The following is a 144179-nucleotide window of genomic DNA, read 5'->3' on the forward strand; positions in this document are numbered from 1 at the left end:
CTATTCTAATTTAGATGCCACGACTTCCGATTTAGTTTTCAACTGTCGCTTATCATTAAGACGAAAGTATCTACTGTTCTATCTTGTGTCGGAAAAAAATTGCTTTAGAGTCATTAAAAGCTATGACTTTATTTTTATTTCATAAAAGTTTTGAATTTCTCATTAAAAAAAAGGCCTTTTTAACTTGATAGAATAACTTAAGATTAAAATTCATATGCTCTTCCCAAGATAAAAATGAACAAGCAGATTTATTTTCTGCATTATATCAATAATTACTGTTATGTTTCATAAATTTCTATCTAATGCTTTTCCTAGAATATATTTATAAAAAAATATATAAATTAACGGATTATCTGTCTCTATTAATGGTTATGTGTGTAATTCACTGAAGAGTTTAAGTTACATATCACTGAGAAATTGGATTTAGTGATAGCATTCCTAAATTAACTTCTGCATTTCAATCAGAGAGTGAAATCCCACTGAAACATAACGCAAAATACATTTTATTGCATACACTTTCTAAGAATTATATTTATTACAACATCAAGTTTACAGATGATAAAATCTATGAATAATGAACTCAATACAGGCATAAAGTTACAGTATATTTTATTTCAACTTCAGTATTAGTTGAATATTTAGTGAAACACATTGCTAAAAATAAAAGTAAATTTAAAAAAATGTAATAATATTACAACCATTTATTTATGAATTTCATTCTTAGAATAAAGCTGAAAAATATAACAAAATATCACATCACCAAATTATAGCCATCAAATATGCAGAGAAAATTTGTACAGATATATGGTGCTATTTAAGTACAATTAGAAAATATGCTTAAATATAACCATGGATAGCTTAAATATTATTTGAAAATAATTTCGAAAAATTAATTTCAATAAGTTAAGAAAGAAAGGTTTTGAACCTACAGTCCACATTCTTTAGAGAGAACAAAAATGCTATAAATAATTAATTATTAATGAATTATAGAGAATTGAAAAGGAACATAAGTACTTTACAGATTATTGACATGAATGGCACGACAATAATTAAACAAAGAATAATTCTAGATTAAGACTTCACAATCTTACTGTAATGCATTTTCAAAAAATATGAAGACATGGAACTTTTATATTGCTACTCATGATTAAGCGAAATGGATATTTATTCAACAATTATTATGCGTTGAACACATCGAGTAATATTTGGCACAACTTAAGCAGATAAAGAAGAGAATCGAAACATTTCAAATTTGAGATGAGCCACAGAACATCATCGGCTATTTGGTCCGCTTAAAGTAGATTCCGAAGACCACGACGATATCTGGAAGAAGAACAGGAAAAAAAAATTGAAATCTGCTTTTGCAAATTTCAAGCTATTATGTGAGACATTTTTTAAAAAAATCATGGTACCAATCCGACAGAAAACCATATTCTTGCATGAATCATATTTCGCAATCACAAATCTTTCGAAAACGATTGTTCTTTTTCACCTCAATATCGTTCTAGCTCCAAACTTTTTGTTCTGAAGCCAGATTTTTTTTTCAAAAATCCTGTTTAAACTGCTTTGGAATGATTAGATGACTATTGTATTGCACAATCATCGACTTAAAAACAAAAACTATCTTTTTTTCCCCCTCATCTCATCCCCTCTGCTTCATGTTCATTCCCATTTTATTCTCTGTCCTTTTTCGGGCGATAACTTCTTACGACACTACATTTTATTAGCCAGACAGGAGAATCGCGTGCACGGTGAATATTCGTGCCAAGTTGTAAGTTTTCCTTGGTGATAATTCGCTAAATGTGACAATCTCCTTTATAATCTTCTAATAATCCTAAAAGCGAAAAATTGAAGCCTCAAAGGCAATAAATCGACAATTTTCAACCGAAGCAGTTTTGATCTTTTTTTTTTTTTTTTTTTTTTTGCTATTTTCTTAAATTATTTAGAAATTATTGAATATGCGATATCATTGTCAAGCCACTATCCTATTAATTTTTATGCCCGGAATTTTAAGAATTTCGAGTTCAAAAATTCAGCTAATCCTTTCGCAAATCAGTGTTCTTACTTTGAACAAAATCCTTCACAAATATATTGTTCTAGAAACTACAGCAATGAAGATACAGATTAAAAAAAAAGCATATTTCCATTTATTTTATATTAATTGTGAATTTAACTGAAAAATAGTTGATTTGATTATTATTACATGATTAGATTTATGGTGAATCATTTTGTTATATAACAACGGCAGTAATAGAAATATCAGAGGACAAAGTATAATATTTTATACTAATTTTATTGAATTCGAAATAAAATTAATTCAACTGACTTTTATTTTCAAACGAAAAATAATTAAAACAAATTACTCATTTTGCTAAACCGTTCTTTATATTACTATACTTAGCGAAAAATTTTCTACATTTATCTTATTTCTTCATTTGCTAAAGGTTGCCTTTAGAAAATTTTGAAACAATCATTTCTATCCTCCAATAGAAGGACGTATAAGAGCTCTATCACCTTTTAAACCTCCCAATTCACGTTCACAAAATCCATAGAAACTTCTGCATTAATATATATGGATAATTAAATTTACATCTACAGTTCAGATTTTTAGAAGAGATTTCCAATGTGATCCAACGGTTAAATCGTCGAAGTTCTATAACATAAAATGAAGCTTAGATTTAGTGAATTTAAGAGCATTTCCTTGTTTAAAGACTCAGCTCAATAATCCGCATGGAAAATGCGAAATTTCGATAACAAAGATTTGGTAATAGATATGTTAGAATTTTAAATATATTAGATGCAACTGCAAGAATAAAGGAGGATTATTGCAGATAAAACGAGAGAAAATGCTTCTACAGTATTACAAGTAATATGTGTATTTTGTTTTTTTCTGAATGCTCGTTTACTCTACAAAAGTTTACGATGTTGTAACATAAATATCTGATGTGAATTACAATCGAGTTTTAAAGTTAATTGACCCAAAGCGCAAATTTATGGTAAAATACAATGCTGCGAAGAATAACAAAATCAATGATTTTGTGTGGATAAATCTCAAAAACAGAATATTTCTAATGTAATTAAGCACATTCATATCGATAAATTAAAGATGTCGGCAGCTCTGTGCGAATTTAGTCGAAAAAGCTGAAATAAATAATTAGTAACATGAATTTGTTTAAGTCAAAGAAAATACAGGATAAAAAAAACTATGATTCAAATCGATACAGAAATCGTTCGATAAATGTATGATGCAAGAGTTCCAGATAGTTCGATAACAGATTATGGCGTTTTATTATTCCACAAGAAAACACTAAGCATAGAGAAGTTTACACAAGGAGCAATACTTACAGAAATCAGCAACACACAAGAAGATAGCAAGTTGTTTATAAAATAACACCTCAGCACAACAGTGCTCAGAAAAAAACTAGAGAGCTCACTCTGCGGAAAACATTATAAAAAAGGGAATACATTCTGGCACACCTCTACTTATATAGCCTTAGTGATAAACTATAGAATTTTCTAAAAGTTCAGTGAATCTCGGCCGCTTATAGAAATATTGCCTTAATTCATATATTTTCATAAACCTAAATTTTTGTCGCCAAAGTCGGAAAAATTCATTATCACGACGCCAAGATCTTGAGACATTAATCTAACATCCATTCAACATCTTTTAAAATACCGTTAAATCTTTCTTCCTTACTACTAGAATATATTAAAAATTATACCATAATAGAATTATTTTACAGAATTACTTTTGTAATCTAACTTCTGCATCGTATGATTTCCGCACAAGTTGGCTTGTACGTGACTCCAGTTTGGCTCACTTCGAACGCATTTGAAAAACGTACTTGCAATGACTAACTAGTACAAGTACAACATAAATCATACAGTAAAATTCAGTTCAACTTTTACTTATATTAGTAAAGCAATGAATGGTGATCAGTTTTATATAAGTATATTACTTTATGAATGGCTTTCATCAACAATCAAACGCTGTTAAAGAGAAAAAAAATTATAAAATAATAAAAGATCGGAAAATATTTCTATAATCCTGACGTCTAAATTGCTGCTTTAGAGATTTTCGAACACAAAAATCAATTATGTAGCAAAAATAATACTGTTGGACTAAGCGAACTGGCATAAGATTCGCTGCTTCGATACCTGTTAAAATCTGGAGGATTCATGTGTTTTGTTCCGTCGGCAGAATTAATTTTGTGACCTAACTTCTTAATTAACACAATTAATTCTGTATCAAAGGTAATACTTCTTGTGTTACAGCCGACGACCCCATCCCCATTGAACAAAGCAGCAGCGACAAGATTTACTATAGGATTAAGTGAATCTGCACATTTTACAAACAAGAATACCGAGGAGAATATGATTCAAGCAGTTTAATCAGATATTCATTTTATAATGAAATTTGTAATATCCTGCTTTGTAATGAATGCGTTCAAAAAGATAATTACTATAATAATTCACAGAAACATAGCGAATTATACGTTTTAGTACTACTTTGGGTTAATTAGTACTTCGACTATCAAAATTTCATGAAACGTTACCTGCGTTTTCTGCCAGGGGCGGCTAAACTGCTCCAGACTCCAAGATCTTTTCCAGTTCCAACCATCTGATTGAAGTCACAGTTCAATCCAGGCATGTTGATCAAACAAGATCTTTTTCTGTTGATAAGAACGTATTTATATTGCATACGTTGTTATATATATCTTATAATTTTTGCCCTTGCCTTTTGTTGTCTTAATCAAAATAAATTTAAAGTGATTAAAAAAATTCACTGGATATTTAAATTAAAATTATTTATTCATGCAGACATGTATACTGTATATTTATACAGGATACTGTTTTGTGACATTTCCGAAACGGATGATAGATGATTATTTTGCTAGATGTCAAACATCTACAATATCCTATATTATTTATAGTATTTATTTATTTATAATGAAAACTCTATTAATATTATTATGTTTTATTAGTATTACAAACTGATTGCCTTAAATAACAATATAACTCTTTACACATGATAATTAAATATGAGAAAATAAATTTTTATATTTGGAAAATCATTTGAATGCATATAAAAACTGTATAACTATTTTCAGATATATTTCTTATAATATTTGCAACTAGCTCAGAACAACTAGATTTAATCATAATTACGATTAGTCTCAAATTATTAATTAAACTTGCAATTACTTTTAATATTATTAGTTTTATAATCATCATGAACTAATTGAATCAAGTAACAATACAATTTCCTTACTTTCGACACCTTTAAACGTGGAAATATATTTTGTCATAGTCGAAAAATTATTTGAATGCCTATAAAATCAGTATCTTTTAAGTTTTACTTCTTATAGTATTGGCATCTGCTTATAACCATATCATACGTGAAAGAGAAATTTTATTTTCTACTTTTCAACACGAAAATAAATTTGAAACATTTATGATTATTCCACACATGATTTTCGTGTGATGTATTTTGATACCAACTAAACTTATTTGGAATTTCCTTTTCTTTCGTTTAGAAATTGATGGTAGAATTCCCACAAGTTCATCACTCAACAGAATGTGAAAGACATCAGCTTTTGTAAATTTAATAAACTCAAAATTTTACATGAGATCCCAGAAGAAATTTAAAATTTTGTTTCACCTTAAAGTAGCAAACATTTTTGAATCGAAAATATTCTTGGCATTTGACTTTTAACATGTTCATTTGACAGCTTGTTTTTGTAACAGCTCATACATAAAATTTTATCAGAAGACTGTTGCATTTGAAGATTGAAAGATTAAAAAAAATCTACCCACTCGGCCAAAAAGTTATTGAATGTTATAAAAAGAAGGTCAGTAAAGAACAGTAAATTTATTTTAATCATCATGCTTCAGAAACTTTATTTTCTGTAAACTTTTTTAAACCTCTCTCAATGGACTGCTATCAAGCAGTATATTAAAGAGGATGACATAATTTTGAATTAAAATATGACTTTGTTGAAAATGTACAATTCTGTAGCCACACATTATATGTCTAATTTTAATCAGAATTAATCAGAATTTGCATCAGAATTTATTTTAATGACATTTGCATTTACAAAGCATTTTAATATAATCTTGTGGCTATAATCTTAGATGATAGTAAAAATATTTAAAATATTATAATTTAAAAAAAATTGAAATTTTTTTAAGTAAATGAACATATTAATAATAACTAAAGAATTTTATTGTAATAAACTTTTTTTGTACTTACTTATTATTATAAATATGTTACTTATTTCTTGTAGATATGTATTAAAAAATATAAATCGGTTACATGGCAGTATTTTACATTGTTTTCATATCTTGAACATTAACTAAAACAATTATTTTCATTAACATAAACTGTAGTTTTCTTTTTGAAAAACCAAACAATTTTGTTAGAATATGTTTGAATTTTATTTTGAAAATTTGTTAGTTTCCATTATTGAGATACTTGAATTTAAACTAAAATTAAAACATAATCACTAGAAAATATCCCAAAAATTTACGTCCGACATTTTTCGGCAATGCACTTAATTTTCATTAGCATTTTTAATATTTTTTTAAACAACGAATTGAATAGGAATGAATTTAATTTAATATAAAATGGCTACTAACGATAATTGACTAACGAGGTCCATGCCATAGAGTTCCCATAGTATAAGATTATGTCTTCATGTTACTAGCAATTATAGCACAAAATATAGATTTAACTCAAGCAACAAACGTGTGAACGCAATTCTAAATCTAAATCCCCTCTTCCCCCTCAAAACAACGGAAAATCAAACTCAGAAATATTCGATTTTAAAGATATTTAATAGTGATAATAATTATAATTCCTTACTTAACATTATTAAGTAAATTTTTACAAAAATGTTTCATCAGACCCATGTTAAATTGAGTTCTAAAAACATTTCAACACTATAAATTTAAACTTCCAGAAACGAACCCTCTATATATTGCAGCGCTCTTGTATAATTCACTTAACTTGTATGCAGTAACGTTACTCTACAACAGGAAACTATTAAGTGCCATTTGAAGCCTACAGGTGGGATCACTTACCATCCTGTTAATTTAAACAGTTTTGCATAGATATTAGGTACTTAACAAAGTTACGGATGAGCAGTTAATTTCTCATTATTGGCCTCTGTGAGGGTTCTTTAATGAGACAGTGGAATAAAATCACATGACTTAAAGGGCATTCAATGACGGAATCGAAACTAATCAAGGCGTCCCTCATTGTAATAATTAATTTCGCAACCTTTATTCGAATTCATGGGTGTAAAATTTTCAACAGTGATCCTTTTAATATAGAAACATCAGAAGTTCAAATAACTGTTATATTCACAGATGATTTTTTAATTTTTTAAAATTTATTAATAATATTATTAAAATATAATTTCATTAATATTATGGAATAAATAGTGTTCTCTTTTTTTCTTCTTATTTTTAAGCAAGTTTCTTACAAAAGATCAGGAACTAAATTGAAGCACCTGAAATATATATAATTTGTAAAAATGGAAGCATAAAGGTACGATCTTTTTTTTAAACAAATATTCATCAATAGTCTATTATAAAATAAAAGATTATTACTTAAATTTTCTTACTTTCTTCTTGAGGACATAATTTCCCTCAAACAAGAATTCCAACCTACAAACGAGACAGATATTTTTACAGATGGGTCCAAAATCGAGGGGAAAACCGGCTTTGCCTACTGCGTATTCCAAAACGAACAAATTACTCATCAGTGGCTCGGCAAACTGAACGAAAATAATTCTGTCTTTCAGGCAGAGCTGCTGGCCATTAAGGAAGCATGTAAATGGGCTAGCAAATACGATAATAACGCTAAAATATGGAGTGATAGCGAGTCCAGCTTAAAAGCGATCAGTTCATTCTCCACCTCAAGCCCAATTGTTCAGGAAATTCAAGCCATTCTGCTCCCCCAACCTTCTATTAAGTTAGGATGGGTTAAAGCACATGTAGGCCACAACGGAAACGAGGTTGCAGATTCCCTAGCCAAACAGGCCATTTCTGCAGGTACGCCCGTTCAATAACCCAGCTCCTAGAAGCCATCTGAAAAGTATTATAAATGAATTGAGCCTACAGCGACGGCAAGAAGAATGGGATAATGGCTCAACTGGCAGAAACATCCATCAAATCATCTCGAAAGTGTCCTTTAACCCATCATCTTGGAATAGGCTTGACATTATCTTTGCAACTGGCCATGGCCCTTTCCCTTCATATTTCAAGAGATTCTATATTAAAGGATCTGATCAATGTGGCTGCGGCGAAGTAGGTGATCCCCTTCATTATGCCACTAGCTGCCCTCTCACCACATCTTTTCATCTCAAAAAACCCATCCACGACCTAGAAAATATCTGGTGGACCAACGTTATGAGAAACAAGATGTCCAAGGTTAAAATTAGAAATCTTGTGCTGTTCCTACAAGAGAACGAGGAATTGATTTCTCCAGACCCAAGCCCAGTATAAATTTTCGTTTCATTTCTCAACCAAGCTCTTCTCCAGAATATATTACCTTCAATAGATTTCATCTACTCATACTCCCCACCGAACACCTCCCTCATCATTATAATATTGTATATAGTTACTTTTTATGTGTATTGATGATATTTTATGTCTTTTTATGTGTATATTGATATTTTATGTCTTTTTTTTGTGTATATTGATTTTTTTTCTTTTTATGTGTATTTCTTTTATCTTAATAAATACTCCCACGTATATCCTTTCAACCGACAGGGAATCCTAGAGATTCCAAGTTCGGGGATATTCTGTGGCGAAAGAAAGTAGAATGAAACTTCTACGAAAAACGATCATCTGATAATCAAAACACAGAAAACTAATTACATTGCGTTTTTGTTATATTAAATTTGGAATAGTTTATACTTAAAAATAATTCTTCTAAGCAAATCAAGAAAGTGAGAAAAATGTAATGGCTTTTTGAAATTAAAATCAAAGGCTTAATTTACTGAAATGTTTCTGAAGAATTTTTAAAAGAAAGTCTAATTGGAACGGCCATATAATCTAGAGGAAGCAATACATATTTGTACATTTATCTTTTAGTAGCAAGAAAATGTTTTGCATTTAAATAAAGCTTATATAAAAGCTTATAAACTACAAAATCTAAAACACATCTACAAATAAATAAAAACAATACGTACTCTAGCTTTTCTAATTTGTCATCTAGATCTTGAAGCAAACTTTTTATGTAGCTTAACTGCCTTCTTTTGTTAACAATTTCCCTTAAAGATCTTTGAGGGATGGTTGAACTGAAATAAATCAAAAAACACATTTCGCACAACCAGAATTAACCAATAATAGTGGACAAGAAATTTTAAAAGGCAAATAATGTTAAACTATTTGTAAAATGAGCATTAGAAGTTCTTATTTTTTTGTGGCACCATAAACGCTACATTGCCATATTATTACCTTTTTAGATCAATGACGCAATTTTCCAAATAAGTGCTTAAATTATTTTGACAAAAAAAAAATTAAATTATTAAATAGAATGCATATAACAAGAACGTTTAAGTTTCGAAAATAGGAAAAAAAAATTTCTAAACATTTTTTTTAAAGAAAAATTATTTGGTGTACCTACAAAAATAAATATGAAATAATTATTAGGGGAAAAAATCTTGTTAAGTAATATTCATAAAATATATTTTATACAACTTAACTGGTTTCCATTCATACATTGTTTAGCAAAGGATAATTTTGTAAGTATAAAAGTAATTATTAAAAATCACTAAACCACTTTATAAATTAAAAAAAATAGTGCCAAAATATTATTATGTTATTTTTTAAGGATAACGACTCCATCAAGGATTAACAGGACTTTTTTTTATAAAAATTAAAACAATTATATTAATTGAAATTTTTTAATGAGAATGCTGTTTTATTTAGCCTTAATGTGAAATGTATTTCTTTTTAACAAATATAATTTTATATGAATTAAATTTAAAAATGTACAAACCTTGTTTTGAATTTTTTCTAATGAAATTGTACTTTTTGTATCTTTGACAAATAATCATTACTAAAATATTGGCTATGTCATTGTTTTAATTTCAAATTAAGATAGTAAATGAAATTAAAATGTGTTTATTTCCTTCGAAAATCACTGAAGAAAAAAAAACAATATTAGTAAATTAATAAACTTTCCGAATAAACGTAACGCATCGGGATGTGTACATGTAAATGGGCACAGCATTTTAAATATTTAAATACCAAACAAATCATTAACTGGTTAATGAAGCATTTAAGGACATTAATAATCTGGTTACTCCATGTTTTAAAAATCAATATATGAAAATATATTACATTTTCAAAGTATCGCAGAAAACTCGCGAACTTTATTAATAAATTATGGTAATGGCCTGCGAAGGTATACTGAAGATAAGCTCAAATCTTTTGCTTCATGAGCTTGATTGACATTATATCTCGTTATGTATTCCTTACATTTGAATTTTAAAAAATTAAAAAGACATCAATAAAGGATGTTTGTGCAAAAAGAAATTTATAGTATTAGATTTCTAAATTATTTTAAAGAAATTTGTTAAAACTGATTTGCATGTTATGAAGAATTTTAAATTAAAATAGTTAGTGCACTTAAAAGAAAATAATCATATTACATCAAACACATTATACTTCCTTTAATTTTTTTTTCAGTAGTGCTTTTGAAACCTACTTATTCAATGAAATTTTGACAGATTTCATTTTTTTTAGCAATATTAAATGACAAAAGAGTTATATTCTGATATAATATTTTTTTCTCATAAAACTATTAATTAACTTTAAATTTGATGTAAAATTCTTAATTAAATAATTAAATTTCCATATTTCTCAGACAATTGAGTCGTCGCCATTATAACTGACTTCTGTAAATCCTGATTAAAAGATCTTCAATTTCTTTATATAAGATTTATCTAAAAATGATAGGATCCCTCTTTTTGCGTTTAGCCAATCACTGATTTTTTATGTGAATAATGAATACTTGCAAACCCCTAAGTGTTCATGAAAATGCATATGGTTCTGTTATTTTTTCTAATTTCTCTTGAATTTTGATTATACATTATTTTCCTGTTCGTAGATCCCTCTTTGCTTCAATTTAATTTTAATGATTTGTTTTAATTTGTGTGTTTTTGTGCCTTATGTAGATATGAGATTACCAACTTTATTTTTTATTTACATTTTTTATGATTAATTGTAACAATTATTAAGATACTGAGATCTACTAATATTTTCTTTCATCATTACATTTATTTTGTACTTGACATTCAATTTCAACGGAACGCGGATTTTCGCGTTTTGACAATCGAATTTTATCGTTCATGAGATCTATTAATTTTCTGTTGTATAAATGTATTCAGTTTATTATTAATTTATTTATACTTATGTTAATTCTGATTATTAATGTTTGACAGAATTCATCATTTTATGAATTCAACTTTTCTTTTCCTCCAAACTTATGTCATGTTTGATTTAATTTTTATTAATGGATCATTATTTATTTAAAATCGATTTTAGTAATTAAAATTATTTTGATTATTTGTGGATATGGATCCAGAAAATATCACTGCAAAGGTCGAATACATTTAATTTTACTAAATATTTACATATAAATTTTTCTACAAATAATATATATTTTTTTTATTTTTCATTACTGTGGCAATGTACATGAGTTTTTTTTATTTTACTACTGTTACAAGCCAATGAGAGTTTCTACTATAACTTTTGTAAGTTTATCTGAGACAATCATCTCTGAATCATGGATAACAAAATAACAGCATATAGAAAGACACATTTTCTAGTTATAGAATATCTTATAGCTTTAAACGAGCAGTTCTTGTATATATATAAATTTATTTTCTGGATCGGGAAACGTTCGTTATGTACCTCGTATATCTCTAAACGTTTGGATTAAATTTTATATTCCAATAAGGTTATATATATATATATATATATATATATATATATATATATATATATATATATATATATATATATATATATATATATATATATATATATATATAAATTTATCAATATAGGTGCATTTCCTGGAAGAAACGCGAGTTTACTCAGAAAAAGTATTTTTTATATCTAACTATTAGAATAAGTCTGTTCAGTTTCCTCTTCGAAGGCTGGGTTGTGCAGTATAGTAGTCAGAGCAACATATTGAGGGGTTCTCAATTCGAATTGTGCTTTTTGCTTTTTTTTTGTACCTATGTGTTTACGTTTAATATTTTTGCTTTTTAATTTTATCGACCTAGATGTGTTTCTTGAAAAAAAAAAAAAAAACCGTGACTTTACACACAAAAAGCATTTATTTTTTATTAGAGCCTTTTTCTATCTGCTTTCATACTGACAATGTCATACAGTGCACACTCGGATCCGATTTCACCATGGTAAAATAATGATGGTAATGGTAATATAAATAATGATGAATAACTTGTAAAATGAATACTGCAATATAGCAGATTTTTACGTATAACATGTTAAACTACTTGCATTCATTATTTTTTTTTATTTAAATGACCAGTTCATATGTAGGGAAATTGAAAAATGTTCATATGCAATCAGTATGGGATTCGTTTTTAAATATCTTCGGAAAAAAACACAATTTTAAAAAAAACTGCCGAGCGAAGCTGGTCTTCCAGATATTTTGTTTCACAATATAATCATCAAGAAACAAATGCGTCCCAATTTCACAATAATATGCTGTTATATACATCGCCTTTACATTTAACTTTTTTTTTCTCATTTCATCTATGTGTAATAATTTTTCTGCTGGCAACCGGACCTAGGGGTAGCGCGTCCGGGTTCGAGTCCTGGTTCGTGCATGGTTATTCTCTATCCTGTGTTCTCTCTGTGAGGTGTGTGAAAGAGCCCGCACATCTTGTAAAAATCGGTTGTGCAAGCGATTGTGTGTGTGTCATCTTCATTTGAGGTAAAAGTCAGACTTCTGCCCTCGGGTGCTCAGGGCTTTGCAGAAGCAATTGCACCCTAGGCTTAAATCACTGACAGTTCGTCGGCAGGCTTGTAACGTGCCATAAGAAATAACAATAATATAACTTTTCTTGAATTTCCTTGATAATACAAAACATTTCTGTTCTCATTTTTTATGTCAATTGAATAAGGATCCCTTTATCTGTTTTATTAATGCGAAATAATAAAATCATAAATGTGCTTGGCGAAGATATTATTATAATGTAATTTCTATTGTATCTTTTTTACTTGACTAGCCAATACTTATTGGTTAGCCATAATTACTATTAATAATATAATAATAATTATTATAGTCATATGAATAACTAATAACCTGCGTTTCCTTCCGGGTCCATCCAAACTCATTCGAAAGCTGTGATCTTTACTCATTCCAGCCATAGGTGTGTAGTCACAATCAGATCCAAGCAAGTTAAAGGCGCATGATCTTTTTCTGAAATGAAATGTAATTTTCAGTTTTATCAATCTGAAAAGTTATTCATTTCAGCAATTAATATGCTTCTAGCTTAAAATTAGTATGAAAAAACTGCATAAATATAAATGTGTTTTCTATTATAAACTTTACAGATTCGATTTTAGAAGATAAATTCCTCTGAGTATTGACTGATACAATTGACATGCCACTGAAACCTTAGGGTCTAAATTCTTTCATAGAAATAATCTTTAGAGTCTCAAGTAATTTAAAGATAATTTTACTTTTATAACCTATGACATTTAGTAATAATAAAAAGAGATACACATTTAAATTTGTCTCTTTTTTAAATTAAATATTTATTACTAAATAATAAAGTGATTTATTGGAAGGAAGAATAATAATATTATTGTCAGCACTAGGAAATTAAAGAAAGAAATTAAAATCGAAAGATTTGAAAGAAAATGGCTCAAATTTTTTTTTAGATATAAAGACTCATCTAACATATCTGATACCTCGTTTAGCTACAGTTTTGAATGATATCTTCAGACGGGTAATATACAGAGGATGATAACTCATGTTTTAAAACTCATTTGATATCAATGTTTTTTAAAATTATGCAACACAAAAATAACAAGTAATCACACGATGATAAATATCTAATTGAAATACTTTATTACGATTGAAAGTACTTTACTATTGAAACTTACTTTGAATTATTAAATATTTTATTATTGAATACTTACTATTGAAAATACTTTATTCCGATTTGTTGAATTGGCAAATTGAAAAAATAATAGGAGGCCGAAAATGAAGAAATTTGAAGGAAAAATTCAATTTTAGCATTATTATTTTTAGTTCATTAGTCTGTTTTTATAAGTTTTAAGAGCTAAAAAAAATGTAACTCATTGTCCATAACCAATTCATACTATTTGAAAGTCAAAACTTTGACAATCACATTTTACATAACAATTTGGAAAATTTGATCTATTTATTGAGAAAAGATGATCTTAATTTTATATTTAATTGTCAAAAATAACGTTTCGAAATATTATAGATAATAACAGAAACCCGGTTCTGGGTGAACAACCTGGCCATCGCTAATAATGAATTCGGGCTCTATCAGGCACATATACTCGCTATCGCAAGAACCACTCAATGCAATTAGTACATGTCATTTTTATGTCTTTTAATGAATCGCAAAAGGAAGAGAAATGTTAAGGAAATTCTTTTCAAAATGAAACTAAAAAATTAACATAAAGTTTGAAAAATATTTGATAGTACAAAATGGCAGATTTAGGCATTTTATAACTCGAGGTAAATATATTACAAGACATCCTTTTCAATAATTGTTCAATTTACTTCCCTATTTCGATGAACTTTTAATAATTAACATATTAATAATTTAACTTTGACCATTTTTTTATTTTAAAAATTTTATGAAAAGAGACATATTTGTATTTATTTATTAATGTGTGTGTTGCATCCACATTTGTATATAATTGTATTTAAATAGAATTTTAGTGTTTATGTCTACTGTTCTGACAAAATGAAAATAATAAAATAGAAAAGGAATTTTACCAATTACGATAATGTTAAATATTATATAATTATTATATAATATCTAATGTTTTATAATTAATATGATTTGCAATTATTACTTTTTTTTTATTGATTTGACAACTAGGGAAATAATTATTTTGAATCGATATACTGCCTTCCTCTTCAGCCTAGTGATCCTAGATGGTAAATTTTCCAATGATTAGCGATGGTGCGATAAATATGCAATGTTATTAAAATAAATTTACAAGTATTTAATAAATACAAAAATATAGTGTTTAAGTGAAAGGAAACTAACTGAACAATATCAACTAAAAATCAATCTTGTTACATATTTTAAAGTCTGAGGAAAGAAATTTGACTAACTTTAGATAAATTTAAAAAAACCCGAAAGTAAAATCTTAGTAACGGTAATGATTTTACATAAGCATCTCATAGACAAATTGAGATATTTCAAAAGCTTTTGATTAAAGAGAAAAATGAAAAAACGTGAAATTTTTATTTAATGGAAATTTCAGTAATGTGTCTTCCACGACAATTCTCTCTGTTGTGACAGCCACCCTTTCACTCTGACATGTGATAGATACACGTATTTAAATGGAAAATAATCGATATAACATTTTAACATTAAAAAAAATATTCAAAATACCACTCAGCTATGTATTCATTTTGACATCCAATCAATTTCTTTTTTTAAAAGTAAGATATGCAGTAATTTCTTCGAAAACCCCACTCAAGGTAACAGATACAGCGTTGAAAAATAATCAATATCACTTGAACTTTTCTGTTTTAAATGCATTTAAAAGAAGTCATTCTATTTCTCTCAACTAGAATTTCATTGAAACATTAAATTTTTAAAAATGCTTTTAAGTTATGCTTTCTGAAATCTGCAGATGTTAAACTGGTCGGTGTATTGAATGCTGTTTTTTTCGCAGTTTTAAATGTTCTAAAATATTTCTGTTAAAAAAATTTTTAAAAATTGCGAATACCCAAAGTTATAATGTACTTTCTTTTTTTAAAAAATATAATTACTAAGCTGATTAAAATTATCAACCAGAAATAATATTGAAAAATATCTTTGATATTCTTAAAATTGCACTGACTTTTTATCAAAAATAAATAATATATAATAACAATTTGAAAAAAATTTTATATCTAATAACTTTGTTTAATAAGAGAATTCCTTAAGAGAATTTTTTTTAATACTAATAACAAATTTAGAATGTATTTTATGTAATGACATATTGATGAAGTATTAGTAATAATATTATATACATAATATACTATAAATCTTTGAAAAAATTATTTTAAGATGTATTCGTAAGTAAATTTAATTTTGTTTTATCTTATTTTGATTCAGTGAACTTCGACAAACTTTTGTAACAGACTTTGTAATTTCGAATGGTGATCAAAATTCGAGGCAAATTCCCCACCAAACTTCAGAATCTCACCAAGAAGACGTAAAACATCGACGAATTTAGGGTGCTCCAGATTAGTTTGCTGAGAGCTTTTTCGATAACAACAGATTTCGAATTTGATTCCACCATCTTCGAAACCAACATCTTATTACTAGACTATAGTTGCTAATCATGATGGCTGAATCAATATAATATTATTTTGAGATATATCAATATGCGATTTTCCATATAACGCTTTACTTTGCATTTTCTTTTCATTAATATTAAATATTAATTTAAAGAAGTATCAATGCATATTATTAAAATTAAAAGAAGTAGAAATATTTTATTTACTTATTTTCTTTTTGACATCCTGTTGATAGCAAACCATATGCTAGGTTTCCTTTTGATGTTGAGAATGAATAACATTTCGTTTCCCAAAACTGCATTTTTACATTTCCCATTTTAAATGTTATACATTTAGAATATGACTTTTTAAGGGTTTTTTTTCTTTCACATTTACAATTAATTTTAAGTGGTAATATTAATTCAATTTTCCTTTTTAAGCCATTTTTCTTAATTCAATTTACGAAAACACGAAAATGAGAAAAGTGCTTATTTATTTCATTTCTGCTTTAGAGCTGTATTATTAATAAAAACTTTAAAGTGATAAGATATCCGATTTCTTGAAAGAGTATAAAAAAATTGTTGCTCATTGCATTAATGGTAAAATAACCACAAACGTTCAAAGAAAAGTAATCATACTTTTAGAGAAATTAAGAAAGAATGAGATAAATGTATTTCTTTATTCAGAAAAAAAAAGTTTTTAATTTGAATTAGGATTTGTTATCTATTAAGAAAATAATAATTCTTGGAAATGCATGTAGTAATTAAGAAAAAAGAATTTTCCCATTTCAAGTTTTATTTTATTACTTATTTAGGAAATGAAAGCATTTCACTTAGATCCATTTCTGTTAATCGAATTCCATGCTGTTTACTACATTTTACTGCATACATATATTCATTTAAAATAAGAACACAAAATCTGTCTTATATCAAATTTAATTTTCGGGATAAATTCAACAAAATTGCAATCAATGTGACAGGTTTAAAAAAATTGAAGAAATAATTACGTTAAAGTGATGCATTTATGTCTTTAGCAAATGTTGATTATTAGTTAAAAAGAATATAGCTTTTTGGACTGTTTTTCCAATTTTATATTTTGAACATTTTATATTAATAATTACATTTCACACGCTAATTTTTTAATCTTTAAATCAAATTTTAAAGCATATTCTATCTACATATGATAATGTAACTACTTTTTTCATTTTGAACCTTTTTCTTCAAGTATCAGTATTTAAAATTTGGAAAATGGCATAGAGCCTCTGAGGAGCTCTGGCAGTAAAAATTACTTTGCAGACTTGAATTCTTTTTAGTCAAGAGTTCGAAAACAAGATAATTATTATGAGAAACATAGAATAGTTAACTTATGAGAGATTAAAAAAAATGATAAATCTTATCTTTCAATAACTTGAAAAAAGAATTAGAGAGCTTTTCTTTAAGTCTCTAAAATTTTTCCATTTTAAGAGAATATCTTAGGATTTCATTTAACCGTAATCTTCATGGTTATTAAACAATTAAAATCAAATATTCATTTACACGGTTTATCATGTTTGGAAATATAATAATTGAACAAACAGAAATGAGATTTAAAATTCAGAAATTAAATGATTTTTCCATATCTGTTTTGGTAAAAATTGACTGAGCATCTTCTTGTCTAATAATGATGGCATATATATATATATATAATACATGCAATAAGTAGTAATTAAAAACAGAGATAAATATTATATTTGAAACAGAAAATAAAAAAAGAATTACAGTTTTCATTCTGCTAATAGAGATAAACTGGAAATAATAACTGCAATTTATATTTAAACATTTAAAATGCACAAAAATAGAAAATAATGATTAATTAATCACTATATTTAATAACAAAAATGTAGTAAAAACAAGCCTCCAAAAACTTCATCCTGCTTTTATCACTATTCTTTTATATTTGGACTTTTTGGCTATTTGACCGTTATGTTTCTGTAAACGTATATATAGAGCAACCTATAATAAGTAAATAAACTTGTTTTACTTTCACTGAAAGTTTTCAAAAAAAGTTTGTCAAAGGATGTATGCTGTTTTGCGACGAAATATTTCGATTTCCTTGAATCATTAAAAATTGCTTTAAGCAAAGAAAGAAAATACTTAATTTTGCATAATTTATTTAAATTTCATATTTAATAACAAAAATGTAGTAAAAACAAGCCTCCAAAAACTTCATCCTGCTTTTATCACTATTCTTTTATATTTGGACTTTTTGGCTATTTGACCGTTATGTTTCTGTAAACGTATATATAGAGCAACCTATAATAAGTAAATAAACTTGTTTTACTTTCACTGAAAGTTTTCAAAAAAGTTTGTCAAAGGATATCTGCTGTTTTACGACGAAAAATTTCGATTTCCTTGAATCATTCAAAATTGCTTTAAGCAAAGAAAGAAAATACTTAATTTTGCATAATTTATTTAAATTTCATATTTAATAACAAAAATGTAGTAAAAACAAGCCTCCAAAAACTTCATCCTGCTTTTATCACTATTCTTTTATATTTGGACTTTTTGGCTATTTGACCGTTATGTTTCTGTAAACGTATATATAGAGCAACCTATAATAAGTAAATAAACTTGTTTTACTTTCACTGAAAGTTTTCAAAAAAGTTTGTCAAAGGATATCTGCTGTTTTACGACGAAAAATTTCGATTTCCTTGAATCATTCAAAATTGCTTTAAGCAAAGAAAGAAAATACTTAATTTTGCATAATTTATTTAAATTTCATATTTAATAACAAAAATGTAGTAAAAACAAGCCTCCAAAAACTTCATCCTGCTTTTATCACTATTCTTTTATATTTGGACTTTTTGGCTATTTGACCGTTATGTTTCTGTAAACGTATATATAGAGCAACCTATAATAAGTAAATAAACTTGTTTTACTTTCACTGAAAGTTTTCAAAAAAGTTTGTCAAAGGATATCTGCTGTTTTACGACGAAAAATTTCGATTTCCTTGAATCATTCAAAATTGCTTTAAGCAAAGAAAGAAAATACTTAATTTTGCATAATTTATTTAAATTTCATATTTAATAACAAAAATGTAGTAAAAACAAGCCTCCAAAAACTTCATCCTGCTTTTATCACTATTCTTTTATATTTGGACTTTTTGGCTATTTGACCGTTATGTTTCTGTAAACGTATATATAGAGCAACCTATAATAAGTAAATAAACTTGTTTTACTTTCACTGAAAGTTTTCAAAAAAGTTTGTCAAAGGATATCTGCTGTTTTACGACGAAAAATTTCGATTTCCTTGAATCATTCAAAATTGCTTTAAGCAAAGAAAGAAAATACTTAATTTTGCATAATTTATTTAAATTTCATATTTAATAACAAAAATGTAGTAAAAACAAGCCTCCAAAAACTTCATCCTGCTTTTATCACTATTCTTTTATATTTGGACTTTTTGGCTATTTGACCGTTATGTTTCTGTAAACGTATATATAGAGCAACCTATAATAAGTAAATAAACTTGTTTTACTTTCACTGAAAGTTTTCAAAAAAGTTTGTCAAAGGATATCTGCTGTTTTACGACGAAAAATTTCGATTTCCTTGAATCATTAAAAATTGCTTTAAGCAAAGAAAGAAAATACTTAATTTTGCATAATTTATTTAAATTTCATATTTAATAACAAAAATGTAGTAAAAACAAGCCTCCAAAAACTTCATCCTGCTTTTATCACTATTCTTTTATATTTGGACTTTTTGGCTATTTGACCGTTATGTTTCTGTAAACGTATATATAGAGCAACCTATAATAAGTAAATAAACTTGTTTTACTTTCACTGAAAGTTTTCAAAAAAGTTTGTCAAAGGATATCTGCTGTTTTACGACGAAAAATTTCGATTTCCTTGAATCATTCAAAATTGCTTTAAGCAAAGAAAGAAAATACTTAATTTTGCATAATTTATTTAAATTTCATATTTAATAACAAAAATGTAGTAAAAACAAGCCTCCAAAAACTTCATCCTGCTTTTATCACTATTCTTTTATATTTGGACTTTTTGGCTATTTGACCGTTATGTTTCTGTAAACGTATATATAGAGCAACCTATAATAAGTAAATAAACTTGTTTTACTTTCACTGAAAGTTTTCAAAAAAGTTTGTCAAAGGATATCTGCTGTTTTACGACGAAAAATTTCGATTTCCTTGAATCATTCAAAATTGCTTTAAGCAAAGAAAGAAAATACTTAATTTTGCATAATTTATTTAAATTTCATATTTAATAACAAAAATGTAGTAAAAACAAGCCTCCAAAAACTTCATCCTGCTTTTATCACTATTCTTTTATATTTGGACTTTTTGGCTATTTGACCGTTATGTTTCTGTAAACGTATATATAGAGCAACCTATAATAAGTAAATAAACTTGTTTTACTTTCACTGAAAGTTTTCAAAAAAGTTTGTCAAAGGATATCTGCTGTTTTACGACGAAAAATTTCGATTTCCTTGAATCATTCAAAATTGCTTTAAGCAAAGAAAGAAAATACTTAATTTTGCATAATTTATTTAAATTTCATATTTAATAACAAAAATGTAGTAAAAACAGGTCTCCAAAAACTTCATCCTGCTTTTATCACTATTCTTTTATATTTGGACTTTTTGGCTATTTGACCGTTATGTTTCTGTAAACGTATATATAGAGCAACCTATAATAAGTAAATAAACTTGTTTTACTTTCACTGAAAGTTTTCAAAAAAAGTTTGTCAAAGGATATATGCTGTTTTGCGACGAAAAATTTCGATTTCCTTGAATCATTCAAAATTGCTTTAAGCAAAGAAAGAAAATACTTAATTTTGCATAATTTATTTAAATTTCATATTTAATAACAAAAATGTAGTAAAAACAAGCCTCCAAAAACTTCATCCTGCTTTTATCACTATTCTTTTATATTTGGACTTTTTGGCTATTTGACCGTTATGTTTCTGTAAACGTATATATAGAGCAACCTATAATAAGTAAATAAACTTGTTTTACTTTCACTGAAAGTTTTCAAAAAAAGTTTGTCAAAGGATATATGCTGTTTTGCGACGAAAAATTTCGATTTCCCTTGAATCATTCAAAATTGCTTTAAGCAAAGAAAGAAAATACTTAATTTTGCATAATTTATTTAAATTTCATATTTAATAACAAAAATGTAGTAAAAACAAGCCTCCAAAAACTTCATCCTGCTTTTATCACTATTCTTTTATATTTGGACTTTTTGGCTATTTGACCGTTATGTTTCTGTAAACGTATATATAGAGCAACCTATAATAAGTAAATAAACTTGTTTTACTTTCACTGAAAGTTTTCAAAAAAAGTTTGTCAAAGGATATATGCTGTTTTGCGACGAAAAATTTCGATTTCCCTTGAATCATTCAAAATTGCTTTAAGCAAAGAAAGAAAATACTTAATTTTGCATAATTTATTTAAATTTCATATTTAATAACAAAAATGTAGTAAAAACAAGCCTCCAAAAACTTCATCCTGCTTTTATCACTATTCTTTTATATTTGGACTTTTTGGCTATTTGACCGTTATGTTTCTGTAAACGTATATATAGAGCAACCTATAATAAGTAAATAAACTTGTTTTACTTTCACTGAAAGTTTTCAAAAAAGTTTGTCAAAGGATATCTGCTGTTTTACGACGAAAAATTTCGATTTCCTTGAATCATTCAAAATTGCTTTAAGCAAAGAAAGAAAATACTTAATTTTGCATAATTTATTTAAATTTCATAAAACTCAATTACAACATCAAAGAGTTACGGCAAAGCAGCAGGAATAGCTCTCAAAATAGAAAAAAAAAACATTATCCTATTAACAAATTTCAAACCAATCAGTCGTTGAACCTCGTTTAACATGCTGTTCCATTAAAAGTTTTGCTTATTCCTGCGTTAGATTTCTGTTAATTTCTCCTCGCCCTGTTTACAATTAAAGGTTTATTATGATCAGAGAGAGATAAAATCCCAACAAAGTGTAACAAACTAGGTTCATTCAAAGTGTAATAAATGAGATTGAAATTCAATTCTTTCAGAAGACGAGTTCAATGTTTACAAACAGAGTCTTCCCAAATGAAGGTAAATAATTCCAGCAACCAAAATTTTGAAAAATCATTTTTTTAAAAGTCGACAGAAGGTAACATTTAATGATTTTCTCTGCAGTTAACAAAGATTAAAAATACAAATTATAAATTTGGCTAATTACATTGCGAACTGGAGTTACCTTTTGATATCTTTGGAGTTATTTTAATAAAGTTTGAAAAATCTGAGTTATAACAACAGAATATAATTCTAAACAAAGCTGGTTTCAAACTATTAGCCAAAAATTAAAATATTATAATATAATAAATAATATAATTTAAAAAAATCATTTTTTAAAAAGTTGACAGAAGGTAACACTGAATGATTTTTTCTGCAGTTAACAGATTAACTGCAGAGATTAACAGATTAACTGCTATATTAATATAATTGATAATAATTATTCTCATTAATGGCTCATTTTATAAAATAAGTCGATATGATTTGCATCTCAAATCTTTATATTTCATAGTTGACAGAATTTTTTTTAATAAAAGATATAATGAATTATATTTCTTTTTTGAAAAAGGAGACTTTTTCCAATCAAACTATTTTAGAATTCTTTTTAGATTTGTTCTTAATTTTTAAATCACAATAAGTATGGATATCAATGCATTCCAGCTAAATTATTTCAATATTATTATGCTAAGCACACGAAAAATTAAGCTGCAAATACGAACCCTAAGGTTAATAAAGTAAATTGAATTCAAACCGTATTACCCAACAAAAACCAGAGCTTAAATTAGAGATATTCTGATAATATATTTTAAATCCAACACATCAGGTTGTTAAATAACGAATCTTCGACATTTGGTTATGGAAGGAAAAAATCATTTGTTTTCTGCATAGTTTCAAGTATTTGTATTTATATCAGCAGAAATAATTTGCAGCAAAAACTGGAATTAAGAAAATAAGTTAAAGATCTTCTAAATAAAAAATCAATTAACTTTCTTTGTTACACATTGCATTATTTTTTATCTTTTCCTGAAAAGCAGAAAATATTTTTTAAATTCTGATTCAAATTACATGACAGCTCTATTATCTATATAATTATATAAAAGGAACATTATTTTCAGAAATCTTAAAAATCTACAGAATCATTTAAAAATGATCTAATCTAAGGGTTTACAATATTTTTTTCATTATAACATCTTGGTTACTTATGTAAAATACCACATGCAGTTAAAATCTTATAAAATTTAGTTTAATATCTTCGAGAATTCAATTAAAGCAGTAAGTAATTTCAAATATTGCATTAGCAGCTTTAATGGTTTTATCGAACGATATTTCAATATATGTTTTTGATTTCTGTGTTAAGCATCTTATATTATCACATTTTTCCTTTATGAAGCGAAATGGCCTACTCGTTGTATTTAAATTTGACTTCTACATTATTACATTTTAACTGCTTTAAAATTCTTAGGGGCAAAATAGGGTACTTATTTAATATTAGATATATGTATAAGTGAAATGAATTCGTTTAAGTAATGTTATATTTAACGCAAACTCCAGAAAGTAATTAAAATCATAAATCTGATGCGCATTTACTAAACTGAAAATCTAATTTTGCACATTTTGTGGACTCAAATGCATGAGTTTTAATAAGGAATATTTGGACTTTGAACATCTCTCAAACTGCATGCTAGGTTCTCACAAATAATAAGACTATAAATTTACCCTTGCATCAATCTGAAATGATATTTGTACATTAAAAACTTTAGAATTTTATATTATTATTTTTTTTATATTTATGCTGTATGAACGATTTATGTTAGAAAATCTTTTACATTTGTTCCACAAAATTTATTTAATCAAAACTTTGAATTTTTCCTTTTCGGGACACTTATCAAACATATTTAAAAAAAACAAGCAATTTAGCATTTGAAAAGTACACTTAACTCAGAAAAAAATCAGTATTTTACATTACGGAATTGTGTTATGGATTTAATTACTATTTCAGAGAAAAAAAAAATGCGAAATAATAATTTTTCTTTTAGTGCTCAGCTTTTTGATAATGCATTGTGTAGTTCTTCACTTAATTATTCTTAAAAAAACTGGATAATGTAATTTTTAGATAAAAACCAGATAATATAAAAAAAAACTGAGAACAGAGTCTTGAAAATGAGATTAAATTATACAGGATTACTTAAGCCTTAAAGAAATTACTAAAGTTAAGTAAAAATAAACATACCCTCTTGATTCTTTTGACAAGCTAAGGCAAATTTTCTTGTTGCAACTCAATTTTTTTTATTTTTAAAAATCCGTTTTAATGTATTTATTAAACCAGAAAAATTAAAGATTTACATTTTTATATTTTAAATGCTCTTTTTAGTTACTTTTACATTTAGTATGAAATACTAATTTCATACTCATTTCAATCAAAAAATAAAAATATATGAATTTCATTAATTGAGAAGAAAATCTAAATGAATGCTAAAAAATATTACAACTTATTTTATTTTCCCGATGACACTAGAATAACTATTTCTTTTCGAAATATAAATAAATTCATTTAAAAAAGATAATATTTCTCGCTTAGATGTATTTATTAATTTATCTTTCAAGTATGGTTTTAAAAATATTTAATATAGAAAAAATATAATAATTTCTTATGTTAAAAATGAAATTGATATAAAATATGAAATACGTTCTGAACGTACTTTTATCTCTCTTGGCGCCATCTGCTGAATTATCAGAGAACTAAAACTATCCAATCTTGAATTTACAGGGTGGTTCAGAAGTTCAGAGAAATTTCAAGATTAAAACTTACACCTGAATGAAGATGAAAAGATGGCGCTTGCAATAAAGGATGGAAATAAAATAATGTTTTTTCAAGAGCTTAACGCGTTGTTCTTCGATTCAAAAATTTTTTTGAGATATGACAGAGCATGAGAAAAAGACATTTTTCTTAGTGTTGTGAAAATGTGATTCCTTCCTTGACATTTATGTTCTTAATAGAACAACATTGGAGGGCAAATAATTCAATCATTTGAGCAAATCTTATATGTAACAAGTATGTTAATCACATTTATTCATTATGCAAAAATCTCTTCACTTTAAGGAAATTGCACTTTGCTTCATACAATCCATCCCTTAAACATTAGAACTGTAATTATCGGTTCAGTTAAAACGTTGTGGCGGATAGTTATGAGCGAGAATAGAACCTGGGACCTTCTGATTTGCAGCCGAGTAGCATGACCACAATACAAAAACAATTGCCCGTGTAGTGCAGCTGTTAACTAGCTTATAAGCTTTCACCACAACGTCTTTGGACGAATTCAAGGAAGGAGATTATTTGTTTTATATTCTTTGTTTTCCTAAACAAACTCTATCACTAACCATTACATACCGCATTTCTCTTGACATGCATAACCAAATATCAGAGTAATTCCATGGTTCTGTGATATGGAGTAATTCTGCTAAAATCATGACCTATTTTATTTAGGGAAACAAGACATTAGTTTGAAATTTCTAATTTGAAACAAGCAGTAAAATTAAATACTGTTACATTTTGCAAATTTAAATCCGTTCTGATGTTTTTCTTTTGCACTTACAGCAGTATTTATGATTCTGTTGTACATCAAAATCTGGTTAACTCAAACAGTTTTGATCCATATTTATCAATAATTAAAATGTCTCTCTTACTCCGCAGATTTCCGAAAAGAATAACACTAAAACATCGCCTGCATTTCCAATTCAGAATGTAACTTAAAAATTATTTTTTTAACGAAATATTTGTGTATCAGTTATTTCAAGTAATTGTAAACTAATATTTTTTTAATGCATTTGATTTGCATGAGAGCAATACAGCTGATCGTTGTAATCAATAAAAATATAATACAAATTCTTTGCCTTTTTAAAATAATTGAAAAGACTATATATTAATTGCTCAGAATTTTTTGAGTCGTTTGTGCAATTATTGTATTAAAAAGTTTTTAAGTATTTGTTTATTGAAATTGCATCTTTTATTTAGATATTGAAGTTTCACCTTTATTTTGTATTTTATTCTATGTTTAATAACTTTTCAAATTAAAATGATTATTAATTTATTATTAAAATTATTTACTATTTACTTATTTATTATTTATTTCACGAGTTTAATATTAAAAAAATTACGTATTGAAATTGTAACTTTATTGTGTCTTTTATTCTATGTTTAATAAATTTTCGAATTATAATAATTCTTAATTTATTATTAAAATATTTGCTGTTTATTGATTTATTATTTAATGCAAGTGTTTAATATTAAAAATAATTTTATCGCGATAATTCAGCTCGAAAATTATCATTCTCTTTTATTTTTCTAAATTTCAGACACGTTGTTTTTTAATTTGGATTTTTGGATAATTCGAATTTTTATTCTGGTATCTGTCAGTTTGAGCGAATTATTGTAATGAATTCAAGATAAAAATAGAAAAGATAAATTTTATAATGGAACTAATAAACTAAGAGATAAAAAAGAAGAATGATATTCTATTGCTTTTAAGATACTTTTCCATTACGAATTATAATTAACTGGCAATGATTGAGTTGCCAAAAGGCATTTAGTTCAGTTTGGGAGCTTTATGACATTAGTATGACTTTAGATGATTCCTGCTGCAGAGAAGACGGAAAGTGTTTTAATGTCCCTAAGCAATGAGACGGTAATTAAAGTTCGTATTGACTAATAGCATATTTCTTCCAAAAATGGCGACACGTTTCAGGAAATACAGAAAATGATTAAGGAAAATGCATTCCTTATAATCTATGAAATGATATGAATATTCCGAATCGCTGAGCGGATTTGAATGAAAATTTTTAAGCAGTTAAGCATCGATAACCAAAAACGGAAATTCTTATTAATTTGAAAGAGACTAAAACAAATAATTTGAAATTAATTAATAATTTAAAATATATTATCTGTACGTTTATATTAATTTTGAATAATTCCAAAATTACAACGAAATATCTTAGATGCCCGGTACTGTCAAAATCTTATATTGCTGAATTTTTCAGAAATGAAATTGAATTATTATGAATGAGAATAGATTAGAAACACTAGTGATCATCGTAATTTAAAAGGATAATTTAATTTCGTTATAAATTTTATGCCTCTTTTTCCCCTCCCCAATTCCAATTTATGATTAAATAATGAAAAATAAAGACAAATGTCTGTCATTTTTCTATACGAAAATCATGATATAAATAACAATTGAATCTATCCAGATTTGTATCATATTCTACAATTACCGTTTAATAATATTATGCTGATATAAAAATAGAAATATTTTTGAATTTACTTCTTTTATATATTATTTTAATAATATGTGTAATATTTTTATAATAACATTTATAATAACTTCTTTTATGGATTATTTTAGAAGAAAAGCATTACAGAAGAACAAGATTAATTAAATTGGAATAAGAATTATAACTATTTAAAATACATTTATTTGGAAAAATATATATCATTATGGAAATCCTTGATAATGCAGCTGTTGAATTGTTTTTCTATACAAATCTTTATTTCAGAAATTGAAAGAATATTTGCTTAAATATCTCTGTTAAATTTAATTGGCTCATTCACTACAGAAATTATACTTGTTGATAAATTCATAATTACTCAACGTGTTAATTATTATTAGTAAAGCATTTTTTTTAAAAAAAACTTAACAACTTAAAAATAAATATCTAAAATATATTTTATGTTTGTTGCATCTAAACATGCTTATAAGATAGAAAATAATTAGTCAATATGGGAATTCGCTGCATAATATTCAATATTTACCGTATTTTCTGCAAATTCTTAGAGAGTTTTTGCTTTATTCATAAAAATTAGTAATCTACAGTAAAAAAGGCGAAATGTGGCGTTTAAAGAGTTACATTTTTTTATGAAATTATCTAATTATACAAAAGAGAACGTATCTAATTTTACAAAAGAGAACGTATCTAATTTTACAAAAGAGAACGATGTTAAAAATATGTAAATTATGAAATTTCAGTTATCTATAATCTCAAAACTAAGAAAAATTGTAAAAGAATATTATTAGATTAAAAAAAACTCTATGTGCAATGGGATTCATATCTTGGATATGAATCCCATTGCGCATTGCTCATTTGACATCTTGACTACAATAATGGAAGAAAAACTTAGAATAAAATATTTGTAACCGCAATAAATATGGTCTTAATTTCACATTTTATAACAATGCAAACCAAACAATTGTAATGTAATATGCTTGTTTATAAATTTATAAAATTTGAGAAAAGCTTTGCATCAATTAAATTAGTAATAAAAAAAAGGAAATTTATTAATGCTGAAAATATATAAGAATCATATTTTTCAATAATAGATTCAAAGTTATCAAAGGAAAAACTAAAATTTTGCCTGGTTAAAATTCCAGAAATTAATAAACGCTTTTAACCCATCAATATATGCTTGTATCAAACTTTTGTTGGTTCAGATCCAAAAAACTTGCGCTGCAGAGCGACAAAAAGAAACGAAATAAAATTTCTATAATTAGTAGTATAATTTCATAAGAAATAGAATTTTCTGCTCAAAAATATTAAATAATTCTTTTATTATTGTATTTCAGAAGTAAAAATAGCTTCTCAAGTAAAAATATTAAATAATTATTTTATTACTGTATTCTCAAGTAAAAATAGCAATAGTTTTACTTGTAATTTGAGAAGGAAAAATCGAATTATATATCGTGAATGTTTTATTTGATTTTGTATTTCCTGAATGTTTTATTTGAGAGGTTTTCGTTTATTCTTTATTTTTATGTTAAGTAAAAGTTTGAAAATTAAATTTCTCATGATGTAAATGTAAATGTAAAAATGTAAAATCTTTTAGTACATTAGAAGCCTGCAAAATGAATTAATATATATTTTTCAGCAATTCAAGATAGAAATTTTTTTTCGAAGGAAATTCTTAAGTTTTCTTAAAAAATAATCAAACAACAATACAAATCGATCTTATTATAAAGAAAACTTTCGAAAAAGCATCTTTGAAGTCCAACGTACATTTTTTTTTTCTTCTTCTGAAACCGCCACACACTGATGTTTTTGAAATATCCAACGCTAACGAAAACTTTCTTTTTTTTTAATTCTTTCAAATACTTTTGTAAAGACTGCTTCCAATAAGTATTTCAAAATACGTACTAGTATTTTTCAGAAACCTGGGGAAAGATTGTCAGCATTTTGACTGCACTTGTTTTTCTTTGAAGTTTGTGGATTGAAACACAAATGAAAATCCCTTATCTTAAAATAATACATTCCTATATTTTATCACAATCATTTATTTTACACGTAAGCCTTTTCTTATTTATTACAAACATAAGCTGAGAATTGAATTGGGAATTCATTTCTATGTAATTTGATTTATCTTGACTTGCTTATGTAGAGGACATTTTAAATGTAAATTTTTATTCAGATATTGATATTCTGTAGTATTAAATGTTTTGCATCAGTGTGTCCTTCAAGGCATAAATATTTGTATTGATTTTAGAACTTAAATATTAATTAATCAATTAAACTAATTAAAAATTTACTTCATGAGATTAGAACGGCACGCTATTAAATTGAGCAAAAATCTTGGCTAGATGTTTTTTTATAATAATGATTTTTCATCAAAATAATTTTCATACAATTCATTATGAAATAAAAACGAAAAAATAGAAAGTTATTAAAATAAAAATAAACATAATTGCAGAGACAAGTGATGTGTGGTATTTTTTTTTTTTTTCATTTTTTTTCGTGACAATTTTTTGTTAAACTATAGGAAAGAATTTATTTAGGTGTGACGATTTTCATGCACCACAAATCAAAATGTCGAGATGATTTCCTCCTAATTTTAATGAAAAATTGTCATTTAAGTGTGAATGGAAATTGTTTTATCAAGTATGAATGGAATTTATATATTAATATAAAAGATAGAAAATGATTGAATAAAAGAAAAAAAAAATCAAGAACATTCATGAAGAAAAGAGTAGTTGATAATTGAAGTAGTAATTGTTCTCAATCTTTCTCTCTCTAAATATAAGGAAGATAAAGAAATTAAATTGAATAAGAGTGATAAGTCTTGATTCATTTGCTTATAGTTTAATTGCACCCAAAAAGTTCATTAAAAATTTCCTATATTATTTTATTTTTCAAATTTATACATATCTAAAAACTTATTTAAGAGCATATTTTCATTATATTTCAATAATTATGTATTTCAAAATACTCATTATTTATAACATAACAGTCATTTTTATAGATTTGTATAATCTGTTAAAACAGCATTCGGACTCTGGTCGTTTTCACTGTTATATAAATTCGCAGCGAAAACTTTAAATTAAAAAACTTTTAGTTAGTTTAGTTACTTTAAAAAATTTAATCGGTGCTGTAAAAAATCATAAGCTTTTTTATGAGCCTTTATGGTTATAAGCTTTTTAGCTTACAAACACTGGAAATTAATTGTTACGAAGATGAACTCTGAGTTAATTCGAACGAATATATTTTTATATAAAATATATTAGAAAGAATGAGTTCTTATTAAAATTTCAAAACTTTTTGTAAAATTTTAGATTTATAAAATAATAAAAAATGGTATTCTGAAGACATGGTTTAATATGTTGCTATAATAGCAAGATAGAATGAAAATATGAATTAATAAAGCAAAATGACAAATCTGACAGGCAATAGGTTTTGATATAGTGTCATCTTTTGAAAGGGAGTAAGAATTTAAAGATGCATAGATGCTTTCTTTTCCGAAATTTTTTACTTTAGAAAAATCAAATGAATATAATTGCAATGTTAGAATTTTGTCAAATGATATGAATTTTTATTTCTCAAAAAAGTATAATGATTATAATTCATTGATAAAGAAATTTTTTTGAACAATTACATATCCAATAATTGGCCATCTCATATTTGAGGATGAGAAGTGTTCGTCATATTGGTTGGTTCTCGCTGCACTAATTGGTACAGAAATGGTGTGAGATTGGTTACCACCTCCTACGGGAGGGATTGTATCAGGGCAGTTGATGGCTCTTAAAATTCAATCATAGTTCTCTCTATATTGTTTTTCCGCGATTTGTTCATTCAGATTTTTACGCTTGCTTCTGGACAGATCGGGATAGCTGATTGTGATACGCAATCACACAATTATCATTTTTGAACAAAATTATTATGAAATTTCACTATTAATTACTTTTCAGGATATTTGCTTAATTATGTTAAGATAAATAATATACAAACATGATCGAGGAAACGACGAATCATCGACTTTACATATTTGATTTTACATATCAAGAATAAAAAAATTTAATTTAAATTTGCATGCATTTAATAAAATTTTCATTTAAATTCTCATTTTGACAAATGTTTTAGAATATACATTTCAGAATGCATATTAAAAAAATATTAGTAAGTACTGTGCAATTAATGAACAGCAGTCGTATCATTTAATGTTAAAACTAAAGGAAATACTACCTTTAGTACTACCTATAATACTACCAGATTTAATGTATTTGAACCTACTGATTTAATCCTTTGAATATTTTTCTAGTTTATCTTTAGTTACGTTGCGTCAAATTTCTATATCCTGAAGATATTTATTGGAAAAAATAGTTTAAAGTAAGAAAAATCAAAGTTGATTATTAGAAGAAGTGGAAGCCAATATTGAGACAGCCACTTAAATAAACGAGATTACCATAAATTTCATACATTTCTAAATCAGAAATATATATTTTATTTGATTTTGACATTCATGAATTTAAAGTAATCAGAAACGTTTGGAACTTTTTAGCAGACTAGATAGTTACTAAACGTCCTAAAATCTCCTGTTTCATGAACTGTATAGTACGAATTGTATGATTATCCAATAACGGCATTTACTAAATTGCTAAACAACTATTTGTTACTCATCTAGTTACCAAATGGAATGTAATTGTCATAGAGTTGCATGTCTCGCGGAAATTTACATGAGGCTTGATAGTAGTATGCTACAATTACAATAATTAAATTTTCATACAGTCAGTTAATCAATCATGATAATTGTAATTAATCAATCATACAATAATTAAATTTCATATATTATATATGAATTTTTGAGATTTGTATACATAATACATATTTCAAAGATTCAATGTTTCAAAAAAATATACTTTGAGGGCATATATTTTGGTAACAGCAGAAACATTTTAGTAAAGAATTCATGGTATTCAAAAAATAAAAAAAATTAAATAACAATTAATGTAGTTTTTGGACTTTAACCAGTTTCTTGAGAGCCTTCCCTTTTTATTTTGTTAATTTACATTTTCTTATAATCTGAGGAAAAGATATCTCGAAAGTACATATAATACTAAAATTTATTATAATCGTGCATAAAACAATAAAATGAAGCCGTCGAATTACCGCGAATTTTAAAATTCAAAGATTTATAATGAATAATATTTAAATGCATGCTTATTGACAAATAATATACATGTTTATCTTTAATAAAAAGGTAAGCGACACTTTTAATTGCTTCAAATTTTTACTTAAGTTTACGACTTTATTTTTCAAAAGTATTCTATAATGAATTTAATTTTAACACAATTTCAAAATATAAATATTTTTTTAATTACACCATTTAATCGGTGAGATAATTTTTTCCTAAATTTTGACAAGTTTTTAAAAAGTTTTTTTTCAGGATTTTCAAAAGCAGATTTCAATGCTATTCAGATAAATGTCCTCAGTATTTCATTAAATACTTAATCGAGTTATTTAAACCATGATTAAAAGCCAAAAAAAAAAAAAAAAAACCCGCGTCCTGCAAAATATTTGAGCATTTTACGTAAGGAACCAAAAAGTGAAATTATAAACGCAGGTACGATTTTAATATCACTGTGATGACATAGAAAACGATTCCATTAAAATATTCTTATTTTGATGAAAGAATCAAGTTTTATGAGCAAATTGAGAATAAAAAAAATTAAAGAATCAAGTTTTAAGAGCAATTTAAGAATAAGAGCAATTAAAGAATCAAGTTATAAGAGCCAATATTTGCAGCAAACGTGGTGCTCGAAATTTTAAATATATCATTGGATGAAATACTTTTGCCATTTTCAGCAATATTTAATATTAAACAAAGATTTTTTTAATAATAAACAAATGGTCTTAAACTTAATTGATAATATTTATTATCTTTTGAACTGGAGTAACTGATAGATAATGTCTAGAATTAAAATTGCGTTATTTTGACAAGATGGAAACGTCATTTTGTGATTGACCAGATAGTCCATTTATTTAAAATGAAGTGACTATGAAGCCTATTTTATAACAACATGGTCAATATTTCTCTTGATGAGAGATAATAACGTTAAGAGCAGCTTGGCAGATGAATTTCGTGATGTCAATTAAGGTATCTGTTTGATCTACTCTCGCATTTCGGTATCATCATGAATTTTAAATACAATTATGCAACGAAGCTAAACATTGCTTTTCAGAATATAATTAAAATAATCCAATCATTAAATTAATTGGCGGGTAGAGAAAATTTGAGTTCCATAAAAGAATATTCATGAAATTGTAATTGCAATGATAAATAGAAGAAAAATTCTAAATTTATTTGCTCCGCTCCTCCAAAAATATCTTTTTTCAATTATGATGATTTAAATAAAATTCTAGAAACATGGTATATGATTTATTACTCTAGTCTATCGGTATTTTTAGATGTATATTTTCAAAACAATTTTTAATATAAATAACGTATTGAGGAATATTCTAAAAATATGAAGAAATTTATTCATTTTAAATTTGCAATGTGTATCACAATAAAATGTATTGCTTGCCATATTTTTGAGTTCCCGTACGTGAAATATTCAAAGAGAAAGTACTGTAATCATCAAAAATTCGTAATTCGAATTTTTAACGAATGAGGCTTTATTGAGCACGAAAAATAATTTTTTTGAATTACGTCTGTCCATGAACATATAACTCAAAAACACACTGATGTACATGGATGGAATTTTGTACACTGACTCAACTCCAAAATTTTAGAACGAAATTTATTCAGAAGTATGTCTGACTTCTGCTCGATAACTACAAAAGAAGGAAAAACGCATGCTGACAAATAAAGAATAATTTATATATAAAATTTAATGCCCACATTTAACATCCAATGTGTTGATAAGTATCAAATTTGAGACTAAATCTGTCAAAGGATTTACCATCAATCAATTTGTACTTTCTCAATCACTCATAAACGTAATGCCTTAAATATATGAAAATTGGTATAATACCTTCACTATAACCATTATAACAATTTTCGTTTCAATCGGTTGGTATAAAAAGGCGTACAAAATGCATGTTTGATTCTGATCGCTGTTTTCGAAAATATCATGTGGTTAATAATACACAAGTACATCCATCACACAGTAAGCGAGTAAGATCACGAGAAATATTTGGGCTACGATTAAAGTTAACATAACTGTACCCTTTGAATACGTTAAGTTTTATAAATTAATATAACTTTATATAAATTTCTCTTTAAAATGATTGCTAGAGATTTCACACAAACATTTATTAATGAATTCTGAACATTTTTGTGATGTGTCTCATATTACTGTACAGAGATTAATCAAAGTTATTTTGGAGTTTCTTAACAAACTATCAATATTTTAATCAACACATTTACTGTGTCTAATAAAATGATGCAGAAAAATTTAAAAAAATAACTGATTTTAAAAAGTTTTATAATCAAAAAAACATTCACAGTGAATATTAATCAGCTTGAAGGGGTATTTTAGCTTAAAAAGTTGATCAGTTTCTGAAATATGTTAAACACAGACATTTACTATTTTTGCCATAACACATTACATTTGCTTATTTCTTAGTATTATTATTTACGTTTAATGGAGATTTAATTAAATAAATGTTACTATGTACTGTTGAAATTACGTATTATAAAATAATTTTAAAATCTCTTAAATAATTATGGATCAAAAAGTAATTATATTTAAAACTGTTTTTGTGGCACTTTAAACTCGTACTCTAAAGAAAAGATGCTAATAAAGTCAAAATTTGCAAACTAAAAATGATTTGAAGCATAGGTAAATGAATTCAAAGTAGTATAATTATTGCAATCATAAAAAAAAATAAAAATTATAAATTAATTTATTTTAACTAGAAATTATGGCAAAAAACAAAACAAAAAAAACAAATTACACAAATCCAAACTGGGACATATAAGAAGATTTTAAAATCTATTAAACTATATTTAAAATCTATTAGTTAATATTTCAAATGAATTATTATTTGTATATAAATCCTTTTTTATAACAATTTTAAGACGTTTAGGCATAGATTGCACCAATTTATCACCAAAATTAGGTTTAATATTTTTTCATTCCGGAAATGGCATGTTCTCAGACTTTTTTCTTAAGATATTCCCATGCAATTTTAGTGGTATTTATATCAGGTCTTTGGGGTTGCGTTTCAATGACTTGAGGACAATTATATAGGAGCCAGGAACGCACACGGTAAGCTTTATGTTTCGGATCATTATCCTGATAAAACCGCCAGTTCGTGCCAAGGGAAAGTTTTTTCACACACTGGGGCAAATTCTTCTTTAAAATGTTGAGGTATACGTTTTGATCCTTTCTCTCTTCAATAAAATGCAGGGTTCCTGGGCCAGTATCTGAAAATGTGCTCCAGATTATTGCGGATCCACCACCATGCTTCACAGTTGTTTTCAAATTTTTTATGCGAAATTCCTCATTCGATTTTCTCCAGACGTAAGGCTTGCTAACGGATCCAAAAATGTTGAATTTGCTCTCACCAGTAAATAAAACATTTTTCCAATAAGGAAAATCCTTGTTTTCACGCTCCTTGCGAATTTGTTCCTATTTTGCATATTTAATTCTTAGTCTGATTTTGCTTACATATGAAAAGCTTTGGTCTGGCTTTTTTTCAGTGAGATCTGCGTTTGCAGTGAATGCAGCACATTTCTTATCGTTGATTTGAAAACTTTTTTTTCCCTAATTTTTTTCATACATGATAGATAGCTTTGATGCACCAAAGAGCGCATTTGCTTTTAATTTAATTTGCGAATATTTATTAAGGAACGGATTTTGCTTTTCTTATTAAATATAGCTCAACTGCTTCTTTGGAAATCTTATTGAGGGTTGTATTAGGGTAATTTCTGTCTGATTATTGGTTTCAAGCGTTTCAGGATGTCCTGAACCATTGAATGATTTCTGTGGACAATCTCTAAAAAATATGGCACATACTTTCCATTTCCTCATGCTTAATAACCAATTTTCTTAATTCAATGTTCGTTTGGCCCCTTTGCCTTGATATTTTATCTAAATTAATATTTACTTCTACAGTAAATGAAGGTAACACAATTTAGAAATTATAACGTTAACCGTAAAAGGTGATAGTAATTTTTACTCAGCATTCAAATTGCTTGTTGCTTAATTATGAGATGTCCGAGTTTGGTTTGCGGACTCTTTTTCCCAAATTTTACTTTTATGTCTAAATTTTTAATTATAATTTAGGAATTAACGCTATTTGGTTTTGTTTTTAGCTGTGCAATAAACATCTTGTTCAATAAAAAACCTTTTCGCGTTTTTCTTGATTCATTTTAGTTAAAATATTTTGGCAGAGCAGTTTTTTTTTCCTATGGTGTCCCAGTTTGACTTGTATAGACTGTTTATCAAATTTAATCTATCTGGCTGAAAGCGCCTTTTAGTTATTGTATAGACAGATAGACATAATAATAAAAATTTGTGTTTGAAATCAGAAAGCTCTAAAACGCGAAGATTCGGCAAAATCTCGAGTTCCAAGTTTTTGACGATTACAATGTTTTTTCTATACTTCGTATTAGAGAAATCGAAATTTCATAAAATAATGTAAATAATTGTGTATTTAATTGTTTAAGTTATTAAATGTATTGTTAAATTTTTATGCAATTCTCTACTTCTTATATTTCGTAAAATATTGATGAATAAAAAATATTTTAAACTAAATGATTCACCTCATCTACGACTGAAATTAATTGAGTTATCAAACTTTTGGAATATCACCATTTAAATGTTCACCTCGAAGAAAGCCTCCCAAACAGTGGGTGATGTTAAAAGGCTTAAAATGATGAAATTCAAAGTTTCGCAATTCATTCAGATTCAACCCCAGAATACTAAAACATTTTTACTTCAAACATATTTAACCAAAAAATATTAAAAGGACCTGAGAAATGTATTAAGATTAAAATTCAACATCTCTTTCAGTACTACATTTATTGACTCAAGCAAAATAATATATAGTTTGTTAAAACATTTAAAGTTGTTTTCTTGAGAAAATATATTCTTATTTCTATCATTATAAAAATAGCTATTGAGTTATGATCAGAGTGGACATCTTACATAATTTGTATGAAAAATAAAATTAGCAACGACTTTATTACATAATACTCTATTAAGAAATGCTTTTTTCATATTTCTAATAATTTACTTATTTTTTTAAAAGCAACTAAAAATTTATTCGAAACATAAACCTATAAATTTAAATTTAAAATTTTTATAAATTAAAAAAAAAAAGAAGTACGTAATTTAGTTTTTCAAGTAAGGGCAAGAGTTATAGTCTCTACAATTATGAATAAAGTTTCTTTTTTATAACATCCGTTTTCAGATATTTCATTTTAAAGAAACTAATGAAAAATAAAAGATAATTATTACTTATGCCCTTGAATATTTCGAAGAGATAAATAAAAAAAAAACTTCCAAAGCATAATCAATTGCGGTCATAATCTAAAAACTTATTTAAATCATTTTAATTTGTAGTGGTGTTAATCTTAAGAATCCATTTACTTCAATTAAAGAAACATTTTTTATATTCTACAAAACTCTTTTAACACGTTTCGAAGTATTTAATCATAATTCATATTCGATTAAAAAGAATTCCAAAAGCACAAAAACGTGATAAAATTAATTTATCTCCGTTTGTCGATAAAAAAAAATACTTCAGTGTAAAAAAAATTATTTAAATTTCATTACCTGTTTAAATCAATTTTAAGGAATGAAATGTTAATGATTCTTATTTAAAATCTTGGATGAACTCATTTCTTAGTTAACAACTAAAATTCCTCTGGTTTTAAAATTCACATTTTAAAAAAACAGTCATTAGTTATTTTTTTTAAAGGGAGTCATTTTTACAACTAAGAAAATTTTAATTGAACTGATGTATTTAAATTATCTGATTTTAAGTATTATGTATTTGTCTTATTTATTTATAAAAATTAATTAACATAATAATATGTTATTAGATACAGTTATTTAATATGTAATTAGACTTGTTAGTGTCTATCTGGTTATTCTATTCATTTAACTTCTATCTGGGAAAAAGTGATCAAAATAGTTGCAAAACTACATTTAAATTTTATGAAAGGGAAAAACAAAGTATGAAATCCTTGACAAAAAGAAAATTTTGAAATATAAAAAAGTAAATAAGGCAGTAAAATATTACAAAATTTTAAATTATTCAAACTTATTTCATTATTGGTCTGAAGTACTTCGGTATTATGTATTTTAACTACATCACAAAAGCAAAAATATTAATATAAAAAATGAAAATGGCAAGTAAGATAGAAATTAGTTTTCTTAAACACTCACGCACACACATACATATATTCTATTTTATACATGCATATATTTAAAATATATAACTCCATTTTACGATTAATAATTGCAAGTATAATGCATACATGTAATATGACTGTAATGCGTCCATTGGTGTGGGTTGGGAAGCTTGTAGAGGGAATGTTGAGCTGCCGGCTTTCTGGCCTAGGGGTAACGCGTTTTCCCCAAAAAGTAGACATCCCGCGTTCGAGTCCGGATTGTTCCTTACCCTTTGTTCTATCTGTGAGGTGTGTGAAAGAGCCCCCCTCCCCCTGTAAAAAGCGAATGTGGGAGTGTCATCTTCATATGAGCTAAACGTCAGTCTTCTGCCCTCGGGTGCTCAGCAACCTTTTACCCTCAGAAGCTACTGCATCAATTCGGCATAAATTGATGACTTCGTCAGTAGCCTTGTCTATGAGAAGTGCCATAAGTAACAACATGTTGACTCACGTTTCAACTTTATCACTTGACCAAGGTTCAAAACTATAAATCGTGGACAAAATAACCCTTATTGATTCGAAAAGGAGGTTAATATAACATAACTAAACTAAACCATATAACGCAGTTTATTTTGGAAGCAGGATTTTGTATAAATAAAATTGGAATATCTATTTTTTGTGCCCTATAAAAAAATAAACTATTGAATTAAATTCGGCTAATTTTGTTCACAAATACTATGGAATATAAAAAAGGATTTAGTGGAGATTTCATAACAATTGCTGAAATAGTCAATTATTTGATTTATAAAAAAGTATACTCACTGCGCATATGTAATATGGACGATTAAGTAAATGGCGTCAGCAAATATTTATTTTATAAAATGTATGATAACCAAAAACAAATTCCCAAAGATGTTAAAGTGGTATGCATTTCCTTTAATTTAAGTTAGATATTTAAATTAACTATTTATAATATTTTTTTACTTTGTATTTCAGACGGTAAAGGCTTGTTTAAATTGATCTTTACAATATTGAATTAAATTTTTTTATTCTTTAAAAACAATTCATGAAAAATTAGTTCTCTATGATTTTAAAATTGTTTGAACAACCAATATTTCATAAAAAAATGAGGATTATAAAAAAATTGGCACAATACTTTTCTTATTGTAACTGAAAATAGAATGAAGATTTCGCGGATTCTTTTCTATTTCTTGTTTAACAGTAAGATTTCGTATATTTTAATTATTTATAAAAGATTGTCGCATATATGCTTAAAATAGGTTTGTTTGTTAACGATTTTGTGGAATATTAATATATTTCTACTTTCTAACATTCAACGTTTGCAACATTTAGATATCAATAATTTGCCTGATTGGTGATAATTTTAATTAAGATTTTCAAATTTTGCTCATAAATATTGATATACTGAGAAGGAAACTAGATATTTAAATAAAAGTTTTGTGAAAATTAATTAAATAGTTTATTTTTAGCAACTTTCGAAGTAATAAATCTGTCAGGAAACAATTTGAATGCACTTTCGTACTGTTCTCCAACTAGGAAATTGCCTTCCATTTTTAACCAGAAAATTTGTTTCAGTTTAAAAACAGAAAAAAATAAGTGTGTCCTTACTTTTTTTTTCTCTTTTTAGTATTAAGCATTTTGCTAATTTTTTCTTCTTAAAAGAAGTTTCTCATTATTAATGTAATTTAGAGTTTCTTTTTTATCATGTAATGATTTTTTTTTATTTTGTTAATATGCTGTTAATACTTAAATTATTCTAAAGATGTGCTCGATTTTTAAAAAGAAATGTCTGCTATAATTTATTAACTATTTTCTGATTTTAATTCTTTTAAATTGGAAAGGGCGAAAGAATTTTGCGCGTCATATTATTTTTATTCAATCAAATTTTTTTATATTAAAATATTCAAAATGAAATTATTTTGAAAGCATTTCTGAGTAGTATTTTTGATAATCCTTTCTACAGTGTTTTATTTCTTTACTCTATACATGCAATTTTTTACATTAAAGATATTCAAAAGGAAATTATTTTGAATCTGAGCATGCAATTTTTTACACTAAAGATATTCGAAATGAAATGATTTTGAATCTGAGCATTTCTGAGTATAACATTATATCTTATGCTGAAAACTAGCGTTTTTATCAGGTAATTAATTTTCTATGTGGCAAATTATAATTTTTTGATAATCCTTTTTACAGCGTTTAGTTTCTTTACTTTATTTCAGAAAGGTCTTTATAATCTATTTTCAACAATTATTCACATTTAAATAACTATAAAATAGGAAACTATTAAAAATAAAGACATCCACAGAATATTTATTTAGTTTTTTGATCAAAGATATTTTATAAATATGTTCATACTTACCTTAGCAAGCACATTTACGAATACGTCTTATATAGTATTCAATTTATGCTATTTTTTATCAAAATTATTAAGCACATTTAATCTAATAAATTTAATTTTAAACGGAATTTTAAAATTATTACAGCTTTCATCATATGCATGAAATAAATTTAAATTATGTTATTTTTCCTTATGTTTTAACGACAAACGAAAAATAATAAATGCAAAATAAATAAAATGAGCAATGCAGATAAAAAAAACTTAAATCGTCATTCGTAATAATAATTAAAAGCCCGCTTCTCTATGTGCAGTTACTTGAGAAGAAGATATTTGACATTTAAGGCATGGGGAGTTTTCTCATTTTGAGAACAATGGAATATTAAAGCAACAGTACTCACAATTAATGGTTCAGGAAATATTTACAGGAGCATTTAAAGGATGGAAACAGAGTTCCTTCGTTTAATATGAGGAAAATCGTAATAAAGTATCCTAACTACTTTTTAATAAGACATTTGCAGTTGCAGGAGTAGGTACATTTTAACGGCCCGAAAATATCAAACGTTTCATTTTTTCGATGTCAAAATAACGAAAAATCTAGAAATGTATTTCATATTATTAAATTTTATATATAAGATAATTTAAAATATTGTTGGATAATTTAAATTATCAATTAATTTAAAATCATTGTTTGGATACGGTTGGTTCAAGCTTATGACAAATCGCAACGAAAACGGAATTCCTGCATTTTTTGAATTTATTAAAATAATTTTAATTGTTAACAATTATAAAAACTTAAAAACTTAATTTGATTGAAAATTTAAGCACATTTTTTTTCACTAATATTAAAAATAATATGAATGAAATCCTCAATTTTAGATACTGAAGTTGCAAACTTAATTAACTTTAAATAACATTAATTTTTTCTATTATAAATCTGATAATAAAATATTTATATCGTTTCTCGCACATTGTGATAAGGTATTTAAATCACGATAGCGATGAATACATTCCTACTCCCATACCATTTTTGTCAAATAAAAATCTGAATCTTATTCTAATAAATTAATATTTTATATTCAATTCGCTGCTATTTACTTATATTTACTGTCAGAAAAAGTTTAATGAAAATAAAATAATAGCTTGAATGATCATATTTTTTTTTTATTCCAATGATTCCAATGAAATTTTAGCAAAACATTGTTTGCAAATTTTAATATTATGTTCTACCTTTGCATTAACTTTTGAATTCATGCCTTTTATTTCAATTTTCAAAAAGCTTTTTTTTTTGAAGAACACAATGAAAATATTTAAAGAAAATCAAACTAACATTTGAGTGTTTTTTTAATTCAATATTTTGAAGAATGTATTTGAATTTAAAATATTATTAAGATGAAAATTTTTTAATTTGTATATTCCCGCTTAAAGCGATTAGAAGTAATATTTTTAAGGCTTGTATCGATTTGCTTTTAAAAGTATTTCATGAATATATTTTTGCCTATAATTTGGGCATATAATCCTATAATTTGCCTATAATCGTGGGGGATAAAAAAATTGCATTATTTAATCTTGTTTTCTTAAAGATGAAAATGAAATATTATATTCACATATTGTTCAGCTACTTATTTATCAATCAAAATATAATTTTGATTTACTTTATACTTTCAAATAATGCTTATTTTTTTTATTTATCTGACAAATACAATACTCTTATTTCTCTGATCTCCAAATGAATTACAGAGAGTTTATACGAAATCTGTTAGTTAAGAGGATTATATATCAAAATCAATTAGAGGATTATATATCAAAATCAATTAGAGGATTATATATCAAAATCAATTAGAGGGTTATATATCAAAATCAATTAGAGATTATATATCAAAATCAATTAGAGGATTATATATCAAAATCAATTAGAGGATTATAAATCAAAATCAATTTCAAGTCAATTTACTCAATAAGCCATGAAAATTTTCTACGCAAAATCGTTTTCGACTGTAGAATAAGTAAAATTAGATTTTCTGAATTTAATCCCGACGGAATGATTAAACTTTAACTAAATAAAATAGTTAATTTTATTTATGAAATTTAAAATTAAGTATAGGAAATATCAACCAACTTTTTTCTCAATCTGCTTTCCTTTGCATAAATCCTTATTACTTTACCTACAGAAGCAATTAAATTTTCAGAGTGGTTTCATCCAAACTTGTGCGACTTTCACCAACTTTTAAAATTTTCGCCATAAATACGCCATCTGAGATAGTTGAAGAAACAAATTACTTTTGAGTCATATTCAATTTCTATTTTCTAGAATTGAAATTGAAATTTTTTGATTGCTATATTCGGAAAGATATTCTTTGCGAATAGTTATAGTTCGGAAACCGTGTTGTAATAAGCTTCTATTAGATATTGCATTCTAATGGAGGTTTATATATCATATTTCCTTAAATTTAATTATACATTTTTCTTTGAAACTTTTAATGTCTGTTAAAATTTTTTGCTGTGTGAAATGTTGAATTTTAAACTAAATAATATTCGCATTTCTTGGAATTTTACAATTTTTTCTCTTAAAGGAAATTGTGTTCGCATAATTTGGAACTAACAAACTGTTAAATTAATTTTATTATTTCAATTCTCTCTATATTGAATGAAAAACACTTTGCAATCATTTAAAAATTAGAGTTTATTATTTTGCTATGAAATAAAAAAATAATTTTGAAATTATTTCAGTTATTAAGAGTGATACTACAAGGACTTGTAATGATGAAATTTGGCTTATAGTTTTATCAACATGACAATAGATTTATGTCAAATGTTCAACCACAATAGCGAAAGATTAGTTTGTCAATCTGTCAATTCGTGCACGCATATATGAACTGAAAAACTCGACAAGGTAGAAAGATGTATTTTAGTATATTATTTTAACGTTTAAGTTGCAGATATTTGTAGTATTTTGTAACCCATACACTCTTGAGTATATTGAGTAAATAAAATTTGAAGTGCAATTAGATGAATAAATTAAATTTACATATGGTCTTATCTTTAAAATAGCTAATAAGAATCAAATTCTAAACCAAATAAATTGATAGGAAAAAAAGTTATTTGAAAATAATCGATTGATTCACTATATGGCAGAGCTAACCATGAGCATAATATAAAGGAGATATGTATGAGAAAAACGAGGGGAGAATACTAAAGCTGAATTCTATAATATGCATTGTAACGATATTTGCAGCATCTGAATAAACTACAAAAAAGAATTTTAAACCTATAATAAAATACAATTTATAGTTGCGTTTGACAAACATTTCTGATTGATTGAAATGGATATCTATAATGCACGAATAAATCCATTATTCATGTCAATAAACAAGGTTTGTTTTCACTTTCTACAAAACTGCCTGTTGTTAAAACAGATTGCTTCCTTTATTCAATCTTCTCCTTTCAAAGAAATGAATTTGTTTTGATATAAATAAATATATTATAGCGGATTCAATGCTTTTGTTATGACAACTGCTGATAAATCATTGCAACTCCTACGCAACATTTCGAAGACCTTCCGTTTCTTTTCTCCTTAAATATAAGAAAAAATAGATGAGTAAACTTTAAATTCTATTTTAAAGAATTTTGATAGTGCATCAACATGAGACGAATCGCATTTAAGGATGATTCGAGAAAACATTTCAAAAAAATTAAACTAAAATGAGGAAATATTTTTTAATTATCGTATATAGAGGATGACCACTATATTTGTTGCCCAGTAGTTAGTAGACTTTGATAATACTGAATCTATATGTTATTTTGTATCAGTACAAAAAGTATCAGGCATTTTAAATTGATGCAAACTATCGGTATCAGATATCAATTTGAAATTTTGGATTCAAATTGAGTTGAAATTCGATTTCAAATACTTGATTTCATTCTGTTTTCAATTAAATTATATTGCATCAATCTAATACAAATTATCAAGTTAATATATTCTGATTCGCCGACCTGCCTCGGGAACGCCATGTACATGTATGGCGTTTTTTAAATATATGTTTTTCCTCCCTAGTCCTAATTGTCCTTTATCCCAAATCATGATGCACATATCACTGAAGAATCCCCGCAAATTTAAATCAACAAAGAATTCCATTTCTTCTATCCAACCACCTGTCAACGCCATGGCCGCTGCAATGTCGTCAGCATATCTTTTCGGATGAAGCGACATAAAAATTAGGAATAATCTTTCAATCAATATAAGTCACAGGTCTCGATAAGGTTTGGGTGGTAGTATCTGTACTATATGTTTGATACCTTGTATGACGCAAGATATTAGATATCATACTGACTGATCAAAGTTATTAAACTGCTGTTTCTATCAATATGATGCAAGGTATCAGAGTGATACTTGTATCAAGAGATACACGATATCATGCAAGTAACATATACCAGTATCAAGATACACGATATCATAGTGGTACTTGTATCAAAAGATACACAATATCCTGCAAGTACCATATGCCTGTATCATGATACACGATGTCAGAGTGATGCTTGTATCAAGAGATACATAAAAGTAACACATATTAGTATCACGATACATGGTATTAAAATGATATTTGTGTCAACATAATATAAAGCATCAGGGTAAAATTTGTATCAATATAAAACAAAGTATTTAATCATTAGAGTATCACTATTCCTCGGCGACCATTCTGTCTCGGCAGTACTATAAACATGTGTTATATTTTCTAATTACATATATTATTTTTTATCATTACGTGGGATCAAAGATTTCAAACATTTTTTTACAATGTTTTCAAGATATAACGTAGATAAAATTTTTGATGAATGAATGACATTAAAGAATTTTTTTATTCGAAGAAAATAAGTAATTCAAACAGCAGAAAATCTTTTAGTAAATTAATTGAAAAAATAAAAACTAAGTGTCAAATATGAATAAACTTTTCAGAATTTAATGATTTTAAAAACATACTTAAAATTATTTATACTTTAAAAACTAACTGATTCTTGTGAATATTTTTTACATTTGCTGCATAAGAAATTTGGATAATAAGGAAAAATAATGCATACAACGGGTATCTGGGAATCACCTTTGAATGTTTTTTTTTTTAATTGATAAAAGAGTTTTTCAAATCACGTAGGGGGAGCACTGGATATGTTTTCTCTTCAAAACAATGGTCTGATCAGTACTTTCATTAGAGTAGTGGAGAAAAGTTCGATATTCATAACAAAAAGTAATTTTGCTGTTTACATATTCAGACACTACTTCATGAAAGTATTAAATGAGTATAATTTTATAATTAACATAAAAACAACTAGATTTTTTCAAAATAATAGGCTATACTCGCTTAATTTCTATTTAATTTTAATTATTTTGTGGTACAATAGAATTCTGAAGAAGTACCCACTTGTCCTGCCCTCCAATAGAAAAAAAATTACAATGCCAATGGTTATCAGAGCTTGGAATATTCGAATACAGATGCCCCCTGTAAGAAAATGCTATCCATTTCATGAAAAAGAGAGAATATGACGTGAGATATTTTCGATGAAAATTTTGTAAAATATCATCTCCAAAATTTCTAAAGAGATGCGCATAACATTAATTGTGATGCATTTTAGCCACACTTTGTCAAATCAAATATGTGAGATATAGAGGCTGTAACTCTGTTCTTAGATATTAATGATTACATCTACGTAAAGTCGATTTGTTTTGAGACATAAAGATCAATTAGTATAAAACTCCTGCAACCAGATAACGAACAAACTCAGGTAAAATAATAAAAAAGTCCTACCTAATAGTTAGTAACTTAAATCTTTGGCACGATTCCAACTGCAAATAATTGTTAATAGTTTCATATTAGATGGAATATATAAATAATAATAATTGTATCTGTTTTGTTTTAAATATAATAATATTAAAACGAAACGAAAAAAAATCAAGAATTGAATAAATGACAATATATGTATGTCAGATTATCTTTCATACAAATACTTAATTTTCCAGTTCATTTTATCACTCAAACTTTTATACCCCGTTTATCTGCTTTTATATATATTGTTTTAATTGTTACGAACTGGTAATATTACTTTCTTGCACTGTAAACCTTTTGGTAAGGTAGATAGTTTTACAGATGTAATGATAGCTGCTGAGTGGATGATGAATCAATGGCTACCTACCTTGGCGACAAACTTGGTGACTTTGGCGACAAAAATAAGGATCCAAAATATTCAAAAACCTTGAAAATAGCTGAAATTTCATAAGGACTCGAATTTGTTCTAGAACATTCAATATCTTGTCACGAAAGCTATAAAAAGCTGAGAGATAAAGCTTATGTCAACCAGTGGTGGTGAGAAAGTAGTTGAGCGAAATATCTCCAGCGAGAATTCTCTGAGCACTTCATGATATTGCGATTGTTTAATATAGATTTTCTGCTGGTGTGTTATTGATTTCTATATGTTCTGTTTTCTGCATGTCTTTTCTAAACTTGATTATCCGTGATTCTTATTTTCATATGGATTAAAGGGACTTTTATGTAGAACAAAGTGACCGTTATTGAGCCTGATGATCTTTTTACTGTACATCTCACGGATGGGAGTTTAGATTTTTCATAACTTTGGATATCTACCGATTTGTTTGGATATGTTTGTTATACATAGCATATCAAATTTGATAAAGCTGGTTTTCTGCATTTCTGAATAATCTCGTTCACAAAAAAGGTGGGAAAATAAATATAGTTTTCTCTTTGATCTTTTGTCTAAAATTTGACACATACTCATTAGATCCAAAGATTGTATTAGAAATTTCATGAATTTTGTACTTCTAGCTTTATTGTCCGTATGCATACAGACAAACAGATATGCCAACACACAAGCATAGTTCCAACTTGTGTTTTTTTATTGAACTTACTTAGATAAAAATGTGTAACTTAGAATTTTTATTTATAGTTTATATACAAAAATAACAAGTAACGACTATTTGAAACATGATTAAAAACAGGAGGACTACAGCAGATGACATTGATTCAAAGAATCCAGACGACTCAAAGGAAAAAAACATTTAATGATCGCAGGAGTATGCAGCTTGGATCAACATGAATCTAAATCAGTCCTGAAAATTCTTCCTTTTTGGGGATGCCGTAACAAATCTCTGTTCGTTTTAACGACGACAGTGAAAGGGAGTACAAAAGTTCTTCAACAAATTTTCAGTTTCTTTCGCATCGTTTACCGGAAAGAGGCGTGTGTATCATGGTCACGTTACAGAAATAAAATAAAAGTTAGAAACAAATCGCAGACTATTTGTTTTGCTGCCATGAAAGGTTATTTTAGAGTTTCAAAAGTTAAAAGGAGAAAATAAATTACGAAAATATCCAATCTTTTAAACTATATACTGTCATATTTTGTCTGTGTGGTACGTAAACAATTGTAAATATATTTATATCTGAATGTTTTCATTCATAAAAATCATTGATAGAATTATGCTTCTAATTTCGATTTCGTTCTTGTATGCCTTTATTTTTCCTAGTTTGGTAAAATTTATTATATTTATCGTAGTATAACATTATGCCACATTCGAATGCTTTTTTAAAACATAAAAAGAATTATGCATATTATTATTTTTGATTATCTTGTTGATTGTTTGACCAAACATACAGAAACTTACAGAAAGTGTGAAAATATAGAAAACACTATATTACAATTCGAAAAGAATAACTTAAATATTAGAGCAAAGTTGCGTATTTCATTAAATAGTTTTTAACTGCACATGTGCGAAATGCAACATATTTTTCCTTTCATAATTCCGAACTCAGATGAATAAAGCAACTTATATAAAACTTCACGTAGAATACCATTAAGAGTCTGAAAGATTTCAGCATTGTATCCAGTAGTATTTAATTTTCCCAGTAATTATAAGAATTTTTCTGCAAACTGATATTTTTGTAAATTTAGTCTTCGAATCGTTATACAGAATTATATAACTGATATTTTGTTATCATATTACGCGTGGAGAAATATGCTAAATATAACTGCATATCTATAAATTAAGCGCATGGTTTAAAGTGCATTAAATTAGGTATCATAAAAGTAATAAATTTTTATTGCATTATTTTTGTTATTTACATAAATCTTAGAATTTTAATGTAACGTAATGCAATAAGCATCATATAATTTAGAACAACTAAACAGTTATATATTTTGCCTAATATGCAGATATGTCAATTACTAAAATGAAACGACGTCATATTTTTCTGAAAAGAAGGCTTTTACATGGTGAGGCTAATTTGCCATTCTTGTTGCATGCCATTCTTGCAAAAGAAAACTATAAAAATGTAATTTCTGTGGAACGTTTTAATCTGGCTTTGTTGGACTGCAAGCCGGGCAGCAGCCTAGCAGTGTAATTTTTCAAAATGAACGTTGATAAGCCAGCTCTACACATATCAAGTGTAAACAATTAATTGATGCCCTCATAGAGAAGAAATAATCAGTGTAGCAAAAGAACCTAACAATTTTGCATTGGTAATTGTAAAACATATAGATATCTAGATTTTTATAATTATATAGATCTTATAATGTTATGTTACAATTTTAATATTTGAAAAAAGGAAGAAGATAGCGCAATAAAATTTAATGATATTTATGATACCTAATTTACTGAAATTTTGAATAATGTACATAAAATATGCATATTATAAATATAAAGCAAAAGTTTGAGCTTTTTAATTTTTGTATACAATTCGATATATCTATTCAAAGATTCAAAATTTCCAAAAATTCAGCTTTTGGAGAGATTATTTTAAATTAGTTTCTCTAACAAAGTATTTGAAATTTCATTTGTTTGCAGTTCCGATATAGTTTAAATCTTAACGATACTCAACGAGAATTTTAAACAAATTGTCCTATTTATTAAAATTGAAATTCATATTTAACTTCGAAATTGTAGAAAAAGTATAAAACATATTTCTGGTGTGCACTTAAAAATTATTTAATACAAATATTCATATTTTCTTGAAAATCTAAAGCATTTATGATATTACAACAGCATACTGTGAATGATATTATTTTGTCTGACTTAATTAAAAGCTCTTCAAGTTTTAAGTAAAATATAACATACAAAAAAATTTTGAATTTTTTACAAAGAAATAAACGGTTATGCTTTACTTTTATGTTAAACTTTTCTGTACGTAAACAAGTTCTAATTTTACAAAAATAAATGCAAGTTTTGATCACATAAAATAAGATCATTGACGATAGATTCAAATCATTATCATATTTTTAGTAAATGAAGTAAACACATATCATTTTTAACATTAAAATTTTCTAGTTGGTAATCTGAAAGACCAAGTAACCGAATCTATACGTAAAATGTGAGTTCAATCGTATTCCTCATATAGTAGAATTTCAAGAACAATTCGGCAACCTTTCTGAAAAAATTCAAAAATAAATAAATTCTAAGGTACCTAAACAATTTTGATCATATAATGTTATTTCTTGCCTGCAATTTATTTAATTACATTTATGCTACAAAATTACTCTTTCAGTTTAAAATTACTTTTAAACAAAGCTGAACAATATTTTTCATCATTTAATAATTATTTTTACATTGTTTTCCATTAAATATACTACCTTCCATTTTAATCTCAATAATATACATGGTATCACTTCTTATTCAAATAATTTCAAATTTAAATTAATTTTGATACATTTTTAAAAAATAGTGGTTATTAAAGTAAACTAACTCTATTTCGAAAATACAGTTTCCAGGAATATCTAATGATTGATATAAGTACATGGCAAAATATCTCGTACTAAAATGCTTCCACTGAAATGTTATTCTATTACACCCCCAATATTTCTCGGAAAGATTTATTAATTTTTTCCCCTAAGAATCCTGCATTAAAAGAAATAATGAAATTTGATACTAGTGTTTGTGAATAATTTACCTTAAATGTAAAATTTTAACATTGAATAAAAGTGTTCAAAATAATTATTATAAGCGTCAGTATTTTGGCAAGAAAGAGACTGCGGAATCTGATATGAATCGAGATTTAAAAAAAAATGATTTTTTAGCATGAAGTGAAAAAAAAAATTACCTTTTAATTAAAATCAGAAACAATTTCAAATTAGAATAATATTTCATTACTAATACTTCACTATGAATTTATTTTTATATGAAACTGACTGGAACTGCTTATTTTTTCACTCAAAACGATATTTTTTGAAAATTAATTAAAATAAAAATAAAATTTTTTAATCAATAATTAATAAATTTGTTTTTGTTTTTTCTGAAAACAGAACATGAACAGGCAGAAAACTGAACGCCTGGTATTGTGAATTTGAATTAAAACTTGTGAAATTTTATATATCAAATTATAAAAAAAGTATAGATACGAATGGTTTTGAAAGTGACCTGTTGCAGAATTTGTAAAGATGTTGAATTTAGTGAAACTAGCAACCTACTATTCGAATTTTTTATATATATCTAAATATTTTAAATTAAATACATAAAATAAATGTATATATATATATATATATATATATCTATATATATATATATATATATATATATATATATGTGTGTGTGTGTGTGTGTGTGTGTGTGTGTAATTAAAAGTGAATGCGTTTTTCCTTGAAACTTTATACATTTGAAATAAATTCCATTAATTACCTAAGAAATGCAAAAAGGAAAAAAAATATTTAATTTAATTTTGAATATATTTTTCATATATAAGAACTTCCAATGCAGACCAGTTAGGCATTGCAATTTTTATTGAACTAAAGCATACCTTTTATCCTTTAGTCGTATTACTTTATTGTAACGTAACTGATTTTATATTGTACAAAATATTATCCGTAAATATCTCCTAATAATTAAACAGCTAAAGCTTATCCAGGATTTATATCATGTGATTTCACTAATTAATGATTATCCATTTGAATACAGAACCTCCTGATCAGGTGACGTAAGATCATAGGCAACAGGATGTTACCTCAATACACTTAGCATTTGATGGAACCTATATCTATCCAAAAATGTCTATTCATAAAATCTCAAAAGTCTAGAAATAGATATCTTTTTTGGAAACATTAATTAACCACCATTATCTGGCATTTTCTCATCAAAAAACATTTTACAATGAATTCTTAGTTTTAATTTTTAGAATTGACGTAAAACAAAATTTGATGGCAATTATTAAGCTTTACAATTTTCTTTAATTTGAAAACTAAATAAAAAATGATGTTAAAAAATTTCTTCAACGAATAAAACATAAAATCAATTTGATTAAACTACTGTAATTATTTAAGCCTACTGCTAAAATAATCTACTTGACGTTTCCATCACATAGAAATAAGTATTTTATTCAACATTTTTGGTTTTAATTTATATTGCTTTAACTGAAAAATACTTTTCTGAAATACGTCTCTTAAAAGATTTATTTGAAGATTTTTATATAGCAGACAGTTAAACGAAATACGTGGGAAATTGAAAAGATTTTCTCTACCTTTGTTAGACAACTTCTGCATTGTGACGTCAATTAAGTTGTAAATGACATTTATCGCTGCCTTCTTTTATGCGCCTAAGTTCAACTTTTGAAAAGAAAGATTTTAACATCAAGACTTTTTCCCTTTTCTGATGGTTAATCAGTGATTACTCATTTTAACTTCTTTTGAATCAGAATGGGCTTGAGAACAATTTCCGTATAAAAAAATGAAACAGCAGCTTTACTAACTAAGAACTTAAGAAGACAAAATTTAATTAATTTTTATTGATTGTGATAACCATGCTTAGAAATTTAAAATGATTAAAAAGTAGCAAACTAATATATTCACTAATAATAAAGAAAAAAGTGTGTGTTGGCATTCTACCCTACAAATCATAAGACCTACAATTATAAAACATAGAAAGTGGGTTTGTTTGTGTGGTTTATTGGCGCAAGAGCTATATTTGGCCATACTGTGCCATAGATAGTGGGAATGAGCACCTCAGAGCATTACTGTTTTTGAAATTTCAATTGGGAATCTACTTAAATAAAAATTAAGCCAAAAGGTGACATTATTACGGTTTAGTTGCCGTAAATATTATAACATAAATATTAAATCAATTTAAATTTCAAGAAATTATCTTTTTAATGATACAAAATTAAAAAAAGGAAGTTTCTTTTTATCTATTTTTAATTTTTTAAAAGAATATTTTAAGTTTATTCTACAACATTATATTTCATTCGTATTTCGAAAATATTTCCCGTTATTACTAGCATTATTTCATCCTGAATTTTTCTTCCGCTGTTGAAGAAGGTACAAAGAAAGGCTTACTTTTCCTTGTTGAGTAAGTTGCTGCTTAAAGATACTGACAAAATGTTTATTTTTTTTAAATTTCGTAGTATTTACAAGGGTGCTCAGTTTTGTCAAAACTTCAAAATTTTTCTTCTTTCTTATAATATAGTTGAATGTTACAATTTTGTTAATCCCTCTTATAGCCTACAATTTTTATCGTATTATACATCATTTTTTGTTGAATCAGAAAATTTTTTCTAATTAATCCTTTAAATTATTATGTAAAATATTAAACATATTCTGTAGAATTCGTAAAAATTAAATGCTGAATGATTCAATTTTCTGTCTTGTATTTTATATTTTTAAAGAAAATATTTTGTTTCAGTAAAAACATTGTATAGTACTTGTGATTTAATCACTCGCGTTTCAAATTAAAATTCAAACTTTAAGTGAGATAAAATTCAAACTTAAGAAATCAGAGAAGACATGTCACAAAATTCACAGAATGTAGTTAAGTTCGTCTTTTAAAACAATACGATATATACTTTAAAACATACTAATAAACAATATAATTTTTTTGTAATTAATCCTTTAAATTATTATGTAAAATATTAAACATTTTCTGTAGCATTCGGAAAAATTAAATGTTGAATGATTCAGTTTTCTGTCTTGTATTTTATATTTTTAAAGAAAATATTTTGTTTCAGTAAAGACATTGTATAGCACTTTTGATTTAATCACTCGCGTTTCAAATTAAAATTCAAACTTTAAGTGAGATGAAAGAAATCAGAGAAGACATGTCACAAAATTCACAGAATGTAGTTAGGCTCGTCTTTTAAAACAATACGATATATACTTTAAAACATACTAATAAACAACTTATTTTTTTGTAATTAATCCTTTAAATTATTATGTAAAATATTAAACATATTCTGGGACATTCGGGAAAATTAAATGCTGAATTTTTCAATTTTACGTCTTGTATTTTATATTTTAAAAGAAAATATTTCGTTTCATCAAAGGCATTGTATACTACTTGTGATTTAATCACTCCCGTTTCAAATTAAGATTCAAACTTTAAGTGAGATGAAAGAAATCAGAGAAGACATGTCACACAATTCACAGAATGTGATTAGGGTCATCTTTTTATAACAATACGATATATACTCTAAAACATACTAATAAACAACAAAATTCCATATGTTTGCTGCGAAATAATTCAGAGCAAGTTACATAAAACATTTAATAAAATTTTTTACCGGCAATTAATTTTTCCAAACCATATGGTTGCAGAATTCTACTAATTTTATAATAACTTTATAAAATATTGCTCCGTTGTAATTAGCAGTTCTGAACTATTTGTAGTATTGAGTCAGTAAGGTTTATAAAGGTTATGAAAAATATAATCATTTTAACTATATTTTTCATTAAATTAAAATTTATTTTGAGATAACAAATAAATTGTATAGTAAAATTAGTAAAAAAATGGAAATTCAGTCAGATATCAACAACGAAGAAGAAAAATGAATTGATAAAATTTTTTCTAAATAGATATGTTTTTTTTCTGTTATCTATTCATATATCTGCTAAAATCAATTTCAGTTATTCTGAAAATAATTAATTTAATAGCATTAAATTGCAGAAATTTTAACAAACTTTTATTTTAAGAAAATAAGAATGGATGGGCATTTTATGAATGATAATTTATTCTCCTATTATATAAAAATAAACGTGAACTTTATAAAAAGAAGTAACTGATTCTATTTTAAATCACCCGCACTTTATTAACTTTGAAGAAATGTAAATATGCCTTTTAGTAAAATTGAAATAATAATATAGATATTACATATTTTTTTTTATTAACTTTAATTGTTAAATAGTTATTTTCAAGCAAGTGTCAATCCAAGAACTATGTAACAGGAAACAAAAAATGATGAATTCATTGTTGAAAATATTATGTTTTAAAATAACTATATTTTTCATAAATATTTTATTATTGTGAATTAATTATTACGAAATTGTATGCCAATTAAACATATACACCATAGTGTGCAATTATTATGAAAATATATTTACATTTTTTATAAGTTCATTATTAATTAATTTATATGTTATTTATTAATTATGTTTGCCATTTATGATTTTATGAACACTGTGATTGTAATATGTATACAATATATAAAATCTGTGTTATGTTAGAACTCACCTACTAATTTATTATATTTTTATACACAAAAAAATGTTACTTATAATAAACAAAAACATTTATTTTACGTTTTAATATTTGTTACAGTTGTTGATAATTGTAGCTGAAAATTTAAATGCATTTAATAGCTACGTTAAAGAACTAAGTGAAAAATAAACATACTTATCAAGAAAGCATTATAAATACTGATTTACAAAGACAGTCTTCTGTTATATAATGTATCTGGAGAAAATGCAAATAGTAATAATGAATGTTAATGAGATATATGGCAAATAATAAATATTAAAAATAAATATGATAAACATATCATTAATTCATATTATTCATAGCATAATTTCTTTTTAAAAAAAGAGTTTTTTAAATGAAAAATTTACCAGTTCAATTAAAATAAAATTTGATAATTAATATATTTATAGCAAGAAAATATATTATGATAATACTTTAAATAATTCATAGCCAATTAATTTTTTTTCTCTTTAAAAAGAATATTTTCAAAATTCTTACCTGGGAAGATTAAAATCTGCTTCTGCTAAAACAACAAGGGTCAAAATCAGAAACACGTTAGTGTCCATATTAATTTTTAAAAACTCCCTTTCCACAAAAAAATAAATTTGAACTGCTTTCTTCAATTTCCAGCTGTCAGCTGCTGAACTCAGTTAGCTGTGGATCTTCCTGCCTTTAAACTAGAGCTCCTAAAATCCGTTCTCTCTCTCCACTAAAGGTTGGTGACGTCATTCCTGAAGGGGCAGAAACTGAAGCAACTTTCATAGCCACTGAGAGAGCTTCTTTTCAGTCACGTGATAGATAATTTGGCTGTGGTTTGTTCATGATTGGAGTTACGGACTTTATTATTTTTGTAATCAGACCGACCGACGCCGAGAATTATTATTTTTCACAATCTTTCGAGTTTTTTAAAAGAAAAAAAAATAGATAATCCTTGACAACTTTGACACGGTTGCAAATAATCGTAAGATAAACTGGGAAAAGATCAGAAATGTATCTTCATTTTGTCGTTTAATAAGAAGACATGAACCTTTTTTTTAACCAGTTAACAATTTTGAAATTGCTTCAAGTTTCTAAGTTTCCTATTAATGTTTATTAAATGCTTATAAATAAAATTTCGAATCTCATGAAGAGTGCATAGATGAAATTAACATTTTATACCAAAATAATTTAATTTATAAACAGCATAATTCCGATATATAAGTATACAATCATTTTAAATATCAATTATATTAAATTTATTAAATATAATTTTCTGCATGTTACATAATTTAATCTTAATAACTTTTAAAGCATATTTTGAAAATTTAATTCAATCTTATAGAAAACTAATCTTGCAGCGAAAAGTTGCTTAATAATTCTTTATATTGACTATATTTACAAATTTTCCTATTATCTGACTCTAAATATTTCTAAATAGATGTCAGCAGTAACACTATAACTATTATTAGTTTCAATGCACACAACTAGTTTTAATTTCAAATAAAAATACTAATTTTGTTAAAAATAAATGTTAATGATAAAATGGATAACGAATTTTCAAAGAAAAGTTTTTATCGGCAATTATACAGAAATTTTTAAAGAATATATAGAGATTTTCAAATTCCAGTAATTTATAAATTAATTATATTATTTTAACATTAATCGTTATAATAATTTTCGCGGCGAATCTAAATTGTATGTACATTTTAACATAACTCCTAATGCTAATGGAATCTGCTCTATAAGATGAACATAAGTTGTTGTTGTAATAATAAGTTGTTGTTATAAGTTGCAAATATTTTTTTATATTATTCATAATTTTATAAGTATTTATTTGTTTTTGTTTATCTATTTTGTCTCCATACTTATCTACGTTTACCCACAATATCATTGTAACAGATTTTTGATTTTATAAATATTTTAATAACAAGTGAACGTAAAATATATATAAGAAACTCAACATTAATACTTTTTATCATTGCATGTTATCATTCATACAATTTATATCTTTTACAAACTTATTTATTTGGAAACTAGAAAAAAAGATTTTAATCGTCCTGCTTGCGGTCCCCTCTTTATTTTGAAACCCGAGACAGTTATCTAATAAGAAATCATGATATTTATAGAATCTACAACATATATTTACCTCTCCTAATGAAAAAAAGTCCACAGTGTTCCAGATGAAACAGCATTGCATTGTGACAGCATTTATGTCAAATATTGTTATAAATGGCTAATACAATTTTTAGGCAAATAATATTTTTTTTTTAATTGCGCACTCTTTTCTTTCGAAGGAAGAATTTGTGGTCACCATGTATAATTTATAATTAACTCGGTTATTCATGTAATAATTGATTACATGTGCCTTTAAATTTGCTTTATAATATATTTAAATGCAATAATCAAAGAATGCAAATTTTAGCTTTCTGCTATAAAAGTTTAATACTTTCATATAATATTTTCTTACTATTAATTACGTTAATTCCAAATTGACTATCATTTATTTTATTCTAAATATGGAAAAGAACTTGCTTTTTATACATTAATAGGTGGAATAAGTTTCTGAATTACAAAGCTACATGATCACAGACCATATGTATTCCATTCTAAATATGAAGAAAATAGTAGATAAGTGGAAATAGGTTCCTCAATTACAAAGCGCAAAAGCAAGATGCCGTTAAGTTTGGAATAGACTAGAATAAAAACATAATAAGTTTGGCTCGAAAATAAGAGAACTGCTTAATTATAACGGAGAGATAAGTAAGAGAAAAACAGGCTCTGTCACGTGTTCCAATCTGCATTATGTTCTCTTAATGAATCTAGTATATTTTTTCTTCTGTGTTTTTAGATAAACTTTGTTCATAAACACTACATCGGAAAGACTCTTAAATATTCAGAAGGAGTATCGGATAGAATGAAACACCTCTTTAAAATTAAGAAACTCGTAACTTATCTTAATGTTTTAACTCGTGACAAATTTTTTGAATGATTTAAGATATTTTAAAAGGGCCGAGAACAGATTCATGCCGACCTATGACCAGCTGATTAATTTCGGAAGAATTGCAAAAGTTTTACTGTCAAGAAACATTGTGTATAAGGCATTTATATATTAAATCAACTTACAATAATATATAAATATTTCTCTTCCTCTATGTGAATTGGTATTGAGAAAAAGATCAAATTTGAGAAAAATCAGATCATGGTTTCGTTTCCTCAAAAGCTCATGGTTTCTTCATCAAGACAGTATTCCAGTCTACCATTCAACTTCCATTCAGAAATTTTATCCAAATTTGAGGCCTTCGTCATAAAAAAATATATATTTTGTAAGGCCTCGTATGATGCCTTTCTAATCTCTATTCAAGTCAGTGTATAAAGCAAATTTAAAACTCGAACGCACGTGGCACAGAAATCACTGGTGTTACTTATTGCCGAATGGCAACACAAATATAAACAAATTTTCTGACTGCTTCAATAACCATTTTTATAATTCTGCCTTGTGATTAATTCAGTGCTTCGCAAATTAATGAAGCTGCAACATATTATTAGAAATAGTCTGGGAAGGGTCCGACGTATCCCCAAAGCTCCATTCAATTAGAGTAAATAAAAGAATAAAATCAAGAAATAGGCGTCAAATATAAAGAGTAATTAAGGGGGGAAATAGGCTCAAATATCATGAAATTAGTAATCGCTATAACTTACCTATAGAAATTGACGATCATTTCTTCCAAGGCAATTATCTAACAAAAATGTTTTTGTATCAATTTAAAACTAATATGTATATATATATTTTAATTTAATAAATACAAATTAATTTTGATATTATATTCTAAATATTATAATATCTCTAAGATAAAATTCTTTTCCTTACAAATTATTGTTTGAAAAGAAAATGTTTAATTTTAGAGCTCACTGTGCTTGCCATATTAAAAAATATCCACAATTTTTTTCTATAAATTTTTCTTTAAATACCTTTCTTAGTTTAGTCTTGATTAAAATAAATTAATTTTGATTTTATATTCTAAATATTATAAGATCCCTAAAGTAAAATTCTTTTCTTTAAGAATTATCGGTAGGAAAGAAAAGTTTAATTTCAGAACTCGCTGTGTTTACTATATTCAAAAATATCCACAATTTTTTCTTAATAGATTCCCTTAACTAATATATTTAATTGCTTTGATTCTTGAAGCTTATTTGTTCTGAAATAGCAATAAAGTTTTTTCTGCCAATTACTGAAAATATCTTTAAATTATGTAACACATTGTAAATCAAATTTTATAAGGAATTTGTATATTAAATTGTCTAAGCAATAAGTTATTAAAATTTAAATAAAAGATCCAAATGCGAAAATATATTTTAAACCATTAAATAAAAGATGATGTGTTACAGAATATTTCTAAGCATCGAATGCATTATCGAATAAAAGGAGTTTATTGATTTATAAACACTAAGTCTTAATATGGAAAGAGCTTGCTTTAAAAAAATCTCAAATTAAAAAAAAGACATAAAATTAAAATCCTTTTTGAAAGAAAAAAGAGCACACAAAAATACTTCCATTTTAAAAATTTAAATATCAGTTTCAGAAAAAATGGAAAATATATCATAACGCAAAAACATTTTGATATTAATAATTTTAAAAATCTGAGGCATAATCATGAAAATAGTCTCAAAAAGGACTGATATAGAAAAATAAATGTAAACATTTAGAAACTGAGAAAATCTTTTGCAATTTAAAAAAGGAAAGAAAGAAAACGGTTGAGGCAATATATTCGTTAAATATTTTCTTCAAAACCTTAAGGTTTCATGCATTTAAAAAAGAATTTCCATAAGAGGTTTATTTTAAGATATTAACGCTTATGTTTTCTAAATCACTCAAAGAAATGCGTCGGATGTAGAAATCTGATTTAATCAGTAATCAGATAAGATCAGCAATTTTTATATTTGATATTCCAGTAAATTTATTCATAAAATTTAGCTGGCTTTGCAAGACATAAAAATATAAATAAATTGAGAAGTTCTATAGTAATAATGATTCTTCTTCGATTTTCATTTAAATATTCATTTTATGTGTTTATTTTATTACCATATTATTTAGTAGAAGCTCCAATAAGAATAAAAATAATTAAATTTTTATATAATGGATTCTATTTTTGACATAAATAGAAGAACCTGATTTAAAACAAGAAATTTCGCTCTATGATATATAGATTATTTTGAGAATTTTAGTCTTTAATTCAGCTGCTCGTGCAATTAAATAATGATAATCATGCACTCATTTTTAAGTAAAGAATCCATGAATAAGTTACAGAATCAAATTATCCTTCCGCTAGCAACAGAAATATACAACTACAGAGAATTTCAAATTTACATTTTTGAGTTCGTTGACGTTTATTAAATATTAAAGATTGCACAAAAGTTATCAAGGAATTTGAAAATATTAAATGAAAAATACAGGGTGTCCCTGAATTTACGAGCCAAACTTTAACGGTATGTAAAATACATATAAAGAAGCATTTTTTGTATAGCAATGTGGCGTCGAAAATAAAAAGTTTCGGCAGAAAAAATAAGAAATGCAGAGGAAATGAAGAGAAAACGTTTTTCTTACATAATACTTCAGTAAGTGCACTAATATTTCACCACCAACATAGATACAGGTCTAGTAGTGTCTAGAAAGTAATTAGCGTATACTTTTTCGCAGATTCCAGGTGTTCCATGACCAATTACAGCGGAGATTGAAAGTTTTACAATGGAGTTTTTATCAGAGTCATTGGAAGTCTGGTAGAACTACATTTTCCCACCTTGCTTGGACTTACGTACACTTACTTGTTCCATCTACACTTTTCATTTTCAACCCTACATTTCTATACAAAAAAATACTCCTTTATACGTATTGTACATACTTTTAAAGTTTGGCTCATGAATTCAGGGACTCCCAGTAAATAATTTCATCAAACATGACAAAAATTGAACAAGTTTTTCATTTAGTTAAATTTTTATGAATGATTATTCTGATACTCAGAACGAAAAAAAATGATATATAAGTATTATAATAAGTATTTTTGCTATTAAATAACAAGTATAGGAAAGTAAATATAATGGATTAAAAGGAAAATAATATTTTATTTTAGTTACAAACTTTACTTTTTATTTAAATTAATATAATTGAACTGAAATCCTATTTAAATAAGTTTTAATTAATTTTATTATTAAAGTTTTTGTTTTTTAATTATTAAGTTATCGGTATTTTAAAATAGAAAAACAAAATTTATCTTCAAAATTCAAATAGTAAATTTTTTTAAAAACTGAAGAATTTACATAATTGTAAATGGGTTATACAATTATGGTAGTCCACATTCTTGGATATTATTCGTTTCCCGAACAATTTATATACAACTGGAGAAATAATGAATTCATAAATTCCATTTTGCCATGTCCATAATTATGTTTATTCACTAATTACACTTTTACAAGATAGAAGGGAAATATAATATACATTCACCTTAAGTTTTATATAAATTGAGAGGAAAGATTTAATTAAATTCATACAAAATAGTTTTATCTGATTATTCAAGGGATAAATTCCAATTCATGTGATAATAGCACTTGTTACAAGCCAATTAAATTTTTGTATACATTGCTCTGTTTTTAATTAAATAAAGTCGTAACATCATAATATAAAGTTCAATTATATTTTAAATGATATAATGACAATGCGTAGTCACAATGTCGTTGAAAATGCAGCCGTAGTATCATTTTAATTATTTTCGTCATGGAATTTTATGCAAGGATCTTAACGACTTCGAATTTTTAAAATCTTGGTGGTTTTATTTAGAAACAATATATAAGTGTACAGCAGCAGAAGCATTATAATTTTTGAACTTGCTTACAAGATGTTTAAAATATTCAATGAAGGAAAATTACAATGAAATTCGTGAATATGGCACAATAAATCTAAAAATTATATTGAAAATAAATAAGGAAGAAAGAAAAAAAATATTACATGAAGAAATGATGATTATTTTCTTTATGATTTTTAAAGACGATAAAAATTATGACTGTTAACGATAAATTTATTTTGGAAACAAGAATTTAATAAAATATCGGTAAGGGATTATCTTTCTGTTATTTTCATCTTTTAGACATTTCGATATTACTTAATTCATGTTGTTGTTATTATTTCTTATGATACTTGCCATGGACAAGCCCGCTGTTACGAAGATAGCGATTATAAGCCGGTGGGGAAGCGTCTCTTGTTTTTACGGTAGCGCCAACTAAGGTCAAGAGTACGACTTTGCTACTCACGCATCACTCATTCGCTTGCACAACACTTTTTTACAGGAGGGCACATTCACACATCTCACAGATAGAACAACGGAAGAATTAACATGCCCAAACCGGGACTTGAACCCCGGACGCCCAGATCACGGGGAAGACGCGCTACTCCTATGCCAGCACGCTGGTATTTAAATCATGAATTCCTAAAGAAAAGATTGGTAAATATTCCAATATGCATATCCTTTGGCTTATTTTCACTATTCCGGGCAGTTTAAAGGATAAATAATATATGAATTTTTATAAATTTAATTTTACATTTTCGGGGTGCCATTTTTTTACATATATTCCCTTATATATTATTCAGAATTTCATGCTTTTATCTATAACAATTCTTAATTTCAAAATTCCCCCCAAGACAATTGACTGAAAATAAAGTTCAATTATTTTTATAAACTGATCACTTAATAAAATTCTACATATATTTGACGTCTGTTCTGTTTTACAAAATAGTTTAACATAGTAAATACTAAAATACCAATGTTTAAATATGCAAGAATCTAACCATCTTATGGAAGAAAAGTAATTCATTAAATGCGCAATAGTGAAAGATTTCTTTATCTGTACAACTGTTACAGCCAAATCAAATCACAATTACCAATAAGTAATGATTTCTGTGTTCATTTTACAAAATTAAATTACGTATGCAATATACGTCATAAAGATTACGTGTAAGTAAAATAGAGTACAGTGACCCAGAAAAACATTTTTACAAGATGTACCTATTAGATAACCCTTTAATATCCACCTGGTGTTATTTTTCTAAACCTGAGTTAATGAGGTAACATTTATGCGATCAAATACAATCATATGGATATGGAAAATAATTGTGGGAAATGGCGATTATATAAGACATGGACTTTGATATAATGGCACTTATAAACATAAAAAATTAAAATCCTTAGAACAAAAAGAGAAAAACTGCGTTTAAAATGGCTAGAAATTTACAGAATGAAACTCAAAATCCTTTGTGAAAGTTTTGTTGAAATGTTTAAATATTGAATACAGTTCTTCATATATTAGAGAAAAGGAAGCATAAAAACATGATTACGTTTATTTAAAAATCATGTTTTTATTAAATGACGCTGTACATTGTTTCCTCAACCGTAATCGTGACTTCTTGTTTATTCGAATTTGTGAAATAAGTGATTTTGCTAAGTACAGTAGATGCAAGACTATTGACTCTTCAACATTCTATGCCATATTTTTCTCCTAACATCACAATTAACTGTTCCTGCAAATCTTCTGGCGCTACTACATTCTTATTCATCGTTTATTTGCTTTCTATTCTATTCATCAAACACACTGTTAGAGTTTTTTTTTGTCATTCGAAAGTAATAACGATGGGTATTTTATTTATTCCACTTTTTTGTTACTATTCCCTCACCCACTATTATGCGGATATTTTCTCTTTGAAATTCTGTAAGATTTATTGATTTATTTAGTTTGAAGCCTTAATTAGATTTCAAGAGAAATAAAATTTTGTTAATGAAATTTAATTTGGAAAAACATTAAAAATTGTTCAATTAACTTCTGCTTTATTTTATAGGTATAAAAAATCTCTTAAAAGGTTATCACAGATTTAAAACCTTTAACTCACTTAAAAGGTTATCAAAGATTTAAAACCTTTAACTCACTTAAAAGGTTATCAAAGATTTAAAACCTTTTAAATGATTTAAAATCTTTTAAGATAAGAATCATAAATATTTTTAGAATATATAATAAAGCTTATCGACAATATTATGAGTATTCTATGTTAATATTTAATAGAATAACAAATGCTTTGAAAGGAATTACTAAGATTTTTTCTCCTCTGTATTATCAATTCTAAAAAATAAATAGAAAAATGAAAATGCTAATAACACTAATTAGTTCACTTTGCTTTGTCTAGCCAGACTTTAACGTTTCAATTTTGTATCACTTATTATTATAAAGAAATTTAAATTAATGTGAAAATAAAATTTAATTACTAAATTTAAGTACCGAACTAGACCTAGATAAATAAGATACCATTAGCGATAAGTAATTTTTGAATGATGATTATCTAAAAATAAAGGGATTATTCCTTATGTGGAACACTTCAAACCATACAATGATCTCTAAAGAAATCGTTAACTTGTTTAGAAGTATATTGTATTGAAGGGGAATTTACCTTCTCATTTCTATTTTTTTTTTAAAAATGTAGAAAGAAAGAATTGTATCATGAGCTCTATTAAAATTGGCTAATACGGGAATTTCTTCGTCAACTAATTCTAAAGTAAATAGAGCATGCTCAGAAATTAAGCAAGCTCTATTTACTTCTGAAATAGATCTGGATAGATAATAATTAATAGTTAAGCATTTTAAACACGAATCCTATGAAAGAAGATGAAATTAATAATTTAAGAAAACTGTTTGGGAATGTAGGGTCATATTTCTATATCGTGTTTGCATAGTTTTCTTTTTCTTAATTGTTAATGAAAACTTATTGGATGCATGTAATCATGAAAACTTTAAAACTTCTTCAAGTTTTTAAATAAAGGATTATTTATGACCAAAATATCATTACCTTTATTGATACACCTTTGTGGAAAGACATTTGTTAATGTATTTTCTAATTGCTTATGTCAATAGAAGGTAATGAGCATGTTTTAACAATTCACGCCGTATTGGCAAAAAACATTAAAGTAATGTGATGTAATGATTATTTTAAGTACAGGACTCAAAAATCATGTCCTCCGCAACATATGTTTACCTTTTCATTGTCACAAAAATGGTGCCTAGTTATACAATAAAGTGTTAGCGAGCAACATAATGAGATTGTTTACAGCACTACCGGTGGCAAAAGTACAAGATCAAGGGTTAATATCATTACTTTAAAAGTGATCCACCATAAGTGGAGGAAATCCAATTACAAGGGTGTAGAGTAGCCTTAATTTAGTCTAAAATAATTCCTTCTGAACTCTTAAAACAGAAAAGTGGCAATATCAGAAACGGTGAATGAGCATTTACCTTGCATTATATTGATTTATACTTTTTATACAAAATGCTATCCGTAATTTACAAGGTATATTTGATATCTGAACTATAATTTTCAGTGTACATTCTGCAATATTGTAAATGGTATGTTGACGCAATAATAAGTTTCAAATCATTATTGCGTCAACATTCAATCGACATACAATATAAGTGCATGGATCCCAATTACCTGTTGTTTGAAGTATCTGCGCATGAAAAAGTATAGTGAAATTAGATTAAATACAAGTGTAGATGTTTTTGCACAGCTACTGTATCTGCCGAAGTGCTGCTGGAATATTTTTAATAGTTGCTTTTTATATTTCGATATCATAGTGCCTACATTTTGGTAATGCACATTTGGGAATTGGAGCAATGGTAGTTGCAATACTTAACACCACTCCAAACCTCCATTTCTAGAGCTCATGTGGCCCTTTCCGGTTTGGTATAGATGTTGATGGACTTTATTTTTTAAAAAAATTACACTGCAATCAATTGGAAGAAAACATACCAATGACAAAATAATTTTTTTAAAAAATTACACTGCAATCAATTGGAAGAAACCATATCAATGGCAAAATACAAATACGTATATCATAACAAAAAATGATAAAAACTAGAATGAAAACGGATATCATTTAGTACTGAAGTTCCGAGCAGATAATTTCACTTTATTTTCCAACTACCACTGACTATTGAAGGATGCCAGAATCAAATCAAACCTAGCATATTTTAAAAATGAGTTGTTTTGTAACAATTGAAAAGATGAAACTAAAATTGCTTGATTTGTTTCGCATTTTTATGTTTTATTTGCTTTTCAATATTTTGAAACTGCCTTTAATTACTTATGAATTCACAGAATTCACTTTTTCTTACTCTAGATTGAGTAACTAATAACACATCTCCTTTTAATTAGTTAAGTCTGGTAATAAGTTGAACCGAAATTTTTGACATATTCTAATCTGAAGCTACCTTTACATAGCTGTTCCAGTTTTGAAACGGCAAATGCGCTTTCGTTTAGTCTTGCTGCAGTAGGTAATTTTTTTTTCTTCAGGTATTAGCATTATTAGTTACTTTGAATTTGTATGTTTCCTTCTTTCCCCTGTCCTAATAGAATGAGCCCCACGATCTCCCAATCAATAAAATAAACGAATTCTACCATGAATCTAAAAAACAGAATGTAGCAGAAAATGCAAAATAAAAAAAATAAAAACATTTTGTTGAAGACGTTTAAACGCCCCCACAAGCAAATCTCAGTATAACAACGGAAACGCAATTTGATAGAAAAATGGATAAACTTTCATTTGATTCTTTTTTTACGACTAGATTTATTAAGATTCTAGGAAATGTAATCTTAGAAGAGATGGAAAAAGGGGAGGGGGTGAAGCTTGCATGATATCTTCTTCTACGCATTTGCTTGGCGAGGGTATTTCAAAGAAAGACTGTTCTTTGAAATGGTCCATAAACATTTGTTGTTTTACTTACCATTGATAAAAAATAATAATTATGAACTGGGGTTTAATCGCAATTATAAGATTCCACAAGAATAATTTTAATTCTTTTTATCGATCTTCTCGCATTATATATTTAAAATATCGAAATAACTTTTACAATATATATCTTATATATACAATATATAACACATATATAGTATATATATATATATATATATATATATATATATATATATATATATATATATATATATATATATATATATATATATATATATATATATATATATATATATATATATATATATATATATATATATAAGATATATGTTCAGATGAAAAGGTGCGAAACGACACTGCGGGTATAAATGAAGACTTTATTCAAAATGCATACCATAGGCCTGAGCACAACGATGCCATTGATTAATGAGCCGAATGATTCCTCGTTCCCAGAATTCCTGTGGCCGTGACGAAACCAAGTCCTTCACAGCATCCTTGAGTTCGCCGTCCAAGATCCGCTACTGGTTGAATTCTTTGAGCACAGAACAACCATTAACTCCGATGTGTACTGTGAAACACTCCGAAGACTACACAGGTCCATGGAGAACAAAAGACCGGGGCTACTCACAGAGGATGTGGTTCTGTTCCATGATGACACACGTTCACACGTCTCCAGGGTCACATACGCAGAACTGGCCATGTTCAAGTGGGAGCAACTCATCCATCCGCCCTACAGCTCGAACATGTCGCCCTGCGATTTTTATGTGTTTGGCCCCCTGAAAAAATCCCCAGATCTGAATTTGAAATTGGTCCTCTGAATCTGAAAGGGAAGCGCTTCAACTCGGACGACGAACTCAAGGACGCTGTGAAGGACTGGGTTTCGTCACTGCCACAGGAAATCTGGGAACAAGGAATCCTTCGGCTCGTTAATCAATGGAATCGTTGTGCTCAGTCCTATGGTATGCATTTTGAATAAAGTCTTCATTTATACCCGCAGTGTCGTGTCGCACCTTTTCATTTGAACATCCCATGTATAAATTTTGTATTTACTTTTTGGTGCATAAAATTACAAAACGTTTAAGTGATTGCTTTACTTTTGCATTAAAAACAAATAAGGTGATTAATTATTCCAAACGCTGAGTAGTAGAATAGAATAGAGACTCAATGTGACAGATTTAAAGATTTTATATTTGTTTTTCCTTAAAAATTCAAAAAAAGGGCACAAAAGTAATATTTTTTCCTATTCATATAAAAATTTATGAGGGCCAAACACAGAAGCTTTTAATTATATTGTAAAATTTTATAAATGTCATTAATTTTAAAACTGGGTTGTTAGAAGAAAGAAATAAAGATAATTATGAATCTTTAACTTCTGATTTTAAAAGAAATAAACAAAATTAATTACTAAAAGTTAAAAAAAAGTTTGATAACGTGAAAGTCACACGGATTAATTTTTTTTAACCCCATTTAAAGGAAGTGGAAATTTTTGAAAATAAATATATACGGAAGTTAAGTTAAATTAACACAAATTAATTTTTTTAGATATATTTATTTTTAATAGCAAGTCGAAAATATATATGCTAAAAAAACTCTTAAGTTTACAACAACAGCTAAAAAAAATTAAGAATGCTCTCAGAAAAAAATTAAGAATAAAATAATCCTGCAATTAACATAACAATTGTACAAAGAATCAATAATTTACTGTAATTTATTTTCCTCTCTGTGTATTTAGAGATTCTTTTAAAATATATTGAACATATTTTAAAAATAACTGAATATCTTATAGCATACAAGCATAACGTTAATAATTATAAGCATCGTAAAAAAATACTATTTCCCAGAAAATAATAGAAAATAGGTTTATCAAATGAATGCTATTTTATTAAAATAGTATAAGATTTCATAGCTATATTGCCGAAGCAAATCTACCTATATCAAGTATTTATATTTCATGAAAACATATTTTAAGAAGTAATGAAAAATCGACTATATGTCTTTATCTTAAGAACATGTGTTGTTTATATTTCCATATGTTAATTAATTGAATTTCTGTCTTCCAAATCTCAATTTCACATGGATTTCCGGAATCAGTGATTAAATGATCACTACTTTCTAAGGAAAGTAGAAAGAAAGAACTGAGAAATTCAGTATTTGACGATTACAAAATATCGAAAGCCTCAATTATTAAACCGGAATCCAACAGAAAACTTTAAAATGTGCTGAAACGCCCTGCCTATTAAAAAATTTAATATATTCAATTCTTCATTAAATTGTCTCGCATTATATTTTTTTATTTTTTCCTTCATCACGCCTTTAATATAAATTTTTAAATTTTGATAACGAAGAGATTCTAAAAACTTCCCAACTTTAATAAGTCTAGCCTTTAAAACGCCTCATTAATAATCTGAAGTGTGAACATAATTATTTTTATTCAATGCTTTCTAAAATATATATCATAAATATATATATATAAAAGTTGCTTTGAGCTACAATCCCAAGTAGTCAGATTAATTTAAAGTATAAATTTATAAAGTTTTATACGAAATTTTCCCTAATGAGCTATACTGTTGTGCTGTCGCATAATTATTAGGAAAGAGTAAAACGCATCTTGCAAATATTTTCAAAATAAAATGGTAAAAATATATTAAGATTGTGTTAACAAGAACAGGTTTTTTTTCCCTCTCTGGCTAGGATATTTTCAGGATAATTTTTTTTTATCTCTATATGTATTTTAATATACAGTAATAATATTTACAGTCATTAACTAATACAGTCAGTAAATATCGCTATTATTTAAAATTTTGGAAATATTTCGAAAATGTTAATTTCAAAAGAATTAATTGTTAATTAATAAACTTATTAAATATTTTTTTTTCTTTTGGGCTAGCTATTCTTATAACTAACTTTCGATGTCTTAATCATTTTTATAATTAGCTTTCTTAAATAACTGTCGACTAAAATTAAAAATAAGAAACTGCGGAACTGTTATAAATGCTTCTTAAATTTTTAAAAATGATAAACATTATTCTTCAAATTTTCGTCTCAACTCAAATATAATTGTTTCTTGAGTAATACGGAATACAACCATTTTTATTTTTAATCTGTGTTACGAATTTTGTTATCTGCAACTTATATCAACTTGAACTAAAACCTTTTATGTTGAAGTTAAATCCTTTTAATTTTTAAGAAATTTTATTTGTGGATAAAAATAATTCTAAAATTTTAATTTATGGTATTAATACTGTGGATATAAATATAAATAAACATGATGGGCAAAACGTGAAGAGAAAAGTTATACATCAATGATCTGTAAACGTATAAAGACGGAAATGCCCATTATTCAAAGAAGAACTAAAAAGGATTTAAATTTTTTTTAATGTTTTTATTGTTATTATTATCATTTTTTTATAAAATTAAGAATTAGTGTAAAAAGGTAGTAACGGGATAGCTCCAAATCATTAAGAGTACTTCTGATATTTATTCAAATGTTTTATCTATGAAGCTTAAACATTTACAAAATACAGATCACTGATTGCTGGATATAATATTTATACTTAAAAAATAGTTTACATTTTTTACTCTAAATTCTTTTCACAATTGAAAGACTGACGCACTACATTTAGTGAGATATCAGATGATTTATCAATGTTTAATGCTTCGTCCTCCATTCCACATCACAGCTCTGAGACTGGGAAACAACCAACTAAAATAAAAAAAAAGACGCTATTTTCATTTATTTTATTATGTCGTATAATAAAAGGCTGTATTCAGTTTTTTACCTGATAGTTTTCGCTTTATAGGAAATATGATACGGTAAGCATTTGTAAGTCATTGATCTACCAAGGCTCTTATTCAAATAATGATTTATTTCAATAAAAACAAAATTATTTGATTTTTTAAATTACAAATTATTTGAGCATTAAATTGTGGTTTCGAGACGAAAAACTGGGTTTCATTTAAATCCTTTTTGCTTAAAAAGCATTTTATATCTTCATTGAGTTTTGAATAAATAACCTTTAAAATTGCTCATGACTTTTGAATCACCCTGTAGATCTCATTCTTATTTTTTTAATCGTAGATAGAATATATCTTTAAAGCAATGCTAACTCCCATAAAATAATTCATTTTAAATAGTGCTAAACTCTCTATTAAACCAATAACTTTATTTAAAAAAATGCTACTTCAAAAATACTACTATGAGGCTTTTACATAAATCTACATAAAACTAAAATAACTTCACGCACTTACAAATTAAATTAATAAGACTCGCCTAAATCACGACTTTTTAAAGCGAGTAATTACGTTTCTTGATGATAAAGGTACTACGAAAAGAGATAGAAGCTTTGTTATAAAAGAAATTTGTTATATGATCTCAGGAAAGAAAGGAGCAAAAATAAGATTCTTTATTTCTGTTTATTACCATAAAGAAAATTTGATTCTTTACTGCTAATGCATAAAAATGATTAATATCATTTTATAAATGACTATGTATGCGTTGAATATTTCTTTTACTTGAACATGTTTTTTAATGATCATGATACATTGTGCATCACAGAAAACTATTTTCAAAAAGAAAACATTTAAATAGACAACAATAAAAAATGATTAAAGTTTAGATGAAAAATCTAATTAAAGTTAAAAGTGTAATTATAAACTGAAATAGATACATAATTTCATAGAAAATCAGTGGGCAGAAAATCAGCAATTGAGACGTCTCACTATATTTTAAACTCTTTTTACCCTCTTTTAAAATGAAAAATAATACTTTCTTTTCATGAATATTTCATTTTTTCCTTAAGAGTTTTAGTTGATTACAATTTTTGTGATTATAATAAGAATATTTAATTTTAGTTCTTTTTATAATGATTTAAAGAACAATTGTTGATCCAAAGAAATCATTTACTTAAGGAATTTTTTCCAATTTAGTATGATTTTATTTTACTTAAAGTCCTTGTTCGTAAAGTAAAGAAAAAAAAATGTGAAGAACCGTTTTAAATTTTGAGGTTCATAAAACACATTATAAGTCAAATGCCCTATCAGCTCGTTTTTTTATGTAATAAAAATGAAATCTCTTAATCACAGAGTATTGAATTTTGAATTGAATTGAATAAAAATTTGAGTTTTGTTTAAAAAAAACTGTAACATACTTTTATCGTGTATTTAAAAACAAATTATTTAAATTTTACTGTCTGGAAAAAGTCAAAAACTCATATTGTGAGTATAGTCGTTCTGTTAGTATTGTTAAAATCATTTATTGCTTTTTATATACTTTGTCTCCATACTGCAGGTTTAATTCTATATCCATAGCAGACTCTAAATGGAATAATAAGCTTTAGAGAATTATTTTCAGCTAAAGTACCATCATACAGTATTTAGAAATTTACCTAGTTGATTTGTGTAGGTAATTGTTAAAAATTCTTATTCTTAAATATAAAATCAAAGCTTTTTAAATATTATACCCATTTATTAAAAATTATTTCTTGCGTTTTATCGCTTCTTCTCTAAGTTGCAGATATACTTCAGTGAATATAACAACAGACTTGAGATAGGATATCAAGTCTTCTCATGTTACTTAGCGTTAAGAAAGGAAAGCCAATGTCCTCTCTGTGCCACTTCGTAGAATGTTTCTGCGGTAATTGTATTTGTCTCCCTCCCTAGCTTATTTGTTAGCAGGTGCTACTTTCCCACTCTGCCCAACCAGATCTGGAAGAGACTTGGAGTCGTCGAAAAGATGGAGCTCCTTACAGTTATAAATTGCACCACTTTCAAATCACTGTTAAATAACACTGAAATGTTTTGTAATCGATTTAGTGATGACGCTGTCCTAAATTTTATCTCAAAGTAGATATTAATGGTTTTCTCCCTGATGCTGATTATAGATTTTTCCTTGTTAAAATAGAGAATCTGAAATAAAATTGCAGCGTAACAATTCCTCTTAAAATTAGAAAAAAAATTTTAACAAACAAAGTCACGCTTGTTTCGTTTGAGTATTCAATGGAGGAATCAGCTCCTGTTTACGTAATTAGCATTAATTGGATAAAAATATTCCAATGCATTTTTATGTAATTCATGCTCTTATACAGATTGCTAACATTAACTGTTTCATGTTTTCTTTTATAATTTTATTCTTATTCTTATCTTACTTAATTCTTCTTAATAATTTTTTTTTACTTCTTCTTATAATTTGTCGTAGTAAACGTATTGTATTATCTAAGTAATAAAACATCCCTCCAGTGCATTACTGAAAGCGAATCTAATCGAAATTGTTTTATATTTTTAATGCAAATATTTAGTTGGCTTTAAGGCATTATTTATTTGATAATTCTTGATTTTTGTGAATTGAAAGATGAATATAATGTATTAGAGAAACAAATCTGCAATGAAAGCATTCATTTTCTAGTATAGCAAAGAAAAGAAACTATAATCAACATCAGAGAGAAAATCATTAATAACTTCTCTGAGATAAGAACACTGTAGAAAGTATGCTGTAGACACATTTTCGAATTTTTACTTTCCAGGCTGTTGCTAATAAGAGAAATTCTTTAATGGGAAATAAAAAAAACCTCTTCATATAAATTAGAAAAATAGAAAAAATAATGCCACATTTTTAACCAAATGAAAATAAATAGTATTATATATTTTATCAGTCATATAATGCTCCTTATCATCATTAAAAAAAATATTATTTTTGAATCAATAGAAAACAAAGAATGTTTAATAAAAAAAAGGAACCTTATTTTTGATTTCTTTTTCATCTTAAAACTAATTTCAAAATTCATTCAAACTGTCTGGATAAACAATAATCAAAGGGTGGAATTCCAAAAGATTAAAACTATATAAATAACACCTCCCACAGCGACTTTTTTATTATATCCAGAATAATTCTTACAGCTTTGCAATGTATTTTTTTAAATAACGTATGAAAGATGTAGCAATAACGGAGTGAAAGCATGGTTTATCCCATATAATTATTTATAGTAAAAAATATGTTTAGACAATATTTTACAAGATTTTACTGGCTGAAAATAAATTAAACCTTGTGTATTCGACCAAAAAAGATGAGATTGGGGTGAAAGCTTATAAGCCAGTTAATAGCTACGCTACAAGGGCAATTATTTTTGTATTGTGGTCTTGTTACTGGGCTGCTAACCACAAGGTCTCAGGTTCTATCCTCGGTCAATTCAACCCGCCACAAGATTCATTGTAAACCTCATTTTAAAGTTTACAATAAAATTTGTTTACGATGGAAAAATTCTTTTTTTAAATTTTAGGTTATTATATAGTATCGATTTTTTATAAACAGTAATCCACAATAAAAAATGTTTTTATATTATGTTGATGCAACATTAAATGAAATATGAAGGATTCTTTTTCCCAGATGAAAATGAGAAATCGAATACTAAATCTGTATTCTTTAGCTATTTACTTCTAATGCACTGGAGTGATGAACAAAAATCTGTTAAACTTATCAATATTTTTTGGTCACCTAACTTTGGTTCCAATTCTCTCTGAAATCCATCTTCAACAAGACACATAGTTTATCCGATTGAAGTCAAATAGATCGAAACTCAAGTTGAACCTGACAAATCGCCCTAAACATTTATGAATTTATAATGTCTTTGGTAGAATGTGACAAATATGAAAAAATGTTTTACTACATCAAAACATTTGCAAAATCTTAATAATATTCAATGTAAATCCCGCAATTCTTCCAATTTTTGGCATTTAGTGACACCACTCAAATTGAATTGACCTGCTAAATAAAGAATTTGTTTTCACTTGCAATAATTTCTTGTATAACTTCAAATTTTATATTCAATTAAATAATACTAAAAAAAATTTTTTATAGTGTGAGTGTTGATATTTGGAAATACTCCAATTTTTTTTCTTGTTCCTTTCTTATATAACAAATAATAAGGCTAATGCTTCAACCAAAAACAATTATTTGAAATGGAAAAATAAGGGAGGATTTTAACTATAGACAAATATGTTTTTCTGTCATGCAGTATAACATTTTGTATTATCATTATTGCTTGAATGCCCCAACGCTGGCTAAACAAAAACAAAACGTTTCAAAAAGTGATGGCAACTTATTAAAAATTAAAAACTCAGATAAGAAATAGCATTATATTTTTCGAAAATCTTTTTCCTTCCATGGATTGCCCAGTGATATTTATCAAACTGAAGTTTTGTAATGTTAACTTGTTTCGTTGACTTTACATCAGTTTGTATGTGACCAAAATTTGACATCCCATTTCTTAATTAATCGGTAATATACAAAAATGGAAATGACTTACCAAAGGATTATAGAATGATATATAAATAGTTGGTATTTGCATTTCACTCGTTTTCCTGCTTAAGAGAATATGAAAGCGCATATCCATTAGCTGATTTAAAACCAACTCCCACTTCGTCAACTCTTTAACCTAATCGATAAAGACCCAAGTTACCAAACATCGAAAATAATTAGTAAAAAGCTGAATTTTTCTCCACTGATAGATCACCCTTATACGAATAATTTTACAAAAATCACAAAATCTCTTTCTGAAGCTTTCTTCTCTAGTAAACCCTCAAGGTTTCAAAATGCCTCTATTTACAGCAGAGCCATTAGCTCTGTAACTATTGATCAGATCATGTGATCGTTCGTTTTCGTTTTGCTTGTTATTAAATAGCCTACATGAATAATAATGTTTATATTTACGTTAGATGACATAGAATTTTTTATATATTTAAATTCAGTATATTTGCGGAAAAAAAGGTTTTTTAAAATAGTTTTATCCTATATTTTTAGCACACAATATTATGTAAAAATTATTCCTCATATCTTGCATTTTTTTATTCACATAATTATCATTAGTTCTTCCCTCATTAAATTTCTTTTAAGGGAAGAATATGGAGAAAGAATGTCTAAATATTCACTCTCCCTATTCACAATATTGGTATATTTGTCAACCAGCTTGTTACCTGGGATTCTACCATTTTTCCTTTTTTCTAATGACTTGATTAGCTCTTTGAACAAGATTATCTATTACGAAATCATGTGCCATTTATTCTCTCCGCGGAGAATGCGACTTAGAGACGAATGAGTTTTAACTCTTCCTTGAATTGAAGAACCGGCTAGGATATCAAAATAATAATTCTAGACTAATGAAGAGTTTCAAAGAAAAATTAAGACCAATCCCACATAACTGACAGGAACTTCTTTCAAAGAAGATACTGAAAATCTGATCCACCGATAAGAAAAATGTTTGAACTTTTATGGCGATTAAGTCAAAAAAGAACCATGGGTGTACATAATTTTGATAATAAATTCATTTTTTTCTCCCCATTTCTCTTATCTTATAGTCCAATGGATCTTGTTAAAAATAGCCATCGTGTCAGAATTAAGCAGCAAACAGGAGAACAAAAAAATGTGAATTTGTCTTTCGAAATTAGCTGTATACTTAGTCATCATGCAGCTATGAAGGGTAAAGATGATTCTGATCACAGGCAAAAAAGAAATGAATGTTATGTATGAATTAATGATGAATGTATGAATTAATGATGATATAAAATTATAAATGCCTTCAGTACAAATTTATAAAAGCCGTGAGTAAAAACTTATAAACATGAAAAAATATAAATCTTATTACAAATATCTGATATATTAGATAACATGGATTTATAAAAATTGCGAAATTATTGCCAAGGAAAATACTTTACTTCCTAATTAATATTTCTGTTTAATGAAAGCATGTTATCTGTTGTGTAATGCAATTAAGTATAAAAAATATACCGAAGTAACATTTGATAATCTTACTGAAAAATTAAAATCTCTTTACGTCACAAATTAAAAATTGGATTTGAAATTTGCGATATTTCTGAGTTTGGGTTTTCTAGAATAATTTATCGTGTTTAAATAATTACAAGCAAAAATCTCTAGAGATGACGAAAAAATGCAGCTCCTTCTTTAGTACATGTACTCCTTCACTTATTTGTAATTTCTATCACACAGTTCTCAGTTACCAGACAATTCTAAAAAGCATAGAGCTTTTCGTCAGTTAAACGTCAGAAGTAATCGGCAGTTAACCCTGAGAAGGAGATGTTCGTCATTTTGACGTATATACTAGATAAAAGTAATACCTAAAATATACAGATAGTCATTGCTTTTTCTTTCTTTTTTTATATAATGTCATTGCCTCATTGAAGTAAGAAGAAAGGAAACTGTAATGGGAATATTCAACGTAGAAATCTTATAAAAGAAAACTCTTGACCTTTCATCTCACATCAGTAAATAAATTGCATTATCGAATCATTTAACGTCCTCATTGTCATTAGTAACACTGAATTAATTTAATTTAAATTAATGCTCACTTCTTAATATGATATATATTCGAATATTATTTTATATCCAAAGAAAAGATTTTCTGTAATCATTTTATGTACGAAGAGATATTTTACTTTCGATAGTTGATGAACTCAGTAACAATATGCCAAAACAATTGTGTGTTGAGTTAATATTTCACGATCGAATTTTTTGGTTCGAAGAGATTTTGGTACAATTCTTACAACTTTTGTAAAGATTTGAAATATTTTTACATAATAATGTTTATTATCTGATATACTACTAAACCAATTGCATCATGAGACATACATGATTTTGTATGATGAAAAAATCTCTTAGTTCATTTCAAGACAATCTTAAAAGCATAATTAATTAACTCTTTCTAAGAAAGGATCTTTCAAAATTTGAATTTTAAATTTTTGTAAAAAGGAGTTAAATTTTTTATGTTTTAACCAACAAATTCGGTTTATACTATTATGGAAAAAAAATTTTATACCATTTTAAATTCAAATATTTAGCTTTTCAATGAGACAAGATTTATTTCCAAGCAATTTTATCTTTAAATTAAATAAACTGAAATATTTTAATTAAATAAACACAAATTCTTTAAATTAAATAAATTATAATATTTTTAAGCCTTTTCTTCAGTTACAAGATCTATATAAACCTTGACATAAAATATTTTTTATGCCCATATTTACTAAAAACTAATTTTTAAAAATAAATAAAGATATACGAATTCTACTTAAATTAGCATTATGCTATAACATTTGTACAATCGGCACGAGCTTCTTTAAAAAAATTTAATGATTTTCTTGTTTTAAATTTTAAAGATTAAGTTGATAAAAAAAGGGGAAAAAGATCTTTTTAATAAGTATCGCTCTGTTATTTATCGCTATAAACTTTCATCTTCATATTTATCTCTAATAATAATACAGACGAAAGTCAACAAGTGTATTGGAGCGCTGTACAAACATTTTGATTTAGAACTGCTAAATTTGGCGCAGGTATGCTTTGGAAGGTGGAAATATGCAACTCGGGGAAATTTTCCTTTTTAAAACTTTATTCATATAATTAATTAAATAAATATTAAATAAATAATTAAATATTACATCATTTATATAATTATTAATTTAAAAAAATATTACAACACAAAAATAACTTTTTCTCCATCTTAAAATAAAAAATATATATTTTCAATAATATAAATGTTTGCCATATAATTATTTTTAAAATTTTTAATCAATTTTTTTTAGATATTATAAACGTATTTTACAGTAATATGTTTTACTGAAATGAAATTCAAATGAATTTTTATTGTTGTTACTACTATTTTATCTTGGAATTTTTTTCCATTTTTAATGGTCAAAATATGAAAATTTGAATTTTTTTCCCATTCTGAGTAGGTTTTTAGCTTTATAATGTTTGCTAATACATGCTTTAAAAAATTAAATTTTGCTGCTATTAATATGTTTTAGCTTCAGGATTAAACAATGATTAACATTTCTTCAAATAAGTCTATTTTTAAACTACTTTTCTGTGATGTGATTGTCTGTATAAAGCTGTAGACAGACAAATGGATAGTACAATGAATAAAAGATTTAAGGCTTTTAAAATAAAATAATTTATATATTTACTAAAATTTTATGTTTAAAAACATTTTGCCGAGACAGCCATTAAGACAACTATTAATCTCTACAAACTAACTTGTTACCGAACACGGCTAGTATTTCTATAAATTCTATCAAATGAATAATTTCTTAAGTTCATTATTAATTATTTTGAATTAAAAAATTATACAATGCAAAAACATAGATTATTTTTAAAATTGAAATCAAATTACACAAGCTAAAAGTATTTTATATTATAACCAGTCGCGTTGATTTATGAAGTCTAAACGAAACATTCATAATCTTTCTTTTAGACTGAGTGCTTAAAGGTTTTTGGGACATTTTAGACAGATGCTGCAGACACAATAATACGGTGATAATACTTACTTTTAAGCATTGAGATAAGAAGTGGAAGACGTTTTGACGTGATAGAAGCCGAGAATTATTGATTTCATATTTGCTAAAAATGAAATCAACAAATGGAAATACGTCATATTTTCTTTTTGGTTTTACAGAAGAAGGAGATGTACTTTCAGAAATAAGAGCTTTAAATCTTGATATTACAACATGATATTAAAATCTAATTGAGTTTTATTTGCATACTAAGTATTAATCATTTGCCATTTTAAACTAATTCTGTATGAGAGTTTTCTCAAAAAAATTAGTAACAGCAGTTTCTACTGTATAAATCATTTTTTTCTACATTTACTCTATTAAAAAGTAAAGCAGATTTTTGGAACTTTCATTTTGTAATGTGCAGCATTGGTGGATGATTTGGTCATATAAAAATGAATTAATTCAAAAATTAAAATAAGTAATAAAATAAAAAATTAGGAATAGTTATTTTCTAAAAAATGTAATAAAAGTAGTAGAAAATGCCAAGAGAAATAGCACCTTTTGCTATTCCTTTTTTTCCCTAATTATCCACCAAACTACTTTAACGATTCCGATCAATGTTGGATACTACGTTTTTTGAAGAATTTTTCAGAAGATTTTTTTTCAAAGATTAAATTTTTAATTACTCTTTTTCTTGTTTGCACTGAAGCAATATACGGGACAATCGGATCATTCAGTTTAATGTTGGCACAAATCAGGTAAAAGATGGAAATTCTAGAATTCAAGGTTGAAGTCTAGAGTTTTAACTAAGTATGCAAATAATACCAATTTAGTTAATGTGTTTGAAAAGGTGGCGCTGTTAGAGGGAGAAACACTCAGTTTCTTCAACTTTCTTATGTATATTAAAGACCTTGAAATAGTATTTTTTGTAACCATGATACATAAATACAAAAGTTTATATGTTATTGAAATTTAAAAAATAAACTTTCATTCAGAAGAAATTATGATTTACAAACCAATAGACAGTCAATTTATTATTTCTGCTTATCTTACATTTTTAATCATTAGATTTGAAAAAAGGTCCAGATTATAGAAACGATTTATTTTCATACACATATCTAATTACGTTGTCAATATTTTACCTATAATACAAATTCAATGAATAATTTTATTTGATTTATCTGGAAAATAATTTGAATTATCATAAATTTTAAAAAAAATAATCTTTTGATATAAACTTTTTATTTATTTGATTCCCACATAAAATATCTTTTTTAAAGCTGAAGCAGATGATTGAATTTCTTTACTGTCCGGATAAACTAAATCATATAATCACGGAACTGAAGTCATAAATTCAGCCCTTCATATCTATCTATCTATATATATATATATCTATATCTATATCTATCTATCTATATACTATCAAATTAAATGCATTTATGAAAATGTTCAATGAAACAGTCTGAGATTCATATGGTGACTTGTTTACGTTTGACTGTTGCCATTCAACAACAAGTAGTATGAACGATTTCTGTACCGATTACATTAGCATTTTATACATATATAGATTAATATTTTTATATATTTTACTATTGGTGCATTTTTATATAACTATTTATCATATATGCAATACTGCATTTAATTAAATATAATAAATTTTCTTCACCATAGTTCTGTTGATCTCATGCATGACTTAAGCCTTAATTAATAATATATTAATCTTCAGTAAAGAAATAAATTTCAGTAATGATTAATAAAAGTATTAAAGTGCAGTTAAAACTGCAGAAGAAGTGAACGGTTTTTATTTGTGGCAAATTCAATAATACTTTCAAAAGAAAGAATTCCGATTTCAAATTATCGGAAATAAAATTATATGTTATTTAAAGTGAAATTAATCCTTATGTCTAAAATTTCATGTCTCTCAGTAACAAAGTCATTATTTCTGAATAATCACGAACATGACAAACATCATTTTACATAATTTATTAAAGTTTAAAAAATGAGGAAAATTTTCGAGATTTTCGGATTTGAAAAGCAGTTTAACGAATTTGTTTACTCATCAGCAACACTGTCTATCTAAAAACATATACGTTCGTTTGGTTAAGATATTAAAAGATAAGAAGCAATGGCTTCTGGATTTAAAGCTGAAAAGAAAAAACAATGAGCATTGATAATTAGTGCAATTGCGCCTAAATCGAAGGGTGAGTATACTCCTCAATGTAAAGTGTACTGATGAAAAGCTAGAATTTAAAATAAATTTCAGGTTTAAATTTATAATTTGTAAATATATTAAAATATAACTCAAATCCGGGCAATTTAATAATCATGTATGGAAGAGGGTTTTAAGAATATATACTTTTTAAAGAATTATTGAAAGATTTTTTTTTTCATTCTAATATTTCTTTGTATACAACACTTTTCTTAAAAACTATATATTTATAAGAAAAATACCGTTCCATGGTATATGATGAAGTCCAACAGGCTCAGTGTGGGTAACGATACTTTATTACTCACAAAACATTAAAACACAATAACAAACACACCACCGATTCCTACACAAGATAGTTACTTAAAGTAAATAGTAACACACAAATAATGAATCGCTATTAAACAACCGAGCGGCACATAGCGCTCGGTGATAATTCATTAGAAATCTACTCTCCTAAGAAAGGCTAGACTGAACTACTGGCATAAGCTCAACTCAACTGGTTCTATCATTGCTGGTTGGATCTTGCCAGCGCTTCTTCCCTCTTTGTAGGTCCCGTGACAAGAAATCAAATCCAGATCAAGCGAGGGAACTCGAATTGTAACGGAATTATTACGAAAATATTCGGGCAGTCTGAATCCTTCATTTTGTGGTCGAAGTCTCAAATTCGTCATCAAGGCTAGGGATAATTAGTCCGGCATCCATTCAGCAGCCATTATATTATCTGTAAAACATTTTTCCTTGATAGAAGGCTTACTGTGCAGGGAAGCAACATTATAAATTCGTAGCAACATTTCATCGTTAAAAGCAAATTTATATATTTTTTCATGGCTTTTTTTTTATAAAAACAAAATGGTATTTCTAAGAAAGATCTTTCTGTATATTTTAAGCCTCATTTTCCCATTTTTAAAAAATTTACTCCATTTTTTCCATTTTACTCCAGTACTAAAAACTTTTCAGTATAATAGCTGTACAAATTATAAAATGTACCACATAGTAATTTGAATCCTAATATTTAGCGGTCGAATCGTGATCGTTTACAATGTTCTTCAGATAGAAGCACTTTCACATGCCTCTATTAACAGAAATCTCCCCAAATATAGGAATGAAAAGCTTCTTGTGTGGTAACTGGTTCTCACTTCTCTGGTGGGTAAAGTAATAACGTGAGGTCGAGTTTGCCTTCGAAAGGGTTGTCCCGCGGCTTGTAATGGCTACTAGAACAATAGTTGAGATTATTTTACCTTAGAAAACTATTTTTTAGTCCTTTTCTCAGTGCAGTCGAAATTATTGTCATTCAGTATGCCCTATAAGCTTCGAAAGGGTGCTATCAACTTCATTGCGATTCATATTTCTCAATAACATCAGATTTCTAAAAATAATTAAATATCATTGAATTGAAAACATTTTATCCATTTAAAGTTTATAATTTTATATAATATATAAAATTATAAATGTTTAATTATATATATATAATATATAAAATAATAAACATTATAACGTTAACATTTTATTTATTTAACGTAACATTTTATCTATTTATTATTTAACACCGATCTAATTTAACGCTTTTAATACTAACCTTTAAATAAATAATAAATAATTTCATGAAGATAACAAATAAATAAAAAAATATATTTTCTGCTCAAAATATATATTTTTTAAAATTTATTCAAATATTTATGTTATATTCAACTTATGAACTTGCTATTCTTCCTAAAGTGAAAGGTAATATTTAAAAAAGCTAAAATATAATTTCTTATTTAACAGTGTTAATGATAAGGAAGTTCATTTAAATTTTAATTTTGAAAAAGATTCATTCATGAAAAGTTCTTCCTAAAAACTGAAGAAAGAAAATGTGATGCTTATCAGTGCTTAAATCTCTCAAAATTATTAAGCATATAAAATTTTTATGAAACTTAAATTAAACATATTTATAAACTTTTTATATTTTTGTTTGGTAAATTGCATGTCGAATAACAAATAGAAATAAAAATGGAGAGTTACAGAATAATGGGAATAGGCTGTAGTGGATAGCAAAATATAAATATTTTGGAATTTCTATATATTTAAAATATATCCTTTATCCAAATAAAACAACAAATGTATATTTACAAATCTGGATTCGAAAATATAAAATTTCAGAGACGATATTGACCACAATATTAAAAAAATAGCGTAGAAAGTACACAATACCAGAATGTGGATAGGTTTTCTGCTTCCAAGGGAAAATTCAGGGGATTCCAAAGAAAAGATTAAACGTTATTTTCGCAGATCGCCACGATATTTCCTTTTTGGATATTTTTATATTTGTTTAATAGAAATTTATTTTTAACGCAGAGAGAGTATAACAAAGAGTTTGTGATGATTTGGGAAATTACGAAAGTAGAAATTTCAGATTAAACCTCACATGGTGAAGGCAAGAGTTATAATTTCATACCCTTTGGAAATCAATTTTGGAGAAGTAGAAATAGCTTTTTCAATCTGGAAAACTCGATTAGAAAGTGTTCAGAAAGTATTAATCTGATTCCTCAGATATATATAAAAAAATAAGAATCATAATACAATTTCAAGCTTTGATATAATTTTTAAAACTAACTCGATATTATTTTTAGCAAATGTAGGGAAGGCAAGATTTATCTTTGCTGTTTGAGCCTTTTTGTAAGATAAACCATTAGAAAATATAACTATTTTGGCTTATAATATATTCTCTTAACCAGTCAGAAAGGAAAAAAAATACGATTGTGCTAAAAATATTAGTTACTGCTTTATAATTTCATAGCTTGCGGTATTAAAGGAAATACATTTTTGGCAATTTTCAATTAACTAGTAGAAAAAATGCTGTGTCTTTGGAATCAATTTATCCATATTCTGAAATTTAATTATTTTTTTACTATTTGAATTAAATTTCACTTCTGAGTTATCAGTATTTTGGTTTTCCCACGCTTTTCTACGAGTGTGCTTAAAATATTAGTTACCTCTTTATAATTTCATAGCGGGCTGTGTTAAAGAAAACATATTAATGAACTTATAGAAAAAAATGGCGTATCTGTGTATATGTAATCAATTTATCCACATTCACAAAATTGATTATTTTCTTACTTTTTGAATTCAAATTTCCCTTCTGAGTTATCGGGATCTTGGTTTACCCACGCTTTTCCACTATTGTGCCTTAAAATAATAGTTTCCTCTCTATAATTTCATAGCGTTCTGGATTAAAGAAAATGTTTCAACTAACTAATAGAAAAAAATGCCGTGACTGTGTATATGTAATCAATTTATTCACATTTACAAAATTAATTATTTTCTTACTATTTGAATTCAAATTTTACTTCTGAGTTATCGGGATTTTGGTTTACCCACGCTTTTCCGCGACTGTGCTAAAAATATTAGTTACTTCTTTATAATTTCATAGCATGCTGTATTAAAGAAAATGTATCAACTAACTAATAGAAAAAACTGCTGTGTCTGTGTATATGTAATAAATTTACCCACATTCACAAAATTTATTATTGTCTTACTATTTGAATTCAAATTTCACTTCTGAGTTATTTTTTTTGGTTTTCCCACGCTTTTCTACGACTGTGCTTAAAATATTAGTTACCTCTTTATAATTTCATAGCGGGCTGTGTTAAAAAAAAACATATCAATGAACTTATAGAAAAAAATGGCGTATCTGTGTATATGTAATCAATTTATCCACATTCACAAAATGGGTTATTTTCTTACTTTTTGAATTCAAATTTCCCTTCTGAGTTATCGGGATCTTGGTTTACCCACGCTTTTCCACTATTGTGCCTTAAAATAATAGTTACCTCTCTATAATTTCATAGCGTGCTGGATTAAAGAAAATGTTTCAACTAACTAATAGAAAAAAATGCCGTGACTGTGTATATGTAATCAATTTATCCATATTCTGAAATTTAATTATTTTCTTACTATTTGAATTCAAATTTTACTTCTGAGTTATCGGGATTTTGGTTTACCCACGCTTTTCCGCGACTGCGCCTTAAAATGTTAGTTACTTCTTTATAATTTCATAGCGTGCGGTATTAAAGAAAATGTATTTTTTACAATTATCAACTAACTAATAGAAGAAATGCCGTGTCTGTGTATATGTAATCAATTTATTCACAATGGCAAAATTATTATTATTATTATTATTATTATTATTTTTACTATTTGAATTCAAATTTCACTTCTGAGTTATCAGGTTTGAATTTCCACGCTTTTCAAGATCAAATTGTTATTTTGTTTCATATATCTATTTCTGTTCTGCATTATATCAAGATGCAGCATCAAGTGAAAATTTCAAGGCTGAAATTAAAGTTTTTTTTTTCACTAGATTTCAGTAAAATCAACTTTCGATATATAAATCCAGAGAAAGCGAACCTTTTCTAGTTGCTGAACGATGACTCCTTTGCAGATTACCCTTTTGTTACTTAATATATATAGAATAAGTCTACTTCTGATTATTTTTTATGTTTTAGGATTTTGCATACGTTTTTCAATAGAACTAAATATTTTTTTTTCTTGCCTCATCTTTATGAGGAAATTTAATTTAGCTCTCTGCATGTATTCTTTTTTTAATTTAACGTATATAAAAACTATTATTATGAGTTTTTTTTTATTTTAGCATATATTTTACCCATATGGTTTGCCGAAAAATAGTTAATCCTGACCTTATGCCTGCCTAACTCCTAAATTTAAAAAAAAATCTGTTTATAAAATATTATTTTTATAAATATAAAAAAATATCTATTTCATTGAAACCTTGCACAAATCTTGTTTCAATTCCGTTTCAATATTTAAAATTCCAATCACAGTTCAAAATTAAAATTGATTTTTTTATTAATAATTGAAGATAATAATTTTTAACGTATGTAGCTAATGTTTTTCCAATAGCAGTTTTACTAATAAACCTAACATTTAACATATATCTTAAGATTTTGTTACCTGAACATTTTTATTTAATTTATGTCATCTTCTCAATAGACAGAAGTTTACATTCGATCTTTTACTCATTTCCTTTATTGTTAGTTAAGAATTTTCGTACTTTTGCGTGTTCAGGATAATATGTATGACTTTTATCTCTAAGGATGCTAATTATAAATTATTAATTCATTAACTTAAATAATTAACCGATAATTAGAATCCAACTACTGATTAACTAGATAATTATCGATTATTAGCATAAGTAAATGATTATTACACAAGCAGTTTAATCTGATAATGAATTTTGAATAAAAGTGATTCCATAATATCCCTAAAAAATAAAAAAAAATAAAAATTTTAAAAAATTAAAAAGCTTCTTTTTATGATACTAAATTAATTTGCTATAAAACCCGTCCTTGTTAATTTTTTGCATAAACAAATTGTCTGAAGGTAAATAAATTAAAGTAGAATTAAATATAACTCAACTTTCTTTGCTATTTCTGGAAAAAAATTCTCAAAAAATAATTTTTTTAATTAAATAATTTTTTACTCTTTTTCCTGAAATTCAGTGATTCTTATCTTCGCTATCCCAGTATCACTTACTCCTAACAATTAAAATATCTCAAATTTGAATCTTCATAAAAAGTTTAAGTATCTAACGCCAAAAATATTATAACATGCAAAACTTCTCGTCGAGTCGAAAGTCTGACTTCAACTAGCCTCCAGCATTCCTTAAAAATTCAGGGCACTTCAGCCAGGCTCTTAAAATATCCAAAGACAGTAATTCAAACCGAATTAAAAGCTGAAAACTCCCCAGTAAGTGATGGAATTGCAGCCCCAGCTCGTGGTAAATGTGTCTGCAAAGCTTTTCCTAAATACATTTCTCCTTCTAACATTCTGAACTCAGAAGGGAGTCGTTTCGCGTAAACGTTGAAGAGTTTTAAGTGAAATTAGATGTGCAAGTTTTTCCTTCTCGGCTCTTTATGGCTCTCGGTGAGGAGTACATAATACTTTTATATGTTTTGACTGGATCTGTTTGAGTAGAAGTGGCCTTGAGTTACGCTGCTCCTCATAGCTGTTGTAAGACAAGACAGCTATGATCTCATTTGCTTAGCATTAGCGCGAGGGTAATAATCCCGGTGTTTAAGAACTGTGAAGTGGTCTTTTAATTTTAAAATAAAATCATTAGTTGATGTAATTAATAATTGGGAAACTTTAAAAGAGTTTTGTTGAAAATTTATCTTTTATTATATTGAACAAAATACAGACAACATTTGTTCATACATATTTTTATCTTATGATTTTAAACAAGCATTTTTTTAAATTAATTAAATTAATTTTTTAAAAATTTAAATTAAAGCAAATATATAAAAATTTCTTTCGGTGTCTCAGAAACAGCTCTAACGATTTGGATCAAATTTTATATTTAGATATAATGTTTTGATTTTTAATTTTATTCATGTAGATGTCTTTCCTGAAAAAACGTGATTTTGCACACAAAATTGTTTTACAACTATTAGAATAAGTATATTCAACTTCCGCTTCGATACGTGGACAGTACAGTAGAGTGATCAGAACAACATGAAAGACGCCTGCTTTGTGGATCCCTGGTTTGAATCGTAATTTTTGCTTTATTATTTACTTATGTATTTATATTTAGTATTTTTGTTTTTTAAGTTTATCTATATAGGTGTCTTCCTTAAAAAAAAAAAAAGATTTTACACACACACACACACAAAAAATATGACTATTAGAGAATTTTCTAACTGCTCTAATACTGACAGTATTATATAGCGCTATTTCAAATAGAATTTCAACATGGTAAAAACTGAGTGCAAATTCAAAAATATAAATAATAATAAATAAACTGTAAAATCAATACTTTAATATAGCAGATTGCTTCGAATAACATATTAATCTATGAGCATTCATTTTTTATTTAAATGACCATATGTAGGTAAGATTGAAAAATATTGATGCGGAATCAGTGGGCCGCGGTGGCCTGGTGGTAAGGTATCGGCATCGGAACAGGAGGGTTTCAGGTTCGTGACCCGATTCCATCGAAGAACCGTCGTGTAAGGGGGTCTGTGATGACCAAACGTCCTCCCGCTGGTGTGGTGTGGAGAGGGGGTGTGCCAGCTCAGGCGCCGTCCTCGTCATCTGAACGCAGTTCAAAATTACGAGATCCATAACAAAATACCCCTAGTGTTGCTTCAAACGGGACGTTAATATAACTAAACTAAACTAAACGCGTAATCTGTAAGTGATTCGTACCTAAATATTTTCTCAGAAAAAACAAGATTTTACTAAAAAAAAACCCAAAAAAACTCCAGAGCGCAGCTCGGTTTTCCAGGTATATTTTTTTAATACTAAGCCACCAAGAGTAATCGATAAGGTAAACTTGATGATTAAGTGTGCCAAAAGTGGCGTTATACTTTGTAAAAAGATTATAATTCAAATAAAAAAATTAGTAGTTGTCAAAGGACTAGATATTTACTCAAAATACCACATGCATATGTGTACGGTGCAAATGAAGTTGAAGAGAGAACAAGGAAAATAAAACACCAAAACAAGAAAGTGGGAAAAGCATAAAAAAGTAAACATGTAGGAGATAAGAATGACACAAACAGTAGAGCCTACGTAATATTACACAATAACATTATCATTCAAACATAATGAATGAACAACAACATTTTTCAAAGATAGGAAATTTAGAACTAGAAGACAGAAAAATAGATATAAAAAAGAATAAAAATGAAATAAAGTTTTTTTTTAAAAAAAAGGAAATAAATATATATAAATTTTTAAAAAAGTGGGAAAAAGATTAATTAAATACTCAAAATAAATATTTTCTAAATCTCAAATAGAGTCCATTCCTAGAAACAAAATACTAGAAAAAAAAGTTGATTTTCTTTATACTCACAAGAAACAGTTCAGTTTTAACAAAACTTTATACTTACTTTGAAAGGCTCAGTCAGGAGAGTCCAATTTGTAATCTTCTACTGTTAGTAAAGCTTTGACTCTTGAAATCACTAAGAGGAATGTGTAAATAGGATGCAGTACCTTTTCTTTAGTAAAATAACAAATGGCTTAGACGGCAGCAGTCTCCAAAATAGAGAAGATTAGTTCAGATAGAAAAAAACGAGAATATACTATTATTCCATTTGGAGAATCCTTCTTTCATTGTGACAAAAAAAAATCCAAGATAGTTTGGGCAAAAGGCAAATAAAAGCATCCTGATAAGGTAAACGGCTATAAAGAAGAATCCAGGATATAAGTAAGAATAAATTAAGATAAAGAGTACTCAACATACAGCGCGTACTGAAAATGTTCAGAACAAATGTTTTAGTAACTAATGAAGACATTTGATAATGTTATCCTGCCTTTGTTCTTTGGAAGTATCATAATCTTTATTATCCATGTCAGGGATCTTTTAAATTGAGAAGTATTTCACCACCATCTCGATACATTTCCTCCGGTGGATTTGGTGAAAATAAGAAGATTTTTGTTAAAGGACAAACTATAAAGTAGAGGCCGTGATCACCTACATTTCCACAGATGCAACGATCAAAAGAACAGAAATCGAAAATGGGGAAGTTTGTGATAAAAGGTCTATGTCATTTGATGAAATGATTAAATTTTGATCTGAAAGGAGCTCGGAAAAACATTAACTTGAGTTACAAATAGAAAAATTCAATGCCGCATCTTCTAGGGATTCCGTTCATTTTGTAAAATTTCAAATTAAATCTATTTTTTAAAAATTTTTCTTAAAACAAGATTAAGAAAGATCAATTTTTATATTCGCAGTATTGTTATATGTCTCGCAATATGTATGATTTTTATGTTCGCAGTATGTCTGATTTTCTGATCGGTGACCTCATTTTCTAATACCACGAATCTTTTAACACAAGAGAGGCAAACTTCAGTTTTTTCAATAGATGATTCTGTTTGAATGGACATCAATTATAGATTAATTAATAAAGTCGAAATATTTATTCTCAGTTTTCAATATCTTTAAATAGATTAATCAACTTGTGAGCGTTCATTTATTTTTTATTTATTTTTTTTTGTAGCGAATCCAGGTTAGGTGGGTGTACAAAGCCCTGTCTACTTCTTAACGATTATAACAGCTATACTGTTAATATGGATGAAGTCCTTAAGGCTATTTGGCCTCTGTGGTAGAGAATACCTTTATTACACTTTCATAAATTTTCATGACTGTGATTTCGTTTTCAATTTCAAAAGAATTTTTCAATATTGTTTTTTCTTTTAGTGAATCAAATAAATACCATCAATGCAGAAATTTGTGAAAAATATAATTAAAAAAACAATTGTTTTTTAAAGAAACTTTTCTATTTTATTTTTACATTTTTTTTTATCTTTATAAATATATTTTAATATTATTTCACATTTTATTATTAAAATAGGATCTGTATAATTAACTTGACTACAAAATTTCTTTCTTTTATCACAAAATACAAAACATCATTAAAGATATTGAATTAAATGAATGAGGTGGTCTAGATTTTTTCCCCAGTTATTCACTATCTTCCCATATCCGATACTAACAGTTCCCATTAATGTCAGATAAATAAGGCTTTAATACAGACAAATTATTAGCTTTATTTTGACAAGATTACCTCTTCGTTTCCAAGTTGAATGATAATTGTTTAAGAGAGGAGCTTTTAATTTTGATTTTATAATTAGTCAAATAAAATGATACTTGAGCTAAGGACCTTTCTGTTGGATGAATTTTCATTGGAATAAAGTGTCGAACCTCCTAATCTTTGGTTCCAAATATTACACCCGTTCCATGATATGGAAGGAAAAGAAATACTTCAAAAACAGAATAGTAAACTGAAACAGTAATTTTGTGATAAAAAAATAATTGTTTATATTGAAGTTTATCTTAAGTTTTAAAAAATGGCATATTAAAGATTTTAGAATTTTTTTGCAAAATTTAAAATTATGCATTAAAAATAATCTTTTTTAATTTAGACATATAAACAAATTTACTATAATTCTACAAATAAACATCGACATTTTCTAATCATATCATTATTTATCTTTCTTTTAAATAAACATGTACAATTTTATGCTTGAACTCTTTAAATCGTCCCATACATGCTCTAATCGAAATTAATATTTCTGACATACCGAAAAAAATTATTTTCCTTTAATTTATGGCTTTAAGTCCAATTTTTTTCGAAGATTAGTGTGCAGTAATTTTTTTCAAAAAAAGTTCTAGGATCAGTTTTGAATGTTAAATAATCATCTAAATACGTTAAAACAAAGTAATTTTTAAAACAGAAATGTCTCTTCATAAAAAGGGAGAAATGCAAAAGTGAATCAAATAAATCATTCCAGAATCCTTTTCGAATTACTAACTCTAAACCAGTGGGATAAGATAACAACTTCTATGGATGTATCACTGTTATTTTTCTATTTTCGTCTTCTTTATCAGATTAGAAATAATTGTTTGGCTTCATAAAATTGCATAAGTAATTTTGAGCAGTGAGTTAGGATACTGTTCAATCAATAAACGGAAGTTGAAACTTACTGAGACAAATACTGAAACAATCAATAACTTAAAATGTTTTAATTAAACTTTTAAATTTTCTTATTACTCCGAAATTAATTTCATTGTTTGCTTTTTGTAAAGAGTTTCATAGAATTTAATATTAAAAAATTTAATGGAAAGTCTTTTGTTAAATATTAAAAATTTATTTCATATTTATCTTTACAAGAGCCCTAGAAATTTTAAAAATCCTTTTCTCTAAAACTTTTGTTGCTAACAAAACTTTAAAATAATATCGAAGATTATTTTTTATTATAATGATGCCTTACACCAATTATTCAATACCAATTATTATATTTTCTTCTATTAAATTCTAATAATTTTATAATAAATTCAGAAAACACTTCGAAATAATAATGGTTATTTCTTAGTATTTTTCATATGTTCTTATTTTTTGAAAAAATAAAATTAATTTTAGAAATCTTTATAATAAATTCAAGTAAAAACATTAATTCTATCAATAATTTTAGCAAAAAAATATTGTATTGCCTTTCATCATTTCAATGAATCTATACATATTTTTTTCAAATTTTCGACTTTACAGATGCTAAAAATTAGCCGCATTTATTGACCACCTGTTTCGAAGAGAACTTTAACTGTATTTGATTTCTATTAAATGTCATATGCATTTCTTTTATGTTAATGATCCAAAAAATACCATTTTAAGTATCAAATTGTGGTAAATATGAGAGAAAAGTTTTTTTTATAACTTTATAAATTCTGTTTTTACTGTGCCAATGAGTCATGTCAAGGGAGTAAAATTCATCATATAATTGCACTATTACATTTCTAATTGTTCGGATAATCTATTATCTAAATTTATAATGCATTTTGTGATATTATAACTTTACTTTCTTATTCTTAAGAAATTAATATGATATGCTCCAAACTTTCAACAATGAAAGGAATTCAAGATTAAATATTTCATGAAATATTGTAAATGGTTTAAATTTTATTTCAGCAATGAAATATATTGTTGAAAATTATAACTGTGTAAGAATTCAGAAAAAAAAAATCACAAGAAAAATAATTTGTTATAATTAAAAAGACAATTTATAAATTTTAAACTAATTTCTACACAAATTACTTTTATGCAGTTATAATTTCGGAAATTATCGTGGAATAATATCAAATCTCTCTTAATATTTAAAAAATTAAAATTTAAATAAACAGAACCGATATTGGTATTTTCACTCTCTAAAATATTTACCTGCCGAATTTGCACGCTCTAAGTAAAATTTTCTATCGTCTGAGAGCTCTAAAAGATAATTTAGCTGCATACTTATAGTATCCTTCATTATTGGTACAAACATTCAATTTTAATTGAAATTTCGTTTAGATTTCTGTCAGTGCTGAATTATATTAAGGTTCAGTTCTAATTAAAAGTATGTTCAAAGAATAAACAACAATAGCATTAATTTTTCTTCTGAAATATTTTGGAAACCTTTGCTGCAAGTTAGTATATTGAAAAATAAATACCATCTCACTTTACTCTCATTAATATAAAACGAATTAGAAATTTTTTGATGAGAAACATCTAAGACACGAGGAAAAAAGATAAAATTATGAATTGAAACTGTGAAACATATAGAACGAATATTTGCAGCAATGCGTGAATGCTTTTCTAGGGAAATTTCATTGTGATTAAATATTTAGTACCTTAATTGTCGTTTTGAAAGTGTTTATGTGGTTTAAAGACTAAACAAAAAAACAATTTGTAGATGCTTTTTCAAAGTACAGATAAGTAGTATGATACCTTATAAATTTCGTTTTATTTCATAAATATTTCTAAAAATAGTTTTCTAATCTTAATTATGGATTAGAGAATGGATTATGCTCTCATAAAAATGGATAAGTAAGTTACTTTCAAATAAAAAAAAACCGGTATTAATATTTGTTTTATCCTTTTGGGTTTAACAGTTGGTATACAGCACAATTACTTGAGTAAAATCTTTATTGTCGTTTAATTAGTTTATAAAAATAATTCGTGAAACTATTTTGTAGAAAATTATGTAAATGCAATTACATAATTCGTTTAGGGCTCTTCGGAAAGTACTAAAATGTTAAAACCTCTTGCGTCTGGATTATTTCCTTAAAGAGCATAAAAGTAGCTGGGGGAGGGACTATAAATAACTTTATTCCACGAAAAACATCGGATATAAATTCATCATTGATAAGTAAAAGAAAGCGTTTCATGTAACAAAATTTACTTATTTTTATCAAATATCAAAATTATTTGTTTTTAGCGAAATTTTACTTAAGTTTTTAAAAAACTGTTATAATAAGTCTCTATTCAAAATTATTATAGAGGAAAATTTTATAAGCAATGTAAATTTTCCATTTGAATGTAAATTTTAGTTAATTAAATTTTCATGCAATCATAACTTTTGGAATGCTAAATGAAGAATAATTATTCGTTTAAAAATAAATGTAGTGTTTCTATGTTAAAACAATATTTCTTCATTATAATTCTTTTTTCTAAACATGAGATAGAATATCACAAATTTACTAATGTATGCTTTGTATTGATTATGAATTAATATATTATATTATTAAATATTATTAAATTAACATATTATATTATTAAAGCGATGAAATATACCTATGATGAACAATTATTTCTCCTTTTCAATAGTATTATAGCTTTACCATAACGCAAAATATATCTTTTTGTGATATTTTCAAAAATAAAAATGTACTTTGTAGTGCCATTAATTCTATATTTTACAAAAATACTTACTTTTAATTTAGAAAATGAATCAAATGAAATTTCATATGTCTAGAAAAATATTTCTATCTTTCTTCATTTTTGTTTATTTTAATAGTGGGTTATAAATACTAACTTTCATGTTGACAAATTTCTAATCATGATTAATGACGCTAAGTCTCTAAACAATATTCTATGACGTTCCCATTTCGCCTCAAAAATTCATGCGGGAATAAGAAATAAAATAAATTAATTAAAATATATAAAACCATAATAGTATATATTCAGTATATATTCGAACTATGTTTCAAATTTTGACTCATTTCTTAATTTATCTGTTTCATTGAATTTTATTTGACCATTTTATTTAAGTCATTTTATCTTCTTATATTCTGATACTTTTTAACAATAAATTATAAATAATGGGCAGATTTATGAAATCTCTTTTTACGTATTATTCGAGACTTTTGCAGTTTTTATTTTTTATTACTATATAATTTTTAATAATGTATAATCTTCTATTTCTTTAGCTCGCAATTTATTTAAAATTTCGACACAAATTTGTTTTGTGTGTGCTTTTTTTTCTTTATTATACAGATGATTAATTTTGAAAGCAAAACTAGAAAATGTTAAGATCTCCCTTAGTTTCTAAGTTACTTAATAATATTTTTTAACTATGTCACCAGAATTTTTCATGTTTTACAGAAAAAATACTTTAAATAAATTTTGGAAAGGTGCATTCCATTTTCAAAAAAATATACGGCATCTCACAAGATTAAAAAAATATTTAATTTTCAAATTGGCTCCTGTTATTGGATTCTGAACTTCGTAATTCGTACTTTTGATACAACTATCTATTTTCCGTCTTGAATTGAAATGCAAATTTTATGAATTATTTTGCACGTTGATTTACCAAGTGCTTCAGAATCACGATAAATACAAATAATAATAATAATAATAATTGACCCAAAATATAGTTGGACAAAAAAGAAATAAATTTTCTTTAAAACACATAATAATTAACTGATTAGTATGAAAAGTTAAAACATCTGCCGTTTTATTTTTAAAAGCCAAACTTAGGATCAATTTCCAATAGTTTAGTATATGAAGCCAGATGCAAAAGTTTCATTTAAAGAAAGACCTCTGCTTATAATTAATGATAACAAAATCTGAATTATAAACAACAAGTGAGAAAAAATATATTATTAATATATGACTAAATAGGCTTCTTGTATAAGTAATTTTATTGATTTTATAATAGATATCATTAATGAAATCTGGAAAATAACAAATAAAAGAAAAAGAAAATATAAATAATTTTAAAAGTTTATGACATATTATAATTTGCAATCCATTAATATTTTCATAATTTTATAATATTTTACTATTAATAAAAGTTATCAAATAATAAAAATTGTATAAAAATTAATTTCGATTAAAAAAGAAATAATATTTAATTAAAATTGTATGTTCATGGCTAATGAGGATTATATTCTTAACATTTTTAATCTTCTTATACATTTATTATTAAAATAGAATAAATACAGCAAATGGAAAATAACTTATCAGTAGCATTATAGGATTAATTGAAATCCTTAATAAATGCGGTTTCACATTTTCAGAACAAATCGAAGTGTTTGAAATTTATAAAGTTATTGTCGAGAGTTCTTTTAATGATACGGTTAAAATTCCCCAATTATAAAGGCTTTTAAAGTATTTTAATCAATATTTTATTATAATTAATTTGCAATTAAAAATTAGTTTTTAATTTATAGATCAACATAATTGTTAAATAAAGAAGTAAAGCATTTATATATTATGTTCTGTTTTGCTGTCAATACATCTTATTGCATTCTAAAAAGGCAAAATTTTTCTTTCATTGCAATTAAAACTATTTATAGACAAAATTACAATATTTTACTTTATCTTTATAAAAAAAATCATTTTTAATAATAGTTTTTCATTCTATCCTTTTTACAACGTTTCTTATTATTCCAACTTTCAATTTTATAATAGAATGTTTACAATATACTTAACTGTTTATTGAATAACTGGAAATGTTATTAATATTCAGAAACATAATCATTCTATTTGGATGTTGTTTACATATTCGATGATACGATTTCAAATTTTTGAGAGACAAAATGCATCTTATGATACGCAGACACAAATGTAAAGAAAACTATACATCGTTCCGGTATATAGAAAAGATTTTTTGATTCATTTCATGATAAAGTTTTAGATTGATTTTAAGTATTTACAAATAAAACATTTTCTTGATTGCTTGAAATTATATAAGTAGATAAATTTCAACTTTTTCTCAAGAAGTTTACTCAAAAATAAACTTGCAATGACGTTCATTCTTATTTTGTTAATGATGAAACCAGCTCAAATAGTTTTAAACAGAAATTATTTTATTTATTCTCATTTTTCAATACTCACCGTCAAAAACGGATTTTAAAAATAAACTATTTAAACATAACACCAAACCATGCACAAAAATAGCTGTGTTGTAATACCCACACATTTACATAGTTCCATTGTTAAAATGCATTCGATAGGCTTCTTTGACGTAAATGAAGAATTTCCACGTGCGTTGGCTTGTGATCGTATACCTGTAAAGAAGTCTTTAACCGGAAATGACATTTACCTTTTAAAGGAACATCACGTATTTGCACATGATGAATATTAGTGATACTTGGTTCAAGTGATAATCTTGAACCAACCACCTTAGTGATCTTGGATTGATATTAGTAATAATCAAGGTTAGATATTAAGTTAAATTATTTAATAAAAAAATAATCATTTACGCGAATGCTTTTTTAACTTTTTTTAGGGAAATAAAAATTTTGTTGCAATGTTTATCACAAAAAGTGTGTTTGAAGAGACAATTTAAGAAAAAAAACACTTAAAACTCTTAAAGAAATTATTTATCTCATAATCAATTATTATAGTTACAAATACAGAAAAATAATTAAAAAAATATTTTTTACGTTGATTTAAAAATGTAACATATTGTTACGTTGTAAATTAAAGTTACAACCCTTTTCAGAATTGCAATATAATAGCCATTATATAATCTGAATTTTAGATTATAAAAGAATTAAGAATACGAAAATATTTTGAATTCATGAGCTGTGCGGAATCTAAGAGAATATTGGAGATTTAAAAAATAAAAAAAATAAATATTTTTTTTAAATAATCCATAATTTCGTAATCTTCAGCATGAAAACTAATATTTATTTTTGTTAAATTTTCAATAATATAATTTGTAAGCACTTATTTTTTATTCCCATGGTTATAATAATTTAAATTATTTGTTTAATAACGTTTTCAGGAGTCCAGGATATTTAATTGTTAATCAATATTTTGCAGAATTCGTTTTCCTCTTATTCTTTTTTGACAAATATATAGTAAAAGTATTTCACTATTTTGTGCAAATAACAATTGTCTGTAATTATTGTAGATGTATTTTTCCTTATTTTCTCAAGTGTTCCAAACTTACAAAGAAAAATAATCATCCAAAAGCTTCTATATCTTGATAAATTTCTACATTTTAAAATTCCTTGAGTCGAAAAAAAAATTCATTTAATGGGGTTATTTATCTTTGAAAATAACTCAACATGAAATGACCAAGACAAAGAAAATTATGTATTTATATTTACAACAAATATATAAATCAATATTAAATATGGAAAACTGATAGAAAGAAACCCATCAACGAAGTAGTTATTTCTCCATGAATATATGAATGTGATATCTGATGATCATGACAAATTATCTGTATAAATGAAATTTAATTAGAGGTTTACACCAAAATTATAATTTGCGCTAAATTTTGGTCCTATTAACAAAAAAAAAAAAAAAAAAAAAAGGAAATGCATAATATATACGGGGAAGAAAAATGCAAGTCGTACAAGAATTTGTAAATATGAAAGTAAGGCAATCGTAGGTCAAACCTTTTTTTCTTTTTCCCCTTTCAGCCAATATCTTTTAGAGGCTTTGTTGGGGAACAATCTTTTTTAAATGTTTTGTTGATTACATTGGTCATGGTTAATGTCATAGGATAGAAAAAGTTTTTCGATAGTGGCGGAAATTCTTTCAAACAATTAAAATTTTTGTATTTTAGACAAATTTCCAATCTATTTCAAACTTGATAGTTTTATTTTTAGTAAAAATTTATATACAGAGTGTACATAAATAACCCAAGCAGCAAAAGATCGTTGGCCAACCATTGGCCAAGCATCGCCCCACGGAACGAGCGAGATTGGGGCGAGATCGCCTCCGATCTCGCCCAGCCATTGATCATGTCCCCCGGCGGTTCGCCGCTCGATGGTCGCCCCGACTTGTTTTCGACGAATTCGCCGATCCTTTGGCGACTTGTTATTATCACGGGCGACGTTATACCGAGCATTTCGCGACCTGTTTTATCAATGGGTGACCCAATACCAATCATTTCCCCATGTGTTTTATCAATGGGTGACCCAATACCAATCATTTCCCCATGTATTTTAGCAATGGGCAACCAAATACCAATCATTAGGCAATTTATTTCTGAACACTTGCTGGTGTCAAATTGAAATATTAGTTTAATGGTTATTCAATTTTCTCAAACTCTAGAAACTAGTGTCATAATATTTAAAACTATCATACTTTCAAAATTTTGTCAAAAGACTGAAAATACGAGATATTTTGAATAGTTTATTTTCTTTTTTACCTATTAATAATAGTGTTTGTTACTTATTTTGATAAATTTAAAATTCCATAAAATACTTGCTTTTGATAAAAAAATTCATGGAAAATGTCATTTTAACAATTCTTCCAACTTTTTTTAACTATTATTATAGCATAGATTTTACCACAATCTTACCCTATAAAATGTTTAAATGACATTTTTTTACTGCTCTTTAAAATAATAAACAAATGTTAAAATTATCTAAAATAATTTTAAATTTGATCCCCTGAACATCTATCTACATATAAGATTTATTTCCTTCATTCCTATTTATTTTCATTGTTTAATGGATGGGAAGAAATAACATAATCATAGTTTCAATTATATAATTAATCAGTATGATTTTAACTGATATTAGAAATTTAAAAGTAGATGTATTATATATATTGCCTATATCATCTGTTTTTAAAAGCTATTTTATAAAAATTCGAAACAGAAAAATATATAATTCTCATTAAAAAAATATTTTTTTTTACTATACACACTTTTATATTGCTTAATGTGAGTAATAAACAAATAATTCCTAAAGAATAATGAATAAAACACAAATTCCTATTTTAACACCCTAAAATTTAATGCATTGGTTAAAAATAGCTTAAAACACTAAATTATATAATTCCTATTATATGTTTCTTCAATAGAAAATATTTTACAAGCACAAATTAATAAGTTACTTCAAATTTCTAATATTTTCATAATTTATGTTTAGTGAGGTTTAGATTCGTAGCAAAATAACAAAATTTGATCAATGTTAAACCCCGAATATTTCACAAATATGTTTCATAAAAATTCCATATACAAAAATGTAACGCTTCTTTCAATTTTACTGATTCTATTTACTATTGATTTTAAAAAATTACTTAATGAAGAAATTTTATACCTCATTATAAATTTTAGTGTTAGCTAATGTCCAATAGATAGCATTTTACAAGCACAAAATAATAATTTACTTCAAATTTCTAATATTTTTTTATTATCTATGATTAGTTTGGTTTTGTGGCACAAGAATTAAATTTGATCTTTGATTAACACTGAATATTTCTCAAAAATTCCATACACAAAAATGCAGCACTTCCTTCAATTCTACAAAATTCCTTATATTTACTATTAACATACAAAGTTACTTCAAGTTGTAGAAATTTTACACATTGTAAACGTTAGTGTCAGTTGATGTCCAACATATAACATTTTACAAGCACAAATTAATAATTTACTTCAACTTTCTAATATTTTCTTGATCTATAGTTAGTTGTTTGGTTTTGTAGTACAAGAACCAAATTTAATTAATGATTAACACTGAATATTTCACAAAAATTCCATACCCAAACATGGAACACTTCTTCCCATTATAGGAAATTTTATTTACTATTAATTTACAGAGTTACTTCATATTGCATTAATTTTAAACCTCATTATAAATGGTAGTGTATTCAATAAACAACAATTTACAAGCACAAACTTACTTCTTATTTAATAACTTACTTCAAATTTCTAATATTTTCATAATTTATGTTTAGTGAGGTTTAGATTTGTGGCAAAATAACCAAATTTGATCTATGATTAACCCTGAATATTTGAAAAATATGTTTCACAAAAATTCCATGCACAAAAATACAACACTTCTTTCACTTATACGAAATCTTATTTATTATTAACTTACAAAGTTACTTTATAGTGTAGAAATTTTATACCTCATTACAAATGTTACTGTTAGCTAATGTCCAATTGATAACATTTTACAAGCACAAATTAACATAAAATTAGAAATTTACTTCAAATTTCTAATTTTTTTTAAATCTATGATTAGTTTGGTTTTGTTTCATGGCACAAGAACCAAATTTGATCTATGATTCTCTGAATATTTCACAAAAACTCCATACCTAAAAATGTAAACACTACTTTCAATTATACAAAATTTCTTTAATACTTTAGACAAATAATTTCTTTAAACAAATATTTTTTAATTATTATTTTCCCCTCTTTAGTTTTAGGAGAAAAGAAAAACAACTATGCAAAACAATTTATTTACAAAGACCTTCATGAAATAATATTTTAGAAATACAAAGTAAAATAATAATTTACTTGAAATTTTGTACTGAATTTTCTGTAATGACTTATACACCCAAGCAAAATCCTGAAACTATGACTTATAATTTACAAGAATAAATAATATTGACACAAAGGCATTTATAAAAAATTTATTTAAACTTTATTTATTATTTAATACTTGAAGAGTTTGAAATTTCTATAAATCCACACACATTTATATAAATATTATATATATGTATAACTGAATCTTCAGCTACATATATAAAGAATTATACATTTATTTATACATTTCATTTTTTCTTTTTGATTACATTTGATGAACCTAGAAAACAATTATAATAGTAATTGAGATTTCGCTTCATTTAAAAGTACAAATAAAACATTTGTTGACAATTGGAGATGAGTAATTAACAAGCGAAAGTCTTATAGAACTTCATAAGCATAATATTTTTGTTCTGATACTGGACTGTGTAAGCAAACTTTATAATAATGTTTAGGATAATAAAGAAAAAAAAACTCAAACTAATGGGAGTAAAATTTATGTTACTGTTTTATGAAATGTGAAATAATTTGAAACTATTCATATAAGAGTACTCAAAAGTGCCTGCATAATCTCAAGTTTTAAAGATTTTTTTCATTTTTTGAAGTTTAAAATAAATACATTCTGCTAAACTTTTTTTTAGCCTCATGTCAAAATAAAAATAATTACACAAATGTTATTTCAATACCAAAATATAAAAATGTTATTTAATACTTTATTAAACTTCTTTCATAGAAAAATTGTAAATGAAAAGGAAAATTAACTAAGCTAAATAGAATTAAAATCACTTGAATTGTCAGTCTGAAAAAATAAAGAGGTTGCCATTAAAAAAAATTTATTCAAATTATATAGAAAAATAAAAGTTGTACAAAACAAAATTTATGCCTTTCTAATTAAGGCAAATAAGTTTTCAGATAAAAAAAATCAGAAATTAAAATTTACCTACTTGTCATTCAAGCCTATCACATTGCAAGATTTTGAAGTTTCACTACATTTTTCACGAAAAGACATTAGATATTTTGGCACTTTAACACATACATCTGATAAATCCTTGATTGCTTCCACTGCTCTGAGTAATTGCAACTGACCAGAGAGAAATTTTGTGATTTGGAATATCTTCAATTCTAAACAAGTTCTTAGGATATAAAGTGAATTGGGACATATAATTGTTTTAAATTTTCTTCTGATGTTCCAAGTAGGTAGAATCCATACTCCGTCACGTTAATTATAACTTCCAATATTTTTGCTCTTTTTTGAAGTCAGGAATAGAAACTTGCACAGTAGTTTCCAAAACAAATAGTGAGAAATTTTTTTTTGTTTATATTTATATATCAATTTTAAAATTTATTTTATCTTTAATTGCATTTTCAGTTTTGAAACAAAGGTTGCGCAAAATTTTTATTTCATTGAATGAGAGATGTATTTCATACTTTGCCAGATTGTCATTTGGCATTCTATAGAATGCTTAGAAAATGTATGAAATACAAATTGTTTCATATATTACTGGCTTGTTTCAGGCATTATATACAATGCTTGGGCATTCTATAGAATACTGGATTTCATATTTTGCTGGTAATACATATAAAGAATTATACATATACTTTTCTTCAAGTTCACTCTTCTTTTTGCAGATTTGATGAACCTAAAAAATATATTCCTTAATTAGAATAATGATTGAGCTTTCATTTCTTTTAAAAGTACAAATAAAATATTTGTTGACAATTGGAGATATGTAATTAAAGAGTAAAAGTCTTATAGAACTTCATAAGCTTGATAATGTTTTCAATCTGATAATGAACTATATAGGCAAATATTATAATAATGTTTAGGACAATAGAGAAAAATAATATAAACTAATGGGTGTAAAATTTATGTTACTATTTCATGAAAGGTGAAATAATTATAAACTATTCACATAAGAGTATTGAAATATAACTACATAATTGCGAGTTTTAAAGATTTTTTTTTTTTTTTTGAAATTTACAATAAATATATTCAGCTAATCTATTTTTTTAGCCTTATGTCGAAATAAAAACAATAACACAAATGTTATTGCAAAACCAAAACATAAGAACGCAATTTAATATTTTTTAAAAACTTTTTTCATTAGAAATTGTTGTTAACAAAAGGAAATGCATTGTAAATGAAATGGAAAAATATCTGCAATAATTTAAGAACACACACACAAAAAAAGATAAGAAATAAAATCACTTGAAAAGAATACAAACAAGAAAAGAAATGATAATGGTCGCTTACGCCTAACGCTAATAATATCACGTGCAACTCCATGTTTCAGGTAAGCAACAAGTTCGAACGGCTTCAACAAAAATAAAATTTTTTATTAACTATTTAGAATAAATAATATATTATTTACAAATATATAATAATAAATACTTTACACTTACCAAGTTTCTTGAAATGACAGTACGTTGCTGGTTGAATTTCAAAATCCAATACACGCCAGGTGATTCATGGGAAATTTCTAAAATATGTTCGCATAGCGCCGCCTAGGAAAAACAACTTTTCCGACATCGAGGCGACTATGGGCCGATTGCTTTGAGCCGGTCTTTTTCACTAAGTCGCCGTAGGAGTTCGCCCCGATGAAAAAGCGATCTTCAGAGGCGACAGAAAAAAATATGGTCAGAATCCAATGTCGAGCCAATGCAAAGGTGACATTGGCAAAATACGGGCGGTGTATATCAGATGGATGCGATGCTTGGCCAATCGTTTAGCGACTTCTCTTGCTGCTTGGGAAATATCCCAATTTTGCGGGATTATTATAATAGAACAAAGCAAAGTACAGTCAAAAATAACTGTTGCAAGTTTAAATTCAGTATAATTATAAGTATTCATTGTGACTCTCTTCCAGAAATACGAATGATATCGAGGTGGTACATTTGTTCACTTTTCTGTACGTTTGTTTGTACGATAAATCGTACCCCTTCAGTTTCATTCGTGTTTTTGCAAGGATTGAACACTTGTAACTATATAGAATTTAAACTTTCAATAATTATTTTTGATTTTCAACAAACAACAAGGTTTCACTTTAACCGTTAACCTTTTTGCTTTTTTAAAAATTTGAGATATTTATTTATGTTAGGGGTGCTATTGAACATTTACAAAAAAAAATGATTTAAGTTTTCATCTCTTATATTTGATTTACGATTAACAACATAATTGTACATAATTTCATTTTCTTTTAATAGATTTGCAAAATTGAGATATCCATTCATGCGCTCCCTTTACTTTTAGTTGTGAACGAATGGATGCAGTTATCCCTGTCTAATACACTAAAGACTATGTTATGTTTACCTAACTCTTGTCCAATCCAACGAATTGTAGGAACGTTGACCTAAATTTTAAGAAGCCTAATCAAACAAGGTAGAATTAGGATCACTGTCAAAAAATATTACATAGAATTTTAAAACGTATGGAAGTATATAAAAGTGCAGTTAATTTGGTCATTAAGGCTACATTTTTTAAATCAAAGTTTGTGAGATTTGTAGAAGAATCACGAATTGTTGGAGAAAATTCTTCTTATATTATTAAAAAACATTTAAATTCAAGCATAGTTAAAAGCGAATTACATTTTTTTTTCCATTCGATAATTCAAGAAAAAAAAAGGTTAACTTACCGAATCAAAATAGCTACGATCTCTTTGGAGGCAAGAAAACGCAAATATTTCCACTTTCGCTAAGAAATGATTTCGTAATTTGGTGTATTATTGCCTTTGAGTTTAGTTTTTCATTCCTTTTTTGGTAAATATATAACCATGAGCTGAAACTACGAAGTAGCAGTATTAGCAGCACATATATCTTATATCAAGAAATTCATGAAAATTTGATTGCAAAATTTCATTTCTGCGAATATGAAATAACTAAATGAAATCATTAAAATCAATAAAAGCTTAAAGAATCTGAAAAAATATTATAACCTCTCAAAAATTTTACTTTGCTTAATATCGAAGAAAGTACAGGAGATACATTTCGAAATTCACAAATCTTTACGCAATCTTTTCATTATAACAAAATGTCTTTTATTTCTTTCTTTTCTCTTCATTTCAAAATATGTCAGCAAAATTCCAAACGATTAGAGTTAACTGACACATATATCCAGAACATAGAACATGTTTAATCCTCTTTAAGTTTCTAAAACAAGCTTTTCTACTTCTAGAATCATTTATTGGGATATTCCTGTAAACTGACATTTCGCCCGAAAGGGATATCGCACAAAGAATGTGAAAATACATTTTTATATGCATTTTGACAAGCTTTATCAAATAGATAAAAGACTGAGAATTCTACATATGCTGTTTTGTTGACTTTAGAGAAATGTTTTATAGTTAGCTTACAGTTCTATTTCTTTAGGGAATAATGGATACTTTAATGTAGTATGCTTCTGTTCAGAGTAGACATAGAAGTCAGAAAAGCTTTTATCTTCCCGCTATGTTAAACATTTTTCAAATATGCATTAAAATTGTCGTATATTCAAAAGGAATATCGCTGTTCTGTTGTTGATTGTAATATATATATGTATATCGCGTGTTGTTGTTTATTGTAAAAAGAATATAACTGTTCTGTTGTTCATTGCAAAAAAAATCGTTTTCTGTTGTTTATTGCAAAAAAAGATCATAAAATGTTTTATTCACAAACATTTTAGTGCTAATGTTTCATAAAAGTATATTTCAATGATTAATTTTGAATTTATATTTAGCTTCAATCAAATTTAACAGAAAAAATGCATTATTTTTTTAAATTACAAGAATTATGAATATTTAGCTTCAATCAAATTTAACAGAAAAAAATGCATTATTTTCTTTAGAATTGCAAAAAAGTATGGATGTTTAGCTTCAATCAAATTTAACAGAAAGGAATGCATTATTTTCTTAAGAATTACCAATAATGAAGTATTTATGCACTAAATTTTGAAATATCTCAGAATTTTTAGACGAAATATATCAGAGTAAACTAAAATATATCCCCTGTTAAAACGAGTAAATATTACATAATACTTCACTGTATTCACAAAATTCTTTGAAATCAAATTTCTGTATATAAATTAAAAATCGAATCGAATTTTATATAAAACCGACTTTTATATCAGATATGCTATTTCTGTCCGAATCGATAAAATAATTTCTAAGTTTCTAACAATATTATCTTCAATAAAAAAGCATTAAAGACTTAACACTGTATTTTTCATCAATGGCTTTTTAAAATTTATTATCATTACTTAAAATAATTTTAATATGTATCTTATAAGTGGAAAAATAATGTAAAAAAAGTCACATTGAAATGCATTTATTTAATAATGTATGAGCTTTTAAGTATAAATTATTTTGGTCCAATAGAATTTAACAGAAAAAAATAAATTATTTTCATAAGAAATACAAAAATGAATTTTTAGACGAAATTTTTATATTATGTAGAGTTATAAAAACTAGAATTAAAAATTAAATATATATATCAAAGTAAAATATAATATATTTCATGTCAAAATGAGTAAAATATTTTATATTACTTCATTATATTCACATAATTCTTTGAAATTAAATTTCTGCATATTAATTAATAATCGAATGGAAATTTATATGAAATCTACTTTCATGTCAGTTATGCTATATCCATCCTATTCAATAAAAACATTTCTGAGTTTCTAACAATATTATTTTCAATAAAAAGCATTTAAAGACTTAACACAGTATAGAAAATTCTGCTTCATTTTCCATTAATGGCATTTTTAAATTTATTATCATAACTTGAAATAATTTTAATTTGCATATTAAAAGCGACGAAATAATGTAGAAAAAATCACAACGAAATGCAATTATTTAATAATGTGTGAGCTGAATCTCAAAATAAATAATTTCTAAATCTGATGAAAATTTCATTCCGTGGGCAACAACAGAAACATTTTATATAAATTATTTGTTCTGAATTTATATTTTGACGAGAGTGTAGTGGATATGTTTCATCTATTGATGAATTTTGTGTGTGGAACAATTCTGGCGTTAATAGATGAAATTCTGTAGAATAATCAATGTTAACTATCGATTATGAAGTTAGTCCTTCCATCTAAGTGTCAAATATGTGATTAAATTTTATGTAACTTGATTATCGCTACATAGGGATAGATTGACCACTCAATGATTCGATGTTGACCAGTTTAATGCTTAGATTATGTCAGCGCCTTTCAAAGAATAATTTTATCCTCTTAGAATGTTTTGAATGGAATTTTTTACTGACAGTAAGAAAAATATTAATTAAATAATATTGTATAGTAAGTAATTTTTATACATATATATTTTTTACCGCATTATAATATATAAAAATAAGCACTTTTCTGATTTCAACAGTAAGATATATATTGGATGTATTGATTATTATTAATAACTTAAATATAATTCTTTTTACCATACCTTAGGGCATAATTCTTATGCAATATATAATAATTCTTATGTAAAAATAATCATGAATGCACTTAATTCAATATGTTATTCGAAACAATCTGTATTCATTTTAAAGTTTATTGATCATTATTTATATTTTCGGACTTATATTCAGTTTTACCGTGATGAAATCGGATCGGAGATTACGCTTATGCCATTGTCGGCATGAAAGCAGATAGAACAATTTGCATAACTATTAAATATATGTCATTAAGAAAAGTTTTTGTAATGTGAAAACGGTATAAAATTTATTTTTGTATAATAATATTTTGTGAAATTATGGCGGAAAACTCCAAAATTCAGTTTAATTTTTATTTAATAATAAAAAAAAATTTGAAAAAGATATATGTGCCAAATTCAATCGATGTAAAATAAATTATCTGATCTGTTGATCGACAATATATATATATATATATATATATATATATATATATATATATATATATATATATATATACACACACATTCATTATTAGTAGAGATTACACTCATCATTTCAAACTCTCCCTGAAAAAAAAATTTCATAGTATTGTTTTTATCTCTTTTAGCCAATAATTCATTTTGGTTAACTCCCTAATCATTTCGAAATTAATTTCCAAAGCCTTCATATGGATCCAATTTAGATGAATAGTCATATAATTGGAAAAGATAAGAAAAGAAATTAATTAATTTCCTCAGCTGGTTTTCATTGTATGAAAGACACATTTGAGAAAAAATACGAATATCAGAAAATGCAAAAAATAAAATGAATTATATTATAAAAAATTATTTCCATAAGAACTAAGGAAAACTACGAACTACTCAATAAGAAACAAGGAAAAGGACAAAGAATATTTCTTATGTAAGAAAAAAATTCCAAATAAATACTAAATTAGTCGTATTTAGTTATTTTTTAAACCATTTGTTTCCTTGAAGAACTAATTAGAGCTCTTTATATATTTATTAACAAATATATAAAGAGCTAAATTTATGCAAAAGGCTCATTAATTTTTATCTGTGAAATAAAATAAAAATCACATGTAATTATGCGTTGCTTTTCTATGTGTCGCAAGAATTTCACCGAATATTTGAATAATAATAATGTAAATTTCCACTTGTGTTATTTCAAACGTTCGAGAGTAATTATTTTTAGAAACTTTATCATATAAGGTAAAGGATTATCATGAATTCTTAAGTAATACAAAAAACACTGAATAAATTTTTGTTTGTTATTATAACTTATACCTTTTAAAACCTTCAACATTAAAATTAAAAATAGCACATATAATAAATATAAATAATAGCACATAATTTTATATTCTATATCTAGGCCAACAGGCTACTTCCAATTTTTAAAAGTAATATAATTTAAAATTATTTAACTATTGTTTGCCAATGAATTCTAAAACCCTTCGCGTTTTTGAGCATGCGTTAGGATAGATATGCTTAGTTAAAATAGGGGTGAGAGGAAAGATGAAAGGAGGAGATGTTTACATTTAACAGTGAAGTAAACTCAGATTGCTCGTGGAAATAAAATAAATAAAATTTGAATTAAATACTCCATACACGTAAAAAAACGGAACGAAAAAGTATCTAATAAGACAGAAATCAATGTCAAAGAATCACGAAGAATTCCAAAAATGTGCCCATCATTCTAGGTCTCACCACTTTGTGAGATAGACTCATCGAAAAGAAATGGTCTCAGGATATTGAAACGAACCATAAGAAAAAGAATTAGGGCAAATTCTTAAAAAAACACGTTTGGCTTAGTTAACTTAATGCTCCATTTGGAAATAACATGAAGGCTATTGGGAGATGTATCTCTCACTTTGAAAATGCAAGCACATCCCCTGAGCTGGCACCCCTCCCCATTTTAGCTTCCGCACAATAGCAATGGAAGTTCTTTTTGGCCCACAGCTTCAATTTCAATAGCGCTCATATACCAAAAGACCTCTAGAAGTATTAGATTTCGAATTAATAGATATCCGCCTTCGAATTTAAAACTTAAGAATTTGAACACTGCATCAAATTCTTAATAATGGAAATGATTATAATAAATTCTTCTAAAAAATATAAATAATTCTTTATCAATTGCAATAGAAATAATCATAATAAAAAAGAATTTTGAATGAATCCTAGAAATCTGTTAATAAAGCTTGTATCTAGATAATTACCGCTTTATATCTAATTTTCAACAGGTTATGTTTTTATTCCAGCCTTTTTGTAAAAAGGAATGGAAAAACAAACTTTAAAAATCAATTTCTGTTCCATTGACTTACAGACATCGTTTTTCTCTGAAAGATATCAGTAACGTGGGTTCATACTTTTTAAGCGCCTTTTTACTCAAATAAATAAGAAAAAGAAAGTTATTTACAAAAAGTAAAGCACTTCCATATTTCTTCCTTCCATAGAGTCACGACTCTTTTTTAAATGCTGGTATTATAATGGGACGTCAATAAAATGTCATCGTAGAGCGGCAATCTTTATAATTCTTGGGTTGCTTTCAACTTACAACAAATGAAAACGCCAATCATACTCCGTAACAGGCCAGCCATTTTCTATTATTTTACCTCAAAAAATATGCAGAAGATTCTGGTAAGTGGCAAGTGAGATATATCGGGAGAAATATTTTCCCCCGCTAATCCTGCTCGACGTTGATTTAATGGTACCACTTACTTCGGAGAAAGATCTTAGATCCGGTAATTATTGACTTACTTGGGTATCAGGAAAAGGAGAAGACTTTCTTGAAGTTGGTAGTCAATATCGGTACGAAATATCCTAAATTGATTTCGAATAAATTCTTGGACATCGTTCTTGTTTTTATAGAAAGTACTTTTTGAGAATAAATTTTTCAAAAGAAGGAAATAGTTGAATCTTTGAGATTACTTGGCATAGTTATCTCAAAGTTACTTGGCATAATTATTTCATTTTTTCACACGTTATAATAAATATAGATCTTCAGTCATCATTCCTGTTTTTGTGGGGAGATCTTTTGTAGAGCAAATTTTTCAAAGTAAAGAAATAGTTGTGTTAGTGAATTTTTTGAGAATAATTGGCATGAAGCATAATTGTTTCATTCTTTCCCACATTGCAATGGATATAAGAAAGCTTCACAATTTTCCATATATTCAAGTAGTATAATAAATAATTATCTGAAGGAGAACTCAGGATTTGATAAGTGAAGTTTACTTGTCAAAAGAATTTTAAAATTTTAGCCTCTAAATGAAAGGCGGAAAACCGTCTAAAGCATGAAGTGAAAATAATAGCTAACAGAATTAGGAAAAAGAAAAATTTTTTTAGTCCAGAGAGAGTTTTTAAATTGAAATAATAATATTCTTCAGCCTATTTTCTTCAAAAGAATAGAATAAAGAATCAAAAGGTTGTAAGCTTTTTAAAAACAATGGCAATCAATGTATCTTCTCTATCGAATGCTCATTCCATAAATTTCAAAGAGGAAAATAAAAATGTTACATTTTTTTTTCAAAAACTATACTGTCAGGAACAATGATCTATTTCTATTGATCTAAGTTCCTATTAGGTCAATAAAGTGAATATGCACTGTTTCCATGACAAACACACGGAGCTCATTGAAAACAAAAAGAAAAATGAAATGGCCTTTAAGAGAAATGTTGTATATAGGGACAACGAATATTATAAGAGAATGATTGGTCAGAAACGAAATAAATCTCTTTAGGCTTATATTCAATTTTATCTAATGAAATTTTTAACGTATCTAGTCTAAACAATAAATTATAAGAAGGGATTTTTGATATTCCTGAAATCTTTATTGAGTGAATCAAAATTTTTAACATCTGCGTATTATAAAGCCTTCTATTCTATATAGCAGTTCTGTTTTCTTACGTTTAATTAAGAAATTTTTGGATAACCACAAAGCAAAGACTTATGAAGAATTTATACAAAATATGAGTAACAAATATTTTTAAAATTTTGTACTAAGTTGAGCACATACAAGTTATTTTTATTAAGTCACATGAAAATATGAGTAAATAATATTTTCTTTAAATGTTGCACTAATTTGAGCACAGACGAATTATTTTTATTAAGTCACATGGACAGACTTCCAGATAATTGGGTCATTTTTAATAAAGAACAATGAGGGCGATTATCCACAATGATATCCCTTGTGTGCAGTAAAGAAAAGATCAAGATAAGTAGAACGCACTTATGATGGCAGAATACTGATACAACGTGGAACTTTACTGCACACAAGAGATTCTTTTACTACGCATTAATTGAACCAACTTATATAGTTCTCATTTTATTAGATTTAATATAGCATCATTATATACTTTTATCAGCATAGCATTTCTATTTTAGAGCATTATTAGAATTAATCATAATTTTTTTTGTAATTATAAATATTGATAATTAATTAGTAATTTGTTTTGTTAAAATATATTCCTTTATTTCCTTCATAAATATTATTTTGAATTTTATTGTTCAACATATATGTGAAACAGATATCATGTGACTTCAAGTTTGTTTTAGAATAATTTTTATTTAAAGCGTTGATTTTTTTTTCATTATTGAGTTTTACTTGAGATATTTTCTACATGATTTCAGATTCCCGTATATAATACTACTAGAATATAATTTTTACTTTATCTTGATAACTATAGTCGATCGCACAAAAAAAATGTCCAAATATCGGATTTAGAATTCTTATCGCGAAATTAATCTAAAATCTCAGGGATATCATTGACAATAAATCAAACTTGAGCAATGTTTCGTTACAACTGAATGTTATTACTAATATCTGTTTGCAAAAAATATCGTCTACTATTATTCAGTTTTATTTAATTCGATTAATTTCATGTTTATAACAATAGAATTTTGTAATCGATTTTTTATTAAGTTTTTGAAGTACTAGAATTTTGCACATTTGCTTATTCTTGATTATTATCCAGTAACTTTACTTCAGTTTGGAATATTAATTAAGAATTCATTCCATGTGAGTGGCGCCGTCTAATTATGGACTTTAGAAAAATCAGATTTTAGGATTCTATAATGTTTATAATTGCTAATTACAAATTAAAGCCAAAAATGGAAGTTCATTAAAATAAAAAAAAAAAATTAATTTTAGTGCATCTATAAAAGAGCATTAGAAAAATTATTTCATTCAATTTAAGCGTCCTTCGTTTTCTCTGGTTCTGGAAAGAGTACTACTCAGATTTTATATGATATCTTCTTGTTTTTATTTTATTTTTTCCTCTCAAATATTTTGGGTAAGGATATTTTATTTTTCGAAACCCTACAAAGATGCGAGGAAAAGATAATAGCTTTATAAAAAAATTTTTTGAAGCACTTTTAGGCCTACTCAACATAATTTTGATAATTGTAAAATCGCTTTATATTACCACATAACACAAAAAAGACTACTAACATTTACCATGATTATCACCTAAATGTCAATAGCATTTATTAAGTTATCAATGGTTCAAGACAGGATGATGATCGTTTAATCCAATGGTTGGAGTTTGAAATGTTATCGTTTATCTATGTAACAGAAACTTCTAGATTTGTTCTTGCCATTTTAATGTGTCCCTTGATTGCATGAATTCTTAGCCCCATTAGTTATGAGCAAGAATTTTTTTAAAACTTATTTTGGATTCATAAATATATTTTATTCTAAACTTTTTTTGAAATTCTTAGCTTTTTTTATTGGCAATGAAATTTATATATTTTTTATTGAACATTCCAAGATAATTCGGATGTCTGTGTTAAAAAAAAGAACTCAAAAGATCCAAATCTAGCGAAGTTCTATCATACTGCATAGACAATTGAACTTTAGAAAGCGAAGAGACGATTTTGATATTGAGAAGATGAGATAAATATATGTCACTGCCATGTCCCTGGATTCATATTCATACTGAAACAGACGCAAGTTTAACTCATACATGAGAACTTTATTTAAAAGTTTATATGAGTAATATAATAACTTGTTTATACAAAATTTTGGGAAATAAGGAAATCAATTTGTACAGATTTCAAATTCAAAATAATTAATTTTCAACTACGAATTCCATATCCAGTCGCTACAAAAATTTGATTCAGAATTTCTTTTAGGCAGCTCAATGAAAGCGAGCTTCGAATATTTTCTGAAAATAACTCAATTAATGAATTATTAGATAATAAATTAAATTTTGTAAACGTTTATTTTTTTAAATGAAATTTAAAACAGTTATCCATTAATGCTTAATTTTGATGGTATTTATGTTATTATAAATAATTTCAATTATATTTGAAAAATTTATTCATGTGAAGAATTTAACAGCAAACGAAAATTTTAGATCGTTTCAACAATTTCAATTTCATTTTTAGAATGATTAACTCATGGGAAAATAGCAAAATTGTGTTAATTATATTTTACACAACTAATACTTTTGCTCATGGCAGCATATATTTCATTTCAAACCTACGATGTTGTATATTTATCCAAACGGCTGTAGCAAAATCAGCTTTCTTTTTTATTTTTTTATCTATTTAAAATGATTATCGATGTATAGTTCCAAAGAAAATCCTAAAACAATTTGATTACCAGATATAATAGCAAAACAACATGAAATAATCCTATTTTAAATTCAATTTCAAAAATCGCTTATATAACATACAATTTTAGCGTAGTCCTATTTTTCTTTTCCTCTATTTCTAGAGAATGAAATGTATTTCCACCCTCAGTCTTCTATGTCTGTAAATACTTTTTTTCATTCCATATTCAAAATTTTAAAAGCTTTCGATAACCTTTTCCTAAAATCTAAATAAAAATCAAGCCTTTTACCATGCAAAAATCTATTCCCTAGAACAAGAGAATTTTAAAAATCTGTAATTTTATTCCCAAAGTTAACAGTAGATGGCGCTATTTAATACTTTGCGTTGCGGAGCAAACGATATTTTCCTCGAAACGAGAAAAGAAGGATCTCTTTTAACGCTATCCGGATACGATTTCAGCCCTTTTTGAGTTGCTACAATTCTTCGATCAATCATAACCGCGATACTCGATTCTCTTCGGACAGTTTTTCTTTCCGATTTTTTTTCACTTTAATACTTTTTTTCTAAGTGGAATTTAGAAGAATTTGATACTTTTACTAGAAGACTGTACTATGTTCAGAAAAAAAAAAGTTTTGTCTTGGGAGTAGGAAGTGGGAAAGAAACAAAGGAAATTTCCTAGAGAGTGGTAGATGAAAAAGTCTATTTTTGGAGTAAAAATTGTACCAATTATCTTCATACTCGTATAGATTATATAAAATTTAAAGCAAAAAAATAATATGAAAAAAATAAAACAAAGTACACCTAAATATAGCATTTTCTTTAAAATTCACAGAATTAAAGGCCAGACATAGTCTTCTAGAAATCAGGAACGAAATCCACATTGTATCGATATAAAATTCGTTATTTTTGAATGATGCTATTTTTAGTTCGAATAAAATTATCAACATGCGTACCATTCTGGAAAAAATAAACAAAAATAATTAATTGCACATTATCAGAATATTAATAATTAAAGTTTACAATAGAAATCCAGTATTAAAAATTAATTAATTATTATTTGATACAGTATTTTTAATTTTCAATTTAAAAGTAATTTACTGCGTTTGGATAAAACTGGAATTGCCATACTCATGTCATCTTGAAATGAAATGACACTTGAAATGTTAACAGATGCTGTTGAGAAAGGGGAAAAAAAGTCATTTTAATGGAACTGAAGGATTCGATTTATAGAAATTCAAAGCAAAAATAGTTATTTCATCTTTGTACATCTAAATCATATTTAAATTTTCGAATATGCTCGTTATAAATTATTTAAAGTAGAATAAAGGAGCATAAAAGTATATTTTTTGTTAACCACCTACACCTACATTGAATCGTACATTGAATACAATTTGAATTTTTAATACTTGAAATGAGAATCACATTAAAGTTAAAAAAATCACTGACACTTATAATAGTTGTGATATCTTTCCTATTAGACAAGATATAGTTTGGTATCTCTACCACATTGTTTTGTACGCAGTTCCATATCGTAGATATCATAAAAATGTTATTTAGCAGTTTGTGGTATTAGGGATCTTGTAAAGCCTGAATAAAATTAATTTCTTACAAAGGAGGTAATTTGAAAAATTATTAGGTTCATTCTTTAGAAATTTCAAAATGACATAAAATCATAATTAGAATCAATAAAAACAACACATGTATGTGTTTCTACTGCAGGAGGCTGATCATATAAGTAAATTTGAAATCGTCTAAATTTGAAATCTTCTATTCTAATTCTTCTTCTTTATATTTACCAAAATATTTCAAGTATTTTAGATTTCAAATCAGGACTTTTAGACATAAATTAATATTTCTTCTTGATATGATATATAAATACAGACGAATTGCATAAACTATCCTCCATTTCTTACTTAATCCTTTTGTCATTTCATCCTTTCAATGCATCATACTACTTATTGGCAGATAACTTAGGTTTCTTTATTTATTTCTCACAACTAGAAGAATTATATCTGATAATTCCATCACGCCAGCTGGAAACCATTTAATTCAGGACAACCTTTCATCGCAGGCTGTTGTATCTGATCCTTTCCAATAAAAACCTTAAAAGTACCTTAATCCAACTAGAATAGCTCTCATACTTTATTTTAATCAATAATATGTTATGTTTATTACAAAAAAAATTATCTTTTAGTTATACAATGAACTCAAAAAGTTATGGTATATACTTTTCTTATACTCACCATTAAATGTATGCAAATGAAGGTAATAAATATAATTTATGAGGAAAATACTGGATAACATTAAAAAAATTTAACAGGCACTTATTTTTAAAAAAAAAATTGTTCTTTTATATATAAAACGGCCAGACATAAATATCAATATCTTGGTTTCGTTATTTGTGAGTAATTTCTATGAATGCTTGTTAGACTTCAATTTTTTAGGGATATTATTAATAATACCTTAGAGAAGTCACTTAAATTTCTTAAGATGGCAAGTGGTCGGAAATTGGTTTCATGCCAGCTAATGTTACTAGAAATCTCAATAAATTTCTCGAAAAATTTTAAGATCAATTATCGTATAAAAATTCAGTTTTGAAAATTGTTCCAAATTGGCCAAGTATCAAACCATTTTTAAAGGATTGGTTTCTAAAATTTCCAAAACGAAGGACTACACACTAAGCTTCAACTTGTTTCAGGATATTTCGCTCCAGTATGGGTGAGGACATTAGCTGCCACGGTACAAAGACTTCTCCATGTCTTCTCAAGGATTGTATGCAAGAAAACCACTTCTATGTATCCCTTTTAATCAAAAACATAGAGGTCCTCATACATGTTAAAACCACTTCTATGTATCCCTTTTAATCAACAACATAGATGTCCTCATACATGTTAAAACAAGAGAGCACATTAACTTTGCGAGACCATAACAGACCTCTCTACTTTTCATAGATGAATCTAGATTTACAATGGAGGATAATCTAAAATTATTGAATAACACAATGGTTTCATGGTTTAACATAAATCTTGCTGGAAGGTAACAGACTCCAATTTTCTCCATGAAGTAATTCTTACTGTTGTGAAATACTAAGATGAGGTCCTTGATAAAAATGTCACACTATATGCTGATGCTATTAATAAAAAAAATCGCATTAGTGAAGTTCACTTTACTGAGTTAGACTTTCAGATAGATATTTTGAAGTCTGGAAGGAATAGCCTAGTTAACTAGCCTGACAATATCCAAAGTAGGTTTAGGATTACCTTGGAAGACTAGTGACAGTTTTAAGTATTCCAGTGAGGTCTAAATGTCTTGAACAAGTGTGTCTTCATGAATGGTCTTTGTTTCTTATTTCGGTATATGACAACTTAATCTCAAATAAGAAAAATTGATATTGTCAATGATTTAATATCATGAGAACATATTAACACAAGGAGGATTTCTTCTAAAAGATGCAATAATTTGTTGTAAATTACGCTCGATTCAAAAATTAAGTAAGATAAAAGAAATGGAGTTAATAAAGCGTCACTTTTCGTTCGACATCATTCGTTGTATAACCCGTTTCCTTAGTAACGCAGTATATATTAATAATTGAATAAAAAATTGCATTTCTGAATCTAATGAAGAATGCAGAGGAAAGAATTAGTTAAAAAAATTCTTATGGATTCATATGTCCAACGGTTTCGTTTTCATGAGAAAAAAATAAATTGTTTGTCCCCGTGAAAAGTAAATGAAAAAATGAGGACGAAAGAAAGAGCCATAAAGAATTAAAAAAAACTGTGGCATTCAAGGTAATGAAATAAATTTCAAACTTTTTTTATAAAGTTATCTGAAACCTTCCGGTGAATATATTTTATTTGTTTATCAGTATTTGTATTAAATTATTAGTATTATTATCACTAGTATCAATATTAATATTAAATTTAATATTTAGTAATAAACCCTTAAGCTATACTAAAATACTAATAAAAATCTTACAATGCTTCTTGATGAGATGGACATTTTGTTAATAATTGCAATTTCAAGGAACTAGTCAAGAAATATTTTTTTTAAAAGAAACTATTTCTTCGGTGAAATATTATTTTCCTTAACCCATCTATAAGTTTCAGATATTGCAGATAATTTTAATTATTCTGCTTTACAGACTACACATTTATATTTCCTTCTTTCTGAATTTCTAACATTAGCCACAAGGAAGAAACAGATTACAGAATTTTTTGTTAGTTATCTTGATACTACACAGTGGGGTGCTTTCCGAACAAAACAGGAAGGATCTTAGAGCAGAAAATATAGTTCAGCTGCTTTCGTCGTTTAGACCATAAAAATGTCTGACTTTTATGACTATTTAATAGCTTGCAGAATCAATATTTTTTTAGTACCTCGAGATTCTTGACATGGCAAAAATAATATATTTAATCCTTTATTAGTTTTATTACACTGGCGAATTGTTGCAAATCGGATTGAAATTTGCTACAAAAACTATATTTTTTCCATTCATTTTTCCGTTATATGATTTTAAATAAGAATTCTATTTCATTGCATTGATTCTGAATACATAAATTCCATAAAGGATTTGCATATTACCACCGAGTATGAACTTTAGAACAATCAAAAGTTTCTTTGTTAAAAAAATTTATAAAAAAGATGCTTTTTCCAGAAATAAGCAGGAGTGGTCTTTAGATAATAGTTTTTAACATCTTTGTTATAAATTAAAAAAAAAAAAACTTTATTTCTAGCAGCCCTTCGAAAGTCTTGAAGAAACCATGATACAAACCTTGAACAATTCAAGCGATATGCTTACTATAGCGAAATAAAAAAAAAGGTATTTTAAAGCATATAGAGTTTACATATCTGCAACACGAAGATTTACTGACATCGAACTGAACAAGCATTTTTAATGCGTGATTTATGCATAATATAATAGTTTCAAGATGGATAACTAAAATCCAAAATTTGGGGACAATTTTGGATTTTAATTTGAGATATGTGCGGGAACCAGAACACGATTCATTTCAAAACAAACTAACGTTGAATCAAAATAATTAGAATTCAAGAGTAATTTTTAAAAGTGAATAAGATGAGTTTGCTACCTATGTATAATTAATATATGCATATAATGCTTTTTGTATATTTTTGTTTTATCTTTTGAACAAAGCAACTAAAGACATTCTAATTGGGTTTAAATCTGTGATGGGTACTTTATAGGGAGAATGAATATATACACCAACTTCGTACATTTATTACCCTTAAGAATTGGGAAAGAAATAGTAAAGGGAGTAAACTGCCATTTTTGCATAATTCCTTAATTATTGAAGATAAAAATACTATTCAAATTAAGCGAGTAAGCGTCAAATTATAAATGGCTTCTGTATGATTTTTTTTTTTGAAATCTTTCATCACTTACAAATCGAAAATCAATAAATTTCTTTGTAAATAAATAAAAAAAAATATTAACGATACGCGTTCAAGTTTAGATGCTATTTACTTCGCAGAAGGTAAGGTAACTGCAAGCTCTTTATTTCGAGATTGAAGAGTTGCAGAATCAAAATTCTATCTCATGATAAATCCACTGTCTATACGAGCCGTATACTTGCACTTAGACAAAACAGATTCTGCCATTAAGATTTGACTCGTTGGCAGCACTTCCTTTTTGAAATGGAATATTAAAAAATATATGAATTTCTAATATTCAAATTTCAATATTTTCAATTTTCATCTAATAAAAAAGGGGGTGAATTTGATAAAATTAGCATATTTGTAGAAATAATAAAATACGTTTAATTCTAAATGTCTTAATGGCGGTATTATGGATAATATAATTTAAATCTACTAAATTTGGTACACATACTTTAGAGGCTGCCATTGAGTAACTTCAAGAAATAATTTTAGATATATTTTTATTAAATAGATATTTAACCAAACTTAGTTATTCATTAATGAAACTCCGTAACCTATTACTGAAAGGAGCGGGTTTATATGCAGTCTTAAAATTTAGAAAATAGTTTTTTTCAATAAAATAGAAAAATTCTTTTGGATCTGAACTATTACTTTAAAATATTTTTAATATAAATTTTAAATTTACTTATTAATAGTGTTTTTTTTATTGCCATAACATTTTTTTATCCTTAAGTTTTAAAAAAATTCTTACTTTAAATATCGAATAAAGTGTAATCTTAAATCTTCAATTCCGATTTGTAGTAAACAAGTTTAGTAGCACGCCCTTAAAAATTTCTTTAAAATATTTGTTGTTATTTGCCACAAATATTAAAAGTTTTATACATTTCTTAGTATTTTTAATTTCTTCAAAGCAGTTGGCTTATTATAATCCTAACTAATTTCATCCAATGACTTGTAGCTTATTGAATTATAAATGAACTAGGGATATTTCTTAGTATTAGAGTTTTAGAAAAACATTTTCCAGCGCTTATTTGAAATTAATTTTTTTTTTCAAAATATAGAATTTGATATCGATTTTTAATTTTTGGCCCTAACAAATGACTTTAAACATTGCATCATCTCTTAACTTATTAAATAGGAACCTTGGAAATTTTTGTAGCACAATCTTAGACAGGAATAATAGAACAATGAAAAATGTGTAACATTTAAACGAATTGGAATAAAACTGATGAAATGAATGTAAAGTTGATTCGAAAGAAAAATTTGAATTTGAATATACCAATTCGGAAAAAGACGGTCAAAATTGATCTTCAAACATATCCTATGGAAAGAAGAAGAAATCAGTCATAGGAAATTTTTATCTCCAGCTGGAAGTGTCATAATATAAAATGGTGGTTTGTGCCCGATTCGCCTATCATTTTAATTTTAAAACTGATTCGTAAATATATAACAGCGATACCGTGGATACTCATAAAAAATTAATTTACTATCGTCTTAAGGATATCAGTATAAATAAAAGTGTGTTTAGTTTTGTTAGTTATATTAACATCCCGTTTTAAAACAATAGGCTATATTGTAAAGGACCTTGTAATTTCAAAGCGCGGTCAGATTATTAGTACGCATCTGAGGTAACACACAGCCCTCTAGAAACTTCCACACCATCAAGAAGTTAGAAAAACATGCTTAGAAATATCTTTTTAACTTTTTAAAACTTTACTAGAAGCAAATGTAAGAAATAAAATAAAAGAAATAAGCTTTGTAATGCTGTTAAGTTGTGAAAAAATGTGTTCTTACTCCAGTTAATTAGAATCTGCTATTCAAGAAATTATAATATATCAGTTTTGTAAATTAAATACTGTCCCCACGCATTTTGAAAATTTTTTTTAACTATGCAGGCTGCAGTTTAGAATAATTTTAACAGCCTATTATAATTGCCATATTTAAAAAAAGCAACAGATTAAAAGAAAAAAGGAATTTGTATATATTTAAAAAAGAAATTTATAACTCATTAGTGTTAATTTCTAATGTGCATTTATGCATATATAAATTTAAATATTTATCTAATTAGAGCAGAATCAGACAGAAAATGTTAAACAAAAATATTCAAATTAAAAGTAGAAGTAAAAATACACAAGATCAAAATGGAAATAGCGATTGAAAACTTTACGTTTGTGCTGCCATCTATCGAACCAATTAATAAACGTTTTTGTAGTATAATATAGAATATAATTGTAATAACAAGATAAAAAAAAATGGGGAACAAGAAAAATCGAGTTGAGATGGTTAAATTATTCACTTTAATCTTGACATTCTTAAAGTGAACAAACTTTAATAAGAAATATCAGAATAATTTGAAGTTTCTCTCAAGACCTGGATCCGTGGATTGAAAAATCTTAGGCAATACATAGAGACGTAACAGTTTCTTTAATATTGATACGATATTAAATCTATGAAGACTTGTTTGTAGAAAGCTCATTAGTGCGAAATTAACTTAAAAGAAAATGACTTTTTTTTGCTTTTTTCCTAAGTTTATTTTTTATTTATTTTATTTTTCTTTTTTTTTTTTTCTTTAGAACATCCAAATTTTGGAAATAAAGATTTTTCCTGGATTTCGTATTCTGATTTGCAAATCGATTCATATCCTCATTAAATTCAATTCTTTTGTGGCTAAGGATCGAGATCAGCCGGACGGACAACGAGTAATTGTTAGTTTTGCATATGAAGATATAGACTATTTTACATCTATGGCTAAGAAGCTTCAACTGCTAAGATAATGTTCCTTCTATTTGATCCAAATGCTCTTTGTACGGAGTAGAAATATATGGATTCAAATACTTATATTAAAAAAACGAATACTAATATATAAATACAAAACTTTGATGATCTTTGATTTGGTTTGGTTTGGTTTGGTTATATTAACGTCCCGTTTGAAGCAACACTTGGGCTATTTTAGGACGGACCTCGTAATTTTGAACCGCGGTCAGATGACGAGGACGACACCTGATCTGGCACCCCCCTCTCCACACCACACCACACCAACGGGAGGACATTTGGTCAGGACGGATTTAACGTGCAACTGACCCCCTTACACGACGGTTCTTCGGTGGAATCGGGTCTCGAACCTGAAACCCTCCGGTTCCGAAGCCGAGACCTTACCACCAGGCCACCGCGGCCCCTTGATGATCTTTGAAGGAGACAGAATGATTACATTTCAGGATATCTGCAACAGAAATTGCAATAATTCAAGACATTCTACAACTCTCTTGCAAAAGAATTTAAGATCACAAATAGTACTGGGCCAAAATTTATAAAGTGAAAAATATTCACTCAGATTGCAATATTTTGGCCAATAGAATAGTTTAGTTATATATAACTTCCCGTTTTAAAGCAACACCAGGGCTATTTAGAGGCAGACCTCGTAATTTTGAACCACCCTCAGATGACGAGGACGACACTTGAGCTGTCATCCTCCCCCCTCTCATAACTTCCGCATCACCAGCGGGAGGACGTTTGGGACCAACGGATTTAACGTGCATCAGACCCGCTTACATGATGGTTCTTCGGTGGAATCGGGTCTGGACTTGAAACCCTACGGTTACGAAGCCGGGGCATGACACCACCAGGTCACCGCAGCAGTTAAGCCAATAGAATCAATGCAAATAGTATTCTTTTATCCAATAACAAGACATTACAATGCATGTCCTCTTACTTTATATTATGGAATCTCGTCTTTTTTCAACTAGCAATTTGCTGAATTACGAATTAAATTTCCTCTCACATTTAATGCATTTCTAGTGAATACGAATCGCTTTGCATATACAACTAATTTTTCAATGATGTTTAGTTATATTAACATCTCATTTTAAAGCAACACTAGGGTTATATTGGGACGGACTTCGTACTTTCGCACCGCGGTCAGATGACGATGATACCTCAGATGGAACCCCTCACTCCAAACTTCCACACCACACCACACCAGCGGAAGGTCTTTCAGTGAGATAAACTAGAATGCCTCTCCCCGAAACATTTGATGTGGCATACTTCCTAATAAAAATGGCATATTTTTCTTTTTGCCTATCCATGGTCTATAAAGTTTAGGCAATGAAGGCCACGAGTGCTCAGACTTTTATTATATGGTTCCTATACATGAGTATTTTATTCCTTATAATATAAGAAAGCGAGTATGCACTACTTTTATGTCCATGCGAATGAGCGGAATTTATGATTTTTTTTAACCAAATTTTAAGTACGGATTTACATTTTACGATACAATATATATCATTCTTATGCTCTTGTATTTTGTAGTTATATCGTTTACGTGCTCTCGGACAGATTTCTATTACAGGGACTTCATTCAAAATTTGATAGAAATTAATAAATTTGGAGTAAAGAAGCCATACCAAATTTCATACTTGTCATTCAAATGGTTTCGACATACGTTGACATGAATACATAATTACAAGAATATTTTTTCATCTTACGGAAATTTGAAACGTAGAGATTTATCAAAATCTAGAGTGCCAATTTGTTTGTGACTATACTACTTTTTTGTTCATTACAAGACAATAAAAAAATATTAAATTAATTTAAAATTTATCTATTTAGAAGCAGTGATTTGAAACGGTAGCTATTTAATGCAATTCAACAAAGTTGAAAGAAATTAGCTGAGTGGAGATTGGAATTATAGAAGGCTAAAAAAAAAAAACATTTAGGATCTTGACAGGAATTCGCTGTGAAAACGTTAGCACCTCTCAATATTATTTTATTGCAATTTAAGAAGCTTCATCATACAAATTTTAGACATTTTAAAATCTCAGCAAACAATCCCAAATGAACAGCATATGCTTATATAAATTAAAGGTTATGATTTTACAAAAACTGAAACCAAACAATTCAGAAATAAATAATTTATTTGCAATTTACAGATAAATACATTGCTTGCAAGATTACAAATAGGCAAAAATTCAAACATAATAGATAATACCTTTGAATAGATTTTAAGCAGAATAAGTTTATTACAGAATGACAATTCTTTGATAGTGCTCTGAAAAACATTAAGTATTCACTTTTTAACCTTTAAATATAACAGAATTTCTAAAATATAAATTTTACTTTTTCCAAGTTTTGCCTTTTATTACAAATGTTGCATACTAGTGACATAAGTTGACATTGGATTCAATTAAGTTGAGGGAATATTAAAATAGTATAAAGCAGAAGAGAACACAACAGATATTGAAAAAAATCGATTCCAGAATTCCATCACTTTTAAATATGAAATAAATCAATTTTATTTAGGAATATGATTTAGAAAAACAAATACTTAGAAACAGAATTTGAAACTTTCAGTTTTTTTATTTTAATATACGATTCTGTATTATAAATATGAAATCTTGGAATTAATTTTTAAAAATAAGTGACATCACTGATACGGACCACAATTTAAATTGATTGCTTGATAATTATGACATTATTGAAATAGTATATAGTCATCAAAAAATCAAGTTAACAACATTTCAGTATTCTAACTCGCTGTATAAAGACAAAAAAAGTACAAAATTCTGTCTGATAAAATACAAAGTACAAAATGATAAAAATAAAAAGTAGAAAATGAAAAAAGTACAAAGTGATAAAAGTTAATTTTTTTACAAAATAAAGCAATGTTAGCAAATAAGCAGAATATGTAATTATACTATTTTATTTAATGCAAATTATATTGAAAATCTTTCACAGTAAAACTTTCACATAGAATATATAGAGACATAATTCAAACAAGCAAATTGATTATATTTCAACAAATTACTTCCATAGTGTTATTGTAAATTCTGACGAAATTTATGAAATTAAAAAAACTGTTTAAATAATTTAGAATAAAAATTTTAGAAATTTAACAGGGAATGTGTTTAAACTTTATATATTTTAGGCGTTGATTATTTAAGATAATGAGGATTTTAATCAATAAAAATCTTAAAATATTCGTCTGTACCATACCATTCTTTGCATTCAAACTTTTACTAGAAATTTAACAATTTTCTATTCATTTAAAACTATACATAAACTTCAATTTTTATTAGTGTCTGACACGTTTTTTTAAAAATTTATATTGATCATCATGCTGATCAGGCATGATGACCAATATTTTTAAGGGATATCCGATTGGCTGGCCGGCCGAGCCAATCGGATATTTCTGCGCGAAAGTCATTCGAAAAGAGGAGCACTTTCTTTTAATTTAACTAATTTTTCTATAAATACAATAATATTAACAAAGATTATTACAGTTTAAACATTTTGAATTTAGGATTCAAAGTAGTAGGAGGAATTTTATAGGTAAAGTTATACAAGAAATTTCTCTGAAAATTTATTAACGAATGCAAAAAAATGGCAATATATTTTAAATTAGTTGCGCAAACAATAAAAAAAAGAGGCTTGGGAAATTATTAGAATTAAAATAAACTTTTAAACTGAAATATATTAAAATTATATTTGAATTTAAATGCTTTAAGGCATTAATAATCTTCTAACTACGATAAAAAAAAACTACATGTTCTAAAATATAAATTTCACACAAAAAAAAGTGATTACATTTGCAATTTTTAAAATATTCCGTGATTAACAATCAAAATTAATGCATAGCATTTGGATTAATTCCGTGTAATTTAACAATTTTTCAGTGCATCTATTTGCTTATTTACAAGCAACAAATAAATAATTAAATATTTGAAATATCTTTCCAGCAAGATTTCAATAATTCTGTATAAATTTATCCAGTTTTTTCGCCACAAGTTAAGATTTAATTAAAGTAAACAAAATAAATACCAACTTTTATTTCGAAGTCCCCGCCATAAAGTATTAATTCTAAAAATTTAAGGCTATCAAATAACTCTATAAGCAATGGAAACAAATCCACTTTATATATTCGAAATATTTAAAAATACGTATTTCATATGCAGATACATATCCGTGCGAATGAGATGAAATAAATTTCAAAGCTATAGACAAATATGAAATCATTTATAAGAATACAAAAGTTTGATGACAGAAATTGCACCATTTAATTAAATATTCATCCTTTAAAAGCTTACAGATAAAATTTAGTCCTTAAGTGCAACAAATTTTTCAAGATTTAGCGTTCTGAATAAATGCTTGCAAGTTTACATAATGGTAGATGCCGACAATAAAAGTATTCAGATTGTTTCGTTTTCATAGCAGAAAGAGCCATTTGCAAAACTTCAAGTTACAATATATCAAGTTTTCTATATTGTACTTAGATGAAATACAACATCTAAGTACATCTAAATTTTATACAACATGACAAGAAGCAATGGAGTATAAAGAAATTAAATGAGTTCTTGACACACAATATTACTTTTGATACTTTTAAATTTGTTACAGAAATATCTCTTGGATTGGCATTAATATATTGAATTACATGGATATATATTCATTTAAAAGTATTTTCAGTATGCTTGAGGTTAAGCAAAACAAAGTATTTTTTTACCAAATTATATTTTTTTATTTATAATTCTGTAGTCTACTGCTTTTGTTATTTGGTCAATCATATCTATATGCAATGGTTTAATATGAATAGATGAAAAATTATTCATCACACTCAAAACTTTAAAATTTTTATGAACCCGAAGATATTTTTTAGCCGCTATAATAAAAATTTAAGACTGAAACCTTTGGAAAAAATAATCTAGACTTAGACAAAGTATAGATTCACCAAACTTCAAAGTGGAATATACTTTTTTCAAAGCTCAGCAACGCTGTTTTCCCAAAAATGAAACATCCTCTCTAGAAGTTTAATATACATTTCTATTAAGGTGCAAGGTTTCATCCAAACCTGTTTTAACCAAAACTTCTGTTGTGAACATCCAAAAAATAATTGAAACTATACGTTCCATCAAAAGCCAGATGCGGATTTTGAATTTCTAGATAACAAATATATATTGGATTCTAAAAACGCATTCTAGATTATTCACGTAAGTGTTGTACTGCACTGGAGAAATTTAGGAAGTTTTATTACAAGAAACTGGGAAGAATATGGAACACTCAACATTAATAGTTTATCAAAAGGGATCATCGAATATTTCAAAAATTTCAATTGAGTTGGAAATTTCCATAAAGAGATTGTTGACCAAAGAGAACATTGATATGTTCCACTATATTTCACATATCCAGTTCTATAATATCCAGTTCTGGGTTTGGGCTTAATGAGGCACTAGAGGGCTTCCAAGTTCATTGATGTAATACATTTATCATACATGACACAAGTTCACACATGCAGGTTTTTAGGTACCCCCCATATAAGTAATGGCCATAAGTTATACCTTCTGAAGTGTATACATAAATGCGACGCTGATAATGCCAAATTGTTTTTCTTGTTTACATACCCTTTGTCTTATATCTTCTGCCAATGGATTAGAATTGAAAAAGCTGAATGACAGTCCATGCTGAATCTTCTCGGCCGCCTTAAAAAATAACTGTCTATATCTACATATTGTACCATCGTAAATACGCCAAGGCCACGATACATGTTGCAACTTCACGCCAAAACTTCCAAATTTCCTAAAACGAAATAAAAATATAAATAAATCAGAGTGAGCATGTACGAGAGAAAATATTGCAGCCTACTATTTGGGTTTAAACCGATTATGGACAGACAAAACAAAACGATTTATTTCCCCGAAACTTTCGTATATTTCCTACTAAAAAGCGTTGACCCTTTCTTTTCTCTTCATAAAAATTGAGGATTTAGGGTAAAGCTATAAATGTTACAAGTGTTCAGATATTTATTGCAGTTCAAGAAATGAAAAAAATGTATGCATTTTAGAAAAATTTTAAACCGATTGAAACAAAATGATACAAACTAGAATAACATCAAATTTCATTCATCTAAATTTGTATTTGAGTAATTGTGTTTACATGCTTGTGAATATACAAACCGACAGATTGTCAAACAATTGATGGATTTGCTTCAAAATTTGACACAAATGTTAGATGCAAAAACCATCAAAATTTATCCACTGAACTCTTTTTTAGAGCACTGGTTTCCAGATTGAAAAACTTCCTGGAAGTGGTTTTTTTTCCTTTAAAATTTGGCAGAAATCTAAAACTTTGTGGTAAAGACTATATACCATTTTTCTTCCATCTCAACGCATTATCGGGTTATCATATTTACAAACATAATTCAAAAACGTGTTCCCCGAATTTGGGGAGATGCGAAACGTGGAAGTTCGTTCAAGTCTTGAGGTCAAATTTCTTAATGATAATCTTGGAATATATCTCGTATAAGTAAAAAAATTAAGATATTTCGTTTTTCTATATCTATATAGGAATTAATACAAAAAAATTTCTGCTTAAGATCCAGCAATTCTAATTTTTGAGGAGAGTTTCACAGCATTCTCAAACATTTGAACACTTCACATTGTCCACTAGCAGTTAAAGACTTAAAATCTCGGGAAATTCTGAACTTTTAAATTTTCCCTAATTGTTCCCAACTTTGATTTAAAGCGCTACTTTATACAAAATTCGAGTTCTCGAGAATGAAAAGTATTTTTCAAATTTTCCCTATTTGTTAAGACCAAATTTTCCTCTTCATCATAGTACGGAAGATTACGATTCAAATTAAATCTATTTTAAAGTATTTCATCGAGAACTTCATTTATCAAAAAAGTTACCCTGAAACATTATGCAAGATAATTCTTTTAGTAAGAATTTTACAATACGATCTAAAACACAATACAATAAGATCTTAAAAACTTCAAAAATTGCGCCTGCATTAGCGCACGTATATTGTACGATATCAGACAATATTCACAATATTAATATTAAATATTTAATATGTCTTTCAATATTTTAAAACATTTTGTTATACCTGGGTATAATCATAATTCAAATTCAGAAAGGAAAATTAAGCATAAATCATTCAATTTAACGAAATAATGTCAATATAAAGATATGTTTTAAATGACAAAATGTTATAAACCGAAATATCTGTTTTCATAGAACAGAAGTCATACAATAGCTATTAAAATATTGATTATTTATAATCATGCTATTTTGTTTCATGCTATTATATAGACGAAAGGCAATGTTACAAGATATTTTTTAAGCATAAATTACGTTAAATTATTAAAATTAAAGAGAAAATTATATTAAAGATTTTCAAATGAAAGTAAATCTTTGTTTAAAATTGGTCTAAGAATTCTTCTATAGCAATACTTTTAGAATTTACAGAGTAAAAACGTTAGCATTTCAATAGCATTTTTAATTAAAAATCTAACGAAAGATTTAAGAAATGCTTTGTAACAGAGGATCTGCTTTCCAAGAAGTGAATACATGTCGTCTCAAACACACAAGTTTGCCCGCCAAACATTTTAAAAGATTTTTTACATCATGTATAACTTGAGCATTTTAAAGTATGTTAGTTTACAAATACATTAAAAAAATTATTACCTAATTTTAGTAATCAGGTGAGACATCGGTCAGTCAGTAAGTGACTCGTTTAGTTTCAATTATATTAACGTTCCGTTTTCAAGCAACACTATGGCTATTTTGGTACGGACCTTGAAATTTTGAACCACGGGCAGATGACGAGGACGACACATGAGCTGGCACTCCCTCCCCAAACTTCCACACCAGTCGTCTAATTTCTGGAATTGAAAGATGCATCAGATCTTAAATTAGTTTGTACAGGAAGTATATTTTGTATATTTCAAAGGAGCTTTCTTCTTTTGGAACTTTTATTAATAAACTATGTTAATAAATTTCATTCAACAGTTCAGTTCCTGGACATTCTCTTCAACTGAGGAGAATTATCTCAATTTTTACTAGGAAAGATCCGAGATCTTTAGAGTTTTCTTTGTTCAGATGATTGACTTCATTTAATGGATGACTTTATTAACTTCTACTTGTACACTGGATGCCGATTCGTAATAACTACTCTGGATGTTTTAGTTGCTTCATTACTTTCATTTTTCTTCCAAACTAAGCATCAGTATAGGGTAAGATCTGGAAAAGAATAAAAGAAAAGAATTTTTATTTAGAACAGATATGAATACAATACCAATGAAAATGCATTTCGATTATGTAAATTCGTAACTCGCCAGATGGAATTTGCTTGTAATTTCATCGCTAAAGCAAATAAAATCCAAAAAAATTCTTTAAAGTTAGCAGTTATCCATCAATATCTGAAATATAATTTACAGTAAAATTATTTAAATACGGCGTGAAACAAACTTTTTAATCATCGCGAAAAATATTTACTAAATTTCTTATGGTTTTTTAATGTCTCTGCGTGCAATTTTTAAATAATTTGCAAAAAATGAATCTAATTTAATAGAGCAAAATATTTTCAGTTGAAATTTGATTTTACTTTATTATAATTTATACTTACCAACTTGAAACATATTTCTTGAACTACAATCCTTTCGATATCACTTCCAAGAAGTATTTCTTGACCATCCAGGAGAACAAGTTATCGACTGAAAATGGCGTTATGTCCTTATCGAAACGATGGCATTAGAAAAGATACAATCTTTGTTTGTGAATATTGATATTGTTATTATCGACTGTGGAAATTGTCGATAAGTTCCATATTTGAATTCTCTAGCCTTGCATTTGAGCAAATGAGCAAAGTTACATGTGTGAAATCATTGCTTCTTAAAAAAAAAAATCACATGAAGTAATCATAGAAATTTGAATTGAACACTAAAATGTGTTTCATCAATATATATTCTCAAGTTCTCTTCTATTGATTCTCAATGTTCTTGGGTGAATGCTAGAAGAGAACTTTGCTTTCGGTACCAGAAATTGAAAACAGGGTTAAAATCCAACTCATGTTCTGAATGATAATGAAATAATAAAGATCTGCTATTACAGTTTCCAGCATTACTCATATCCATGTATATGAAACATATAAAGAAAATTCATCAAACTTCGAAGAAAATTCCAATTTTTAATATTTGTTTCCATTATTTCAATTCCATTCCATACAGTTATCAATCCTAAATTGAGGTCGGAGTTGAGACTCGAGAGTTTTCAGCTTTGATAAGAAAATACTAGTCTGACTTTGATTCTTCCTATCATTAAACAATTATTTCTAATATTTTTATCACTTCATTTAAATTTCATTCTCATTTTATTCATCCCACATGGCAATCATTAAAATTTCTGAATACATTTTAATTTCTTTTGAATGTTAGAGTTGTAAGGCACTTTTGTAATCGTCACAGACACTTAATAGGATTTATTTTCTGTAATAAGCCACCTAATTGCTTACAAATGTCAGGAATTTTTCCCCTTTTAACATTACTTATTACACACTTTTGAGGAAACTTAGTTATATTACGAAATTATGATTTCGTATGAACAATTGAAAATAATTTCGAGTATAACTTTTGCCAGTCTCTCTTCCTTACTCTCTATCCGTAATTTCTGGAAATATTACAATGTCTCATTTGAATCACATTGGAGTATATAAATTAACGCCGAATAATTTCAATTCCTACTATCAAAAAAGCATTTTAAATTTTGGGAAGTCATTTACAGAGATATATATATACTAACGATGAATATAGTGAAAAAATAACTAAGAGTAATGAAATCCAGTATAAAAAGGAAAGATAAACATTGATTTTTCTAGCTTCAAATTTTTCCTAAAAAATTGTTTGATTTTAGCTTTATAATTAATTTTTTAATATCTGTATTATATATATCTGTTATTTTAAAATTAAATTTAATTCTTAAAATTTTGGTTGCATTTGTCCAAAGTATTCCTTTTTAGGCACGATTTTAAAGCACTTGAAATGCTACTGCCTGAACATTTAGAAGTCGAGGAGTTTCATTCTGGCCCTGCTAATTTCCTCATTTCAGTCGATTCAAATTCAAAACAAATTTGATGAATGCATTCAGTGCAAGTTTAATTTCAGGCTATGGACATATGTAGAAATTCTTGGAGTTACAAACGGTTATTTGTTATACAGTTTAGTAAAATTGTTTTCAATTTTTTCCGTATTTAGAAGTAGGCCAGATTAAAGTTATGATATTTAACATATCTTACAGAGGGGCATTTAATCAAAATTAAGTGAAGAGAAATCTAGTCGGTAGACGTTAGACGTCCTCACTAATATTTTAAAATAGGTGACTACGTTGAATACTTGATTTTTGTGGAATCATAATTTTTTTTAAATGTAATCTTTTTATTGTTCTATCAGGATTCAATATAAAACCGTTAGAAATTTATTTGCTTTTATGCCCACTTTTTGAGAAGTTGCACTTTTTTTTATACGTGCATTTATATACGTTTTGATGATATTTCATATATTTTGATGCTATTTTCTGAAATTGCAATCCTTGATAGAAATTTAAGAAAAACTTCAAATTGTAATGCATAATTTTTTTTCAAATTAGGTATAATTATTTCTCAATATTCTGCAATTTCTGAACTAGAGAATGAATATTCATTTAGAAATATTTTAGAAATATATAGTTATTCTAGGCATTTAATGTGAAAAAAATGAAAATTTCATATCATTCGAACCTTTATATTTAAAGAATGAATAGAAATTCAGCTTATTTAGTTTCAGATTATTTTTTAAGCTATTTATAAAATTTTAAGCAAACCATTTGTTAAATCTCCAAACTAGAAGAATTTTGCGCTATATCTCTTTTCATCCAAACACGCCTTTTTTACCGATTTTGAAAACTTGCAATTCAACTACTATATTGTGGTTTCCTACATGTTTTTTCAGTGTTTTTATTCAAATATTCAAAAATAAATATTTTCAAACTTCTTTTTAAAAGAATTAATCCCAAACGCAATCTTATAACTTAAGGAGTAAAATTCAACGGTTTGAAATAATGGAACTTGTTATATTTATGATACGTTTCTGAATACAAAAAACACAATTTAGAGAAAAATTATGCAACGAAACCACCTGGAGTGTTTTCCCTACGGCTTTTTCTTACCTGTGCACAATATAGGAAGATTTCGTTAATAACAATACAACACAAAATATGTATGTATTTTAGAGCTCTTCCTGCTCATCGACTCAATTAAATACTTGATAGATTTTTAATTGATTTTGGTGATAAACCCATACACTTAATTTTTATCTACCGTATATATTCCGTTGTATTCACATAGAAAAGGACAGATAATCCATCCAATGACAAATTTTCCAAAGATATAAAACCGCGTTATATTTTGAATGCAAGGTAAACTAAAATTAATGCATTTTGATTTTTAAATTCTAATTATCACATTTAAATTCATATCCAAGAGGTATTGACAAACGCCCTCGAAGATTGGACAGGAATTTGAAGCGAATACATAACTTAGGATAAAATAGCACCCCTAAATTCATGGATGAAAAGTCGAGTTCAATTTACGGGCTTACATGAATTGTGAAGCACAAACTTCCAGTAGACGAAGTGCGACATAAACTTAATGGAAATTCACAATGTAAGAGACTGCTTAATGAATTCCATCTGTCTTGTTCGTTGCACTTTCGAGTCATTGAATTCTCATACGGAAATCATTTCCAAAACGTTTATAGGACTCGGTAAAGACTGAATAGTTCTCAATATCGACCATTATGACAATAGCTTTACATCTTGCGTAGAAGTAATATAGTAAAAATACAGACGACATGAATTTAAATTTAATCTTCAAATAAATTATAGCAAATTTAATTTTTTGAAATGAGCGAGTTGTGTTCGAAATTCAGCCTTTTTTAAGTTAAATTCTAAATTCAAACTCAAATTTTTGTCCACCTAAAACCTACAAAATGTTTAAAAATAGATCCTTGGAAATCGGGGTACATTTTTTATTATGGATTGGACAATTTAATATGCATCTTAGAATTTTTAAAGACCTAAATATAAAAATAAAGAAATTTAATTGTAAAATCTTTAAATTCGTTACAACCACCTATTTAAATAATTTTAATCATCACTCGGTCCTGGACAACGCGGATAACTAAGTCTTCTACATTTTTTACCTGATTTATGATGGAAAATTAGCCATTGCAAAAAGTTCTTCAAGACAAAGGAAATTTGATAAAAATTTGGATATTCCAACCTGCGATTTTCAATCGAGAGATGCTAATGAAGATTTTTTTAAAGAATGGAAGGTATTAAAGCCTAAAAAGATCTTAGGAACTCCGTTTTTGACATTTTTCAAGTAGAATAAAATACATGATGAAATATATTCTGAAATCCCTGAAAATTTTGCTATAAAAAACGATTCTGTTTTTGATAAACAAGTTTAAAATTCAGTAATTACATCTGACCTACTACTTCCAAAACAATTATGATATATAGTCAAAGAAACTGAACTATTGGGTATGAATAGATTTATTCATAAACAAAGAAACTAGATTGATCAGTTTATTTCCTCCAGAACAAATTTCTTCGTAGAACTATGTTTTTAAACACTGAAAGCTCGCAACTTTGTAAATAACTTCCTAAATAAAAGATTTCCAGATTTACTTACAGAAAATAAGCGAATGCTACTTGCAAAATGCAGCAGAAGAGAAATCGTGTCAAAGGAAGGGGAAGATTTCTCATATAAATTAAAAATGCTTTTTCTAAAATACAAAACTACAGAAAATAGAAAGCTCCCTTTGCCTCCTTACACCAACAAATACGGCCAAAATTCCTTTCGAAAGCCAAATATTCAGTCTGCAATCAAATCATTTAATCCATACATTACCCATTGCCAAATATTTCTCATTTATACGACCTCTAGATTTCACAATCCAGCAAAACGTGTTTCAAGTAGTAGTTCCTGAAAGTTATATACTTTTATACCAATATCTGCACTTCTCACTCCACATGCAACATGCCCACTCATTTGCCAATACACACACATACTACTTCACCCACACCCTGCATACTTTGTATAAGTATGCAGGGTGTACCCTTTATATGCACTACTTCACCCACAGGCATTTACCTGCACACATCGCATTTGAACACCCTATACACAGCCTCAATCCACAGTTTGACAGCGCAATGATTTATCAACATTTGTGTCTAGCATTTCAAATTCATCTGCCAAAGAACACATTTAACACTCACCCCCATGCATTACCCACACCGACAACGAAGCAACACTCGCCCCCATGCATTACCCACACCGACAACGAAGCAACACTCGCCCCCATGCATTACCCACACCGACAACGAAGCAACACTCACCCCCATGCATTACCCACACCGACAACGAAGCAACACTCACCCCCATGCATTACCCACACCGACAACGAAGCAACACTCACCCCCATGCATTACCCACACCGACAACGAAGCAACACTCACCCCCATGCATTACCCACACCGACAACGAAGCAACACTCACCCCCATGCATTACCCACACCGACAACGAAGCAACACTCACCCCCATGCATTACCCACACCGACAACGAAGCAACACTCACCCCCATGCATTACCCACACCAACAACGAAGCAACACTCACCCCCATGCATTACCCACACCAACAACGAAGCAACACTCACCCCCATGCATTACCCACACCAACAACGAAGCAACACTCACCCCCATGCATTGCTCATTCTAACAACTATTTCCCCATTCATCTCTCAGATTTGAAACATCCACTCTTATCCAATTCCGTGATTCATAGCTACCAACTTTTTCTCATTGGTTCCATTTTATCACTTTCATACCACACATTGCTTACAATCAGTCAATACTCTGATCCCACGTATTACCTAGTTCCTTAACTGAGTTGTCATATTTCCATAATTTTCATTTCAATTATTTTCGCTATATGCCATTGTCACTATCTATAATTCTCCTCCACAAAAAAGATTATCCATATATTAACACCGTCAGAACTCACAATTCTCGTGCACTAAACATTACATTGACACAATTTGTGCTAACAATATAAATGAAAGCATTCACTGTAAAAACCACCAAAATAACCTGATGTACAACAATATTCTGGAACGAAAAATAAAGGGGATCCAAATATTTATTTTTATCATCTATCTACTTTGCATCATTGACCCGAAGTAATTCCCGATTTCTTTAGTAACGAAATCCGCATTTTTCATCCATTATAAGCCATCACATAAGATAGAATTTTATAAGTATATCAAGATTTTCTGCAAATTCATAGAGTACATTTTTACGGATTTGCAATACTAAAATATAATTCGAATAGGCTATTACTTTTTCTACAGATCCTGCCCTTAACAATTTTTCCCTCTGACTTAAGGAGTCAGTTTCAGATTCGTTTCTTAACAGAGCAAATTGTCAACAATAAAATGCTTACTACAGACCTACATAGAAAAAGTAAGTTTTATGGATAGAAAGAACGTATTTCTTGATAATGAAAATCTCTTCTGGCCATAAAATGTCAAGTATATATTAAAAATTAAGATTTACAACAATACTAATTTTTTTGTTAATTTATGCTTTACAACCCATGGTAATTTTTTCGAACATTTTTATTTAAATACAAGAAACGTCATCTAAATATGCATCTAAAATGCAGGTATTGCATATTGCCCGAAATATTTTGCTGATTATAAATGACCTGGAAGCAAAACTGATCTTTAATCTAAGAAATACGAGATTAGGATAAATATCTCAGGTAAAAAAAACAAATTTGCCTACGATTGGTTAAGCTCTACGATATCAGTTTCAAAACCGTTCCTGTTTTCTTCACTTTCTTAAACAATTGCCAATGAAGAGCCCTACTGTTAAGACAGATTAGATCAATCGCAAGACAGATTAGATCAATCGCAAGACAGATTAGATCAATCGCAAGATGAAATTTCAAATGTTGACTTTGAATCAGGAAATGTAAAAATCTACGACAAGAAACTAGTTCAAAAAGCTGAGATTGATAAAAATTAAAAACCTATTGTTCTTGAGAAAAATTTAACTCGGCATTTAGAAGTCTTCAAGAAAGAATTCAGTGATAAAGCAAAATATTACGAAGATCAAAAATACTGTATTTCCCGATTACAAAATTTTGGTGCATTGGATGCCAAAAAATACTCAAAATACGTTGAGATCCGATTTTAATAAAGTTTGGAATTCGGAATCAACTTATAGTTCACATACAGCCAGAAACAATTATAATTTTCCTGCGATTTATAAATTATAGATTAAATTGATAATTTCAAGCGATAATTATAGTAAACTATCGATATTACCTTAAGATTTGATACTTAAAGATATTTATCGATTTTACAAGGAGACGCGAGTTTAACTTCTGTGCAGATACTGTGATTCATGTCGGAGGAATCTTTCGAACAATATTTTAGGCCTAATTTCAATATAAAAATGGTTCGTTTGAATTCAACATTTCACCTTAAATGGCTGAATTTTTAAAATTTTACTGATTTTTAATATTCGCTCATCCTAAAAAAATTTATTCTGTTACCATTATTTATAAGTTAATTTAAATTTTTAACATCATTGTTTTTACTTTCTGTTAAATCTGCGCAAGATGCGAGACTTGTCAAGATAGTCGATGTTAGATGACTATTCTCTCATTAATTTTTCCCCTTGTCCTAAAATCGTTTTGGAAATTTCCATCTGGGAATTCAATGACTCGAAAGCGCAACGAATTAGACTGATGGAATAAGTTAAACGGTCTTTACGTTTTTCCGTCAAGTTTCGATCGAACTTTGCTGGAAGTTTGTATTTCATTCGTCAAGCAATCACGTCAATTGAACAACTTGTGAACTTTTCATCGACGAAAGTAAGGATGCTATTTTATCACTAGAATTGTGATCATTTAAATTTCAGTCCTCATCTTCGAGGGTGTTTCTCAATATTTATTTACATACGAATGTAAATGCAATAATTCGAATTTAAAATCAAAATAGATGAATTTGAGTTTAAAAACCTTGCATTCAAAATATAATGCAATTTTATATTTGGAAAATTTATCAGTGAATGAATTATCTGCCTGTTTATATGTGAACACATCGGAATATATATACCAGACAAATTCGGTGTATGGTCTTATCCCCAGAATCGAACAAGTATCAAATATTTGTTTCGATCAAAAAACAGGAAGAGTTCTAAAATGCATACTCAACATCTTTTATCATATTGTGACACATAAGAGAAATCTCCTTATAGTGTGCACTCATACAAAAAAAAAAGTCGAAAGGAAAACACTCCAAGTAGTTTCATTATATAATTTTCACTGAATTGTCTTCTCACAAATATAGACAATTCCATATTTTCAAAGTATTTGAATTTTATACCCCGTTTTAAAATGTAATTTTAAAATCATATTAACCAATCATATTAAACATAACCTTAGTTTGGTCACCTCAAAATATGGAAAAATTAAAAACATATTATAAAGCATAAAAAATTCCTTTACTGAACCAAATTTTCCTCTAACATTCTTAATCTAAAGTTCAAATCCAAAAACACTGAATTGATACATCAAATTTTGTTTAAAATTCGATAAACAGAAATGAGAAACTCGTAGGAACTAGAATGAATGAAAGTCATTAATAAAAGTAGAATGAAAGTCATTAATAAAAGTAGAATGAAAGTCATTAATAAAGTGCATCAGAAATTACCGAGAAAAATTATGCTGTTTTTAAAACTAAAAATTGGTCTAATTTTTTCTATTTTAAAACTTTTTGCAAAATGAATCAAATGCTTTTAACTACAAGAATCCCGAAGTAAATTTTTTTAACTATCTCAAATTTAAATTTTCGAAAACTAACCCTAGAAGCAGTGATCATTTTTTTTTTTACAAAAATATGCGTTTTGAATAATTGCTTATAGTTTAGAATTTTTTTTAAAAATTATTATTTTCGTGAAATTAAATTAAGATGTGCGAAATAGCTACATTATGAGTTAAAGAATATACCAGGGTCGCAGATCATGGAACAATTCTGCAATTGAAATAAAAGTTCCTTTTTACCAATATACTTTTTACAGTGCATGGAAAATATTTTGATAGTATTTTTAATGGTAGAATTATTCTTAGAACATCCATCTTCATATTTTTCAAATTTTCATTTTAAATCTAATTCAGGTGCCACTATTGTCATATCAATCTTTTCTACAAAGTTCTATCAAAAATCATTTAAAAGAGGATAAATAAACTGGACACCTTTTTAAACAGTCATGCAAAGTTTATAAAAGCAAATAAAAACATCCAGCTAAAAGGCTACGCAATGCATTGTATGGTTTCATTACTTTATGCAAATACTGATATTTCTTTGAACAGCAATGAATAGTTTCTCATAGTACCATTTCATTTCCCCTATTCTTTTTATTTGATAATTAAATCACTTTCCATCAATTCTTATTTTCCCCATTTTGAATTATTCGACAATTTCAACAATGAATCTATGAAAATTCCGAAATTGAACCGTCTTACTTGATTTAGTCCATCATCAGTGAGAAGCAACCAGAAAATAAAAACATCAATTTTGTGTTATGCAATCATCTTGTGCATTCAGTGCTCAATAGAAAAATTACAGAAATGATCCATTTTCTTAGACGTCATTGTCGTGTCTTAGGAGGCATTAAGCATTTTTACTTGAATGCTGCAGAGATATCTAATCCTTCAGAGTGCATTACCTTCCTGGGAAATACTGGAACTGAAAAGAAATAGCATTAATTGTAGCGAAGATTTAAAATACAAATCCGTTTTATATATCAAGTCATTTTTTTAATTTAATCAAAAATGCTACGATTAACACAGTATTTAAATCTAGTTTTTCATTTCGGCAATGAATCGAAAAGGAAAAGAATTTCTTAATCAAGAGCATTTTAAAAGATGAGTATTTCAGCAATAACCAAGCATTAAAACTAGAAACGTAAATACAAGAAATGAAAATGTTGGAATATTGCAGAAACTTGTCCAAACTGCAGATTGAAATTGAAAGTATAGGTTACCAGTAGACACTGGAGTTCCACTCTTTTCGATAATGATATTATTTGGTTTCGATAAAGAGTAGATACATTTTTTTTAAATTACACAAATTGCTTATATGCTATTTATTGTTATAAATAAACTGAAAATTTAACTATAAATAAAAGGGGGAACTCATAGTTTGCAGACTTAGAAATGCATATATTCTACACAAGAAAGCTTTTAGTAAAAAACAATGTGGCTGTTAAAAAAAATGGTTATTTTTATGAAATAAAGTTTTATAAACTAGAATAATTAATCATTAAAGTTGTCATTCCAGTTAAATTATAAATGAAATTTTGTTTCCTGGATGCCATTTTCAGTGCTCATTAAAATATTAATTTTTTTTTTAAAAAATCGATAACTTAAAAACGCAATTCGAAAATTTTGAAATATCATTTGTTATTTTGATTTTTCTAAATGATTTTAGTTTAGTTATATTTATTACCGTCCCGTTTCTAAGGAAAAGGACGGTAGAGCTATTTTGGGACGGACCTCGTAATTTTAAGCCGTAGTCAGATGAGGACGACACCTGAGCTGGCACCCCCACTCTCCAAACTTCCACGCCACACCAGCGGGAGGAAGTTTGGCCCGACCGATTCAACGTGCACCTGATGGCTTAAACGACGGTTCTTCGATGGAATCGGGTCTCGAACCCGAAACTCTTCGGTTCGACTGAGACCTTACCACCAGGCCACAGCAGCTCCAAGAAGTGATTTTTAAAATGTTTTAAAATCGGATTATATTTGCATCAAACTAATGCATATGATAAGAGAAGTTTATTATTTTGCATAATAGTATATTTCAAAGCGTTTGGCTTTGACATAAAGTATAATTGTCAAAAAATTCAAAACATGATAATTTGACGAATGTCTATATTTCTGACTTTCTTGAATATGAAAAACATTTAATACTTTATATCTGTAAATACGATAATTAAAAACGCATTGAGATAATTTGATTAATGAACTCAAGAGCAAATTTGAAGCTCTGTCAAATTTTGAAAGCAATACATTCAAAGGAAGTCTTATCTGGATGTTCAAGTACAAGTAGATATGTTCAAAATGTAAACAGCTAGATAAAATTTGAAACTCAAGTTTAAAATATGAAATACAAATTGTTATCACATTTTTTACCCAATATCTCAGAGTATTGAGCGTCTTTTAGTATGTATTTTTCTATGCATCCAAATTCAGTTCTTGAAATGTAATAACAAGATAACATGCTGAATTTCAACTGTAATTCCTGTTAAATTTTGGTAACAATCAGTCGAAAAACAAAGATTTCCAAAAAAATTCGCATTATATATTCAGTAGAAATATTTGTTTCATGATAAAGATCTATAATTCGAAACTGATGTTCGCCAATGCTATGCAAAGCATTTGCAGTTATACCCAAGATTCATAATTTTATGAAGAGGAAGTGGGTCATAGGATATTACTGGAGAGTATGCGAGAAAGTTTTAGAAGACCACTCACAAATTAAAAAATGTACCTTTGCATTCCATTAAGTGATATTTTTTAAATTTTGCTTTTGCATAAGGTATTTATAGTTCATACCCGGCAAGCAACATCTAATCTGATGGGTAAGCACAATTTACATAACTTGAACATAAATGTATTTAATACCGTATAAATGCGAGTGAATTTAAACGTGGTAACTAAAACAAAAAGTATTATTGCTTCAAATATATTAGCAAACATTTAACAAAGTTAAATGCTTATTAATTCAAAAAAAATTTAATAAACAAAGTTTTTGCCTGCGTTTAGTCGAATACCTCGGTTTAAATACCAAATTTAATTGTTCTGATATGCATTTTCTTATAAATGAAAAAGATTAGAATTTTTATGTATTTAAGTAAAATGATTTTCTGGAAATATTTTGGAAAATTTAGAATTTCGCATTGATTAGCATAATTAACCCTATCAAAAACAATCTCAATTTCTGTTATTTGTTATAAAACTGCGCACTTCTGAAGCAAGCAGTGATCCAATGTAAGCTTTGCAAATCAAACGGTACATTTTCGATAGAAAGTGTTCTAAAATTTGATGCATAATTGATATTAAGAAATTGCTTAAAACCATTTAAATATCATTTGGATTCTTTACGGATAATCTCCAATGAAATAAAAAGTCCATTATCCTATTTAAATTATAGCAAAGTTATAACGAATACATCATTTATGATATTTCTAAGTGGTTTTAATGATTTCTCTTCATAACTGCACTAAAACATTCGCATGTTTCCATCTCAATTGTTCAGATGCTTGTTTACATGATGCAGAAATTCGGTTTTGCAATATCAGCCCCCTCCCCAACCTCTTCCTAAAATACTAAACTTTTCTGATTCGATTCTTTTGTTACTAATTCTAAATTTTTCAGGAATGCAGAGATTATAACATGCTTTCCTCTCTGTCTGATTTAGTCAAAGATAAACGAAGTAATTCATCATTACTATAAAGATACAAAGGTGCAAAATTCGCAATTTATTTTGCTTGTTAATGCACTAGCGTTTGATTAACATTAGCATTTAATACTCAAGAACAATCCACATGCAAGACTAATATTAAATGTATTTAAAAGCGTACATGCATA

General features: G+C 26.9%; 2 protein-coding genes across 2 annotated transcripts; one reads left to right on the forward strand and one right to left on the reverse strand.

Annotated features, from left to right (window-relative positions):
- Positions 1-996: 996 nt before the first annotated feature.
- On the reverse strand, positions 997-56706 carry LOC129966902 (uncharacterized). The gene is made up of 5 exons (XM_056081513.1): positions 56542-56706; positions 13358-13474; positions 9201-9308; positions 4557-4673; positions 997-1323 (listed from the first exon to the last, which is right to left on the reverse strand). The coding sequence occupies exons 1-5, from the start codon at positions 56607-56609 to the stop codon at positions 1293-1295; spliced, it is 441 nt and encodes a 146-aa protein (XP_055937488.1). The 5' UTR covers positions 56610-56706; the 3' UTR covers positions 997-1292.
- An 80028-nt stretch (positions 56707-136734) lies between these two features.
- LOC129966371 (uncharacterized) lies at positions 136735-137232 on the forward strand. Its single transcript, XM_056080794.1, has one exon. The coding sequence runs from the start codon at positions 136735-136737 to the stop codon at positions 137230-137232; it is 498 nt and encodes a 165-aa protein (XP_055936769.1).
- Positions 137233-144179: the final 6947 nt, after the last annotated feature.

The sequence above is a fragment of the Argiope bruennichi genome, chromosome 4 (genome assembly GCF_947563725.1).
Source record: "Argiope bruennichi chromosome 4, qqArgBrue1.1, whole genome shotgun sequence".
NCBI lineage: Eukaryota > Metazoa > Arthropoda > Arachnida > Araneae > Araneidae > Argiope > Argiope bruennichi.

Coding starts and splice junctions, on each gene's coding strand:
- LOC129966902 (XM_056081513.1), bottom strand. CDS start 56,609: ATGGACACTAACGTGTTTCTGATTTTGACCCTTGTTGTTTTAGCAGAA. Junction 13,475..56,541: donor GCAGATTTTAATCTTCCCAG/GTAAGAATTTTG, acceptor ATTTCATTTCAG/AAAAAGATCATGCGCCTTTA. Junction 4,674..9,200: donor GACAAATTAGAAAAGCTAGA/GTACGTATTGTT, acceptor TCTTATCAACAG/AAAAAGATCTTGTTTGATCA.
- LOC129966371 (XM_056080794.1), top strand. CDS start 136,735: ATGCATTACCCACACCGACAACGAAGCAACACTCGCCCCCATGCATTA.